The sequence below is a fragment of the Neopsephotus bourkii genome, unplaced genomic scaffold, assembly GCF_033783945.1.
Source record: "Neopsephotus bourkii isolate Nb327-2 ecotype Australia unplaced genomic scaffold, CSIRO-AGI_Nbou_v1 NB_951, whole genome shotgun sequence".
Lineage (NCBI taxonomy): Eukaryota > Metazoa > Chordata > Aves > Psittaciformes > Psittacidae > Neopsephotus > Neopsephotus bourkii.
Window position 1 is genome coordinate 3347107 of NW_026901445.1, and position 144179 is coordinate 3491285.

Below are 144179 nucleotides of genomic sequence, written 5' to 3' on the forward strand. Positions count from 1 at the left end.
GTACAGTCAAGACATTCAAGAAACTAAAGTTCACTTAGGAAAGGACATGAGTCCAACACCAAATACTGACATAGTGTCTATCACAGATTTAGATGATTTTGCTGCTGAAGGAGTATCTTGAAAACTGAAGTAACAAAATATGCAAGATGATACTGTTAAGAACTGTTTGGACAGACACATGCACACAAAAGCACATGCAGATTTGATGTTTGTACAACACTTCATGTCTGAATCTCATTGTGGTTTGGCTGGAAAGGAAAATGAAAGCTGACCACATTGAAAGATGTGAGGTGATGATCACTCTGAACAGTGAAATTGAGTAAGCACCAAATTATCAGTGAGATGAAAGGGCAATGCCAGCTAAACAAATAAATACGACAGTATGAAGCCACTGCTTGCTGCTGCTGCTGCTTTGCCATTGTGGTGACTGGTATTGCCAGAGCAAGTGTCCTTTTGCTCAGATGTGTTGCATGATACATGACACAAAATATAACCTGTAAGACCATCCTGTTCACCCTGTGAGACCTAGGACAAATGCCTCATCTACTGAACTTTCCTCACTCACTGCCTTTGAGCTATATTGACAGGTAGAAAACATATGGCTACAAATATGCCATAAACCCAAGATTCATTTTTGCACACATTGATTGCCCAGATGTTATTGACAAGAAGATTGTATACTGGATGCGCAATACAACAGCCATGTCAAAAAACATTTAAAACCAGAATACAGTTGCAGCTGCTCTAGACTTCTCAATATACTTTTGCAGTGCCCACTAACATGCTGCTGAATTCTTTGTATTTCTTCATAATCTTCAAAGAAGTTACCCTAGAGTCAGGGGTTATTTATAATACAGCTTAAAACTTCAATTTATCTTGGTACTTGGCCTGAAATACTATGGTAAGGGGCAAGGTTTGAATGAAATCCCTTAACAGTATTTAATTTCTCGTTAGGATGAGAAGACCTTTGCTTATTATAATTAAAATGCTTTTTGTTTTGTTTTGTTTCAGGCTCCCACTGAAATACAGTGCTAACTTTTAAAATCTGAAAAATGTAAATAATTTTGGTCTTCTGAATTCTGTGATTCAAAAAAAAAAAAGAAAAAGAAAAAGACACAAAACATCTGAAGTATTAATTTCTAGAAAAGTGTTTCTTTGAATTATCGCTTTTCTTTGAATTATCACTTTTCTTTGAAAAATCTGTATCAAAATATCACTCATCCTTTCATAAGCTCTTTTTTATCATCATAGATAATGATAGAACCTTGGTGAAAAGATGGAAAAATTGAATGTAATGTGCCTGCTTAAAAATGTTCATATTTGGAGTATTGATTTATTTTTTCTGTCTCATTTTCATATTGTTTTCCCCCAATTAAAACTGAAGTGCAGGAGCTTTAATGAAGAATTATACCAGTGACTTTCAGCCTGATTCACATCTCAGGTTATTTTCAAAGGACTCTTTTCAGTGAAGCGATTCTTGACTTCTTGAAAAGAAAGGGAAGAATCAGGACTTCTGTTAATAAACCCAGTGTGAAGATGGGGCACAGGCACTGCTCTACTCTTCCACTTTTAATATTTATGATAGAGGTTTTCTTCAGTAAATCCTTAATTTCCCAGGACCGAGGCTGCTTTCAAGGACACAGACCAACACTTGGTGGTTTGACTCCTTCCCAAACCTGAACTCAGCTCCCAGCCTTCCTCTATCTCTGACTACAGCCGTGTGTTCGGAACCTGTCCTGATCCCATCTGACACTTCATTTTGTCAGTGCTATTTGCTAAAACATTTCCGTTAAAGCAGCTAGTCAAACACAAAGGGCATCTCTTCACTGATTTCAGCTGGGATTTGATTTGGCCTTTAATGATTTTCTAAGGTTCATTTCACCTTTTATGCAGAGTTGTGCCAGATTTGCCGTTTTGTGATTCATCAGTGAGGGTTGCAGCAAAGATGTGGGGTGGAAGCAGAGAAGTTAATACTAGTTTGGTTTGGGTTTTGAGCATACTCAGCTAAATGCCCATATTTGAATAAGCATTCATTGTTCAGTCTTCACCCTTTAAAATTTTGAACATCTGACTGGATAAAGCCGGGAACAACCTGGGCTGACCTCAGAACTGACCCTCCTTGGTCAGGAGGTTCATTCAGAGACATCTTAGAGATCTCTTGTAGCCTGAATTATCCTGTGCTCCTATTCTGCAAACATCAAAATTTTAAACCAAATTCGACTTGGAACTCAAAAAATGCAGTCTCTCCTGGGGAAGGGCTCATTTTGAAAGAAATAAAGAATTTTAAAATCAAGACTGCTTTAGGAACAAGAAATAATTTTCAAGTTGTTAAATTAAGAGAAATTTCTCCTATTAAGAAAATTTGGCCTTTTATTTTGGTCACAAGTACTTCGTTAAACTCATTTGGTGCCATTCATGTTGCACGTATCTGTTGCTGTCACTGTATAAAGCATAATGTCTTTTCCAGTACAGAGCAGAATGCCATCTCTATGTTAAAATATAGATAAATACATCTATTAATGTATCCCATGGTATGTTTGGACAGAATCTATGTAATATGAAAGCCTGGCTGAGTGGAAAAACCTTTTGTTTCTTTGTTTGGTAGGCAAGCAAAACTGAATTACTTAAATGCCTGTAAGAGCCACAAGTCAAGCAGCAGGCAGGGTCTCGGAGGACAGGATAAAAGCTTGCTTTCCAAGGGCAGACTGTGGATAAAAAGTATCAGTGCAGAGATATAAAATTGATTTTATTTTGATAAGCAAAATCCCTTTTGCTTGATTAACTGATGTTTGTTTTCTAAATGTGCACACTTCTGCACGCTCTTTTGAGGGCCTTCTTAAATTCTTACTGTGGAGAATAGGATCCTCCAATATACTACTTCTAGGTATGCAAGGAAAGCAGAATATATTTTTTACTTACTGTGAAGGTAAACTTAAATGTGGGAATCTGAAAAGGAGACAGTCCTAACTTGAATATCAAATACATTTCAAGTAAGACTGTTATTTTAGCCAGTCTTTTCTGCAAGCTTAAGAGACCTGCATTCACATTTACATGTGCATTCATCTAGACATGTACATGTCCCAGAGGGAGTTTTGACCTGGAGAATTTGTAGCTAAGTGAAACAAATGGAACTGGGGAATTCTGAAAACAAATACAAAAGTGGTTCTCATCACGTACCCACAGCTTCCTCTAGAGCACTTTGCCATAGGGAATGAATGATAAGTGTTGCTCCAGGTCCCAGCCTGGTACTGAGTCCATTTGAGCATGAACCCCTCAGCAAACCTGTCTCTGGCCTAGACCATACTGATGCCCAACTTGTTGCTAGGCCACGGGAGTATGTGTGTCCACAAACACACACATGCACACCCATAAACAACTCTATATATACATATAAATATTATATAGATAAAATATGCCTATAAAATTGCTATTTATATATCAGTATAAGACAGCAGTAATGCTTGTGATGATGAGCACAAAAAGTTTGTGCATTAAAAAAAAGCCAAATGACAACTTTTCAAGCCACAGATATTTTTCTTTCATGCCCTTTTCTTTTGTGTTTGTTGGGTTTTTCTTTTCCACTGCTGCTGTGGGAAACCATGATGGAAGAAGTCAGTACTAGGCAAAAGGACAGCTGTGAACTGAGTTCTTTCTTTTGGTGGGGACTATGGGAAATGTGCAATAGTCATGAAATCAGTTGTAGGAAAGCCCTGTTTCATGATGCAAACAACAGTGACATTAAATCATAGGTTAAAGAGGTGCTGAGGCAAACTAAGCTGAATTCTGCCTTGCCAGCAGACGGTGCTTAGGACTGAAGAATACAGCAGGCTCTTTGCATGCACAGAAGCACAGCAGGCTGAAGGGAACAGAGGGTCATTGGTTTCACAGTTCCCTTTTCCTGCATGTGACCTTTTTCAGATGTTGCATTTCTTGGTGCCCTGAGGCTCGTTTACAGTGGTGGTTCTGCCTGGGAGGTGTGACTAAGACCAAACCTGTCTTACCTAGTCTTTAGCTCTAGGGCCAGAACCACCTCCCTGTGAATCTCCTTCTCCTTCTGGGGCAACTGCAACACCTTCCAGTCCAGTTGTCACACAGCAGACTTGGACTGCCACCCTGCAGCCGTGGCTCTTTCCCAAGAGCACAGATTTCCTCATGAAAAATGCTGGATTTGTTTTAGAGAGTGCAGTTTAATTGAAATGAGTTACATGGGTGGATTTTCATCAGTTCCTCATTGGGTGTTTGGTGCCTTCCTAAGTCATCTGTAAAGAAAATGCTTGTCATCAATATGTTCCACCAATGCAATTGTATTTGGGAATAAGTAATTATTTATTAATTAACAAACAAAATAAATGAGACTTGGTTTACAATACCAGAATGACTTCTAGCCAGCTTTTTCATTGCAGTTACGTCTCATTGTAACTTTTCTACAGTTATAACAGCAGAAAAAGTTGACAATGTGGAAGTGTATGTTTGTGTGTGCATGCGTGTGGTACATAGTTTAAAAAACCTAAGAGATGATTGAATGCAGGGCTTCATGCCAATTCCTTCCCCTCCTAAAGAAAGGGAGTAGGAAGCTGGACAGAAACACCTTTGGCCCAGGATTCCTGTGATCGTTCCGACCCCTCCTCGCTATGCAAGGGCAGCGGTCTGTCCGGAGGACAGCACCCAGTCAGCAGCACTGGAAGATCATCTGCTTGTCACCATCCAGAAGACATCAGGGCTTTTTCATTCCCTGTGCCCATTCCACCTGGTGGATGTTACCAGGTGTGTAACTTGATGTAACTTGTCTTTTTCATTAGTAACTAGCCCTGCAGACTCTATGTACTCTCCAAAGTCTTACCAGTGATGGTTTTACATTTCTCCTCAGTTTCTCTTATTGTCTGTTGCGCTATAATTATATACTCTTTTTGAACCTCTGTCTCACTGAAAAGCAGCATCAGAAGCTGTTTGTACATTATGGGTTACATGGGCTCTAGTGAATACATGCAAATGCGTAATTTGAAGCAACTGGTGTACATCAGTCATTTTTATTAAAGAAACTCTGCTTCAGAGCCTTATGAGAGATAGAAAGAACATGGAACATTTGAATAAATTTAACTTAATGTGGGTTTTTTTTGTGAAATGCTCATTATAACAACAGAGGTCAATGATTAATTTATTTTTCTTTAGGATGATTATTCTGGTCTTACAATGATTTTACATTCACCACTGTCCCCTGATGTTAAAGATAATATTGCAATTATGGGGTTTAAGTGGGTAGGGAATGGCTGAAAATGACCTGTGGTCTTCCCTTGTTTCTTTTTGATATTCTGGAAGTTTTCATGATGTTGATTTTTCACATTAGATAGTCAGGTCTTCGGTACTCTATGGCTAATTAGAGACTTGTTTCTAATGCGCTACTGAACATACTTAGAAAGCAACATTTCAATAGTGCAGAAGAGAAATCATTTATGTCCCAGTTGCCTAAAGCTCTGCGTTTTTATTAAAGCAGATTTAACTCAAGGCTTTGGGGAAACAGCTTGCAGTGCTAAAAGATAAGTATTTTCTCATGTCAAAGCTCATATGGAATAAAATGAGACGGGATACTTTGAAAGACGGAAAAAGGGAAGACTTTGTGAGAACTAGGGATAATCTTTGAAGTCCTGCTAGTAATGGGAGGAAGTTCAACTCCAGCAAAAAATAAAATGCATTTGTAGCTGGAGGTAGGCTTTGATAAGCCAGGACTCATCAAAGCCAAGCTACCTGAAGGCTCTTCCCTACACTGGGGTTGAACTCCCTTGTCCTGGATCTCCCTGGTGTATTTACACTCCTGCCCACTGACATTTATTGTCGAAACCTCATTTCTAACAGCTGCCTCTCTAGCTGCTTAAAACTGGCATAGGGAATGGAAGTATTCAGAACCACAAAAATGGCCCCCCTGCTTTTTATGGCAAGAATGCAAGTATTATCATCAGCATCCTGAGGCATTTCAGGTGAGCTAAGGTGTCCTTATTCAGGATCTTCCTTACACTGACAGGCCACAGATGGCAGACAGATTCTGAGATAAACAGAGATCCTTCTTTCTATTCCCAGCACTTATAAGCTGCAAAGGATGCAAACTGGATGTGGCCCAAGAGAGACCCACTCTTTGATTGCACTGAGATTGCTGAAAGACTGTTGGCAGAATTGGCTTCAAGTGCTGCCTGCCTGGATCAGGTCTCCTGATGCTATGTCCCTTCCCAAAGAATGTGGATGAAAATATTTCAGAATTATTCCATGCCAAAACTGGATGTGGCTTCATGAACTTTCCAAAAAGAGAAGTCAGAAAGAAATTAAAGGAAAACATCATATTGCATTATAATTGAAAACAATATTATTGTTGGTAATACATCCATCCATGGATGTATGTCTATGGAAAGATGTATCTAGGTATGTCTACATGTCTATGTACAATTACAGATGTGGCCTTCATATTTACTGAAGTGTCTGGACATGACCTAAACAGTGCCCTTGAGCTGGCCTTTGCATCTCCCACCTGTCAGTCCATGTGTCTTGTTACTTGCAGGGTATGCCTCAAGGGAATTCCATTTTCCCCTGGCCTTCCCATGTTCCACTGGGGAGGAGAATGACCATATTCTTGCCAGGACTACGGGGTGTACCTGGGATGCCCCCGTATTTCCATCTCTCCTGCTGGAGGAGCAGGTGGTCACCTTCACACAGTCTTCTTGCTAAAAGTGGTGTGATTGCTGAGTCCTGAGCAGTCCTCTAGACTGGGCCAGGTGGGACTGTAAAGGGAGATGGAGAACTCCTTTGGCTTAATACTCCCCTATACTTCATGAAACTACTGCATTATCAACTGAGACAACAAACACTTCTCCTGGCAACAGGATCAGCCCCAGCAGTCCAACCCAGCAGCATAACCAGGCCTAGCACTGATCCTACTGACAGTAAACACCCTAGCTTAGCAATCATATGAGCCCTAACATAAACCAAGCAGGATCAAATACCAGCTGGAGAGCTGGAGTACTGGCCCATAAACCTACTGACACAGCCAAGTCACCAACTGCACCTTAGCAGGAATTTTCCAAAACAGTTTCTATACTGAAATAAATAAAATAAATAATAAAAAAAGGCTGCTTTGACAGCACGGGGGGGGGGGGGGGAATAATTAAAAAAAATAAAACAGCACATTTGGGTTGTTTGGGATTTTTTTCAACATCTGTCTTCTGAGCTGGGAAATTGCTGAAAAATTATTGAGAAGTTCTTTATGCTGACATGTACGCATGAGTAAACAGTCCTAGAACTGTTCTTTTGGGTTGAAACAGCTTTTCAAAGAAATCATTTATTGAAAAACAGGTATTAAAAAGTTGAAGTTAAGCACAAGTTTTCAAGTACCTCAAAATGTTTCCAATAGTCCAAGCTGGTTTGTTACTTTAGGGTTTGTTGAATATTATTTTGGCTTTTTCTCTTTTCTTTCTCAGTGTTTGGGCCTTTGGTATTTTAGGTTTTTTGGGAGTTGGTTTTGGGTTATTTTGTGCTTTTCAGAATGAGGAAGAGATGTCACCATCACCAGAATGGCTGTGTGAGAAGAAAACAGTTTCTGGTCCACTCACAGACTAGTGCTCCCAGCACCGGTTAACACTGATGAGCCACTGTGGAGCTCCCTCTTGTGCTGAACTGTCCACGTCTCTAGGCACAGCTGCCATGCGACCAGCTCTGCGCTGACAGTCTTGTTATTAACACTGGAGGGGGGAGGCTATTCATGCTGATAACAGTGTTTTCAAATGGTAGAGGAACCTGGTTGTAGTTTTATATCCCTCTGGGCATGCAAGACATGTTTAATGATGTGCAATATTTGCATCCCTGGAGTATACTAAGAGAGGTTATCTGATCGTGCTCAGCAGGACACTAACCACATGGCTTACACTTGTCACTTTTTATGCTTCTCATCTGAAAAACCCAAACAGCAGCCTGGTCCTTGAAAAGCTTCCAACTACATTCATGCTGTGAGAGCGGCACTAACGTAAGAGCAATGGTATATTCATACTGTGCTTGAAGCACTTCTTCAGCAGGCACAGCTTTGTCAGTAAAACTGAGCTTTGTACCATGGCAGTAAGACCACCTTGTAAATAAATATGACCCAAATGGTAAAACAAAGGTTTTATACATGTGCCTGCATCTGTACTATGGGCTTTTCCTGGAAAAGAATTGCCAGCCAAGGTCACATACACCTGATAGAGCTGGGTAGGAGGAAGCCTGTTATGCTAAGAGGCCATAAATAAAACCACACAGATCCCAATGTGTGCTTTTTATTCCAGCTAATCCTAAATCTACCTAATCAAACTCTTACTCATTCCTATTTCCCACAAATTAATGCTCACACTGCTGTGGATATGCCATTAACTAACGCAGCACACACAGACATCATCTTCCATACCATGCTGGGCTGTTTGAAGACTCTCTGCCCCTAACTGCTTATTGCTCTCTCTGCCAACAGAAACACTTCACAAAGGCTTCCTGGTCTGCCTATAGCAAACCCAAAATGCTCCCTTCTGCTGGTAGGCACGCGAGAACCTGAGCTCAGGAAGAGAAGGGTCCTAGGCAGAGGGCAGGAGTAGAGGCTGAAGGAAGAGAGGTGTGCTTAAAAGGTGTCATGATTTACAAAAGTAACATTAGACAATGCAAGCCCCCTTTGTGGGAGGTACTAAGGGTTGCTTTCCTGTGGGTCATGTTAAACTGTAGCCCAGATACATCCACTCTGACATGCAGGAACTATTTCAGTTGGGCACATTTATGTCCCAGAGACAGAGGCTATGAATTCAAGGCTAAAACACCTGCCCATACTGTGGCAGTAGGAACAAGGAATCTTTCTTCCTCTTTTCCTTGTTTATTAATGTAATTATAAAATCTAATTAACAACAATGACTCTCATTTATTCACTACTTTCCTGTTTTCACAGTGTCTGGTAAATGGTAAATTGCAGAACAGAGGAGCACCAATGTCACTTAAGTAATTTTAATACATAACTGACTCATGGAGCTGGTGAAAAGGCATAGCTCTCTCACTGGATTATTGTTTTAAAAGTTTGATTTGATCTGAACTGAGTAGAAATTGTAAGATTTCCAGAGTTTCCCTTGAAGAAGAGGGCTCCTAGCCTCAGCTGCTCTCTAGAAACTTGACATTTGTACAAAGCAGCAGGCCTACAGCATTTTAACAATACAAATTGAATCCAACCAACACTACCTCAAAGGAAAATTTCAGCCCAGATCTAGTGATGCCTTTGTGTGCAGCAAAGAATGCCACTTGTATTTTCAGCTGTACTGCTCCTTAACTCTGGTGACAATGTGATGCAGCCAAAGCAGTGTGGCATTGAGCAGCAGGGTGACGCAGATGAGTCCAGGATGGCTCCTCCTCTCCATGAGCGTCCACTGAGGGTGGTTCAGTTACTAAAAAAGGGGATACTTTCACAAGAAATAACTCCCTTTGGTATGTCTGCACTTTAAAAACCAGAGTTACGCAGGGCTCAGGATGGCTGGGCATGCAATGCAAAGGAATCACTACTAAGAAAACCTCCTCCTTCCTTTCCTTACAGCTTGGGCCCAGGTTGTGAGCTCCATCCCACAGCCTCATAGTGGAGAGGGAGGTAAAATATTGTACAGTGAGTCCTGGGCTTCGCTGACAGAGAAATGGCTCTATGAGGTGCATGAAGCTGACTCATCTCGTGCAGGTTCTGAGCCCTAAGGAGGGAAACCCCACCAAAAGCAGGGGTTGTGCACAATGCGGCTTGTGCACATGCCCTGACACACACACAAATGCCTGGCTGCTAGTTGTCTGTGTTATTTGTCTGAACACCTAGCTGTATCATCAATATGGCCTATCCCAGGTTCAGCCCCCAGAAGTATCCAGGTATTTGGCTTTATGAGTGGGATTTTGACACTTTCCTTTCTGACCATTTGTGAAATCCTCCCTGGAGAACCTCTGGCTCAATCCAGTTAGGTTTAGCTCTCAACACAAGTAATGGTTCAGAGGAGAAACAGGAGCAGCTCTTTTCTGCTGTACATCTTTTCTCCCTGCCAGCAGCCAATTTCTTGTGCACTGCTACAGAAATATTTCAGATGAAAACTAACAACTCCCAGGGATGCTCCTGTCCCTTGCTGTGCCAAGGACTGGTGATCACATCAGCGTCTTGGTTCTCAAGCATCTGCCAAAACCTGATGGCTTCAGCCAGCACAACAGAGCAAGGGTGAACCAGCTGTGATATAACAGGCAGAGTTTAGGTTCCTGGGGAGTCTTCTTTGCAGAGACGGGCTTCTTCATTTAATGGGCTTTGGATCTTATTTAACACATCAGCTCATGTACGGTGTGGGCAAAAAGAAGCTGTGTGCATATAATAAAAAACCTCAGCCCATTCAATACCTAGGGGAGTCCTAATAAATTTGCCACTATAGCAAGTCTTAGTCTCAAGGGCCGATACTGAACGCTGGAGTTTAATAAACAAAATATCTGAAGCAGGAGAACTGAAAGGTAAACAGTCCAGCTGACAAAGCAAACGCAATTTAATTAGAAATTAAGTTTTCTCCTGGCCTTGACCAGTCCCAAGGACCAGCATCTTAGACTGATTGTGTCTGGGCTGCTCTCACGGTGCATTTTCTGACTATACTATCCAAGATCTCCCAGCCGGGGCTGAAGGGCACTGCTCAGAATACACAGGAGCACCAGAACAGACTTACGCAGCTAAAAAGACATAGAAGTCCAGGCCATCCATGGGGCAGAAGATGGGTAGATTGTGAGGGATGACATAGTTAGGGATGTCCACCTGTATACAGCATTACTCTGGCTTGTGCTGGGGCTTAGAAAGCAGGGCAGTAACAGTCACCCTGCTGTTAGACCAGCCCAGGCATTTCTTCTGTATGGAGCTGTCCAGTCTCAGGTGCTCCAGCGGACTGTAAGGTGACTTAGGTAAACTGTTAACTGTCTGAGACCAGAAACAGCTCCAGTGCTATAAGGCAACTTCCATGCCCACCAACACAGAACTGGGGGGGGGCCATTAGATTTGGAAGTGATTCAGACTGCATAAAAGAGCCACCTTTTGTTGTTCTGCATGTGAGAACTCTTCTTGGCTAAAACAACGAAGGTGGTGGTGGGTTTTATCCTTCTCTGCTTCGTGTTATGGATATTTACAGCAGTATTGTAAAAGCACCGACTGCAGAAGAAGCCATCGAAGTTAAATACTGGAAAAGTTATGCAGGCCAGTTCTTTAAATCCCGGTCAGTTTTAACTAAGATGAGTTTACCACAGAAGAGTTTTCACAGCTCCAAAAAAATGATGCTCAAAATTCCAAGGCAGCAAACCAGCACATACTCACCTTGTGTCAGAGAGCTTAGGGCAGGCCACAAGGACGTTGTGGTTGTATTATTAAAATATTGTTGACACATCACTCCCAAATAAGGTTGGATTTGCTATATGCCAATGAAATGTTCATTCTCAGGGGCAAGATCTATGTAATGGCTTCTTTGGTTTTGATCAGTAAAAGATCTTATTTTGTGGTAATATGGTCACCTGAAGTCAATATTTTATTACAGTGCAAAGGAAGTTTTTAACTGGAAAGAATAAAGCAGTGTTTATTATACTCTACTGCTCTTTTATTTATGGCAGGGGTGTCAAACTCTTCAGTGGTGAGGTCTGAATTATGTACTCAGAGCTTGGGTTCTCACTTCCTCTGCTTCACGCACTGCTTCCACCACACAAACAGACAAGCACAACAGGATCTTTATAGAATAACAGCTCTTTTAGAGGAAGAATCTGCCACAGCAGCACACCACAAGCATTTCATCTCCATCCCCTGCTCCCTCGTGGTCCACCAGCAGCAAACGACTTCCTCCCACACATGGCTTCTTTCTGCTGCAGGGAAGCAGAAAGCTTAAGCATGCAGCAGAAGCGAACTTCCCAGAGACACAGCCCTACTGGCAGGCTCTTCTCCCTGGCATTGACATGGGATGGGTGAGATCTCTCAGAGGAGAAGAGAAGGTCACTAAGGGGAGCAACCTGTGGGGAACACTGAGGGGAGGGTGCCAACTGCAGGAGGGAAGAGTTTAATGGTATACCAAGATCTTTTCCTGCATGCACATGGCCTTCAGCATCACTGTAAATAATACTCTTAATAAAGAGCCAATTAGCCTAACAATCTCATTACTATCCAGCATGCAGTACAAAAAGGACTAGCCTACGGCGTAACTGAGCAAAGGTGCATCCTCAGCTCCGCATTTCCTGCTATAATGATGTCGGCATAAGGAAGCCTAAATAGATGTGCACAAGATAAAAAGCATGGAGAGCTGAGAGAATGGCATGTGACCTTATAAAGAAGGTGCCATGGCCTGGTGCTTTGCATTAACCCTCATTAACAAAACCCAGACTAATTTGCTGCAATAACCCCGTGCATGCACCTTGAGCACCAACTCCCAGCTAGCTCTGCCTGGTGCTGGGCTCAGCACTAGGGCAGGGATGTGCCCAGGGCCAGAGGGGCTGGGGCATGGGAATAGCACAAGCTAAGAATCGGCACCAGAGCTGAAAGCAGGACCTCAAGCTTTCTGCAGAGCTGTGAGTGAGGATGTTGGGAGATGGCCTGAGCAGGGAAGGTGGGGATGAGGGGAAATCTGGTCATTGTGGGTGACTGCGATGTCGTGAGAAAAGAGCCTGGGATGGGAGATGCTTTGCCAAAATCATGCAAGTGTCATATGCACAGAGTCCATCCATGCTATGTGTGGCTCATGATAGTATGGAAATACACAGGGAATGGGATCTAGTGACAACAGTAAGCTGGTAAAAAAACATTGTCTTACATCCCTCCCTCAAACCTTGGGCTTCCATCTTTCCTTCACAGAACTGAAAAAAACATCACACAGGCTGATTTTGGAATAGCTCACATGTAAATCATCCCCTTGGGCTTGAGCCTCTCGTGCTGGGGTTCAGCCTGAGTGAATTTTTATAGCCAAGTTATAAACTTTTAAATGCCAGACTTAATCAAAGCTACTGAGATGGTCATTAGAGGAGTGGTTTAAGTAGCATAGCCCTGATATATGATAGTACAGAAAGAAGGCAGGTGGCTTATCCGCTGTGGACAGTCTATCTGGAAGGGAGCAGGGTCTGGTGGCTTGAAGCAGGCATGACAGAAACACAGTTTTGTTCTTGCCCTTGTACTACTGCTCAGTGACCTCAAGCAATTTCCCTTGGGCTGTGCTGCCCTGAGCAAACTGATCTCAGACCAAAACCTGAAAGGAAAATGTGGCTCACCATGCCCTGGGTTCCCCAACATGCTAATGAGCATGTATATGCGTACCTGCCTCCCCTGGGGATGTCATAAAGATTGTTAGCAACATAGCCTAGGCTTTAACCTGCCATTGTGCAGACTCAGAATACTCAAATCTGAAAGCTACATTTATGGCTGACTTAAAGCAACCACCCACAAAATCATACTGAATAATTATAATCACAGAGACATCAGACACTGAAGACTCTAAGAGACTTTGAGCTCAGGCTTACAGGAAACTAATGCTGCTTTGTTCCAGAACAGGAGGTTCTGAAAAACTTTGAGCCCCCTTGACTTTGCAAGCTGTGGGGCATCCAGAAGGTTCCAGCTGTGAATCTGAGAGTCTCCCCCACTCCGCAACATCTTTGTGGTCTAAGCAGAACTGGACAGTCATCAATGTGAGAGCAGATGCTTGGACAGATAAATTGATCTAAATGAAAACAGTACAGGAACTTTCAGGGTCTTCTTTCTAAATTTATTCAAGTATTAAACAAACAGAAACTACAGCATGCATCAGATACTTTGTTGTACAACAGAACTATGGACTTGTTTGTATTTGCAGCATTTCCAGCAACATCAGGCAGACTTGTCGATGTTATCCAGTTTTGCACAGTCACTAGAGTGTCGCATCATGAATTATTAAATCAGTGCTTCGTGGTAATACATAATTTCTTATCAATTATTCATGCTAATGTGTGTGTAGTTTACTTAATTGTGTTATTGACGATCAAAAGTAATTTCCTGAAAATCCTCAAGGACAGAAAATTTAATCAGCGTAACTACTTTTCAGATGCAATGCTGTTAAGTATTCTTAATTTGCTCAACAATTCACTTATTTATGTACCTTTCTGGAGGAAATACGAGTTTAATCAAACAATTAGATTGAAGAGTTAGTGTACAAAAGGGCTGAAGTTCAACTGAATGCAAGGTAATTATGTTGAAATGAAGTTGGTCCTGCCTCTTTGGAGTGGAAATTTTATTTTAATCTTTTTTTGAACAGGGGGCACAAAAATATTATGATAGGGAAGATCACTAGAAAAACAGTGATTCTCTCTTCTCCAACCACTCCCCACAACAAAGCACACAGCCATCCATTTTATTTTGATGGAAGAAAAACGTTCCTGCTCCTATTAAAACTAAGCCATAATCTGCAGCCAGAGAAGCCACCTCCACCTACAGTTTAGCAGAGCAGCTCCTGAAGCTGGAACACAAAGGCAGACCACAGACAACTGCATGTTCTCCCCTGCAATTAGGACAGTTCAGGATTGTTGAAGGAAACACATGGTATGGGGCAAGAGGAAAGAAAAATTACTCCATTTGATAAATGTGGGCCCTATCAGTCTTTATTTTGTACTTGGATCCAAGGACAGACCCAGCAATGCCCTCATCACTTGTGTCCAGAAGACACAAATCCCACCTGGGAGGAGTGCCTGGTACCCTTCACTCCTGGAGGAATGAAGGTGCTTAGTGCTGCCAAACCATCCCCTGAAGAGCAGGGCTTGCACCCTTTGAATAGGTATTGACACCAAGCCCTACCTCAGGAAAAGGAAGGTGTGCACCGAGGGTATTGGAGGGTCCTGCAAGCACCACGGAAGTTCTGTACAATTTATGGACTGAGATCACATGGGGGAGAAATTTTTGCTGCCAATCTTACTCAGAACTGCCTTTCCAAGCACATTCCCAAGCTCAGATCCTGTGAGAAGCCAAACACAACCCCGTGTAAAAGCATGTGCTCAGCACATTGCAGGAGGTCCTCAGTATAGCATGAGGGATCAGAGCTGACAGGAATCCTTCCAGTAGCCTCCAGGTTTCTTGGTCAAGTCTCAAAGCAGTGTTTTCACCCTGTTCTTCAGGAACATCTGTGGACAAGACTAAGGAGTCTGCAGAAGGCACCTGAGAAAAGCAAGTCTATGTCACTAAGTTTGAATTTACATGTGCATTTCACATGGAAAATGTGGGGCACCCCGTATCAAAATGTCTGCTCTAGAGCATCAGATCTTAGTCTGCTTTGCTTTGGGGAATTTTGAGTCAGAGATAAGACTGCCTTTCCTGAGGCATCAATTTCTCCTTTGCACTATGCCCATTTGGTTATAATTAAGACATTTTCATATCTAGATTCAATACAACAAGCCTTCAGTGAATGGAATAGTCTGATTTTGGATGGCATAAAGGAATATCCTTCCAAGCTTTATTTCCTCTTTGTTGAAAACAAAACATGCAACGACATATTCGTAGTGTTGCAATGTAAGATTATTTTGGTTTTTAGTCTTTCTTTCCAAGAAAATGATGCTAAAATACCCCCAGCTTTGTGCAGATTCAGACACAACTGCACTCTCCATTAAATACCACTGTTATCATTTGAAGCTATGAATGCTGCTCTCGAGTTATGTCTTTTATGTCTAACCCAGGAAATAGCAAGAGTAACAGACTAATGTTCACATAGAGACTAGTGCAAGGATTTTATTCACAGGTAAACTGATCTCAGCAATCTCCCAGTAATCTACTCCATGGGAAGTTTCATTTTCGGGGGAAAAAAGGGAGAAGGAAAAAATCATGAAGATGTTCACTGTATTTTCTGCTTCTCTTATAGCTGGCTTGCTTGGGATAGATTGGGTTGAAGTCAAATGCCATCAGAAAACAGCAAGCCAAACTGGCATATACCTGCAGATTCCTTCACCTCTGCTGTGCACGGTGGGGTAAATGATGCCTGGATGTCTCTCCTGCCCCGGATCTTGCATCTGGAAGTGCTGCCCTGCTGCCAGCCCTCTATCTCATGCAGGATAGGAAGCTGAGATGTGCAGGAGCAAGCCAGGATCCTGGGTGTTTCTGTGGCCTTGGGATGTGGAGCAGGGGATCTAAAAACAGTTTCACAAACATTTCCAAACACAGATAGTGCCAATAAATCAGGGGAAGGAACCTACAGCAGCGCAAGAGAAGCAAGGGTGCATGAAAGTGGCCACATGGATTTGCTGGGTCCCTGGTGGCCCCATGATGTTCTGGTGGGGCACGGCCACACTGCAATTCACCCTGTGGCAGAGCCTTGTGAGCGGGTCCCTGCCCTGAGCTGAGGGGCTGGCACCAGTCCGGTCTCATACGCTCTTCTCCCCTTCCATGTGCTCCTTGGCTGGAGGAGGCTGCTTGTCCTGGGTGCCCTCGGGGCCAGGTTTGGTGGGAGGAGTGGGGCTGCTGCTGGTGGCTGGCAGGAGGTTGGCAGACTGGAGCACAGCCTCCGAGTGCTCCCGGGCCTTCATACGCAGCGCGGCCACACTGGCGGTGCGGTTGCTTTGGCAGCCATAGGTGGGCAGGAAGGAGAGGCCCATGGGGTCTGGAACGCAGCATGAGCACAGCGGGCTTCCTGGGGAGGAAGGAGACAAGGCACCATCACTGATGGGGAAGGTCTGATTGTCCCCTCCATGGTCAATATGGAGAGGGCAGGGATGAGGTTGGGGTCTCAAATGGTAACAAATCCCTTCCCTGTGGACCTTTAGTGGGTACATAGGTGCTCTCTGCATCAGGACTAGAAAAGCAGGATCCTGTTCTGTGAAGAATCTTACACTGAGATTCCTCCAGGGTGACAAGCGGAGTCAGTGAGGCCAAGCAGAGTCAGAAATGAACAACAAAGTTTAGATCGCATGTGAGATTTGCCCACAAGCAAGGCTGAGCTTGTCCCATGCTCTCACACCAAGCTGCTGCTCTGGGCTACCATCAGCCCTATGCTGAAGGTGTCCCCTGACCTCAACCTGCACACGAAGGCCTGATCAATTTGGGCAGCTGCATATGTTGGGTCCCATCACCCATCTACACCTGAAAAATTACTGCGAAGAAAAAGGTGAAAATATTCTGGTTATTTTGCAGGAACTAATGACCTTCTCCTGTATCACTGTAAGGTGAGATAGGCTCTTCCTTGGCCTGGCCTCTGCCAACTAGTGACATCATGTCTACATGGAAGAGTCCAAGTGTTCTACCTGCACCCACCCAGTATCTGTGCTACTTACACCTCAAAGAGAACAGCTTCCAGAAGTGGGCCAAGGCCACCTAAAGCTGGTGCTGTGGACATGGCTTAAGGGTCCCATCAGGAGAGAGGAGCCAGACTATCTCTACCCTGTCATCTGAGGAACATGGGCTGTTTCAAGCAGCAATAAAACACTAGAGAGAGGGTAAAAGTATTCTTCTCCCTTTAAGCCAAAAGGGCCACCTGCACCCACTGACAGAGATAGTCCTCACTCCACCAGGTACCTTCCTGAGCTAGACCACTACAGGCTCTTCCTCTGGCTTATCTTTGATAACCCTGGGATTTGGGCCAGTTACCAAACAAGCACACCTGGAAATATAGGCTGCCCACTGGCAGGACATGCAGTCCATCCAAAAAGCCACCCTGTACCTAGCTTATAAGCATCTATTGAATGAAGAAGAATGTATCAGAGGCGTAGGGAGGGAGACAGGGTGAGATGGCTGAGCTACTACTTTGATTTGCTCTCTGGTAAGAAACACTGTGACACCATTTTTCCAGGAGTCTCAGAGGCCATACAAACTCCACATCCTTTCCTATCCCTGACAAAAGCCCATCCTTTGCTGATACACTACCTCCCAAAAAGAAACAGGCTGGCTCTGCACATCCTGACACAGTGCAATGTGTTCCTCTGATCTTTCCAAGCCAAGGACTCACTTTAATTTCTGCAGTTAATATTTGAGTTAAATGGCTCATGACTAAGTGATGGGACTAATAACCTGCCAGGAGCAGGTAGTCTTTCTTTTACACTTCTGCTCACGGTAGCAATGGGTCAGCACCCATCTTCTAGGGAGGAAGACAGACAGTTGTTTGTTTTTAGGATGCTGGCAAGACTTCTCCACAGCAATTGTCAGAGATTAGCAGCTTGCAGGTAACATTCAGGAAAAAGTACCCTTTGCATTTTAAAAACCAGAATCTGCAAAGGACAAGTTATTAATGTAACTGGGAAATCTTCTTTTCTCTTGTAATACTCCTCTGACAGAGCATATGATCAGCAGGCCAACATTTCCATGGGCCCAAACATTCAAATATATCGCACAAGCAAGTTTCAGCACTTGACTAATATCCTTCATTTTTTGCTTTAGCACTAGGAAGCTCAATCTGTGTCTGCTTTGATCAGCTGAGAAGGAAAGTTTATACAAAAATCCACTCAGTAACACAGCTTACAGATTTTGCCACCACCAGCCACACTCATAAAGTCATTTTTGCTCTATTGAACTGCAGTCACTTCAGTGGCACTGGACAGGCACTGCTTTACTAAGAAGGAAGAGAGGAAGGTCCTCACTTCAGAGTCCGTACAGTTTGCAGCAGGTCTTTCACTGCAGAAGCCACAAAGTCTTTCTGTTGTCACTACTGTTAAGACCCACCAACTTAAGGTTCAGATATGAAACACAGGGGCATGGAGGCCTGCCTGTGCTTCAGCTCTTTGCACTGCTGCTTTCTAACAAAAAACGAGCAAGACTTTCAAAAGTTCAGCTCTCAGACTGAGGGAAGGGATGGCCCATCTGCAGTACCTAACATAGGACCAAGCACAGATATTGTCTGCTTAGTGGGAGGTGGGGAGAAGTGGAAAACTGTTTTACCTTTACCTTAAAAGAGAGGAATTAGCTCCATCCTCTAATAATAATTTTCATTCCATTGTTAGGGGTGAAATATTTATCACTATTCTGTACCAATCTAAGATCTTTGATTAATAATTAGACCTGATATTATCTAGTGGCTCTGCAACCTGAGGGTGCAGTTACCTGTGGTGGAAACTAGGCTACCCCTAGAAATAATTCACCCATAAACCATTCCTTTCATTTCTCTGTTCACACTTGCAAACAGCAGCTCACACATGGAAAACAAAAAAAGGTAAAGTAACAACGTGTTATTTGTTCCAGGGTCCAGGTAGAATACAGGAGAGTAGGATTTAGCCCTACCTTAATGTAGGTTGTAAGGAATGTTGAGTCTATGTTGCAATTGCCTCTGCCTGCAGGTAGTAAGTCCAGAAAAACCTGTCAGGCTTCGCTAGCACAAAAGCCAAGAAAAGCTCAGAAGCCCAAGATCTCCACCTGCCCATCAGTCAGCCCACGATGGACAGCAATGTGACTGTCACCAAGAAAAAGGCATCCACATATAGCAGATGTCAGTGGTTTTTTACATCTTGTTGCAGTATCTCTAAGTCCACAATAGAGAAGGAAGGAATTGTTCCTACTTATTTCAGATTCTCAGAGGAGTTTAGGCACCTAGCTCCCATCAAAATCAGTGAGGGTTAAGCCATTAGCCCTAGATCTTGCTCCAGCTTCCACTAACATCTATGACAGTCTAATATTATTTTAATGGGATTTAGATGAAGTTGCTACAATATGGACAGGGTACCATTTTCTTTCTTTCAGAAACTTACTCCCTCCTGTACACAAAATTAAAATACACAATTAGATTTCCATTAACTTACATCAAATTCTGCTGAATTGATCTGAACCTCCTTGTATTCCTATATGAGATCATACTTTAAATGCTCAGCCTGAACATAAATACTTAATGTAATAAATACAGTCTGAAATATTTGATCCACTTGGCAGTTTAATTGATCTACTACAGAGACTGACAGGAAAAATTAAATTAGTTCTATCTTGTCTCTGCCAACATCACATTTGAATTGTAACAATATTTCATTTGCAATTTTGGTTGCAGACCCTTTTCTGCAGTTCCAAGGCTCAGTTTTAGCTCAGAAGAGTGGGGAGGAAGCTGGGCCTATATTGATAAGCACGTATTTAAAATATATATTTTGTATTTCGACTCTACAATTTAAAGAATTTAATAGATAGCCTTTCCAAAAGACAAAACCCCAGTCCCTTTCCTCCTTCAGTACTTGTGCATATCAGCATTTGATGTGGACAGCTGAACAGCAGCCTGACAAGGAGGGAAGCAAAGAAAAATTCCCATTTAAAATCCTCACCTGTCAATGAATGCTGTTCAGTTTTCAGAGAAAATATTGTGCTTGATTTAAGTATTTTTTTCTTCTCATAGCAGTCACATTGGTTTGCTTGTACTCTAAACCCTAATAAACCTGAAACCACTTTCACAAGGGTTGGAAGGTCAACAACCTCAGGTTCATAGTGTCATTTACCAGTGAGAGCTGATTCACAAGGAGCTCCATCTTGCTCTCTATAGATGACACCAACACTCTGCCTATTAAAGCCTGAGGCACAAGCAGAAAAAACAAAAGTGGCTTTATCCAAACTTCTCGAGTTCTGAATCAGGAGGTTCAGAAGATCAAGGCATGAACTTAAAGTCTGAAACAGAGAGGTATCAGATGCTCCCACTATATTTAGGGTAGCCTCAAGGCTGTTTAAGTTGTGCTAGATGGTTTCCCCTTCTAGTGCTTAAGCTGGTTAAGTGTGGAAGGCATCCTGTGCCGCCCAGAGGCTGGAAAAGCACTTCAGAGCTGACAGTAGAGTCCAAATGGTTTAATTTCACATCTCCTTGTCTTGTGAACCCCATATGCCCAATGCAAACAACAAAGAGCTGATGATGTGGCTCTGGTGCTCTAGCAAGAGCCTTTTTGTGTAAATAACTTGACACTGGAACTGGAGGCTTTCATCCTCCTTCGTTTGTGCCATTAGTACTGTTCCAAATAATTCAGTAAATAAATTCAGATCCAGAACTTTACCTGTTTGGAAAGGAAAGCTGGCAACAAAGACAAACAGCTAGGAAAACAGAACCAGTCCTTTGAATACTTTCAGTTCTGCAGCCATTTACCCCTCTTCCCTTCCACATCAAAAACATAATCTGACCCTAAACACTACTGACATGTGTCACTGCAAGAGGGTTCAATAGGAACCCCTGCCCAGCTAAGGTCCACTAACTTAATCAGGATTTGTCCTGGAGGAGCATGGCAGCACCCATTTCCTTTCCATTGCTCTTAAGGCTCTTGGTATCTGCATATTCCCTAATATTTGTGTTAAAGACCAAAAAAATATACCTGCAAGGTAGGGCAATGCTAGAGTTCAGGACCTGTGATACAGGAATCAAAGTAATTTGATTAAGGTCTGTGCATCTGCAGCAAACTAAAGAAATGTTTTAAATTCTCTGAAGTCACAGTAGCAGGTAAACTACAGAAAATGCCAAACAGAGCCCACTTGATACATCTGATATATTACATGAGAAAAGTCAGTCAGCCCATAATCAAGAATGAGAGAGACAACAAAAATACCAAGGGTTTTCATTCTTGTTACCCAGTCTTTTGGAAACCAGTGATGCTTCTATTCAGTAACACCAGTTTAGGTAAAGTAGGTCCTTGAACACTTTTTTTCTCAGCCTTAGGAATGCGAATTGCCCAATGGAATCAGGCAAACTTTCTTCATCTTTCCATAACATAAATTGAGATGTAATGGATGGGCAGTTCTAGTTGTGCTTTTTTTCCTGGATACTGCAATTAAGCCTCCCTATTATGAACAACAGCAACCACATCAGCAACAAACCATAAAAGAGCCTAATCAATGGTGCCCTGAAATACCCACTTTGATGTGCATAATGCAATCCTGCTTCTCTATCAGTGGTGCGGAGGTGCCATGAAAACCAACTGAGGTATAACTTGCACAGAGCATAGCTGTGGGTGAATTATGAAAGTAATTCCCTGGCAAGTGTAATTATTTCTCTCCTCATACACTTCACTCATCACAGGGGCAGGGGAAATTTCAGTGGAATATAACAGACACTCTCTTAGCCTCAGCCAGCAGAATGGTAGAACACTTCCGCTAAACAGCGGAGATTCTTGTTTACACCCATTAATAAGATCTTCTACATTAATGAATTGCATTCATGCTGTCATCCATTAAGAAGCTACTTTGAGGTCTTTCTCTGCACAAAACTCTAGCTTCTCCCGATGACTCTGTTGTTATACAGCCCATAAATAAAACAAGTATTTTCCCTTCATATTTGAGGTCTGCAATTAAATCTGCTAAATGGACTGCAGATGCATAGTTTACAGTAAGTGATTCATCTTGGAAGATCATGGAAATGTCGAAGTCACCACAATGAAGTAGCATAGTTGTCAAATTAGGACAATTTCAGAGAATAACAAACTCCAGAATTCTCATCGATGTGAGACAACCTTCTCCCTGACTGTGGCCAGTGGAAAAGAGCTAAAACCCTGATGTAAGAAAGCCTGTATTCCACAGAAATTATGATCTTATTCTAATTTATCAAATGAGAAATTGTATTTACTGAAAGAACGGTATGTAGTGAGATGACATGGTAGGTAGCAGATGCTTGCTACTAAGTACAGCCTCCAATATGCGAAACTTCAGAGAGGGAAAGGACTCACTTAAGGAAAGGAGAAGTTCTGTTGTATTACTGATTAGAGAATATTTGATAGAAACAAAGAAAAACCATTCATTGATAATATACTCTTCTCTGGAACAGTCAATGCTCTGAATTACAGTTCTGATCGTTATTGTATAGCCAGCCTGCTTTCTTCACAGGCTTCACACTATTTCTGGTGGTAATACCATCCCTTTGAAGAGAAAAAAAAAAAAAAATCTCCATTTCAGAGGCAGCAGGGTTCATTTGTCATAGTGCTTAGAGAGGACAGCTTTATTCTCATTCACCAGAGCAGATCTAGTCCTATGCTTCAACAACATTTCCCATTTACCTAGAAGGGGCGCATGTGGGATTCAGATGCGCTTTGCCTGTTGAAGAGTTTCACATCCACACAAAGCATGAAGCAAACCTACAGTGCACTGCACAGTCCTTTCAAAACCAAAGTTGCAAGCTCAGTCCCTACACCATACTAGGCTGTCCTGAGATTTCTTGTCTCTACTAGACCAACTTAATCATCAACCATTATATCTTTATACTACAAATTAGATCCAGGAACCATGTGCCCTAGACACTTTATGCAGCACTGGAAATCTGGGTCTGGAGCCAAGCAATCAAAGTCAGAGAAGAAGAGAGTTATTAGTTTCTTTACATAAGACCGAGAACTCTCAGGTGGCAGAATAAAAACAGTCCCTGAGAGCATAAAATAATTATTAATTAGTTACATCACCATCATCACTTGTTATTCACTGTATTGATTTTAATTGTCTCCTTCTAAAGCATCAGTCAAATATTACTCACCGACACCAACAAAGTCTTGGCTCACAAGAAAAACAAAGCACATCTTGTCTCCTCAAAAGAATAAGATAACAACCTAGACTTCCCGGTAGCATCTGATGTGCTGAGAGTGATCATTTTTCTGCAGGCAGCTTTTACAGCCTTACTGAAGAGTATGATTCCCTTCACTGGCCAAGATTACTCTCCCAATGGTAGGAATACATATCAATTTATGGGATCGACATAGAGGGGCTGCATTTAATTTGACATTTACATAGAAGAAAGTGGGATCATGCAGCCATTGTTAGTGAAATGATGCTTTGATTCTGGAGCAACGGGTTTGCTTTCAAAAGCAAAAAGAATTCCTAGTAGTTTCAAAGCACAGTCAACACAAGAGAGGTACCAGAAAGAGGTCTTGATCATTTCACTTTTTGATAAAATCTGTGAAATCTTGGAAAACCTTACTACTTGCTGAATTCTCCTTATCCAATCAATCAAAAAACCAAACAGCTCAGAATTTTATGCCCTGTACTGAGTTTGATGAGGTTTCAGGCGGCATAAAAGCCCTAGGCCCTCAGAATCACTATGTCATTCCTGTTGCCATTTCTGCTGCAAAATGCAACTGGATTCTCAAGGGAGAGGCTTAGGTCTTTTCATGAAGACACATGAGGACATGGCCTAATGCCCATCTAAAGGTAAAGTTATTTCTTCTTTGACAGGCCTGAAATGTACAAATCACCTCCTAGTTCAAAGGGTGAAATGAGAAGGGAGAGTCAAACAAACTGAATTGAGCAAGACAAAGAAGGTCATATGAGGGTTTTGTGAACAGTGTCCCTCCCTGTCTTTTCCTTCCTTCCTTTCTACAACCATTATTTCTTCTTCCAGACTGACATGTGAGCTTTGCTGTGCCCTTACAGACATTGGTTTAGATGAACCATCATTCACCTCGTGTTTCCAAACCAAAGATAAACAAAATGCAAATCATGCCTGTGGTACTCTGGGTCTACTCAGAATCTCTAGCGATCATCCTGTTCACCACTTACAGTTAATGAGATCGAAGCTCAGTCTGCTGTTCACAGCCCCTACCTCAGCCCAAGCGAACTACTCTTGGAAAAACAGGGAAAGAAGAACTTGTGGAGGTGAGCCAAGAAAAGAGGAGACAATAGTACGTATATAAATACAACAAGAAGGATGTTACAATTACTCGCTGCTTGTATAAACCAAATTTGCCATCTTGTAGAATAAATTCTTACTCTTTAGCCTGAAATCCAAAATTTAACATTACTGAGACCTAGCTGCAGAAGAAAAAGATCTCATATCAAAGCAGCTTAGTCTACCAGCTCCTTGCAAGTATAATAAAATGCTGGCAGGCATAGGCAGCTCCACAAAGCTCCTGTTGGGTGGACATCCAGCTACGCAGATCTGAGCTGGATTTCTTAAAATAAACATATGCAACATTATGGCAATCCTCTTGCTTGTATCTGGAGATATCTAGTACCAGCCAGGAAATATAAACCAGGCATCACAGCAACTGCATATGTAGCTGACAACATTTATCAAGCAAATACACATGCATCTGATAATGGACCAACCCTTATACAAATGATAAAAAATCTGTATTTACATTTGGAACAAATTTTTAGGGACACTGCTTCTTAGTCTGGGCAGCCAAATGTCTAATAAGTATCTCTTTACAGAGATTCAGGAATAGGATTTTTTCTGCTGTTAGGTTGTAAAACTGCTATCAAGCAAACAGGAGCAAATTATTAATTTCTCAATTTTCTCAAATTATCAATTTCTCTTAGTGTCTGAGCTGTAAAACCGTGGAAAGGAACATCTGAAGGTGTTCCAAACGAATAAAACTTAAAAAAACCCAAAACAGAACAAAAGCAAAAACAAACAAAAAAAATCCCTCATGGATTATTTTTTTCATGCATTTTTATTTCATGCGGCTTGGCCTTTGTATATTGCCACTATTTTTCTTAATATTTAGCTACATTTAAACATGGAACAGGTGAGAACATTGTAGTGATTCATTTAGTTTTGATCTTAAGGAAATAAAACCCTTCTATCTGAAATTATTCACTGAACACAACCCCATTTCCTCACCTGTCAACCGGCCCAGGACTACATTTACCAATGAACAATCTTTTTGCCTGAACAATTTCTACTCCAGAGATACTGCTCCTGCACAGTGGAAGAAGCTGAAAGTCTCTGTGCTGAGACTTCAGTAGCCATAGGGAAGAGATCAAGAGGACTCCCGCAGTCAAACAGCTGCTGCCTGCTTATGGGGTATAGATTGTCAGTCATTCTTTAAGTTTAGGGATTCAGGTCACACCTGAGTTGCTTTTCTTGATTCAGAATCACAGGTCCTATACCTAGCAAAATAGCAGTAGCTGTATGGTGACTCTGGCTTTAGCATTTTTTGAAAGATGGAAGAGGTAACAAGACAGGACACTGGACTTCACGCACAAGCCAACAGTTCCAAACATTTGCTTCAGGCGTGTACCTTGGCAATGCTGATTTGACTGGGAATACTCACAGAAAACATGAGGTATGCCAGAGAACACAGTGAGAGGCATTAGAGGACATTTGTGTTTGTAGTGGAGGGTCTTAAACTGGGAAACTTTCCACACAAATTATTGCATCACATTGAGGCATAAATGTATGTGCCATTTTGTGCTTGGCAGTGCTATAAGGCTTTACATCCTATAAATCTATAAATTGAATTCATCCTGCTTACACCCTTAATCTTATAAATTGTTAGACTAGGAACAGCTAATGGATCAGCTGGTGATTTATTTTTAAAAGGTGCATACTCCTGCTTTTTGGGAACCAAAAAGGATATGGGCACTGCATGTACCCTTCCTGAAGCCTGGGTCCCAGGTAATGAGGAATTACTTTGTATCCTTCCCCTGTCCCCAGGCACATGCTTTATTCAAGTTCTCAGAGGGAACCTGCTGCTCAAGAAGAGAAAGGTCTGGTATCATGCAGAGATGTACTGCAAAGGAAACCTCATGCAAAGAGCGGATGAGGCATCAGTAACGGTGCCAGGTAATGTATAATGCAAAAGGATGCATATAACTAATTTATTAGTATAAATTTGACTCTTAAAAAAGAAAAAAAGCGTACGCAAAGAAAACTATAAAGGAATAAACCCTACCTGCCTTGCTCCTTGAGACAAACCTGGATCTCACAAAATCAACTGAGTAAAATGAAGGAGTTTCACCACAAATAGTGCTACAAGTTATAACAGACTTACTCCTGTACTTACAGCATCAGTCAGTGCAAGTGCTGCAAATCCTAACAGAAAGACGGATCCATCATTTCCCAGAGGCTTCCCCACTGCCTCAAAGTAGGACCATGCTTGAAAAAGCCGCTCTTTGAGCTTATCCCTGAAGTTAAATAAAGTCACTTACCTTTCAGAGAGGCGACATGGGATAAAGCTTGTGCATAGGTGGCTGTGTTGAGAAGAGTCCCCGGCAGGCAGGAAGGGAAGAAAGGTCCTGTAGGACCCACTGCTCGACTCAGGCTGATGGAGAAAAGAACTTCCTTACAAAACCAGACCCAACTGCTTCCAAAGATAGTATTTGTCCATGCACAAGAACACACCGGTTTATCAGTGTCCTGACACTAGATGGGACCAAGCCTGGATAATATTAGCCTCCCACAGCCACCAGGTTCTCAGTACCTGCGCAGGGAGCAGTGACTTGCATGAAAGAGAGTTTATCTTCTCGTGATTTGGGCTGAAGATGATACTGTCTAGAGTCAGGCTTGGCAACAGGCAAGTCTGTATGTATGGACATACGTATGTATGATGCACGCTTGCCCCAAAATGACGAAGTCGATAACACATAGTACTCTTACCTCTGCTGAATCTCCAGACTCTCTTTTTTATTCCTGGATTGATCTGCTGGAGAAGGGGAATTCAAATTCCTAGCAGGAGGTGCCACCTCAGCCATTGTTTCCTTGGAGCCCTCTTGGTCAGAAGCACCCCTTTCTGTTTTCCTCCATTTAGCTCTCCGATTTTGGAACCACACCTGGAGCAGGAGAGAAGTTGAGGCTGAATACCATGTTTAACTGAATGCAAAGCAAGGAAGTTGTAAATTGTTGCTCTAGTGAATCAGTCATTAAGAAGTGTGGCTAAAACTTGCTCTTATTTTGTGTCTCTGTTGATATTCTAGTTGAGCTTTAGGATTACATTTCTATCTGGAATATTTCTGTGCCTGGAAAACAAGCCAGGAATGTCTAAAGACATTTAAAAGGCATGTTAAAAATAAAAAAAGTAAAAAAAAAGAGAGATTTCATGTAAATGTGTCAGCAAAACACGTAGATGTGTGCTTGCCTTTATGTACGTGTTTAATTCTCACTGGTTTCTGTGTTTTAACATATCTAAAAGCCTTTTGTATAGGGATGGGCTTAAATACGTATCAAGCACTCTGCTGAAACCATATATAACCCTTTAAAATGAGCTGCTACTAGAATGGGAGAGGTCAGAAATTAAAAGGTACATAACAGGCCATCTTATCCAGCCCATTTCCTGGAGAGGACTGATACTGACTGTTATTCCTCTGATGTATTTGTCCAGTCTGCATTTAGAGGACTCAAAAGGCAGTAGATACCAATTTTAGAAGATCATCCTGCAGCTTCATACACACCACTTTCCAGAACTTTTTTCCCCTGTAATCCAATACAAATATTCACGTTCCTTATTTTATCCCTGACTTTTAGTACAACACTTTAGGGGTTTTTTTTACATTTATCTTGAGGCTGACGCTCTGAAAGCACATTATTTGAAGTAGAAAATGCCAAACCTCTCTCCAGGTCAGGAAATCCACATTTTAATACATGACTTCAAGAGTAGGCGAGATTGTTATTATTATTATTCGCCTCCTACAACTCCATTTTAGTTAGCTGCCTTTTAATTGCATGTATCAGCAAATGTTGAATAATGATTTTATCTATATTCTAAATTTAGAGCAGTTAAATGCAAAGCAAAATGCAGACACTTTCTTGTGTCTTAATTGAATGAAGGTCACAGCTATAACAACATTTAATTGAGCTATTTTTCATTATCATATTTTAATGACTTTGCACTGACAGTTCGCCTGCTTCTGAGGAAAGAGCATGATGAAGTCGTTTATTTCCCTATTTAGTTATTGTTTGACAACATCATCTTCGATTAAGACTCCGCTTTATAGCACATTAATCATATTTGAATGAGCAAGGGGTATAAATGTAAACATATCTCACTTCCTCTGTGTTCCCCACGTTCCTGCATGAAAGCAGGCTAAACAAATGCTTGCATCTATTGTCTGTTTGCATAATAGCCAACAACAAGGCTAAACACCAGTCCTCAGCAATCTAATTGTCACCACCCCTATCTCACCCTTGCACCTTTCAGGAAGAAGTTATGATCTTCCACTTCTGAATGCTCAATAATTGTCCCATTTATCTCAATTTGCAGTTCAGTCTTTAGGCACCAATAGTCGAAATGGCATTTTTTATTATTTTTTTAAAACCAGTACCTACAATGCAGTGGCAAAAGGAGATTTTCATTTCCAAATAATAATCAGTTTAATTTGCCCACATATGACCAATGATTCATGTTCAGATTTAATAATCAGGATCGCATAATCTGATTATAGGAGAAATAATTTGTTTACAATCCCCAATTTACTGCGGTGAATTCCATTATCTCTCTTCAGCCATTGGGTTTTAAGAGATACTAACATGACCCTAGGGAACAAAAGGCAAGCTATTATATTTCCTACAATTAGATCTTTGCATAGTCTTAACCCCGAGCACCTAAATAAAAAAAAAAATTAAAAAAAAAAAAAAAAAGAGAAAGTAGCATCGTGAAGAAAAGCTCCATAAATAAAATGAATGCATAATCGTGCTCAAAAAATGGTTTGCAAGTCTGTGGTGGATGCCTGCAGAGTTACAGGGATCCATCTCTGACAGCTGCGGGACTGCTGTTCTTAGCAGAGCTTGTAGACACACAGAATTAATCCCTGCATATGGGAAAACAAACACCTGGAATTAAAAAATAAAATAAAATAAATAAAAATTGGGGAGCAGGAAGGAAGGGGTGGAAAGAGAGTAATCATGGCCAATGGTGTTTATTGGATCATATTAAAGGTGAGGGAATTGCTCTGCAGGCTCTTTAGCTGTCTAAATTAAGTGTTGAGGAAGAAGGCGAAAGGGAGGAAAGTTGAAGAGGTTCAGGCAGATTTCTTCCTGGCAGCTGGGTTCCCTGCAATTGCCTAGCCCCATTGCTCGACAGTGGTCATAGTTGCTTTGGAGAATCACGTCTCAGCTCTTTTCTCCACACACACCCCCTCCAAAAGCATGGAAATGGATGTGCATTGATGTAATTTAGTACCTTGGAGACGCGGACAAATTAGTGTAGAACATTATCACTAGTTAATTATGAATGACCGATTAATCAACCTAATCTAATATTCCACATTATGTTGATGTTATTAAAGTGCATCATGAAAATGACAGATCGTCTTCATTTGCTTTCTTTGGCCAAATGTGCACTCTGCAGTCATGATGTCAAAAAAAAAAAAAGTTTGCCCGTTTGAATACCCGAGAGTTAAATAATTCCCCAGAATGTTTACCTGCACCCTGGCTTCCGTCAGGTTGATTTTCATAGCCAGCTCTTCCCTAGTGAACACATCGGGGTAGTGGGTTTGAGCAAAAACGGCTTCCAGTGCCTCGAGCTGGTGGAAGGGAGAGGAGCAAACATCTGTCAGGGGCAGGAACGCGGGACCTGCCGTCTCGGGGGGCATCTCTCTAGCGTCCCTGCAAGGGATGGGGAGAGCGGGGCCAGGCGAGGGGCCGGGGAGTGCTGGTGGCAGGCGGGGAGCAGGTCAGGGGCAGAGAGGCGCAGGCTCCTACCTGCTGCAGGGTGAAGGTGGTGCGGTTGCGGCGCTGCTTCCTCCGCAGGAACCCGTCGTCAAAGTCTCCAGTGGAGTGACTTCCGAAGGGGGCCGCGCCTGTGGAAGGAGAGCACCGTTATGGACCGCAGGGAGAGGAGCCGAAGTCCCAGCCGCTCCCTGGGGTGGGGGGTGAAGGGCCGGAAGTCGGGGCCACTCCAACGGGACAGGTGGCTCGGAGACGTTCGGAAGAGGGACGAAGGGGGTGGGAAGTGTTGCCCCTCCCGAGCACCTCGGACGCACCGCAGTAGGTGCCCCACCGGGCCGGGGGGCTCTGCCGGCCTGAGCTCATCCAGGCGCGGCTGAGGGGACACAGCGGCCCTTTTCGGGATATTTGTGTTTTTAAAGGAGGACGAGACGAGGCTTTGACCTGGGCATGGGGCAGTGCCCTGAGCTCCTAGAAGCCCTGCCTGTCTGCGGGGAGACTAAAGGCTACTTCGCAGGAGCCTCCTTTTCCCTGCTTGGAAGGAGTGGCACCGGGGCCGTTGGCAGTTTCTCCCCGCACTCCCACACACACGGCAGAGCCGCCACCCATGTGCTCCCCTCCTCACCGGAGGCGACCCGGGGTTAGTACCGCGCCGAGCACCGGGGGCGGTGGCAACGCTCAGGAGGCTCGGCCACGGCGGAGGGGGGCGGTTCGAGGGGCCTAGGGGGAGATAGGGGCACTGGGAGTTTATCCGTGGTCGGAGGCCGGGGAAGGCAGACGGGCCGCCGGGATGCAAACTGCGTGCAGTGGAGCAGTCGCCGGCCTTCGCGGCTCCTTAAGTTACACATCAGCGGTACCCTGGCTGAAACGTTCGCTCCCTCTCTGTTCACTGACAGATTAGGGTAAAAAACCCAAACCAAACAAAAAAATCCAAACCTAAAACGAAAGAAAACCAACCATAAACAATGGAACAGAAAAGTACCCAAATTCACAGCAGCGTGGCTGAGTGTCTCCCGGGCCTTACCCTCAGACCCGCCCGGTGGGGAGCGGGCTGGACCGGCCCCGCAGCGGGCACGGCGGCTGCGTATGGCCACTGATCTTGCAGCATCATTTGGAAGAGAAACACGGCCCTCAACCCTCTCCTCGCACAGACAGACAGCTCTCTGTGGCCCTGGGAGATGCTCATCAGAGAATACAATACTATCCCGGAGACCCTCAGAGCCTTGTCACTTCCCTCCGGCACCTCCGGGCCTCCCCGGGTGCCCAAACCTACCGAGAACAATGTCTGAAAAGGGCTTTTCTGTTGCCGCTTCTTTGGTTTCATGATGGTTGGGTGAGGGTTTTTTGGACGGCAGGGTGAGTGTATATAGATTTTCTTTCACTTGGGATGCTCCGTGCTGTTTTCTCTTTAGCTGATCAGATACCCCCCTCCCGCCGCTTCCCACGCCGGGAAAGCGGGGACCAGCGGCCGGGAGAGGCTGCAGCCTGCGGGGACCGCTCCCTGTCTCAGGCCGCCAAAACCAAGCGCCAGCCCCAAACTGCCACCGGAGACATAAACAAACAAGCAAACACACAAACAAGAGCACGTTCCCAAAGCCGCCATCGGTGGCACTGGCCGGGGGCAGAGGGACCCTGGCACGGCCCTGCCAAGCCCGGCTCTCCCCCCGGGACGAGGACAACTTTGGGGAGAGAAGTTTCCTGCCGGCGATGCGCAGCCCGGCTTGGGTCTGCTGGCCCTGGGCAGCCTTGTTCAATGCGGGGATACCCCTTCCCGGAGGAGGATGAAACCGCTGAATCACCTCTTCCTGGCAGTGCTGCCACGGGGAAAAGCCCTTTTATCGCCGGGTGATGCCCGTGCAAAGAGCAGGAGGGTCCAGCAGGAGGATTTTACGTGAACAGCCCGTCCGGAGCTGAAGCTGAGCAGCCGAGGCTCCGGGACTGCTCCCGCACTACGAGCACTGGCCGGAGGGAGCGGAGCAGAGGGCCCTGGGCATATGGGAGGGCACTGGGAAATCGCGAAGGTGCCGTATTTTTAAAAAATAAACAAATAAAAGAACAAAACCAAGTAAATAAACAGACCCCTCTGGTCAATAACACAAAGGAAAACATCCTCCCAAATAGTTATTTTCCACTTGCTTGCTTTTTTTTTTCTTTTTTCCCCCACAGTCGTGACGCCTCTTTCCCCATCCTCCCGCAGAATGTTTGTAAAATAGCATTAAAGATTTATGTGGTCCCTTTGGCTGGAGGGAGGAGGCGTGACCACGTCCTGAAAGTGTCCCGATTACAGCCATGACACCAACATCTGTGCTGGGAGGGGAGAAAAGCATCTCTTTCGTAGCCCGAGGCTCAACTGCGGGATCGCTATCCGCAGAGGGGAGGCAGGTGGCAAAATGACGGGGTGGGGGTGTAAAAAACGAGGCCTTTCCAACAGGAATCAAATTAAAGAAGAATAAAAATCATGCAATCCTTCTTTCCATCCTGTGACAAGAGGAGAAAGCTGGACGCGGGGAGGGGGGGATAGGGTTGTGTTTTCGCAAGGAGAAAGATGGTGTGCTTTTATGTTTATCTGTCTCTATAGATCTGCATCTTATCTCAGCAACTATCTGTACCCCGACAGCCCTGGAACAAGTCAGACCACACTTGCTCCTTCCACCCCCAGCTCACCCACACACACCTCCAAGTTCATTTCTTGTACTTACACGTCTCTGTGCGACAACACTTACCCTCTAACTGCGGGGGACAGTGGAAGTAGAACATGGCCCTGCGGCGGGAGGGACGCCCGCTACCCGCCGCTGCGAGCCCGACGGCGGCCGGGGCCGGGGCCAGCCCTCGAAGCGCGGGGCTTCCGCGCAACCCCCGCACAGACACACGGACACCAGCTCTCCCGCCTGGCACCGCCGAGGTGTCTCCTCCAGACCTGAGGACAGAGAGAGGGGAGAGAACAGAATAGGTGAATAACCAGACGCAAGCACCCGGAGAAACTCATTGATAATCTTAAGTCCTATCCCAGAGGAAGCAGCGAAAGTGATGTCTAGCCCTTGTGCTACAAACTGAAAAACCCAAAGGCGGAAAACTCCGTGGTAGGTGCACAGCAATCAGAATTAGTAAAACTTTGTAGCTTCTGTTTGTTTTTCTCACTTTTTTCCTTTTTTTTTTCCTAATAGCAGATTCTCTGTCTCTTTATCTATCTATCTATCTATCTATCTCCATCCATCTATCCATTAATACATTTATTAATATCTATTTATCTATCTAATTATCGGAGATATTTCTTTCTGCAGCAAGTAATTACATTTAAATAATAATACTAAAAGCAGCAGTTTACAGCTAAGATAAAACCGTTAAAAAATAATATTCTGCCTAAATAAAACAGCAATAAAACCTAGACTTGTTCTCGTTAAAGCATCCAGCACGCTGGGAGCTGTGTTCAGGTTGGAACCCATGTCCTCGGCAAGGAAAAAGAATAAAACATCAGATTTATATGCAGTCATAAAAAAAAATCCAAAAGGCAAATAAAGCTTGTAATCCATACCTAAACCGAAGTAAAAATCACCAGTAAGGTCTGGGGGGTATTTTTCACTGGAGTAAGGCGCTGTGAGTTGTTGGCTGCAGAGACAGAAGGGCTCTGTGGAGTTCTGGAAGTGGCCAGATGTCTTTATATCTGTCTACAGCATGCTCTGCCTCTCAGCACTTGCCTTTATAATCTCACGCATAATTGGCCTTAATCTGATTATTTCCAGCGCTGTCTACAGTGAGTAACTTGGATAGGTCTATTGGGCCCTACAAATGGCCCACGTGGTGTGCAGAGCAAGGGAAAAAAAAAAAAAAAAAAAAAAAAAAATAAAAAAAATCCCATCATTTCTCAGCAAACACCAGGAATGTGAACGACAGCACCAAAATCCCATTATTTCCTGCGCCTTGGCTCTCCAGGGCTCAGCGGCCCCCGGCGGGTCCCCCCTTCCTCACGTCCCCGGGCTGCCCCGGGCTGCGGCTCCGGGAGGTGGGGGCCCGCCGTGCTGTGCGGTGCCGAGCCGAGCCGTGCCAGTCCTGCCCGGCCGCCTGGACCCCGGCGCTGACAAAGCGGCAGCTAATTGCCGCCGGGTGGGTTTTGGGGGGCCGCATGCACACGCCTTGCCTTTCCAAGCGATCGTACCGCGGCAAAGTTTGATTTTGTTCACAGCGAGGGGTCTCTGGATTTATGCTCGCTTCCCGTCTGCAAATGATATGCGGCGGGACCCTTTGCAATTACTTTTAAAATGCATCCGAGACATGGGCTCAGCGGAGGGAGATGGCCCTTGCCTCAGCCCGGGTGAAAATTAGACTTTAAAGTACCCAGATGAAATTTTCAAGTCAGGGACGCGGGATTGGATCAAATCACATAAACTGCAAAAAAAGCAAGTATAATGGCGCATAATTGGTTCTGTAATAGCATTACACAAGGATAATAGCCTGTTATGGCCCCCTGCACATTAAGTGCTTCCCTGGCGTAAAGCCTTTATGATATTAAAGGGGGAATATAATGATATTTTGGTTATTAAATGCATGTAATTAATTTATGCACCACTGAAAATAAAGTTGGTATTATGACCCACTCAAGATGCATCAGAAGATGTAAGTCAGACAACTGTTGATAAGTTCTGGTGTCTATGTTTCGTCTAGACTGCTGATTTTATTTTGGAACAATTGCTTCTCCGGCAGACTACACAAATTTAATATTTTATAAACATTGTAATGTTCTGTGCAGGAAGGGTGAGCAAATCTACACAGGCTCTCTTAGATCTGATGGGAGTTTAAAGACATAGCACATTCATGCCAGAGCAAAGGAGGTGGATACAGATGATAGAGATGCAGAATCAGAGATTTTGAAGAGACCATGCCTTTGTGAAGTTATCCTGCATATATGATCTCATTAAATAAACACTAATAAGCCTTAGAAATATCACCTGATCTATCTGCCTTTTACACTAGGCATAGATGTGGAAATTCCCCTAATGTATATTCAAGCTGAAGTTATGTTTCAGTCCTGTAAAGCACTATCTTAGCAAAGCAAGGCAAAAATTAATTGTATCTGAGATCCAAATTGATTTGGTTTGATTTTATCTTATCCATTCACCTATAACTTTAGCATACTAGTAATAGATTTAGGAAGCTGAATTCAAGTATGGTTTTATATATATACACATATATCTATATATATTTGCATCTATACACATACATAAACGTCTTTGGCTGTTTGACAACAGATACTGACTTACCATCCAGGCAAGTGTTTGAACAGCAAAGTATAGTTTGAATTGAGACAGCTTTTACAGCACCTTGCAAGATGCAAGACCAATGCTCTGAGTTCAACTGCACTCCTTAAAAAAGCAGCACAAGCCTTTTGTCAATTAACCTTAAAAAGAGGGACATAACCCAGGGGTGCTATCTGGATCTCCCCTGCCAGGCTTTCCATCCTCAGGTTTAAAATCCACTCAGGACCAGTATGGCAGGACACCTCTTCCCATAGATAGATGTGTCTTTGCCTTTTTTTTCTTTTTTTTTTTTTTTTTTTTTGACATTGGGAAGAGAGGAGTGAGAGTGTTTTATCAGAAGAACCTCTAATAAAATAATAATAACTTTATTATGGTGCTCTCAGGCCTTGCTCTAGTCAGGGGGCTGCATTGCTGCTTTGGCTCCAACACTCACTTTCCCCAGCAGTTTGAAGCCTGCAAGTTCAGCAGGACTGTGGGAGGCAGAGAGGGTGAAATGGAGCACGGGGAAATGCTCCAAGTCGCTGCTTTTTAAACAGAAGCAAAAAGACCCTGGGCTGGGTGCAGCTCAACTTTCTCCTAGGGAGCAGCAGCTGCAAAACAGGGAGATAACTAAGCAATATATAATCCTCCACCCCTCGCCACCCCGGTGCCTGTTTAATTTTAATGCACGAAACGTGGAACTGACATAATTAAAAGTTGGCGCTACTGAGTCTTGGGTGCCGATCTCGGATGGCCGGAGCCCGGGGCCGCCGGCGGCGCCTTTCAGCACCATGGAGAGCACCCATTGCCCCGCGTAACGGCCAGAAAAGGCCCGGAACGCCACGGCCCGTTGGGGTGTTGCACGGGGTTAGTCACTTCTCCGGGGGAAGGCTGTTGTCAGGGATATTTCTGGGTCTCTCCGTGTAGAAACGCTTTCCTGCCAAGGTGGGACTACAGACAAAAAACCCAGAACAGTAAATTGCTTCAGATCATGTCTAGTATTTCTCTGGTAGCTCCTCTCATCTAGCTACGAGAGGCAGGCACTAAAAACAAGCTGTGGCATGAGATAACATATATGTGGAAGATAAAATATTTCAGAAAAAAAAAAGTAAATGCAAAGTCCTTAAGGTCTTTCTCACATACCTCCTCATCATCATTATTGTTGCTGCTATTATCATTATTACCATTGCTAATAATATTGCCATTATTAAATCAATATTAGATACTAAGTCTGCAAAGAAAAGTCCCAGTAAACATAATTCTGGATAGACATTTTGCTGATTGTGCCTGTCTTACAGCAGAACTGTTCCTGTGCTGCACACACAAACCCACATCTTCTCATTTCCCCACAATGACAATAAAACCTAGGACTGAAGTGATGAACAAAATCACTGAATGGATGTTTTCCTTGAGAGCACTCAGTTTTGAGGGAATCATTTGTAAACCTCAAGGAAGTCTGAATGGCTCAAGTTTGATGAACTGGCTTTCTTGCTTTTCCATGTCCAAACACTTTCCTTTCCCATGATTCTTAATACCTGACCACAAAAAATGGCTAGCATCTAAAAGGTTATTTTACCCTAATTCATGTGCAATAAAATGTATTTTCTAATTAACCAAATTTGCCGATTTGTCCCGCTTGGACACTCTTATAATTTATAATGTAAAAGTGTTCTTTCTTTATCTAAAGACCAAGGTGACTGCTTTTAATTTTCTGTAACCTCTTTACACTTGATGTTCACCAAACTCATAATGTTAATTGGCTTCATATACGGATCATCAGTTTAATGAAGGAATAAATCCTATGTTGCTTTATGTCCCTCTGTTTTAACAATGATTGCTTTAATGAAGAATGTGACGTGTTTGAAATCAAAGCTGCAGGAGACATTAGAGAGGATTCTTTATAATGACTGAAATGCTTATTTAAAGCTAAAACCATGAGGTTTCCATATTTCAAAAGGTTTTCTTTAAATAATTTTAAATGGAAAATACTGACTTGTTCTTCAGCAAATAACATTTTCTTTGTAATTTCGTGAGCAGAGACTGAGAATAACTGTTTTGTGGTATAAACATCTCAATTAGTTCATGAAAATATCTGTCAGCTGACTTTAGAACATTGCAGTTTTCATTCTGAGTTTGAGTAAAACTCCTAGTGAGATAAAAGGAGTTATGTCTGCCTAAATAAGGAGTATTTAGGAGTAACTAATACACCTCTTTGTCAAGCTACTGTATTTTCATTGTTCATGTGTAGATGGAGAAAATTATAGGAGAGAAAAAATTGTCAGTTCACACACAAAAGCCCTCTATAGCTGTAATCTATTTCTCCCCACGGGGATTTTAGGATTTCAGGAGCAAGGGTAAAATGTAATGAAACATGGGCACATGTAGGTAGGTGACTGCAAATCAGAGCATCAATTAGGTCAAGCTGGAAAACATCAATTAGACCCAACTGCATGTGCCAGTTACACTAGCTACAGCAGGTTTAAAATGTACAAAGCAAATGCGTTCTGGTAACTGAACTTTTACATTCCTGGTCCCACTTATAATGAAAGTAAGCCTTTTTTTTAAATCTTTCCCTCTCTTGATCTCTTTATTATTTTTTTTCTTTTTTTCTCTCTTTTTTTTTTTTTTTTTGTTTTGTTTTGTTTTGTTTTGTTTCTAATGGAGACTGCATATACCGGGCATATTTTTTTCCATTTGAGAGCTGCTGTCTGGACTGAAATTACATGATCCTTAGATATGGGAACATGCAACACAGAAGAGGAAAGTCCCTAATCCAAGTCTAGGCCAGGGCTGAGCAACCAATAGATTTGAACAGAAATTTCTTGATATGGCAGAGGAAGTACACGAGAAGAGAAGAATATTAGCTTAAATTACATCCCAATGAGAAATCATTCAGTGTGCCAGGCAGGCCTAACCCCATGACCTCTTGGGTTTATGTTCCCACAAGTGTTATATTCATTCAAACTAGGTCACACCAAGCTTCAGGTAAATGCATACACATCTTCACCCCCATCTGCCATACAGTATTGTATGTAAACGAACTATGTGTTGCCTTTCAGAGCTGGCCAGGACTTCAGTCCTATGGTCAGAACTATATGAAAATGCAGAAGACAACCCATACCTTACCTTCCCTCTCCCTGGAGAACAAGAAGGTACGTTGTGGCATCTCTAGTGGCACAGAGGGTTAATCTGCCAGGAGCCTTATTCAATAGCAACAGTTCTCTACCTGGAAGTATGCCTTTACTGAACCTATGCCGGGTCCCCACACTGCTTGCCATTTGAAGTGATCCGTTGTGCAGGCTGGGACTATGCCTGTCTGAGGCAAACCAACACTGGGTTTCAGGGGAATTGCTTTGATTAAGATGTCATATAAAGGCTTTTCTTCCCAGATATGCTTTTTTTCCACTAAAATGAGTCTTCTAACTAAGATCTGTGATGAACAGACTTCCAAGGGAGCAGATGTTATAGTGAGAAAAAGTATTAACATTACTTCAAGGTAGGAAAATGAGAAGTGGAAGATATGATTATTGATATTATTTACCTTGGTCAAGGGCAGAAAAGTGATTTTTTATTGCGTAAGATATGCATTGCTACTAGAAGTTTGAGAGCTGTGGAAGTCAAAGTTAAAAATTGAAAGATGTACAATATCTCAAATTTAGGTTTGCACATTTTTGGGTACTCCTTATTCTCCCATGGATTTACCAGTTTATTTGGAATTTTCCAGATGCTTGGAACTCTTCGGGAACTGGCCCTTGAATATATATCACTTGTACTACTGTTTACTCCTCCTTGTTCTGAGAGAATATATTTGGGAACAGTATATTATTCTCAAAAATAGCTGCCCAGTTCTAGATTCATGTAAAGCCACTAAAACAATAATCTCCTTTTCAAAGATGTTGACTATTATCTGGGACTTTAGAAATCCTGAAAATGGCTCTCTTTTTCCAGAGAAATGGTGTCTTGCCTTTTCCACAATTCCTAGTGTTAACAAGGCAGGCTAATTGGCTTTCTGGCAGAATAATCTTGTCTCAGATCTCTAGCTGAGCATAGAGATAGTCCAATGCTACATTTATGCTAGCTGGATGGGTATTCCAATGCTGTCATGGTCTTGTTCATTGCCAAGTATGATAAAGCAAATTCTTCATCTTAGTATCAACAAGGCAAACCCTTGTGCTTCTTCTGCGAAATAACACAAAGAAAGGGTTAAAACTTCTTTTTTCCCTTTTTCTTCTTCTTATGAGAGGTGGTGACAGTTTATGCATATGTAACACCTCCTCAGCCCTTCAGCACACCCTCCTAACCATGCTTAAATTCATGCCTATTCCTGCTCCACTTTTTAGCATTTGATTCAATAGGAAAATAAGACTAGGCCTTTATCCAAATCCCTCTGGAGTTATTTCCAAGGATCTGGATGCTCTGTGCTAATGAAAGGCATTACTGAAATACTGATAATAGTGTTCACTGATGTTCAGAGATTTGTTGATTCAGAGAGTGAGATGGAACCATTTAAACAAACTGAATATTACATGAATGGGGGACATGAGGAAATTGCAATTCATTCTTCTGGCTTAAGAACAAGGCAGTGCAAGGTCATGTAAAATTTAGGGGCAAGGTCCTAAAGCATTTAAAAAGAAAAATCAACTTGGGGTATCATCCATATAGTTTTTCACCTCCAGCTTCATGAACCTTATTTTTCCCAACCTATCTTCTTAAATCAGGATCACAAAGCCCTTCCTCTTCCTGTTCATAAACTGTCATCAAAAAAACAATAGGAGAATGTCCATGGTCATGCTGTTAATTGGCATTCTCTGGAATTCATTTAGGGTTTGCAGTGTTCAGACCTTCTTTTTAATATTTTTTTTTTAATAGGTTTGTTTTCTTTGCCTGTCCTTGGGCAAGTTACACTCACACTTTCAAAGTCTGCATTCACATTTTATACGTGCATTTGAGTTACAATCACAAGTCTCGGAACATATATGTCTTCCTGCGTAGAAAAAGAATGAACTTGTTCAGATTATGTGAATTATTTTAGAGATTAAGTGTTGAGCTTTGAACACTGAAGCTGTTCACAGAAAAAAAAAAAATAATCACCACTCCCTTTTCACATTTTGTTTGAAAAATAATAATAGTTTTCAAATTGTCCAAAAGGTACTTGCAATGAATAAAATACTTTCTAATTACAAATGTAAAATTGCACTGTTAAAATTAGCACAAAGGATCATGGAATTCTGAAAACAAGAACTGAAAAAATTTTGGTGTAGCTTTTTGACTATAAAAATTTGAAAGCTGATTTGACTGTTTGCTCCTTTAATATTCCCAGGCAATGGGGAAAAATATTTCTGCACAGAACCTGCTGCAGGAAAGCAGAGAAGCTGACTGGTGTGAGCCACAGAGGCAGTGGTGTCCTGTTGCATGCCCATGGTCTGTCCTGTCCATTTACCAAAGACTGCTGCCTTTGAAACAACTTCTGAGTTGTCACATTGATAAACCAATATGTAGAGACATATGGTGACTTCAGTGGACATGGACCCACCTCTAAGACTGCCAGGCTTAGGCAGTAGGACGCGAGGTGAATTACTCGGTGGGATTAATTTGATCACATGTTGGTGTCTGTGTTGTAGATATCTGAAGTTGGGTGAAGTGAAACCCAGACCCATTTTCTGTAGATCTCAGCCACTGGCCAGCCCACACACATAAGTCCAATGTCCAGGTCAAAACCTCATATTGGTAGAAGTCACTACCTACAGATAGTAATAGGACCTGTAAAATAAGGGCTGAAACAGTAGCACCTGTAACAATGCACCTATGTGAATCAGAAAGGCTGTTACTGCAATAATAGTTATAAATTATGTTTGGAAACAGGAGATTATTATAATGTATAAAAAATAATCATAGGAGGTCTCAAGATATCTTAGAAATTACATGTTAGCTACCTGCTGACTCATTTTCCATGAGAAAAACAGAATGCAAAGTTTTATAATACCATGAAAATAAATTAGCTACTTTCATTTTGTAATATATGCAGTTATTGAGCCAACCTGCATGAACTTTCAAGAGTAGTATGTAAATAAGCTCACATAGGAACTGGGAATTTCCAGAGCAACTTTGAAGAATTTAGAAATTTTTTTGCATTGTCAGTCTTAAAATAAATGTGAAGTATTAAATTGATTTTTTTTTTTTATCACAACAAAATCTTCTTGACAAAAGAAGCAGAAAAACTCTGTCAAAACCCAGTGCTAGTAGTAGATACCACGTTTATAAAATTGAAAGTTATTCAGGGTAGGAAGCAACAAGAACCACTTGGAGTTCATCAAAAGCAACCTTGCTTCTAGAAGGGAACAACCCCAATACTGGCACAGGCCAGGGACTGTCTCCTTAGGTTATCAGGGGATCCTTGCAGATAAGGCTGCTGAAAGCTAACCTCTAATCTCCTTTTGGGTTGCATTAACAAAAGCATAGCCATGAGGTCAAGGGAAACATACTGAGAGTGGGTGTGCACTGGGACAGGGTCAAGAGACATCAGATCTCTATCTTTTGAGAAATACCTAACTCACCTGGACAAGGTCCTGAGCACCCTGCTCTGACTTTGAAGTCAACCCTGCTTTGACCAGGAAGTTAGGCAAAGATGATATCCTGAAGCCTCTTCTGGCCTATTTTTTTTCTGTGATTCTGTTCTTGGGGAGTTTTGATAAATCAACCACAAGAGTATTTTACCAATGACAAATTAAATAACTTCTTCCATTCCCCCAACATGGTACACAGTCCTTTTTGTGGTATAGAAAGCATAAACCTTACTAAATAAACCAAAACAGTTCTCAGATATCTAGGTAATTTAGACATCAAGCGGGTTGTCTAACATGCTTACGTTTGGTTGGCTTTTCTTAAACAGATGAAGTCTTGGCTCTAACAGCAAATGTCTGACTCTGATCAAGAAACCACTTTTATCCCCTATTGCTCAATTCTTTTTCTCGCAACATGTTCTCTTCTAATTGTGATTTTGAACTACCAAAACCTTGACTCCTCCCACTTACAGCCTGCAATCCAGCAGTTCAGGGAATCCTGGGAGTACCAGTGGGGACCCAGAATTCACTGCTTATTGGGAAAATTGTGATCATTTATTCCCAGCAGCACTTTGCCTATCAGGCTTCCACTGTCAGGAAAGCTGTCCCAGTGCTTAGCTTGATTTAACCTCAGGGCATTTTAGACATGTTTGGGGAAATTAGACTTTCTTTTTTTTTTTGCCTATAGCTTTTGAGGACACAGCTCCCTGGCCACCAACACTGGCTCAGCATATTCAGCAGAAAATGTGACATGGACAAACAATCTATTCCTATGTAGATCACAGTGGGAGTCTATACTGATTTTGAAGTCCACACACCTGTTTTTATAGAATCATAGAAGAGTTAGGGTTGGAAAGGACCTTAAGATCATCAAGTTCCAACCCCCTGCCATGGGCAGGGACACCTCACACTAAACCATGTCACCCAAGGCTCTCTCCAACCTGGCCTTGGAATGGCCTTATGCTGCCTGCTAATTCCGTTTAACCTGATAGTTAACCAGGAGAGATTTCTGTGAGCAGATCCGAAACAGTGCACTGGGATTTATTCCATAATGCTGCTTTGTGTCATGAGACCAAGGTTTACGGCATCACAGAATCATGGTTTCAGTTGAAGGACAAACACTTTTCAGTAACAGGTAATTTTCCCACATACAGGCTTTTGTTTTCGAGAAACAAGATAGGCTGTGATCTAGCTCTGAATTAGGGCAGTTAGTATCTGCATGAATCTCCTTGCAACAACAGAAGTTAGCAGTCCCTTTTATTTTGTGAATGGCTTTTAGCAATAAACCCAGTAGGAAGAAAGAACACATTTTGTTAGCTGCTTTAAGGCACAATTGTGTCATTCACCAAAGGTCAATTCACACCTCCTAACTGCTCTCCTTGGAGGTGAGCTACACTCAAGTCCAGAAGGGAAGAAATGACCTAGGTGTGACATACTTTTACAGAAAGCAGTTGCACCCTTTGTATGTGGCAAAGTCCTCATATTAGCCCCAAGCATTCCACCTCAGTTACGGTTAAGTAGCAGTATCCTGTGGAAGCTGTCAGGGATAAACGAGGAGGGAGGGAGCCTGCCTCTGAACCTGAATGCATGTAGCCATGGGTGTACATCAGAAAGAAGCCATACAGGTATACACATTTACCTGTGCATATTTGCATGTGTGATGTCAAGGGGCCTGGAAGCAATCTTGAGGATTTGGTATCTGTGGGAAAGCCCCAGAACTCATGATAGGCACGAAGCTTCTCTCCTCTCTTTCCAGGAAGGCTTCAGGGCTATGAATCTTCCACGGGTATTTCAAGTAAAGCACATAAATGTCCCGTTTCCTACACAGAGAACAGGAACCAAAGTAAGCACCCTAGGCAGTCTGGAAAAAACTCAGACATTCCTAACTTGATGCCTCATACTGAGGATAATTTTCAAGCCTATAGGACAGACAGAATAGAGCAGAGGTTTTTCAACTACCTACAGCACTGCTGTGCTCCAGCTTCCTCAGGGCAGGCACATTTAAGTTATCTCCCACCTCACAGAGGAAACCATCCCAGACCAATTTCCCCAAGCCCATCCTTTCTGCTTTACCTGCCTAAGGACACCCCCAGCATATCCCATTGCTTCAGTGCCAAGCAGCACCTTCCTGTCATCTGTACCTTGTGACAAGAGCCTCACAGAAATCCCTTAAACATTTCTATGAACAGGAGTCCATGGAAGTCTGATCTATTGTAGACTTGTGCTCTTTATCAGTAGCTCTCCCCATAGCATACTCAGACCCCACTACCATCCCACTGCAGCATTGTTGAGGCCAGGTTTAGCACTCTCCTCACCTTACACAGTAATGAGTTGTGACTACACACACCTGGATCTCTTTAGTCCCATCCCTGGGCCAAATTCTTTATCATGGGGTTGTTTATAACCTTACCATAGGTTTGGATTCTCTTCCTAGGCATTCTCTGAGTTTTTCTGCCTCTGAAATCCTGTTTTCCATGTGCCTGTGGGTATAAAATGCAAGATGTGTTATTTACCAGAGGAGAATTACATTGATCACATGCTATGGAGAGGATGCAGAGATGCATGAGCTGTCCAAGTTGAGGGATCCAAGTTGGCAGACCTTGAGTTGCTGAGCTGAGCTCTGTACAGATGCACCACTGTGAATAATAGGGCGCTCTGCCTCCAGTCACCAGCTGAGCTGGCTCAGAGAGCATAATGCCTGCTGTAGCAGTGCTCTCATCAGGACTTGGAGTTGGAAACAGGGGAGAGATGCTGCAAAGCACTCTATCTTTTCAAGTGGGACTCTTCCTCTGCATACTTCCAAATTTCAGGCTCTGGGGTGTCGGTACTCTTGGTAGCATCCTGCAGACAAAATCTGCAGTCATTCACTTTTGTTTTTACTGTGCTTTGGAAGGAGAACTCTTCACGGCCAGGTGTGCTCCTCACTGGTCTTGGTACTATGCGGTTTGCTTCCTCTTGCTCCTGTTGCAACGCAACACGATATAACAATGCCCAGTCTGAGTCACCAATCCTTTTCCAAACTGCCCATGTTGAAGAATAACTATTCCCTCCAAACCCCTAACTGTCACTTTTGATATGTCACCTGAGCATATGATATTCTCATTAAATCAAGACTCCAAAGTGTAGCATTTCTTATTCTGGAATTCCTACTTTCAGTTTATGAATAACAAGAAAATGTACCTTTATTCTAAAAAAAAAAAAAAAAAAAGAAACCCAACAAAACAAAAAACCCAAAGAAAGAAAGGAAAAAAGAGAGGAGTATACTTGTGCTTAATTGTTACTCTAATTACGAGTTCTAGTGTAGTGTAAATTTTTTCCCTTGGCATTATTATGAACCTCATTTCCTTACAAAGTCCAGGATAAACAATTCCAATATATTTTGTTTTAATTATCAGGGTTTAATGGGGCATAATGAGACTATGTTGAGTGGTTCGGAAAAAAATAATTTAACGTGTGCAAAACTACTGAGTGCTCCTAGTTTGGCTATGTGCATTTCACCTACTGTAGAGCAGTACTATGTGAGCTAATATTCAATGTGCCCATCATTTATTTATTAATCACACTTGCTTTTGAATAAAAAAAAAAAATCCTTTTTTTCCCTGGCATTTGAAACAAGAAGAATCTCATTAATATATCCTGGAAAAAAAAAGGACAACTCGCTGAGTTGAGCAGCAGAGGATGCAGCTGATACACAGCTGATGGTGAAGCATTTGTCATGTCATGGACTGAAGACTGGAGCATGTTGGATGGAGAACCTGCCTCAGCCAGTCTGTTCCAAATGAAGTCCTTCTTCCAGTGTTATTTGGCAGTGAAAACTTCAGTTCTTTGGGGCCCTACCAAAAGAACCATAAATAAATCATCTGAAGTCACTATTCAGAAATTACCCTGTCTGGACTTTCACTGTAGATACATTTTCTCACTCCCAATGTGTGGTTCCTATAAACTTAAAAAAAGCCCCACAGATACTTCTGCAGAGAAAAGGGAAAAATGCAGAAAAGCAGCCTGAGAAACCAGAAAAGTGAGATTATAACCCTTTACACTTTCCAAGGTCCGTTTGCCAATGGCACTGAGTCCAGTGACAATGTGCAGCTGATGCAACAGCTATCACCACCTGGCTACCACATTTATATGCCCCTTTACCAGAGTGACCATATACCAAGATCAAAACACCCTCCACCCACCACTATGCATTTTACATAGGCAGAGAATACTGAACACAAGATCAAAACACCCTCCACCCACCACTATGCATTTTACATAGGCAGAGAATACTGAACACGAGGCAGTGTGGTCAGCATGGTGATGATGGGCTGCTCTGCAGAAAGGACACTTTTTTTTATGCCAGCAGCAAGGTCCTCTCTTGGATCTGATCTGATATCAGAGTGCCACAGCTCCACAGATTCTTACAACAGCCTCTGCAGCCTTCTAGAGAAAACAACTAGGCAGGGGAAAACCCTCCTCTGCACACTGACCCATGCATACTATCCTTTCTTTCTAAATCTTTGTCTTGTTCAGCCTCCTCTACTCCACCTATTCCAGGCTGTAGTTCTGATAAGCACATGCCTGGCCAACACATATGGGGCACACTCTTCCCATCCATATATTTTACCTGTGAGTAACAGTGCTTCTTTTGTCCTCACTTTCTAACTTAGTGAAATTTTAATGAAGGCATCCCAAGATATTACAACATACATGAAAATAAGACCTTGCACATCAAGGAAATTTAAACCATATGTCGTGGTTTAAGCCCAGCCATAAATCAGAACCATGCAGTCTCTCTCTCGCTTCCCCCCCCTTCCCCCCCAATCCCCCGCTCCAGGACGGATGGGGAGGAGAATCAACAGAAATGTAACTCCCACCGGTTGAAATAAGAACAGTCCAGTAACTAAGGTATAACACAAACCCACTGCTGCTACCACCAATAATAATAATGATAAGGGAAATAACAAGGGAAGAGAATACAACTGCTCACCACCCACCGACCGACACCCAGCCTGACCCGAGCAGTGATCTAACCCTTCCAGGTAACTGCCCCAGTTTATATAGTGGGCATGACATACTGTGGTATGGAATACCTCTTTGGTTGGTTTGGGTCAGGTGTCCTGTCTCTCCTTCCTCCTGGCTTCCCCTCCTCCCTGGCAGAGCATGAGACTCAGAAAGTCCTTGGTCAGAGTAAACATTACTAAGCAGCAACTAAAAACATTGGTGTTATCAGCGCTGATCCCAGACTGAGAGTCAAAACCACAGCACTGAACCAGCTACTAAGAAGGAGAAAAATGACTGCTGCTGCTGAACCCAGGACACCATAACAGGTACTTTAAGTTCAGGACCTCCATGAGGTGGGTTTTTTTACAAGCACTACAAAAGACCAACATGAAGGGCTTTAATCTCTGTGCCTAATTCAAGTGAGAGCTACAAGAAGCTTCAATGTGGGTTTCTTTTCAGGGATAATTACTGGATCATACCTGAAGGGAAACAAAATTATTCTGCTTATCTATTATACTCCTTGACATGGAGTCAGAAGACTTGATACAGTGCCCACTGAAGTCATCACGAATGTCCTGTCATCTGGGAAAGTGTTTGATTCATGTCTCTAGGAAAGAGGATCAAATATAGAGCAAAACCCCAGACCAATGTCATGTTAAATTTATTTGCATATTAACATTTATATTACAGATTAATATACAAGTGTTTGTTTTAAATAAAATTACAGACATCAGTATTTACAGAGAGAAAAACATTTACATATATATCTTTCTTTTCTTAAATTTCACTGGAGTAAAAAAATTCTCCATGAAGTTTCTACCCACAGGAAATGTCATGTTCTGTGAGAAGACAGGCCTCCTTCAAGGATTAATGGTGACAAGAAACCTAAGCAGGCTTACATTTCAACTCAATGAGTTGATTAAGGAACTGAAATGGGCTTGTTACCTGCGTTAAATTGTAACAAGGCTGAAAGAACTTAGGAGATCCCTTCCACATCTATGTCCTATTCTTCAGGGAAGAATGGAAGAGTACCAGTGAGTACTTTCCATTAAAATTGCCTCAGATATGGAACCAGGCCAGCACCCAGCATGTTCTCATGGACCTCAAAGCTTAATGTTCTTTTTATCTGCTGAACTACGAGGATTCTGATCCAAGCTTATGATGCCATTGTACAGTCACTGTTATAAATGCTCAAAGGCAACCTCTGCTGTCACACAGCCCAACAACCACAGCAGACCATGGTGGAAGAGAAAGATTTTACAAAGAGGGGAACTGTCTGACCCTTCATCATATGTATGTTTTATACCAGTATGGCCCCAAGTCAGAATCCAAGTTTGCCAGACAAATACTGACCTATGTGCTCCCTCAGATTGGCTAGCAAGTGCCAGGGAGACTTACAAGGAGGTCTCTGCATTTGGCAGACCTGCATAAAGAACAGTGGAAAGAACTGCATTTCTCAGTAATGCATGAGATGCAGATGGTAGAGTTCTCTCAGACTAGCTCTGGGCAAACACTAATCCTGAAAGCTCTGTTTAGGGGTGTACATTGCCACTGGATCATGCAGTCAAAACTGAGTAAGGTTGTGTTACTGGGAGACCTGCACCCTGTCGTGGATTGAAGCAGGATACCTGCCTTTTAAATCATAGGAAATTCTGAGCCTCAGTATACAAAAAAAGCCCTTAATTTGAACGGTCAACTTAATGTGTTTGAACCATTTCAAATAACAAATTCCAATTTTTAATGGTTTCCCCTGGTGTACAGATACTCCATGCAAGTCAGCATACCCCCCAGATGCCCACAGCTCTTTGAAAGCCAGCCTTGAACATCTTTCCATACAGCCATGGTGGAGGGAGAAGGACTTGAAGCACAACTGAGTTTCTGGCTCTTCTGCCCTATGAACTGAAATGCCATCTCCTTTGGTATCTTCAGTGGCAAATGAGGAACTGAATTCAAGTGCACAAATGCAGACAAAAAAAGGTCTTGCTAATGACAACCACACCTTGTTGCCACCATGTCTTTATAATTTTTAAGGACCACATTCTCCTTGTCATCAAAGTAGAGGAGATTGAGGGACTTCAATTCATCTGGCACACAGCAGGGTGTGCTGATATCTTGAGACAGTTTAAGTGTATGGACTATGGACTGAACTGTAGCATGGTTTGTTGCATTTAGACCTTCCCCCAAGGGGAAGAGACAGGATCCTCTGCAATAAAATGCATTGTATCCACTTGGGTAAATAATCCATCCTGACCAGCCAATAGCATGGAAGTCAACGTAGAGTTCCCTTCGATGACATGCTGTTACCTGGCTTTTGGCAGAAGGGATTTCAGCAGCTCGAGGTCTCCTGCTCATGCCTGCATTTATGCTTTCGATGACCTGAGCTTCGCGAGGCATGTGTGGAGCATCATTTTTGGCAGGCTTCATCTCCGGTTCTGAAAGGAAGTTGTGTGTTAAACTTTCTCAAAATGAACTAATTTCCTAATTAATTTTCCTTAATTTCCAGTGTTCTGCATGAAAGCCTATTCTGTAAATCTACATCAATGTCTTCAGAGTAAATTTTAAAGTGACACCTAAACTGTGGAGGTCCCAAAAAGGGTGTGTATTCAACTGCCATTTCAGCCATAGTTCCAAACTTGCCAAATGTTGTGTTTCTCTTGATGGTGGCCTCAAGGACTGCAATTTAGCAGAAAGAGAAAGAAGAAGCTCTGTGATATGCTAACACATTCTGTGAACTCCACATGGCCCTTTTCAGGGCTGAATCTGGTAAATAATGGTATTAATGGTCTTTATAACACCACACCTACAACACATAACACACTGAGCAGTGTTAAAAGAGGGTGGAGAACACTGCCTTTTTCTCTCCCCAGTATTCCTCCTAGAAACTCCACCCAGTAAAGGTTTTTGGTGTTTTTTTTTTGTTTGTTTGTTTTTTTTCTTGTTTTGCAGGTTGTTTTGGTTTGGTTCCCTCCCCCCCCCCTCCAATTTTTGGATCTGAAAAGAACTACCATCAGGTTTATGGAACTTTGCTGGAGAATAAAGGTTAGTGACAGTAGGTTTGCTTTCTTATGGTATCTTTTGGGAAGGCTTGTTAAATGCCTGTGGATACCTTAGGATCCATATGTTGAAAAACACTGACGTACAGAAGAACAATCTGCACAAGTTCACTGACCACAAACAAGTCTAGGGAGTTTCTTCACTTCACTTTCTCAGTCCTGAAACAGTATTCCATACAGAGCTTGATGCTCATTACGCTGGGATCTAGGACTTCACTATAAAAAATTTATTTGAAAAGCAAAAATAGACAAGCCAGCATCATCTTTGGTTTTAATCAATTTCACCACTTAATACTGATGCAAGTGCTACCTAGTTTCTAATATTCAGATGTAATTGTTTACCAGAAAACTTAAGACAGAGCAATTTTTGTGCCTCCTCCCAGCTTTTGCTCTTTGCATTTATCAGGCTCCAAAACTAAACCTTAGTTGGTTTTACTGCAAGACCAGTGGGGGAGGTAAGACACTGTGTTTTGCAATTTAAAGGATGAGGGTGTTGCCTGCGATGAAAGCAGCCTTTAGTCACAGTGCTAAATAGTCACTGAAGTGAAATAGGTGCTTAAAAACCAAGCCAAGAACAGAGAGGTTTAAATTGCTTATTTAACAACCTCTTCCAGTCTTGAACACTGCACTTAATGACTCTACTTATAGTTGCTTTACCAGCATTTTCAGAAAGTTTTCCAGGTCACTGAGATTTTTTAGCATAAACCTAAACAACTTTCACACAAGCTTCACCACCGCAAAAGTAATATAAATAGTAATTTAAAAAAATAGAATTCACACCCATTTTCAGACAAAATAAACCAGATTTACCCTAAACTTTAAAAGTATTTCCTGCAAAAACAGTTTGACTGAGGGGAAAGGCAACTTAAGATGCTGGGTGACCTGATAGCAAGAACTGTCAAATCAAACTGACCAGTGACAAAGCCTAACTTTAAACCTGCTCAAGACTGAGATTAGGTATACATGAGGCAGCAGAAGGGACCTGAAGATAAACGTGGAGTTCATACTGTAAAACAGACACTGCTCCTTTGTGAACTTACTTGTGGCAGAGGGCATGAAGCCGGGAGGCCTCCGTTTGTTACTGTTGGTGAAGAGGACGAGGAGAGCATTTCTACTCTCCTGCAAGGTGCGCTGGCTCTTAGCAAACTTAACCAGGTTGTGCTCAATTCTATTGTTGAATACATGTGTTGCAGTTATCAAAAAGCCATGGTTGGAGCTGCTGTTTTCAACCCACTTGGAAACCTGCCAATGATAGGGAAAGGAAAAGATATTGTTTCAATATTCTTATTACAGCATTACAATTAAGCAATGATTATATTAGGAAAAGGGAACAGGCAACAAGCTATGACAGTGTAAGAACATACATTATGACAGAAGTGAGGTAAATGTAGAGCTGAGACTCAATTGAGTTTAATATTTTAACCAGTAATTCAACAACTAAGAATACAAAATATCATATGCATTCCCCAAAGCTACATTTACAGGAAGATAATTAATTTCTGAGAATTTACTAGTGCATAGATGAGTCTAGGACTTAAAACTAACATGAAAATAAATCCTCTCTGACTTTAGCCAGGAATGTATTTTTCATAGCAATCTTAATAACAGAGTATGAACTCTCCAGACTTTCCATACCATTAAAACCCATTTAAATCTAACAAACATGGCATTTGAAGAAATTAACTCACCATCGAGCAAATTTACTTTCTCTAATTGTTATAATTACAGACTAATAGCTAAGGCCAGGCCATTTTCAAGCAGGGCTATCATGAATTAAGATACAACTCAACCGATTATCCAAGCATGCTGCTGATTCTGATCATAAAGCTTAGGCAACTAAGAAACTATATGTTTTAAAAAACATTTGGATTTTTGCTATAGAAAGGCATTCACACAGTGTTACAGTTTAAGGATAGCTCCAAAACAAATCTTGAAACTAACAAATAAAGAAGTCTACAGAGGAGGAAGTTAAATGAAAAACAACTCAGCCATTATAAATTCTAGAAATACAACACTAAAGCACTCTGCTCTGTAATAATGTCACCAGACTAAAAGGACAATGAAAACCTACTCTTAGTACACAATCAGTGTCATCTACTTTGGCAGCCAAAGCACTAACATGTTTTAATCACAATGACGTACTTGGCATGATGTCTCTCCAATCTACTAGGTTTGGGTTACTCAATTCCCATCATGCCCATGCTACTAGCAGCTTATAAACACTTCTTTAATTCAGGTTGCATCAGGTGTACTTTTAAGTGTAGAGAGAAAGCTTCTTCCTCTGCTGCTGTCCCTTCAGTTCAAACGGACCACAAAACCCAGCACAATGCTAGAGTCAAGAGCTGACTGTCATCTTAAGAAATTTAGAATTAAGTCAGAATTCTCTGCTTACTGTCTGCGTGACATTGAATACTTCCCAGCCTTCTGTGTACAGAGACAATAATCTTGAAGCAACGAGACGTTTTTTTTGTGGTTTGCTTCCACTCTCCAAGAGCTCATACACTTCCACCTTGATGGGAGCAATACAACAAGGCAAGACATGAAACCAATTATTTTTCCAGCAAAACAAGGAGGACAAAGATTATGCACATTTCTGCAAAATCACAGATATAAAATTATACTACCATTCTAAACCAGGCAAAAAGTATTGTTAGGTACATCTACTTCTAGCTGTGTTCAGAGGCAGGATACTGGACTGTTTGATACTATAGAAAAATACCCTGACCACCCCTTTTACTTCCATTCTGAACACCTGATGCCATCAAAGTCTTCTTTTCCTCCACGTCTTTGCCTTCAGGTTTGCGAAATGTCCAATCCTGCCTTTTGCCAAAGAAACAGATATGCTCAAGGTCGGATCCTTCTCCCGCCCTGTTTTCCTATGAATCCCTGACTGCTATTACTACTTTTTAGAACAACTCAAGCAGAAAAATTTCTTTTCGAATCCCAGATCCCAGAAAAGCACTATGTGGTTTCAGATAGGTCCGACACAGTTATCCTTAGGGAGAGCTCACTGCCATAGTGGCAAAGGACAGCACACATACAGCCAAAGCCAGAAAGAAATAAAGCAAGTTTACGTGGTTGCACTCCTCACTTCCAGTATCATTAACAAAGAAAGCACATGTGAGTGTTTAGCTGACAGATTATTTCCCACTTACTTTGCAGAAGTGTTTCATGTCAGACCTCATAGCCACATGTGTCCTCTTCAGCTTGAAGACCCTGAATTCTGCTTTTAGCATCTGCTCACCCTTCTCCATCGCGCTGATGTCGAAGTAGAACTGGTACTGGTCCACGTGAACTGGAAAAGAGCCCTCTTCAGGAACCACGCAAGACTCCGCATTCAAGCTGTGCCTCGCGTTTTCCACAGCAGCGGCCGGTCAGCTCCGACCTCCAGCGGACCTAGGCAGCGGGCACGGCGGCCGCTCCCCGTCCGGGAAACGCCGTAGGTGCGGGGAACTGCCCTGCCGGTTCGGCCCCACTGCCCCCAGCGCCCCTGCGGGCCCCCGGCCCACCTCGGTCCTCGAAGCTGCGCACCACGTCGCTCTCCAGCAGCCCCGGAGCACGGGTGATGCCGTTGGCGTCAGCCACTTTGTTGAAGAGATCTACCATGAACTGAGGCGGCTTCTTGCGGGGCAGGACGTCGGGCGGCAGCTCCTCGATGTCGAAGACCTCCCGCAGCCTCTGCAAGGCCGCCGCCAGAACCTTTTCCTGCGGGCCGGGGCGCAGGGGCAGGCCGCTGGCCGCCGGCAGGCTCAGCAGCCCGGCCAAGGCCAGGGCCAGCTCCAGGCCTGCCATGGCTCAGGGAGGCCACCGCGCCTGTGATAGCCCTGAGGTAAGCGGACAGCGGCCCTTCCGCGGGCCCCGGCCCGCCGAGGCTGGAAGCGGCCAGCCGACCGCGCGGAGAGCTGGGCAGGGTGCTCAGCCCGATGACCGCTGCCCCGAGGGGGGGCGGCCGCGCCTCGCCCGGGCTATCAGTGCCCTTTAAGGACTCAATAGAGCTTCTCTGCTGAGTCGTTAACATCAGAGGGCCGCCGGCCGCGCTCGGGGGAATGGCTCTAGGTTTGACGGGAATCCAAGTGTCCGCAAAGAAAACCGCACCTGCGACAACCTCATTCTTTAAATTCGCTTTGTTTTAAAAGGCTTTGATTTGGGCAATGCTAATCGCGGGTGCTGCTTCCTGCCATTGCCATAGGAGTAAAGCGTAGACTTGAAAAGGAGCGGGAGCCTCCGTTCCTTCCAGGTTCACAGCTTGCAGCATCCCCCCGGTGCTCGGCGGGACGGAGCCAGCAGTTACCCCGGACTCTAACCCCTGCCCTTCAGCTGCCCACGGTCAGGGCTGAGGGACAGGGCCTGGGTTTTTGCTACTGCAGTGGAGCCAGAGCAGCTGCTAAAGGATTAGCGGTGTGGGGAGGCATTCTGAAAGCTATTTTAAGGCTCAACTAAACCAGCTTTCAATAACTTTTTTTACCCCCTTTGGTTTATGAAGGGTGTTCTCCCCAGAAAAGCCGCAAACCAAAACCCAGCCCCCTTCTAAAATCCCAAGCTCCAAGCACCTGCATACTAGTCCTTTTCACAGACTGACAATTTACTGAGAAGCACATTCTGTAATGCTTCATGTAGCAGTACCTTTTCTACTTGTGCCACACAGGCCTGTGTTCCCTTTCCAGACAGTAAAGCAAAGAGGTAGGTTATAGGGCAGGTAGAAATACCCTCTTGCTTAGGTGTTCTGTGTTAGACAGGAGTACTTGCATTGAGCAAGCATGTGGGCCCATTGGGGAATGAGATGGTGATGAAGAGGCTACAGCTCCATAGGCTCCCGAATTAGCCATCTGAAGAAATAAGAGGTTTAATCTGGATTGTTCAAACAGCTCTGATGCGGGAATTCCTCACCTTCTGCTGCTCCAAAGCTGAAGTTCCCATTCAGCCGTGCAGCTCTTCAGCTCCAGGCGCCCTCCTCCTGTCACTCATTTCCAGCGTTCAGCTACTGTAGCCACATGCTTAGGAAAAGAAAAAGCATAGTTATTAATTGCTATGTTTTTTTTCACCAAGAGGCAAGCTTGTTGATCCAGTTTGCCACATGAGGTGCAGAGCATCAATGGAAGAAAATGAGAAGCAGTCATGGGTTAATCAGAGCAGCATAAAAGTGCACATAAAGCCACAGCCAACTTTGATCCTCAGAACTCTCCAGCTGTCTTCGAAGGGCTGTAGGTGTCACAGCTCATGGCTAACAGCAGCGCTGGATAAAGTAATATCCATCCAACTGCCTGCCTGAGAGCATGGAAAGATACTAGTGATATATGAGAAATCATCACTAGATTGTTTTTCAGTCATTCTAAAAGCTTTCTTCCACTCCACTGCCTCTTCACATGCTTATCCTCACAAACCCTACCCTGCTCTTGGGCCTCTTCATTTACTCCTAGTATCCTCCCTAGGCACGTACCTCCATTTCTACTCTCCTGGTGCTGCTTCCAGACATTAATGCCTGGAAACACATAGTTAGGGTTCCCAAAGAACCTTTACTCTGCCCTAGAGGCAAAGATTTATGAAAAAAACCCTCTCTGTTTAATATAAGCTGGGACCACAAACAACGAAATGCCTCAATCACAGTGGTGCGACTGCAGAAATTCCAGTGTACAGTTAGCCAAACGTAACCCACTGAGTGCTGTGTTCTTTTATTTTCATATTTCTGATTAGGCAAACAACATAATGAAAGCCTTGCTCCCTGTTCTTTCGTAAGGCTGTATGACTCACCGCTTATGTAAGCCTTATGCAGGAGTTGGTCATAGCTCCACTGGTGATACTACATACTGGTTTGCAATTAGTGCAAGGCTTCAACCTCCCTGTTCTGTACAACAAAATTAGGTTCTCTCAACTTACATATTGTGAGCAGTGTGGCTTTGGGAGCCCAGGAAAAGCAGGGAATCTGTAGGGATCTATGATAGATAGTTAACAACTCAAAATTTTTGGTTGATTCTCTAAAGAGTTCAGCATTGTTGTTGCTTTTCCGTCTCTCAAATGACAGGATAAACAGCTTGAAAGGCCTGAAGCATTAAGTCATTTGGTTTTCAGGTATACCTTATGGGTAAGAACAATGGGATTTATTATGTAGCCTGCCACATCATCTTTCATGCCATTTTAACTAATACAGAACTGAATACTAATACTGAAAAAGCATGGTTCTTGCGTAGTATCAGTAGCATTCTTGTGCATTTCAGAACCTTAGCAGGTTTGGCCTTTAATGCAAGTCCAACCCCGTCATTCAGAAACGAAGAGCTCAGCTCAGAATATACTCTCCCTTCTCCCATTCATTTCATGTTTAGCACGCACAGTAAGAAACTAGTGGATAGAGGAAGCTGGAAGTTGCTGCTTTCTCAACACAGCTGCCTGACCCTTCACTGTATGCTCTGTGCCACTTCTTTAGTTCCTAGTTTAGTGTCTCAACATGGGGAAGAATAGTTTCTGCTCCTGAACCTAACAGTGATGCACCACATTCAAAAACACAGTGTCTTTTTGCAGGCAGGGAGCAAGAACGTGAAGTACTTCACTGACTTCGTAGCAGCTGCCTTAGACTCACTTAAAAAGAGGAATGGCCCATGTATGAAAGATGTCAGACTTCTCTAGTTTTAATGACAGTAAAGGCAGCAAAAACCAATGTTGCCAGCAAAAGTTCAGAATTAATAATGAAAGCTTCATCTTCCAAGTCTCAGCTGCAGGAATAGGACTGTACCACATCAGCGATATTGTGTGAAGGAGTGTTGACGTCACCCCAGAGCCTAGAATAGCAATCCCATGAGAGCTGGGTAGATGAAGTGAGCCACTGAGTTAGTAAGCATAAATTCAGCATTTAGCTTGAATGCTGGAACAGGGAAATTATAAATGGACCTAAGTTGCAGAGAGTGTTTTTACCATATTTCTAATATATAAATACCTCTCCCAGAGGAGATGACTCCCAAGTGCAGACTCGCCAGCACATCCTGACTCCAAGACATGTACCTTATGCAAGCCCTTCAAAAACTGGCCTCTCAGCAATTTTGTATGATAGTTTTGTGTAAAATACAGTTGAGGAATGAATGGTCTAAACAACAAGATGCCATATTACCTTTTTTTTCCCAATCAGAACTTCCTTGTACTGTGCTATCATTTCCCGAAGCATTTCCAAAGGACTTGAAATATTTCCTGCCTTCCATGTAATGCTGCATCTGTCAGATGGGGAAACCAATGCAGCAGGCAGTATATTGCCACATCCAAAGTCACCTGAAGTTTTATAGCAGGAGAATCCAGATCTTCCCTCTCCTAAAAGATGAAACAGGTAGATTACTCCACATTTTAAACCATCTCAGTGACTATGCCTAACTTTAAGACCTTCCTAATTTTTCTGTATGTTTTTTTGGCCATAGTAAGCCAAGTTTGGAAAAAGCTGTTATGGGGTCTTTTCACATCTAATCTTTCAGTCATTTAATCTAATCTTGGTTTCCCTGCCCATGGCAGGAGGGTTAGAACTTGATGATCTTAAGGTCCTTTCCAACCCTAACTATTCTATGATTCTATGATCTTTATATACCATTTGGGAGCACAGCCATCACCAGCACAACAGACTTGTCCTTTGCTGAACCACTGAAACATGGCTGTGCCTCAACACCTCCTCCTCTCAAGAGAGAAAACTGCTTAAACTGTTATTACTAGATTTGACATAGGAATCACACCAGTTTGCAAAATAATAAAAGTCAGGTATTATCCCATGAATTTCATTATTAATCTACCTAGTTTCTTCTTTTCAGAAGAAAATGATTTTATGTTGGAGAAAAGTGTCACACTTTTGGAAGAACATTATTCAGGTTACTTTTTTCTCCAAGACTGTTTTGTCAAACTAATTGCTTAAATTACTGCTTCCTATGACAGCTCTCCCCTGAAGGATACATTCCATAAGAGTAACTTTCACACTGCTTTTTCTAGTTATGTGATGCCTGCCTAGGTATCTTCATCCCTAAGAAAGTATGGTATAACATTATATGTAGGTGGGTTTTTTTCTTGATAGATCTCAATGTGTAACATTTTGAAGTCTATTAGAAAATTTCCTCCCTTCCCACCAATGCTGTTATGAGGATTTCCCTCTCATTTTCACACTGTTACACAGCAGTGTCATTGTTTACTGAACAATGAGTTTTTTGAATGAATGAGATTTTATGTACCTGCTCAGACTCAGCAAACGCAAAACATTCTCCCTCTCTGAAGAGATTTTTATTTCCACAGTAGTGGTGGGGCATTATGGGTCCTGGCAGTATTCATCCACTATCAAACTAAGTTAATCGGTGGATGCGGAAAAAGGCTCCGATTCAATTGCAAGCTAACAGGCACTGGAATGGGGTGCCCAGGGAAGTTGTGAATGCTCCATCCCTGGCAGTTTTCAAGGCCAGGTTGGACAGAGCCTTGGGTGGCATGGTTTAGTGTGAGGTGTCCCTGCCCATGGAAGGGGGGTTGGAACTTGGATCTTAAGGTCCTTTCCAACCCTAACTATTCTATGATTCTATGATCAGTATAATCAAATTCACTTCATGTACGACTTTAACAGAGGAATCAAGATACAAAGGTCTGTTCTGATGGCTACTAAAATTATTGCCATCACCAATCTCCATAATTTTTGAAAAGCACATCTCAAACTGTATCTGGAGTTCAGCCAAAACTGAAGCCCACAGGATCATTCTTCATAAAAATCAATTAAAATCTGTGCTATCCCTTTTCAGGAACGAAACTCACCTCCAATTGTCCTTTCCTTACAGCAGTATCAATAAGCACACAGAAACTGGAGAAAGGCGAACGTTCTTTGTTTCAGTCATACCCATACAGCACAACACACTTTTTGGCTCTGATGAAAGCTAGTATCAGAAGGCTAGGTCCTTGAAGAACAGCATCGGCCTGTCCATGTAAGTGGAGCTGCATTGTTGTAAATGGCAAAGAAACGGAAACTTCTTAGTCCCTGTGACTCAAAAGAAGCCCAAAGAAAGCTCAAAGAAAAAGATGGCTCAAAGAAGGAAAGTGCTGCCAGATTTTATGAAAAATGAAAATTTCTGAAAGTCTTGTCCTTTTATTATAGCCACCTGGAAGGCAGAGAATTGCACTATTTTCTAGTAGTCAAAATAAGGCAAGTTTAGCAATCTTGGAATCAAAAGCAAAGTTGACCTCATGACTTGAGTACAACTGTCTATAGATGACTACTATCTGAAGTCAAAATTTACAGATACAGAAGTTCAATTCTCTGCATCTTTACATGGGAGGGTAACATTTATTAGCTGTAATAGACTCAAATCTCCACATGGTGTAGCCCTTTGAGAAGAGGTTGAGTCATTGTATGAAGTTATAGATTTAACAATACACTTCTTCATCTAAAATCACCATTTCTATCAATCTATCCATTCAGCATCTTGCTAACACTTCTTTTGTGGTGGGTCATCGTTGTTTGGAAGAGACAAAGGCCTACAACCTTTAGCAGAATCTCTTTTCTCTAGGTCTGAATTTAGTTCTTACAGCAGCAATGAGTGGGTCTGCTATGCAAAACTTAAGTGTTCACCAAATGGATGAATACAGGAAAATGAACACTTGGAAGAATGTAAGATAGGATGGGTGGGGTGGGAAACATTTTAAAAACTATGCAAGAGGGTTTTTTCTGTACTCCCACTATCCCCCTCACAAATACGGTTTGAAACCAGGAGGAACAGCTATGGTAAGTTTTAACTTCTGTTGTTAAAATACCAGAGCAGCATGTTATACCTAACCAGTGTACACAGTTCCTTTAACTGCTTATAGACAATCCAAGATTTTTTGCTATTTAGCTCTCTAGATATCTCTTTAACTGTATTTGTCTGTTAGGCTGCATGGGTAGTGGGTCACTCCAATCTCCATTAGCATGACATTTTTGGAGTAGCATGGTGCTCAGCTTTTAGCATCTTCACATGAAAGAAATCTTCCTTTTGGTGTATTACTTTATTAAGATTATACTCCCTGTTTCATGCTGAAATGTCTTTCCTTAATAGGATTAATGATTCTCCCCCCCCCCCCCCCTCCAACTTAATTCCTCATCTGTGTTCATTGTTCTTTATCCCGTTTTTACTTGGGTAAGAAAACAAGTTATGAAAACACACCCATTCCACATAAGTGATTTTTGAAATCACACACAAATAAAATAACAAATATTAACCATGACATTGAATACTTGGAAACTGAGAAGGCTAAAATCCATGCTTTTAAAAATATTTTGTATATATAAGCTACTTAATGGGAAACATTTGAGTATGCAATAATCACTAGCTAGGAATTGTTTCAGATATTCTTTGAAGATGTGAAAGGAATTGACTTTACACAGGTAAAGCTAAACAAACAAAAAAAAATCAGATAATGCTTTATGGAATAAAAGTATTGTTCCAAAATAGCTCTTTTATTTCAAAAGATACAGCAGCTATATCATATTCCAGAATAATTTTTGCCTATAAATAAGCCTGTAGACCTTTAATCACGAGCTGACTTTTGACATTAAATGCTTAAAAATATTTTTTTTACTATTATACTAATATTCACTCACTCTTCAACACTTTAAAAAAGAGCAAGTAGTGGAAGAAAAGTCTAGTTGGTAGGATGCATAATTTGAAGTTGCATGAAAAATAATACCGATCATTTGGTCAGAGCCACACTATACAAGAAAAGATGTCTCCCCAACCCCATTCCTCACTCCACCTCCAAAGCTGACTTCTAGAACAGACTTTTTGTTTTACTTTTTTATTAAGTCCATAAAAAGCCAAGGGTTTATAAAAAGCAGATGTAAGTCCATTGTCCTGGGTTCAGCAGTAGCAGTCATTTTTCTTCTTCTTGGTAGCTGGTGCAGTGCTGTGTTTTGACTTTCGGACTGGGAACAGAGCTGATAACAATGATGTTTTGGTTTGGCCAAGGACTTTGTGAGCCTCATGCTCTGCCAGGGAGGAGGGGAAGCCGGGAGGAAGCAGAGACAGGACACCTGACCCGAACTAGCCAAAGAGGTATTCCATACCACAGCACATCATGCCCAGGAGGTAACTTGAGAGTTACCCAGAAGGGCTAGGGGACTGGAGGGTTGGAGGAGGTATCGGTCGGTGCTTGGTCGGGCTGGGGGGGGTGAGTTATCGGTTGGCTGGTGCTGAAATGTTGTATTCTCTTCCCTTGTTATTTCCTTTTTTGTTATTATTATCGGTGGTAGTGGTGGTGATTTGTGTCATACCTTAGTTACTAAACTGTTCTTATCTCAACCCGTGGGAGTTGCATTCTCTTTGATTCTCCTCTCCGTCCCTCCGGGAATAGGGGGAGGGAAAGAAGGGTGGGGGAGTGAGTGAAAAGCTGTCTGTCTGGGGTTAAACCATGACAGTTCTTTTTGGCACCCAACTTGGGGCACGAGGGGTTGAGATAACGACAGATCTGACCGGATTCATAGTCACTCATCACAATGCTGATTTGTTGACGCTCAGACTTGTTCCTCTTGATCTCACAGCTTCAGAATGTAGTACATTACTTAGCGCTGGTATTTGCTGTATTAGTGTTTATCAAGTGTGGGGCTTGGGCTAAGGTTCCTGTCTCACTGTACTTTATGGCAATGACTTGTAATACGGGTGGGCTTCAGCACAGGACGGGACGGACATGGCCGTGGACTGGTCCCTGGCCGTCCGGCTGCTCCTCACCGTCCTGGCCCTCGCCCTCGCCTCCATCTGTGTGAGGCCGCGGGGAGCAAAGGGGGAGCTGCCCCAGGAGCCGGCGGCTGCTGAAGCGGCCTGGGAGAGCAGCCCCGTGGACCAAGCGGCGGCGGGAGCGGAGCTGGAGGCCAGCAGGGAACAGCTACCAGTGGAGGAGGTCAGGGCGGTCGAGGAGCGGGAGGAGGCGGCTGCCGAGCAGTGGGAGAAGGCGGCGGAGGAGCCGAGCCCCGCGGAGGAGCCGAGCCCCGTGGTCAAGCCCAGCCCCGCGACGGCCGAGAGCATTCCCCGGAAGCTGCCCGCCGAGCCCCAGGAGGATGCAGAAGACCCCGCAGCATTTCCCAGCAAGGCAGAGGAGGAAGAGCTGGACTCAGAAAGAGAAGCTGGTGGTGGGAGAGCCGGCAAGCACAGCAGCTACACCAGCCCCAGTGACAAGTACAGCAGCATCGCTTGAGAGTTCTGAAGGTTTTGGAAGGCCTTTGGGTATCCTTGGGACCTGCCTGCTGATTGTGATGGGGATCAGCATGGTGGCACACATACAGACTGTGTTTTACCCACCACCACTTTGTCTGATCTCAAAAGCTAAGCAGAGTCGGGTTTGGGTCTTGTCTGGCTGGGTTTATTTTAGGGGAAAACAGCCAATGAACTTAATTGTATGTTGTTGCCTGTTGTGTAATACTTTTATAGCCCATCAACCAGATGTCTTCAGGCCACCAGCGACTAGCCCTGACCTCCCTTCAACCATCATCCCAACAGCGAATGAACTTTGATAGAACCAGACAAGTTCTGCAGTAAGGGAACGATCAGCATCAGCAGGCAACAATCCAATATTTCACACAGCCTCTCCTGTTCTGAAAGACTGTTACAAGACGTGGAACCTGACATCACGGACCAGATGGACTCAGCAGCTTTATAGGGTCTGGTCCATGCACTAAGATAAGAGTGCACTTAGATAAAAGTGATGGTATGTTGAAAATGTGGGATCTGAGCATGACGTGAATGGTATGGAATAAGGGGTGGATAACATCCTGGGTTCAGCAGTAGCAGTTATTTTTCTCCTTCTTGGTAGCTGGTGCAGTGCTGTGTTTTAACTTTCGGACTGGGAACAGAGCTGATAACAATATTTTGGTTTGGCCAAGGACTTTGTGAGCCTCATGCTCTGCCAGGGAGGAGGGGAAGCCGGGAGGAAGCAGAGATAGGACACCTGACCCGAACTGACCAAAGAGGTATTCCATACCACAGCACATCATGCCCAGGAGGTAACAGAGAGTTACCCAGAAGGGCTAGGGGACTGGAGGGTTGGAAGAGGTATCGGTCAGTGCTTGGTCAGGCTGGGGGGACGAGTTATCGATTGGCTGGTGCTGAAATGTTGTACTCTCTTCCCTTGTTATTTCCTTTATTGTTATTATTATCGGTGGTAGTGGTGGTGATTTGTGTTATACGTTAGTTACTAAACTGTTCTTATCTCAACCCGTGGGAGTTGCATTCTCTTTGATTCTCCTCTCCGTCCCTCCGGGAATAGGGGGAGGGCAAGAAGGGGGGGGGGGGAGTGAGTGAAAAGCTGTCTGGCTGGGGTTAAACCATGACACCCATTTACATTAACACATCAGTGAGCAGCTGCAAACTTTCCTTAGTACAGGAACTATGTCTTTAAGACTGGAAGCAGTAAATAAAACAGGACACCAGGCTCAGGTGGCAAAAGCAGCTTTGCTGACAGCTGAATTCCTGGTTTGTTCCTGAGGCTTAGGGATGTGGTGGGAGGGCATGACACCCAAAACCAATCAGAAATACCTATAGCTTTGGAGAGAACAGCAAAATTTATTTGTTTTTTACTGATCCATTTTAAGTCATATCAACAGACCTATGGTTTAGGTCAAGCTTAGAGTCTTGGTATCATCTTTCTTCTGAAAGATGGAATGTAAAGGAATATAAACAGGATCAGAAAAAAGAGATGTCAGGAAAAGGTGCAAAAGCTACACTTTCAAAAGCCATGAGGAAAAGAAACAGTCTTGGACTGTCTGCACTCTCCCAACTGCAGTTTGTGAAAAGCCAACTGACCAGTTACTGAAACAGTGAAGCACCACTTTCTGCAGATCTCTACAGATCCTTTAGCACTGAGGAAAAACCAGAGGAAAAGCCACTGGAAGTTATTTTCAAGACTGTTTTTCTTTGAGAACAAAGTAACAGTTTGGATTCTTGCTTCACCATTCATCTTGCAGTATTTGCACTTTTACTTGAAGTAAACAAAATACTTTCACAGTGAACAAAAACTGAAGTAGCTTAGCCTTCCCTTTTCTCAACAGTTTACAAATAGGAAAGACATTAGGCATATTTAACTATTCCTAGTTTTTAACCCATACAGTAATTTAATGCTGCTGCAAGAATCTGGTTATTTATCCGTTCTTTGTCCGTTGAAGATCTCCTTACATAGCATACTGGTACTTTGAAGATAGACCCAGTGTCGTACTCAGGTTTGCTACAAATAATCCAATCTTTTCTTCCTTGGAAGAAAATGATTATTAGAACTTGCCTCACTGTCAGGAAGCCTGAGATCTTCCCTATCTACAGAACAGGTATAAGCTGCAACTTCTGTATATGCTCCAATTATGTCTCTTGCCAAATGTGATTATGTTTAGTAAAATATAGTGAAAACATTACCCCTCTGACCAACTAATACCTCAGTCTTTGTTAAGGAATAAAATTTTAAGTGCTAACAACGAATTGTAATGTTTTTGAAGTGAATTACAGTGGGACCCAGGAACATTCCAGGGCATTTCAGTCCACAACCTATGACAAACATAACAGTTACTGTCACCTCAGTGGAAAGAACAATTTTACCAAGCAATTGCCAGTGGTCTATGGGAGTGCAACCAAACTGACAATTATGGTGTAAATGGGTTTTCCATAATATAATGAGTTTTCCATAATTATCAACTGCCAGTCATCTCAATACCCTGTCAGGTTTTCCATTTGCTGTGATTAAACTGTGGCAGTAGAATTATTTCCCAAGTTAATTAGTGATGTAAGTTACACTGCACATGCTAGATAGTGGCAACAATGAAAGCATCGATATTGAAATAAAATTCTCACTACCCATGAAAGGGTCATACAATGATTTTGAGGCACTTGGCAGTACAAGTGAATCTCTTACGCTGACCACTGTTGTCTATTTTTCTTTGATAGTACACTCTGTGCCCTGTGACCATTCAAGTAACATACAGAAAATCAGGAAGTAGTTCTTGGGATTTCACAGAAATCAAATAAAAATCTTGCAATCCACAGCAACATCCATGGCTCTTACTGCAATAAAATGTCAGTGTATTCTTCATCCCATTTATATTAAGAATTCTTTTAAAGAAAAGGTGCTGATATTTTGTATTGTTTCATTAATGAGGTAGATGACACTTTCATATAAATACTGTAAAAACATGAACATGAAATAGTTCCTTAATTTAATAGATAAACAGTAAGTTTCTAAAAAAAAAAAAAAAAAAAAGAATGGTAGTTGAGTGTCTTTCCTTGACAAAAGTCACCGGAATTCTGGCTTTAGCCTCCAAACACCTTCACCGTTTGGCTTCCTGTGGAAGGTGCAGAGATTGCGGAGAAGTTCTCTGAAGATACAGGACTGCGCCGCAGGTAGTTTGTACTCAAACTGGTTCAGTATTTCCTGAGTGGTAGCCTCGCCATCCACACGGGCCTGGAATGCTATGAAATTACGCACATCCACGAGCAGTTCATCATATTTTGTTGAACACGGGGGTGGGGCAGATGCCTGCTGGTAATTCTCATTTCCCTCATTCCCAGTTTCTTGTGGTAAAATAAGGTGGTTTCTTGCCCTCATCTTTGCTAATAAAGATGAAGAGTCTAGTGCACTGGATGATGATTGTCCAGATCTTCCACCAAAGTACCCCCTGGTACTACACTTCTTTACATCTTCTTTCTTTATTTTATCTGCATCCTGCAAACAAACATACAGACTATGGAGAAAGCTGGATTTTGAAATCTACCCAATCTGTTAAACAAAATCTGCCTGCTGTGTAGACTTAAACAACAAACATGAACAGTCATCTGAAATACACAATAAAGAGTTAATATGTTCTGGTCTTAACTTTAGAACTTAGGAAGTGAAAGAAAAGCAGTGCTGGTCTTGAGACAGATAACCAGATCATGTTGCAATCTGTGACTGCCATATCTAATTAGATTTCATCAAGATGCTATTTCACAACATGAAAAATTAAATTCATGGGTGACTAAAATTTCTAGAACTCTATGTAATAGGAACACCTCCAATCTTGTGTGCACCCAGAGCTCAGTATGTTAATCAGAGAGCAGAGCCCTTCTCCGCTGCCCTGAGACCTTTGGGGATTGCTCCAGGGAGCAAATAAATTCCCTGGAAAAGCATGAGGTAATGGGCTCCTCAGAGGTAGGCATGCGGATGATCTGGAAAAGAGCTGGGACCGTTTTCTCCAGGGTGAAGCACAGCAGGGAGTGCCTGTGGGCATGGCTTTGATGTAGATAATGAAAAACCTTTCACAAAGGCCTCTGATTTGAGTTTTGAAGAAAAGCCCAGGATATGCCCATTGAGTTATACATTCCTCCTGGAAATCTGAAATCCTGTGTGTTCTATCTGCATGGTGTTACATGGCTGGAAACAGAAAAAAAGAGAGCAGTATAGGGTTGTGTGAAGCTGGGCCCAAACAGTGAGGGCTGAGGTAGGAGTCCACCTCCTGCAGCAGTACCTATGTTGAAATATGGCTAAACTAATCCAGGTCTGAAGGCTCCAGGTCCTGGTGGGTTGGCTGTCTGCTCTGCCTCTGGTATACACATACTGAGTTAGTCATGAATCTACTCTAATTTTACATACACCATTACCTCATTTGTTGTCCATCTTCACTCATGAATCACTGCTTATAAGACCATATTCACTTCACAAAAGATTGAAGCAGCTTGGACTGCTTTTCCTCTTACTATGATCACCACTCACTCCCACAGCACATACTGGAGCATATGCTTAACTGCTCTTCAGCAGCTGTGGCATGGTAACCTGTGGCTAAGAGGTGGTAGCAGGTAGGTGAAGGGTAGACATGTTTCAACATAATCAGAAGTTCTTTACTGTGAGGGTAGTGAGAAGCTGTGGATGTTCCTGTCAGTGTCTTCTGTTAGCTGGATGGTCTCTGAACAACCTGGTCTAGTGGACGATGTCTTTGCCCATGTCAGGGGGGTTGGAACTCAATGATCCTTAAGGCCCCTTCCAACCCAAACCATTCTATGATTCTATAATCATATAGCATATGGGTATGAGATCTACAGTATTAATCAGGTTTGCTGCATAAATTGGAACATTTCACATGTATCAGCTATTCATCATCTCACTCACTCATGGCTTGACTTCGCGAACGAAGATTTGGGAAGGGCATTTACCCACGCTTACTACAAGCGCACTGATGACTAAGAAGGCCAATGTGGGATAGGCAAATCCGGCTACAAAAAGCACAGCAGAAGGTCTCCTTGGGTGGTACAGGTGGGGTGCGATTCTTCCTGCGTTGTCTTTTCTCCTCGAGACTAGTTCTTCGTGAACTCTCAAAGGAGTCAGCGGCATTATGTATGGTGTGCCTCCAAGTCTCCCGACTGGAGGCCAAGGTGGACCACTGATGGTAGTCAATATGGCCAAGGCTAAGGTATTGTTTCAGGGAGTCCTTATATCTCAGCTATTAGAAGAGAAATATTAGCCTATGTGTCATACCTTGCGCTTCTTCGCAGGTGGCACACAAGTGGAGTGTGAAGAAAGCAGCATCAAGTTTCTTTTTTGACCAAACCGACTTCTAAAAAAAAATCACAAAATAATTAACTCCATAAAACATCTTTCTCAAAATGATTAAGATAGTTTCGCCAAAGGCACTGACTGGGTTTGCATTTTAGGGTTCTCATGAGCTCTCTGCCAAGCTCTCTCTCCTCTGCTGTGCAACAATAATGCTTTCTTTGTACTTCATAATGGACTTCCTAGGCTTGTAATATGCCTTCCTGTCTTTATTAAATATAAAACACAAAACTCCACTTTGATACATGTTACTGCAAATACCAAGTGGAAAAAATAAAAAAATCCATAGCATCCTAAGGAACTCCTCTGTTTTTGGAAAAGCAGCATGAGAACTTAACTTACTTTATTCCTGATGGTGCACGTGAAGGACTACTCATGCCTGTCCACGTTGGCACACCAGAAGCAGCTCCTAAACATTGCTGTCGAGAGAGTTTTAAGGCTCTTAAGGCATCCTGGGCTACTCTGCTTGCTTCTGCTTCCACCAGCACATGATCTGCACTGGAAGCTTCCATAATAGCATCATGCTTCATAACACTGTGTACCCCTAAAAACCAGAAAATAAAAGAAAAGCTGAAGGAGGACATCTGTTAATATGTCTGGTTAGCTGTAAAATTAAATATTCACCATTTAAGTGAAGGCCACAATCATGTTTTTCCTTTTTCAGGCTGATTATATTCAGCACTTCAGTATAGTCATTTCTAATAAGAGAACCTCCTGTATCAGTTAAGCAATCAATTTGACAGAAAACCACTTCTGGTGTGCTGATGAGGTCATTATTCAAAACAGACTTGGCAATTATGTGGGTAAATCGATCATTCCTGTTGTTAGGGACAGGACAGACAGAAGTGAAACCCTTGTGTAAATGAAGGTTTGTTACATCCTAATTTCCAGAAGAAACACTGCATTACTTCTATACACAGAAGCATTTCTGGAAGGTTGCAGATCTGAAATATTTGTGTCAAGGTAATTAACACATTCATAACTACAGCATTTCAGTGAAGAAAGTTTTAATGTTTCACTACAGTAACAGAATAGAAAAAGACCACAATTTTTAATTATAACTCTTAGCTATCAGAGTAACAGAACTGCTCCTTCCTTCACTTGCAAGTCCTATATACCTCTGTGTGAACAGTCTGATACCACTGAGCAGCCAAATAAGTTACCTGATTTTTTAAAAAGTTTCTCCAAGACGTAATCATCATTTTTCTTTGAGTCTTCCTCCTTCTCTTCACTGTTCTCCCTTCTGTATTGCTTTTGTTTCACTAGATGAGGAATGCGCTCTCCTTCAAATTTGGCATCTTTGTGCCGTTTCTTCTTAGACTTATCTTTGTGACCCTTGTGTGACAGCGTATCTACCCTGTGCTTTGTTTTTGAGGTACATTTATAATGATTATTATCTAATTGTCCATCTTCAGTTTTAGCAACGTGCTTTTCAAAAGAGCCAGCTGCACCACACATAAGGCTAAAATCTCCCTTGATATTTGCATTAGCTGCTCCAGGTATTCCATCAGCCACCATGGATTCCAGACATCTGGTATTCTCTGAAGACCCTGCATCACCTGGCAGTAAGTGGGATGTAGATTTGTCAGCTCTTTCCAAGCCTTCCTCCTTGCTTTTATTCAATGAATTTATATTAGTAGCAGCTTGTGCATTATCTTTTGCATAGTTGTTTTGGTCAAAGGCTTCCAAATTGCCTTTGGTTTCCTCACTTGTCTCTATTGCTTTGGAAGAAGAATTTGTCATGTCGGCGGTTGAGCAGGAATTGGATAACTTGATGCACTTTGGTGAACTGCTTTCTGTAAGATGAAGATCACCTCTAGAAGTGTCATTATCAGGTGGCTTTTCAAGTTTCCGTTTCAAGTGGCGTTTTGGGACTCGAACATCTGATCCAGTACCTGAGGGGTGAATTAGTATCCGTTTATCAAACACTTCAAACACTCTTCTGTTTAAAATAAATAGAAAAAAAATCATGTACCTGCAAAAATTGCACTTGTTTCTGTCCCCCGAGATACATCTGGGCTGCTCAGAGTAAAAAGTTCACAAAGGTCATTGGATTTGAAAAAGCGCCTCTGCTTAGGGTCTTTCAGCACTCGGTTTGTTAAAAACTGCTTGAAGATTTGTCTAAAAAAGAAAAAAAAAGTACTTTTGTGTGAAAAAAAGTCTAGCTATGTTTAAGTACTGAATAGAGTACTTAAAGAGAAAACTGCGTAAACACAAACATTACCCTGTAGAACAATTAAGCAGTAGGAAGATGATGTTAGTTTCGAAAAGACAATCTTGAGTTAGTAACTTTCAAACAACCAACTAAATTGTTAAACACAGGGATTTATTGTTCTGCAACAACTCAATAACACAACAGGTAACCACCACCCTGAAATGTCCTATGAGGCATTCCTTAACTAAGCAATAAATAAATTTACAGCTAGATTTTTTTTGCGTGTGTCCATTAAAATGGACAAGCTTGCTTGTATTACAATAAGACTATCAGAAAGTTCCTGAAAGAAAAACAAGAGATTGCTAAAACAACATTTTAATGGTTTAACTGGTTGGAGGAATCAAAAGCAGAAGAGTATCTCAGTCTGATGGTGATAAGTGGGTGACAACCACTGAAAAGGGAAATATGAGTTGTAGTGGAGAGGAAGGCAAGAAAAAGCCCGTCTCTATCCTTCCAGAAAGGAACAACTCCAGGGGAATACTAAGCTGCAAAAAGTCATCTAGTACTGGTAAATCTACTTCTATGCCATGTTTGTACCTGACAGCATTTGATTGCAAGTTCTAGGCACTATTTTCCTGTTCAAAAGATATATCCCTAAATAAAGCTGGAAATCAGTTCTCAAGAAAGGTTTTAATCATGGTTTTGGCTCTGCTGGCATTAAGCAGGGAAACTACTTTTAAATCCAATAGGTAGAAGACAAATTTAACACAGGTGCCAGCTACTGCAGCGCACGTATCAGAAGACTTTAGAGTTTTTAAGAATTAATTGAGCTTCATAGCTTTCTGCAGAGATGAGCACGTATTTGCAGGGAAGAGGACATGAGCAAAGAGAAAAGACAACTTGCTTAAAGTTCAAGGTCCACTGTACTGTTCTGGAAAGAAATTAATTTCTGATGGCTGTCCTGACCGTTTGAGCCCACTTCCTTGATGTGGTCAGTGCTGTTCAAGCAGAATTATGCCAGAGGGACACCAGCCAACCAACAGCGGATGCTTTGCATCCGTGTGGTAAAACAGATTAAAAAAGGCACTCAATAAATGCAGGTATTTCATTATTTAGAGCTTTTAATTCATCTTCATTTTCAAAGAGGATATTCCAGTTCCAAAGAGTAATGCCTAGTCAGAGGATTCCCATCTACATTCATTTGGAATTCATGTGAGTGAAGCTAACTACTGAGAAAACTTGAATGGGAAAGCAAACCAAAAAGGTTTCATTGATTTCAAAATACAATCACTTTAAGGCTTTAGCTATATTTTGGAATAAATAATGTGAATACGACTGCTAGTTCTCGGGATTTAATTCTCTCTTTGGAACGATTTGGGAATAAAATCAAACTGGGTTTGCAAAGTAGTAAAGAGATGTATGTACCACATACATCTTTACATATCCTAAGAACAATATAAATAACTTGCTGATTTCAGTTTACATTTCAGACTTGATGAGTCTCATGTTCTGAGTAAGGGGTTCAGTTTTTCCTGGCTATGCCTCACACACTCTCATATACAGTGAATTCTTTCTGTGCTAGGCACAGCTCCTGGAACAGATTGATGAGGTATATTTAGCATGTGGGTCTTGGAGCTAGAGAGGCAGCAGCACAGCCCTGCAGCTAGGAGTCTAGTGTTATAAAAGTTTTCAATGAGATACCTGTGATGATGACCAAGGTTGGGGTTTACCAGCCATGTGTGCACATGCACAGGTATGTCACTGTTACAACACCTCAGATTCACTACAAACTTATTCTTGAGCATATAGCTGTATCCAGGAAGTTGTTCTGACTGACCTGTGGAATATCTTCTCTTCAATAGTACCTGCAGTGAGAAGTCTGTACACAGTCACGTGTTTCTTTTGGCCTATTCTCCAAGCACGTTCCCGAGCCTGGAACACAAAAGGTTTTGTTACCAGACATTAGCCTCTTAAACGTTTATTTGACAAAAAGCTATTGATACCACTGTTTCAAACCTGGTTTGGACATTCAACACACAGGTCAAGAAGTTACATGGCCATGATACAGTATTAGAACAACTAACTCAGTGGAAAGCAGAACAATTTTGAAAGTTTACATATGTAAAAAGACAGGCCTCTAATTGTCCCAATTGTACAAAAAAACCTCAAAAAATAAACTGTATTAAAACTGGAACTTGTATCTATGATACATACTTTATATGGACTTATTCCCAAAGAGATCTATTTCACAATAGAGCTTTAATATACACATTTCCTTTGAACTTTTCTTCTTTTTCCAAACTGCAGGCTTTCCTAAAAACATCTGAACCAACTACTAAAACTGACCACTCTAGTCAGAGTACATACTTTCACAGCCCAGAGCTATGTAGGATTTCCACCAAAGTAGGTTGTGTTTTTTTTTTTCTCTTAAGCACATAAGCCTCATGTGCTGTTAAGAGATGTGACAAACCAGAGTCTCATTATACCATCAGCTAGAGAAAAAAAATTAAGGTACTGACTTAACAGCAGCTTCTAAGGGCATAGCTACATATCATTATTTAGTGACAAAGCCAATTTGAGTAGCACTTGTTCTCCTTTTCTTATCCTACATTGCCACAGGCATGCTTAAAAGTTTGCACAGCTGTACTTTCCCCTCATAAACACCTAGTTTGTTTATTTATTTATGTAAAAACCCCAGCCTATTTCAACTGTTCATTTGGCTACACTCTAAGCAGGCTATGTGAATCAAAAATATTGAAGAGTGGCAAGGTTTAACAGCACAAAGGGGATGTGGTGGGAACCACTTCAATTGGCTTTGCTACAAGAGTAATCCTGATGTGGAACTGCACCCTAAGTGACCATTGCTGGGAACACCAACTTAGGGAATAGCACCACAGTGTGTTAACAGTATCTGAGGAGATAGATGTCCTTTTGTCTTCAGTTTTATTTCAACTTAGCTAGTAAATGCAATGTAATGAACCAAACTCACCTGTGTGTCTGTACTGGGATTCCAGTCAGGATCATAAATAATAACCCTATCAGCACCAGTCAAGTTAACTCCAATGCCACCAACGCGAGTTGTCAGAAGAAAAATAAAGATAGATTTGTCCTGTAATATGAGAGAGAATTTACTAAAACAAAAATTAACAAAGCAATAACCAGACTTTTTTTTTTTTCCTGGATTCTTTTGTTATCAGCATTATTTGCAAAGATGCAAAGGGAGCCAAGAGAAGTAATATATTGTTTGCCCAATATATCTTTTGACAAATAAAAGAGTTGATCTAAATTTCATTCACTGTTGTCCAATAAGCCTCCTTTTGCCCCCTTTTCAACGGTGTTTCTTTTTCTTAGCAGACAACCCAACCTAAGTGTGAAAGAAGTGGTGACTTTTTTCTCCTCTCATAAAGAAAGTGGTTTCATTTGACTGAACTCCCAAGTTTTGTATTTCAAACCTGAAGTAGTATACTTAAAAACAGACAAAAAAGGAATGCAATAGTTTGACCATATTCACTAATAGGCATTAGTGTGTGGGATGCAACATCTCACCTCATTGTATCTTGTTACAAGGGGCTGTCTGGAAGCTATTGTGGTGCTGCCATCCATTCTGAGGTAGGAATAGTTTCTCTCTCTCACAAAGACTTCAAGTATCTGCAGCATCTGTTGTGATGGGAAAAAATAAAATCCAGACATGAAGACTGAGTGACAGAGCAACTGTCTGATCCAGTTACAAGAATTTCTCATACTAACTGCAGTGCCAATCAAACAAGATGACAACCAAAAACATTTTAGTCATCAAAACGTTTTACTTTTTTAGTCTTAGTAGCAACTAAAACCAATTAGCTCATCTTACCTGTCTTGACTGAGTGAAAAACAACACTCTGTGACCTTGCTTGTGCCAGATTTTCAGCAAGGATTCTACCACTATCATTTTCCCTGAACGTTTCCAATATCCAAATTGATCCGCTTCCTCCACTTCAGCATCTGGTACACCCTCCAGAATTTTGGGACCACCAGAGAAGAGGTCAGGGTGGTTGCAAATGTTCCTCAAAGCTACTAGTCCTGAGAAAATCTAAAGAGTACAGGAGAAAAATATTTTTAGTTTCTTTACAAATAGTTGTATCTATATAGGAGAAAAATAAACAGCAATGGATGAATCCAGCCCATTCCATTCCTACATTTATTTGGTCATGCCACTACGTATGGATCACTAACTCTACATATTTCAAGAAACATTTCTGAGGGAAAAAAAACGAAAAACCCAGACATCCACCAAAGCAGAACTGAGATCAGTGTGCTTGCTTCCCTTTCTGCTCAGAATCCAGCTAGAAAAACGTTAAGATCAGTCCATGACTTTATCCATCAAACTCTACCTGTCTTTAACCTTAATTAATGCCAACCTGCATGTCTCCATTGAGAATCTGGTAAACTTCTTTAGAGTTGATGTACTCCTGATAGACTTGACGCTGCTCATCTGTCAAACGGCAAAATAGGACCTACCAAAACAAACAAACAAACCACTCAAGCTCAAAGACTGGATTTTGGAGAAGGAGAGGGCTCAGATCTAATAGTAAAGATAAGCAAACCTGTTCATTTTTATCTGGAAGTGAAACGCTCATTTTTACATCAGCCTTCAATCTTCGCAGCAAATAGGGGTTTATGGTGTCCCGTAACACACAGGCACACTTGTATGCAGTTTTTACCTGAAAAAGGAAGAAAAAGCAAAAACTGTAATTTGGTTCTTGATATTAATTTTAGCAACAAGCAAAGTTCCATAAGTAGTAATAAAAAAACCTAATAAAATGAGATGGTTTATGATTTATGTGGATCTACTGAGATATTTGATACAACATGAACTGCAATGAAATTCATGTTAGCAACAATGACACTAAGTATTTCTCAGATACCACTAATTTATCTCTTCTACTTTAGTGGTCTTTAAAAGAGACTAGAAATATTTCTTTTAGAAACCAATCTAAGAAGTAAATGTAAACTTGCACAGAACCAAAATCCTCATGAAAAACTGCTAATACATATCCTGAAGATCAAAAGGAAAGCCTGCAGCAATGGTGGTTACCGGGCAATAAGTGAAGATTAGTGCTCGCCTGAGACTATTAACACACACGCAAAAAATCAGTACAAGAAAACCCCCACGATCACAGAAACTAAAGGTCACTCTGGCCTTAAATGGAGCATATGGTTCTATAATGGGTAATGGATGTGTGAGATGGGTTTTATCTGCACATAATGGCTAAAAATACCTTCATTTCTCTTAAAGCAAAACAAAGAATATAATAAATTATTGATATATACATATATAAACCAAATTGGATGCCCAATTTAGTAAACTACTAAGCTTTAGACAAGGAAATTACTTGAACTCAAAAAGAAAATAAAACTTTAGAAATGTATGTGTGCAAAACATTACAAAAATATTTTAAAGGATACAAGTTTATTAGAATTTATATAAAACTTAACCTGCAGCTTATTATGCAGACAATTTATTTATCAGCTAATTTGAAAAATGTTTAAGTCATAAATACTAAGAAACACAACTACAGAGATTAATCGACACACTTATTAAAAAAATATTCCAAATTATGTTTTCCTTTCAGAATTGAATAGCTTATCTACTTTCAGACTTCCAATACTTACTTTAGCTTTTAAAATGAAAGTTTTCAATTTGAATTTAATTTGATTCCTCTGTTTCACAATTCACTGAAGCTTGATATCAAACAGGTAAGTTCTATTTAAATGCATGAAAGTGTAAGATCAGGTACCTCTCACCCCAATTTACTTATCTTTACATCGAAGAATACTTCAAATTAATTAAAATTTTAGGGCTTTTGGCAAAAAAAACATGTATAAATGGAACAGTCTCATGTAGTTGAACAGGTGTTTTCACATACCCAGCAGTAAAACACACATGCAACTCTCTTTCGGGTTAGTGTCTAGAACATACAGCATGAAGTGTGTTTAAAAGGCAGTTTTCATAAAACATAACAGTTTCCTTCACACAAAGCGATATTTTTTAAGCATTTACCTGGACAGCTGATGCATTGGAATATCCTCCCATTGTTATTGGAACAGAAAATTGCTCCATGAACACAGGTAGTGTTCCCAGTTTCCCTGGGTATACAAAGTCAAAGAGGGACCAAAGCTCCTTTAGGTTATTCTGTATAGGGGAGCCAGACAAGATGAGTCGATGCGGTGTGCGGAACTGTTAATAAAAAAAAAAAAAAAAAACAGAAAACCAAAAGGAAGTTATTTTCATGGTGTAACCTGCCTGCTGCCTCAGAGGATATTCAATTTCACCTCAATGAATTCTTATCTTAAAATATGTGGCCTCCTGTTCCTGAAAGAAACAGCTTTTGCAATATATTGTCCATAATTTTTTAGCAGAAAATGAACACCAGCAACCTGACATTTGTCCCTACTGGTAAATGATGACACAATTTAAAACTTCTGATAATTTTTTATTCTCTACCAGGCTTCTGTAAATGCCAATGTAAACTCATTTAAAATGTTAAGCAAATTAAATAGTCATATACAAACCACTGCAATTTTCACTTTTATTCTGTATTAATGGTCAACTGTGTATTTTTATCATAACATAATACAGGCTATTAGATTCTGGAACCACCTCCCAGAGTGCTTAAAATCGTTAAGTACCTGTTTGCATGCAAGGGTTACTGCAGCATTTGGATTTCGGATTTTGTGACCCTCATCCAGAATCACATAATGCCAGTCATAGCTGTGGATGTTATCTTGCATCAGTCGAATGTATGAATAAGATGTAATTAAAATTCCGTGGCATGAAGCAATTTCACGAATTAGTTTCACCTAAAATCAGAAAGTGCACGTTATTAGTAACAGTGAGACAGAGAACTTAAATTTACTGAACTACAGGTTTTCTGCCCAAGGGTCATGCAAAAAGTTTTGAAAAAGCAGATGCATAATTTACTTAGCAAAGAATAAGTACAGGCAAGATTTTGACTATATGATTCTTAGCTCATCTGTAAAAAAATGAATCCTGTGTTGCAACAGATCAGAATTTAACCTGAAGCCTGGTCAGAGGGAAACATTATTTTTTTTTTAAGTTTTTTTTTAAAGCAGTGTCTGAAAAAACAAACATTAAAGGAACCAGTTTCTCCAAGTTCTCCTATATTCACCTCGCAAACCCAGTTTTAAGTACTGCACGCAAGATCTAGAATGGTAGAGGAAAAATAAACAAGTGAAAAACAATCACAAAAATCTATTTGGTTAAACCTAAATTCTGTCCAATCTCTCTCATTAACAGAAATCATATTTGTTATTAATGTTCACATTTTGTGCTTCTCCTGTAAGCTACATCCTTTGCCCAATATTTACTAGTCTTTATAGCTGTAAATTATGTAGGGCAGGGACAGTCTATTTCATATTTTGCAGCATTCACAGTATTCAAGACTCATCTTTCCTGCATTTATCCTACATATGTAAATCTAGAAGACTTAAAGAGAAGATCATGGTGTGGGAAGCAATTCTGGATGAAACAAATGTAAAAGAATAAAAGAAGTAGAACCACTATAGAATTTGCTAAAAGAAAGACAAGCCCCTTATTCCTAGAAGTGCCTTTAAGAAAAAACAACAAAAAAACCCCAACAAACAAAAAAACAACACACACAAAAACCCCCCACCCTACCCCCAAACATCCCTCCACCCCACCCCTCCCCTGAAAAGAAAACCAATCAAACTCAGAACCCAATTAAAACAAAAGGGGAAAATCCATCTCGAAGACCCAGATGGTCTTGAAAGTCCATCTCTTATTGGAAACATTCTTGCTCAGACACACCCCAAGATTAAAAAAGCCCTTCTGCATTTAACTGTTCAAGAATTTATACTTTCTGATTATGATCTCCTTATAAAACGATGACCCACTATTTAACATTGACACCTCGATTCTCAAGAGAATACATAATCTTTAGAACAACGTGTATTACAGACAGCGTAGGATTTCTAGGCAATCTTAGACATCCAAAGCTTAATTCTGCTGGTACATTGCCCATAGTCTGCACCCGTGTCCTGCAGTCTCAGCACTGGCCTATCATAGAATATTGTAGACATCTCTACCCAAACACTTTAGACAAATCATCTCGGGCGATTTCAAATTAAAAGCTCGTAAAATATGTAACCTCTCCTAGTTTTTGCAATTAATAGGGTATGTCTGCAATTAGCCTGACTTACAGAATGCTACACTGTTGTCATTAAAAGATGTTTTGTGAAAGTGCTGCTGTTATTATGGAGGCTCAAGAGACCAATCCCTCCTAGAGGGCAAACAGTGGACTAGTAGAAAACAACAGCCATAAATCACGTTGTCAGGTATCAGAGAGAACAGAAGTGAAACACAGGCACATGAAGGCCATTCACTGTAAACACACCACAGCAGAATCCTACTCAGGATTTACTGAACCTGTAATTAATTAAAGTTTCCTTCAAGCTAAATTTTTAATAAACAAGGATTTGTGCTGACAATGAAAAAATACAACACCACAATTTTATCAGCTCACACTGCAACACTTATTAACTCTCATTTTACTGCTCTGGGTACTTTTTCAGAGGTTGCCTTCATTTTAGTTGCTGCTCTTGGAATAATGTTAAATATTTTAAAATATGATAACAGATTTAATATTGATACACACTGGTTTGAAGCTGTGGCACTCAGGAATTTATACTACTTTATCATGTATTCTTAAATTCACAATTTCTGTTTTGGTTAGATTCAGACATATTTAATTCCCCCCCTCCAAAATAGACTTTAATGAAGTATTTCAGGGCATGCAATCTTAAGTAAACAAAAATTGCTATTAACAACAACAACAATAATACAGCTTAAGAGAGACAAATCTACAGATGCCAAAAGATTACACAGCAGAAATTCCGAACTCTGGCTTTTAGAAGATACTAATGAATCTAGGAACATGCAAGTAGATTGAGCAATTCTGATCTTGTATTTCTGTTCAGCACAGTATTTCAGGCCTTTACGACTCAAGGACAATATTTGCTCCTAATTTAGGGTGATAAATTAATTGTGTTGCCTTATCTTCTCTGGGACACATGCAATATACAAAGATTGGAAGATTTTTGGCAAGCACCGTTTCTTAAGGCTAAAATGTTCACAGTTTATTCTAAGAATACACTTCTGTTGGCACCTTGCTGTAGTTACAAGTTTGTTTTTGAAGCTACAAAAATGGAGCAATTTTTTGACTGATGCTCAAGAGAAATAAGGTTTATCATTTTTAGCATAGCCTTTAAAATTTTTTTTTTAAAAGGACGTGAATTCTGTAGTATTATGTATGAAAATGATAATTTACTTAGAAATGTGTATGTTAAGATTGAACTATACTACTGAAAACTACGGAATTCTCTAAACATTCAGATACCTTCAAGACAAGTGTAAACTTTGAGAGATACTATCTAGTCACTTACACAATCATACATCACTTATGAATCAAAAATGCTTGCTTCAGCAGGCTTATTACTATCTCATAACCAACCATTAAGCCCAGAGATCCATAAATTCAACCTATAAAACCTCTATTATTTCCCTGCCCCCAACAAAACAATCTAAATGGCACCATGAAGAGGCTTCAGAAGAACACATTACAATGTTTAATAATGTAAAAGTTCCAATAAAAAGAGCTAAAGCACTTATTACATATTTAACAAGAACACTACTTCTTGTGGCATGTTACTAAGTTTATCTGAGTTTGGTCCTCAACTCAGAAATAAAGCCTCTGGCTAAAACAGAGGTTCCACATGCAGTCATGCCAATAACCAACCTCTGCAGCTTATTTTCTTTACATGTTGATCGTGTACTCTACTGTGAGGTTAGAAGGTCTAAAAGCTTCAGTGCACAAAGTCAATGGTTCTACTATAGAAACAGAGGTGCAAGCATCATGAACTGACATTTGCTTTTGAGGGCTCCATTGTGTCCAGCATTTGACCAGATTAAGGGAATGTAAAGTTATAGCTTTACAAACTGTATGTGATTACCACCAGAAAGAATTGTTAAGCCCAGTGATACCTGTTCTAAAGGTCAAGAAATTAAAAGTTTAGCCTTGATCTTAAAAAACCCAGCCTCCTTCCATATGTAGTATGTTAAACCAAGATAACCAAAGTTCATGTTGCCTCTTACATTCTATGATTTACAAATGCTTATGTGCCATCAGAAGTTTTGAAACAACAGGACAAGCTCTTGGTATAGAAGGCTTTTATCCCTACACTTACAGAGCTTTCTTCCCCTCATCTTCTGTTCTATATCATACATAAAACTATATTTATGATACACTATATCAAATTTACTTCTTTATTTTCTCTCATGTTTGAGGGTCTCAGAGCACTTGATATTTACAAGTCACTTTAAGCTACATCAAATACAAGTGTAAAAACACAGTGTAAATTCAAGGTTGACAGCATTAAGACAGTACCACAGAACATACTTAGCCACAAATGCTGTACCTTGTTCAGACTGAAAGCTGACTTCACATAGGAAGACTACTGCTTAAATCTGGTTCTTCTTACTACTTCCAACTTAGGCACATTTATCATCATAAAAGAAACAAATGATCTTCTGTGATCATAAATAATAATAATAATAAGGCAACTTCTACATTTCATCCAAATGCTTTAAACTAGCTCTAAAGTCTTGGAAATGTATTCAACCCTCTATTGTGTCTTTCTTCCATCATCTAAAATACCAACCTGCCTTCCCTTGTGGATAGCTGAAGGCCTTTAAATTATTAGTCATACTTCAAGGGGTGAAACTGGAACTCCACACTTCTTTCCCTTACTGCCAAAATTGTCTACCATTGTTACTTTAGCAAAGGAATGAAGTAGTCTCTTTTGAAGTATCACATATGCTAAAAACCTACACGAATACTACAGCAGCACAGATATCTAAACAAGATGTCTTGATGCATCTGAAACAGGCTGACAACTTTTGCAGTCAATCTGGTGGTCGCAATTCAGGCTGCTACTTCATACTATTATTGTGGAAAATCCTAAAGTTGTTTCCAAAGAAAACCAAAATGGACTGGGAAGAGAGGATACACCAAGATAAAGACTGGTGAGCCTTTCATTTGTCACACTGCTCAGAAGTCCTTTTGTAACACTAAAGAAGTGTCACTGACCAAAAAGATATGCAAAGTATTGCCTAGTATCAATTTACAATAAAACAATTGGAACAGATGTCTTCACCATTCCACTGTCAAGCAAATATTTCTGTGGGCAAGTCTAAACAACTGGGAGACAGGATCTTGTATTGAAGCTTGGGTACCTTAGAAGGTGCAACAGAAAATACCTATTCATAAAAGTGTATACTTCACCACTGCTAAATAATTTAGTATTTGCTAATATTTCAAGATTCCTGACAATGTTGTTGTAATAATTATACAGACCCATCTCACTGAAAAGATCAACTTGAGTTCTAACAAATTCAGCTATTTCTTCAGCTATTGTCTCTTTCTGCTTTGTAACACTGTCTTGCTTTATGGGACACTTTGCTTAACTCTTTTCCTCCAAATGTAATAATGTAAGTTATAAAAAGATGTAATTGTCAAGAGATCAGATCAGCACTAACATATCCATAGAAAGAATGTATATTGGAAAGAAATTCTAAGCAGGAGTGAATTTCCCTGGCCTGTATTTTACATTCTAAATTTTCAGTGTACAAGTGTTATTTATGCTCATAAATCAGTAGTAAGATTTTCTTGCAGATATAAAGGCAACAAAAATGGAAAAGGGTTTTTGTTTGGCTTGGTTTTGGTTTTTAACTTTATTTTAGTCATATGCCTGCTCTTCTTTGATTAAAAGGCATCTAGGAAAAAAAATGCACTAGGTGAAGATCACATCAGCAGTGACAGTTGTTTGAAGCATACTTTTGGAGCTCTCAGAAGATGAGGTATTAGGGCAGAATTAGACAACTGAGCCTATCTAAAGGGATCATACAGTATCCAGATTCCTTAATTTTAAGTTGTGGAGTAGGCATTTGTGGGAGGATAACAGGAAGGTGAAGTCCTGAAAAACCTGATGATTCCTGCAGATGGAAAAATTTGAGCCAGTCTATCAACTGTATTAATTAACAAATATCCCAAAATAAGCGCACATGATTTAATTTAGGAAGACATGCAAGCATGTTATTGAGGTCAACACACTTCCAGGGTTCAAAACCATACCAGGTTAATTGAACAACAGGAAGCTATTAGCACATTAGAGTGTGCTATTCCTTTTTTGCCATGTACTGTAACTGTATCAATTACCTCAGAATAGGTTTAATCAAGTGCAATTAAGCACCATATTATTTTAATGTTATTACAAGAAATTCAATAAATATTTAAAGAGAAATTTAAAAATGCTTTTCTAAATCCTGAAAATCCTTTTTAGCTCCTGAAATATGAGGTCAAGGGAAAATAAAATCTGTTGGGTTTGTTTTTTTTTTTTATCCTTCATGGTATCAATGAGTGAAACTTCAGACAAGTCAGGCTTGTGAGCTTAACAAAGGAGTAAGAACATGCATATTAAGAGACTGGCCAAAAAAATTAAGGCAGAAAAGGCACTGCTTGAAAAAAAAAGGAAACCCAACAAAAGTAACACTGTCATTAAAGAAAATGCGACAGGTGATATCAACTGACAACTGAAGAGAAATTGCCTGCACAAGCAAAATGTATTAAATACTAGATCAATTACACACTGATGCAGGGAAGTGCAAGGAAAGAATTAACCAGTACTAGTAGCACGTATTTGGTGCACAAGCAGTCTAGTTGTGAATGCACTACTGTACAAGCAAAGCTCAAGCAAGAAACCTACATTTAATTTGTTCAGGCAACACTAGTCTGTATCATAATGTGGAAGTATTTCGTGTCATCCCTTTTTTACCCAGCTTCCTAAAAAAATAAATCTATGCAAGACAGTGAACTTTTTCTTTTAAAACAATGAGCAAAAGAGCACAAGCTTGCTGACAAACGAGCACACACAGGGGACTGATGGTTGTTTTTTTTTTTCTTTCTGTTTGGGTAGCACAAAAAAAAAAGGGGGGGGGAAGAGCTTTTTGACAAAATGGATGTCAACCATTACCTTTTTCTTGGTATAAGAACCAGTTTCATGGAGAACAGCAACTCTAAATGGAGGCCACCAAGTGTGGAATTCTTTCACCCACTGATGCATCACAGTCGCTGGACAAACAATCACTGTTGGACCCAATCCTTTGTACCTAAAATAAAGTATTCAAAACCAACAACCTTTAACATTAAAGAGATACTCTATACAAAGTGGCTCATCAAAAATACAGACACATTAAAATGACACGTTATTGTTCAAGTGGTATATGAGAGCTAAGGAAATTAATTTGCACTTTATTTTTCTGGAAGTCTGTTTTTTAACGGAAGATGAAAGGGGTACTGCTGTAAGAACCTATCCTCTGAACAGTTTATGAATGCATCTATCAAGAGGAACACAGAAATAGAAAAGCTCCAAACAATAAGGCATAAGGGAACTTCCTCCTGTGGTAATACAAATCAGGTTTGGGTGACTGCTGTTTCTATAAAAGAAAAGAAACATTAACAAACAAGTATTTTATTACTTCTATTAAAAACAATGTGTAGCTAGTCTCACAAATGCACTTAAATGCAGGTGTTCTTTCATGTTAGTAATAAACTGTACTATTATCACCATAATTTACAGATAAGGAAAAGACTCTAAAGCAGTAGAATATATCATCCATGGCAGTTGAGGTCTGAGCTGGGCTTAAACTGTCTTGTAAGTTTCTTATTCATAATCATATGATTGTTTTGGAGAATTACTAAGGACATTTGAAACAAAGTCTTTCTGTATATTAAGTTCAGAGCTACTCTTAACATTAAGAAGAGAAAAATCTCTCGCACAACAGCCAAACAAGAAATATTAGCATCATGAACAAATACCAACAGTCATATATAGGCAACACACTAAGTACTGGTTACTAGTAGCTATTTTTCAAATACATTTGCTCTTTATAAAACAGAACAAAACAACTTTGCAGGCAAATGCAATAGCTAGTTATCACATACTGATCTGTGCCTGGTGAACTAAATACTATTCAAATGGTAAACAAATAAACAATTCAGAAGATCACAGTATACATCCAATATCACATGCATACAGCTATAAGGAAGGATTTCCCAAAAATCATCAGTACCCTGCTTTAAAAAAAACACTGTTAATGCCTTCAGAAACTGTTGACATTAAGAAATAATATTCTTTATTAAAAGCTTATACATATGCAAAATAACAACCTGGATGCTGCTTATGTCTTTCATTATGGAAAAAGGATTATATAACAATCTCACACAGCCTAATTAAAATCTCCCAGCAATCCAAGGGGAAGTTAGAATTTAGAGATGCAAAAAATAGCATAAACTATGCTATAAATCCAAATAACCACTGCTACTGATCTATTTACAGCAAAAAAGCCAACTGCTCTTAAGAATATCTAAAGCAAGGAAGCCATCTTTCCCCAAATGTATTAGTTACTCATTCGTCATGGGTAGTAACAATTTACCTCTGTTTATTCCCCTGGTCTGCATCAAACAAGCTCACATGCTGGGTTTGTCTGGGCTTTTTTAACCCCACTCAGCTTATATAAAGAGTTCACACTTCCTTTGATCAATTTTCAGAAAATCCACTCCACTCGCTGTTGGAAACCTCTTCTGTGCCTAGTCTGGCTCTAGTCACTTTCCACTAGCAACATCTTATTCTTGTCTCAAGAGCTTTTATTTATTTATATAAAAGAGTCATCTAACCTCTTCCAGTCTCGGCTGTTTCACAAAACTAAAGAAACCATGCACTACTGCTTGCTACACTTAGGAGGCATCCTTCATTCTCCTTATATCACTACAACAGATATGCTCCTCTACCCTTCCAATTTACATCTGTTTTCCTTGAACAAAAGTGACAATGATAATACTCCAAAACAAAGTTTTACTGATACTTCATACAATGATATTACTACTGCCCTATCCCTACCACAAACAAATTAATTGGATGTTATCAGAACTGCAAACAACATCTATTCCTGCAACTTACTACCAAGAGAAAGGAAGATGTAGTCATACTGTATTTATAATCTTCAAGTATTTTAAAAATGAGCAGAGGAAAACAGTCTGCATTATAACCAGCTCTACTGCCAAGCACCAGCAAATCACACCTTCAAAATGAAACTGAAATGACAACTAAAACCTAGGGAAAATAAAAGAACAGAGCAGCAAGAGCAATACAGATTTTCTGGAGCAATGGATTTTTATTTATGTAAGCACCATGGAAATTAATCTCTCTGCCACAAATAGTAGAGACTGAGCTTTAAAGAGCACATTTGAGTAAATAATCAGTGTCTAAGCTTTTCAGCGGATTTTCTCATCTGATCTCTTAAATGAAGCAAAGTTTGTAACGAATGGTAACATCTTTGTTAAACAAAATAATGTATTTGGAAACAAGCAAACTTGTGGATCCCCAAGCCCTTCAACAGGTTTCAACAACAGATTTCACCCTAGGTTAACAGCCTAGAGACGGGTTTCTTGAAGTTTGCTGCTGCTTTGTTTTTTTCTTGTGAAGGGACCATTGGTCTGAAAGCTATTGCTTGTTCCAACTCTCAGCTTGTCTAACAAAAGACCTTTCTCTCTCTACAAATCTTCCTTCCCTTATGTCCTTACTTCACCATAGCTGCAGCACTTCTACTGATCCTTCACATGACATTTGGTTTTCCCCAGCTGTATGGCTCCCTAACTTGTAAGTTATTCTTCATGTAACAAGTATTTCCTTACTTCAGCTAGTCTCCAGGCTCCCTCAGAATCAGAAAAATTACATTATATATTGGCCTTTAAAAGTTTTAATATAGTTTCCCTGCTGTATCTTAGGTCTTGAGCTGTAACTGTGTAACGATGTCAAGAGATGTTCGTGAGGGATTTCCATCAACTCAGTGGTTCTCCAAATGGGTCAGGGAACATATCTACACAAAATAATCTGTACAGTAGCATCCTTAAATCAGGCAGGCATATCAAAGTAAATTAGCTGGCTTGAGTGATGGAGGATCTGGAGGGCTTTTAAAGTAAAGGCTATAGTAGGAAGCTACTAGAAAAAAGGTAGCAATATTTTCTCTTTAAAGAATTATTTTACAAATTATGCATATGCTGAACGTGATTTAAATACACCTCTATATAAAGTTAATTATTTTTGTTTAGCATAGTACTACGATACTTGCTTGACCGCATGTAGTCATTTACATCAGGTAAACAGGCCAACAGAGCTAGGAAAAAAATCACGTATTATTCATGTATGCATTTGTAAATCCAAGGACACCAACAAGTATCTTTTCCGCTAATTTCACCTATGAAGACGGAATTTAGAGCATTTTTCAGTAACTAAAAAGCATAAAAGACCTCATAAGAAAGGCCAGTCACTGTAACGTCATTTTGAAAAGCAACAACAACATCAAAAAAAAGCAGATGGAGTTCCTTTGTATAAGTTACTGTTTTACTATAACTACTATTTTTTTTTGCCATGGATAATTCTATGCCGATCAGAAACTCTAGCTTTCGTTGCAAATCAGCTTGCTGCTTCCTGTAAAGCATTTACCTGGTGGCTTGCCAGAACAAATATTTTAATGTAAAATTTAATAAATGGAACTACAGGTATTACATCTAATTTAAAATTCCATATTGTGTAAACTATTGATATTAATGTAATTGAGTTTGTAAACAATCCATTTGTGGAAGCTAACCTTAGACACTGTATTGACCCAAAATACCTAGTGCGGCTCATCTGCAAAATGAAGCATCAATGCCTGGAATTCATTAAAAGTGTTACATGTTTAATTTTTCCTGCCCTACAGCTCCATTGTCTCGTAAAATTTTTCCTTTGATGTCCCCCACTAAAAGAATTAAAGGAATATTGTAATTGAAATGTCATTAATAATTCACAGGACCCTCCTCCACCAGCAATACATCTGATGAAATATTAATTGAGCTCCACAGACTGACAGTCTGCAGAGGAGCACTTGCCTGTAATTTGAACCATGAGTCCTGATCTTGCTGTAGCTCAGACCTGCCAAGAAGGCAATTATCTGGATGGTCTTGCCCAATCCCATCTCATCTCCCAGAATTCCTCCTGACTGCTGGCAGTGCAATTCCCAGAGCCACCTAACACCTGTCTGCTGGTACCTAAAACAAGGAAAAAGAAGATGGCAAACGTTTTGACAATACAGATCATAACAGAAAGTACTCATGAATTAATCATTTGGCAAGGTTCTCACACTAGTTACAGTAACATGCTGGATGTGTGTTTTACATGAGTGCTGTATTTACTGGGTCATACATTTTTGATGCATACAGACATTACATGTGACTTTCATTCTTTATGCGACACTAAAACATTTCTAATTAAACTGATAGTCATAGTAATTAGAGGGTATTTTATTTCATGTATATTTTAAGTGTTAAAAGCAACTTGGAAAGCTACTCTAACAAAGCATTATCTTTTTAGAAGAGATGACATGTAAGGGTCTAGTAAATTATGTTATTTGGAGCATACACCTTGAATTGAAGGAAAAGCTTGACTTGTAATAAGTAATCCACTGTGAAAATCGATCACATCTGCCAAAACATGTTTTCTTTTTACATAAATTCATTTAATAACATTTAGTTTCTTTCAATGAAGAAAAAAAGCCAACAAGGCAAAATGTTTTGGAAGGGAAAACAACAGAAACCATTCCAGTGACTGGGATGCAGCAGAGTGTTATTAAGTGAGAGTATCTGGGCAGTTTCTAGCCCCAGTCACTCACTGGAAATTGTATAAGCAACAAGGTAAAATACATTCCAATTAAAAGACATAGACTAGAACGCAAGATTTATATTAGCAAGCAAATAGGTGGCTATAAGATGCTGCACTTCGGACATGTTTTTTTAATAATGATATGAAATACTGAGAGAGTAGAAATAAACAGCACATGTGTGGGTTAAATTGAAAACAGAACAGAAAGAAAAGAAGAGACAGTATATTTAAATTAAAATTAAAAGAAAAAAACCCCAACAAACCAACCCAAACCCCCACAACAAAACCAAACACATTTCAGCACTTCTGTGTCTTGTAACTTAGAGGAAGAACAAGGTTACTGATACCATTTTCTTGATGAAATGCATTACTGGAGTGCAGAGAACAGTAAAGAGCAAAACCCTTGTTTTTGTTTTACGAAATAGGGATTGCTCATTTCAGCACATTGTCTTGTGTACATTTCAAAAATCTTGTTTCATTCTTTGAACAAGTAATATTTAGGGACTACAGACAGCTAATGATGCGAGTGTCTACAAAGTACTATTAAACATCAATTTACGACGAGTTCTATATGGATTTAGAGAATGCCAAATGGAGAAAAGGAACTTGAGTAGTAAGAAAAAGATGATCAAAGAACACATCTAATGGTTCACACATCATACTATCTGCTGGTGTCTCAAATGCATTATTATACCAAGCAGCCCTTAAAAAGACCCTTTTATTAGAAAAAATGCAGCAATCTAAACCCAACTATGAAATGGCTTGCAGGATTAGCTATGGTTGGGTTAAGATGCTACCATTACTGCACTTCATGAAGAAAAAGCATTTTCTAATAGAAATACTAACTCTAATTCCAGTCAGAACCTGCTTCCACACACTAATGTCCAGCATGTCTCTTCAGAAGACAGCCATTCAAGAACTTCCTGGTATATTATTTCTTACGCTTGCACCCAGTACTTTAAGTTCAGCTGCATTTATAGGTATCTTTCTCCTGAGAAAGCTTCACAGCAAGAATTAAGTTTGTGAAAAATTCTGCTCCAAGGTTAATTTTTATCATTACATGGACATAATAAATTCTTATTAATGGTGCTTTCATTGCACCAATTTTTACAGTTTGTTTTTCACTCCAAAAACATCATGGAGGTAAAAATGTTGCCTGCTCTTCCAAAACAGTTACATTTGGACGGTATTTCACATGAGCAATCATGCTGTCCGGTGATGTGTCTCACAAAATTCACCACAGTAGCTAGGAGAGTTTAGCTGTGTTTTTGCTGAGACAAAAATTGCATTTTCAGACATATAAGGGAAATCACATATTGAAAGCAAATAAAGAAGAAACCTGGTTCATAAGATAGCATTATCTCAGGCTAAGTGCAGACAGTATAAGCCAATGTCCGTAAGTCACTGTTGTTCACTATGTTCGGTTTTGTTCCACAATAGCATAAATAGCATTCAAAGCAGACAATTATATAAGGAAGAAACAGACTGTCCATTTTAACAGGCTTACAAAAAAACAAACTTAAAGAGTCTACTATTTCTACTGTGAGCTACCTTCTTTGGAATTCAATTCAGCTATGCAGGCAGATCACTTAAGAGTATACTGCTATCTACCTCCCTGGGTCAATATACTTCCATGCTTTGTAGTAAACTTGCTCAGAACTCAGTTTAATGACTATTGACTATGGGCCTTCCTACATTGGAGATTTCAGCATTTAAGTTACAAGTCAGACAAATCATTCAACAACATTGATCTTTCTAACCACTTAAAAAGTTTTGCCAACTGACTCATGCTTGCAGGGGATACCCTTCATTAGTGAGGCTGGTATCTCTAAGATTAATTTTTAGTTGCCTCCTTTACCGTGATTCTCTTTGGGTTGCTCAGACCACACACATCCGTTCTCTTCTGCACTACCTTCGCATAAACAACTGGAGACCACATATTGGCTGTGTATGGTCCTGGAAACCAAGTCATTAATTCAATTCAATTTCAGAGCTAGTACTTCCCTTCTGAGGGACTGCAGGACAACGGTAATAATTTCTTTGAGGTTAAGGCTAAGTGGTCCTGTTGAAAGGGATACCAGGCATATCCATTATAAACCAGGGCTTTCTACTCCACTAAGTGTATGATTCTAGAGGGTTAGCTTTTCAAAGAAAAGCAGTGTTTCCTGCTGTGTGAAATGTTGCCAACAAAAATTAATTCAAGTCTACTATGCATGGAATTTAACGGAGAGATATGGATGAAGTTAACTTGGCAGTTGCTAGCTTGTTTGGGCTGCCTTTTGTATATGGCTTTTTGAGAGGAACTTTAAAGTGTCACTGGGCACCATGGTCTCAAAAAACTAAAAACAGTCATGTCCAAATCTGTAATCTAGCATTAAATAACTGAAGAATAAGCTGCAGCGTGTTTTCCATCTACTAAAGTAATTAAGGAAGAACTTTCCTATTTTAAAATCTTACTGGACAAAATATTCAAGACTATTTTATAATATGAATTATAAGTAGTTACTTTGAGTATTTATTTCAAAACTTGCCTTTTTTTACTGGCAGAAAATTTCACTCATTCTACCCAATTATAAAACCACCTACATCTCTTGGTTTAATCTACTACAACTTGCCAACACCTTATGCTTCAAAGCTATTCTAGCACTCCACACCTGAATTAAAAGCAACCACTTATCAATAAATAAAGCCTTTTAAAAAATAGACAAGGAGAGCTTCCCAATTTATAGTTTAACTAATATGTTAAAATAGAGTACACAATACATACTTAAAAAGCTTTTTGAAGAGAAATCCTGGTACTTTGAAACCCCCTTCAAATTCAGTGTCACTTTCTTCAGAAAGTTCCTCAGCTGTTTGCTGTTCTTTGTCCTTCGAACATTCTTTTTGCCACCTCCTAGAATGACACAAGGATTCAACATTCAATCATGGTACAGAAAAGATTCCATATGGAAATTATACTGAATTTTTGAACAGGTAAAAAACAAACCAAAATGCATTCTCCAGTGTCACATTTAAATAGCAATCTTTTGGAGGAGAGAACTAGGGAAGTAAATGCTCAAAAACTACTTAAACACTTTAATTATCTTGATTTATATCCTGACCTAACTAGCCAAAAAGAGGGAGAAAGAAATCACTGTTAAATTTTTTCTCAAACAACTTCCCAAGAGACAGCTACTCTCCCTGACATTTTGCACTACCAACCTGGCAAACAAATCAGAAGATACCATAAAACATCTCAAGCACTGCTTCAAGTCCTTAAGACTTCAGCCATACTCTTATGTAGCTCAGCCATTTCAAAGCAGGTATGACTGGCACAATACCACAACAGCACCGTAACTCCTTTCAGCCTGGTAAGGGAAGTGCCTTCTCCACTACAGAAAAACCCTGTCAGCTAAAACTGCTTAAAATCAAATTTGATTCAAGGTTTCTGCCTTGAACTCATCAGTGACTTTAAAAACAAACAAACAAACAAACAAAAAAACCCACAACAACAAAACCCAACCACCAATCAAAAACCCCCAGGCAATAAAAGTCTAGTGTTCTCTTTGTATTTTTTAAGTACATAAGCATTCTGGGGGAAATTAAACCAATGGCGCCTGTCTTCTTAAGGACACTTCTCTGCATTCTGTCATATGAAATGAGGTGAAAACACTAGAAGAGACTTTTCTTGCTGTTAGGTCACTCAAAATCAACTTCCACAGGAACTGCAAACTTATCACAGTGGCAGCATTGATAGAGTTTCTCTTGCCCTCATGACCACTTACTCCAGTGAAATTTGAACTTCCATGCAAAGGCTTCCGCATCTCTGGCAAACTTGTTTAAAAAACCCTTGGGTCAGGAACAAGAGAACAGGGGACAAGTTCAAGACTTCGTGTATAAGTCACACAACCATATGCCCTTTCTCATGAAGGCGAGCTAATTATGGCATGTTTCTACATCAGCTTTTCACTAGCATCTTTCGAGAGAAAACAGTCTGCCCTTATGGAACCAGTCACAAACTTGGAACTCTGGTATTGTTTTAATAAGTGAAAATAAACACCACCATCTCCAAATATACTCAACAGTAACTGCCAAAAATGATTGCACTGAAAAAACTAAGACAACACGACGCTGGACAGGTGCAGTCAGCCAGTTTCATTGGAATATATTTGATCTCTTAAGTCAGCAAGTTTTCAGAAGCAAAAAACTTGATGGAGGAAAAAAAACCAGCACATGCAAGGAAAAAAAACAAAAGGGATAGTCTTCAATTTTCTCACTAAAAACTAATGAGCTGCTAACATTTATAATCAACTGTTCTTACTTCATTATATGAAATTGTGTATCAAGTGGTAAAAAACCCCAAACAATTTACTAAAAATAGATAAAGTCTCAAAGTTTTCCCCACAGATATTTTACCTATCTCTCCTAACACAGGAATAGAAATCTCTACCTTAGACTAGCAGTCTGTTAAATGTTTGGTTTAGGAAAGTAACACTCATGCTCTGGAGTCCAGCAGGCAGATACGATACATTCTAGGGGCATATCATAAAAACGCACTTATTTTTGTTCAGTACTACAACGCTGTGCAATGAGACACATCTGTTCACTTATTATTCTGAGTTCCAGAAAAAGACGAACGATTCAGACTGACAAATGCTGACAGTCATTGCTTCAGACTGTCATTACTGGAACTGAGACATTTCAGAACTTAATTATTTTATCTGAGTTATGACAAGACTTAAACCAAGGAAGCATACTCCTACTTACCACACTAAAATCAAAACAATTGTACATGACAAAGCTTCCGAAGTGACAGCTCAGTAAAAAATCCATACTAAACTCATGCAGGGCAATAATTTGCAAAAGAGGTTGCATCTAATTCTATATTCCAATATGAACTGTCACTAGCGAACAGTGAAGCTTCAGTCTCCCCTGGGAAGAAACAGATTGCCCTCTAGCGTACATACAGAAAAAGTGATCCAGCAGCAACCAAGAAACCAATTTCTGAGATCAGCTCGTTGCCTTCCAGGGATTAATATAATACCATTATTTCCTGCAAGAAGTGTGATCAATGATGGGATTTCTCTTAAAATACCTAGAAAAGATATAGGTCTCGAATTTGATCTAATAAATCATGCACTTAATTTTCCTAAATACAAGCTGATTTTATATACACTGTATATTACTTTACTGAAGTTTATAATTATACAACCTGCAGTATTGAAGGCTCTACTACTCCTATGACTGTTTCAGAGATCTGGAGGATATTTTGTCCTCAACTACCAGTTCACAGAAAAAGCAGCAATTTTTCATTACCACTAAAAACTTTCAAAGTTGAAGAAGCTAGTCAGTTTTTGAAGGGCTGTGAACTTAAGGCAAAACATTGCATTAAGATATTCGACACTAGAACCTCATTATCTTCTTTAGAAAAGTGTAGATATCTAAATGGCTGAAGCAATGTGAGCTCAAACACTATTTGGTACACCAGGGCAGTCAGTCAGTTATCACTCTGGTCCTGTACCTTTCCCCAGAAATGAAACTTTGTAGGGAAAATCAGAGGTAGCTTATATTTGACTTAAGTACACAGAAATATATTGACTATTTGGTCACTGTATTCCTTACACACCTCAGTTTAACATCATTAGTATGCATAATGAATCTGAAAATACAGGTTCTGCTGTACCACAAGAGCCTCTTGAACGTAAAAGTATGACCTTTGAGAAATCTATTTTATGTTGTCCATGGTCACAGACAAAAATAAAATTTTATCCTGCAAGTGCAGTATGAAAGCCCTATATCATACAATTAAATCTTTCTTAATATAAGAATGTATCCTGATACTAAGCCCATTTCCCACTTACTGCAATACCCTAGAAAGAAATTCTACATTTGAAACAGTAATGAGCACAATTTGACTTTTTTTAAAAAATACAGTCAGGAACCAAGCTGAGTGTTTAATATAGTTTGCATTTGTGAAGTACAATATGTTTTCTATTTTATATAACTAAGAATCCCTTACAGATTATTCTAATTTGCTAAATTGAAGCATTCAGCATTACTTTTCTGATCTAACTTTTTATGGTCTATATGGGTGGATTTAATTGGAATGTCCTAACAGATGAAATAACATGCAGTTAGTACCACAAGTCTCCGTAAGTAAATTAAGACTGATGTAGATGATTACACACTTGAGCTTAGAATGAAAGGTGTATTTGGCAAGTGAGCCAAAATATATCTTCATTTGTGTCTTGGCTTTGTCATTTTAAAGAGCAGTTAGGATGCTCTAAGAAAGTATCTTTCAGGAAAGGTAATATTTAATCCTTCTTTAATTTATAACTCTGAAACATCAAGAGATTCAGTGACTCAGATACTTCAAAGACAGCTAGTACATGAAAACTGATCTGATTTGAGAAAAACAACTTATTTCAAAGCAAATTTTATTTTTGGTTTGATTCCTTGTATCAATTACTTTGTGCACTGATAACCACAACTTCCAGCTTCTCAGCTGCTTAGATGTCACTTGGGATACATGGAAAGGAAACAGTTTTGCTTCTGAGCACTTGACAGCAATTGAAGGATTCAAACAAATGTACTCCACAAACTATACAGAATACACAAGACAATGCAGATATGGCACTTATTTCCCATAACATGTAATTCCTTTGCTGAAGCAGCAGGCAGTTATGCACTGACAATTGCTACGGTAATAGTGACCAAAAGACTGAGCATTTTTTGTTCTGACTCCACTTATGTAGATAATGTATTAGTGATGTCAAAAATGTAACATATAAATTACTTACTTCATAAGCAGCAAAAAATACTTGGATATACATATGCTTTGCATTTCAGTATATGTAAATGAAAACTTTAACATGCAAAAGAAAAAATAAATCTTGGTAAGTTGCAGTTTCCACATCTGCAAAATCCTGAGGATAATACAAGAAAACCATGCAGCAGTTTTCTTATTAAGAACACAAGAAAGGTTCATTTCCTGTATATTTAACCTGTATACAAGGTTACTTTTATTTTGTGATCCTATGCCAAAGAAGCGGAAACCAAGTGCATTTTCACTCACTCCACAGTCTTTAAAGAAGGTGGCTCTGCCATGACCTGACCATTCCACCTGGCAGAAGACAAGAAGTCAAGATTCCACCAACAGGAGTTCTGAACACTTGTAGACCAGGGTGGTCACTGTTAAGTATGATGAGATTTACACTGATAATATAAATGTTGATAGGGATCAAGTTTCTGAGACATTTTGCACCATCTTAGAGACCTGATCCTTTGGCTCCAGCTGGCAATAGCCGGTATGAAGGACAGATGGGAATGATGATATGCTATTTTACACTGAATCTTAACCTTTTAGATGCTTTACATTATCCTATTTATTTACCCTGTTCTGCATAATCTTGATGTTACTTGCAACTGGTCATTATTCTTGCAAGCTATGATTCACCTCAGACATTAACCTTTTAAGAACAGATTTTTCCCCTGCATGTCTGCAGAGCAGCATGGCTCCAGTAACAGTAACTAGAGAAAGGCAAGACCCACACAAGGGGAAATAACTGAAATTACTGAGTGTGAGCTGTATTCTGTATAGATAACTTTTCCTGTTTCATATTCCACTGATCTCATTTTGCTTTGAGTATTTAGATCAACCGCCACCAGTATCTTTAGAAAGAAAGGAAAGAGCCAGGTGCTCTCCCACCTGCCCTGTTTACTGCAGATAACACTAGATCCTGTTCTGAAAGCAGTCTCTTGTTCTAGAGATGCTCTTTAGTCCCGCAGTCAGCTAATTACCATGCTTCAACATCAGTGTAGCTTCCCCTTAACACAGACCAATCTCTTCAAGTCCCATCTGTGAAAAGTTTTAATGTTAAGGAAACTAATTTTCAATCTTTAAGAGTGTATTTGGCAGCAAGCACAAGACTAGATGTTCAGAAGACTAAAGTAATCCTAAAGGATTTTCCCCTGCCTCTCTCAGGAGTAAAATATACCATAATCTCACCCATTTGTTTGCATTCAAAAGTAAAACTGACATGAAACAAGACATAAATGTAAGCAAATGACAGCATTTCTATAGCATTCTTAATATGTTTCTTAATTCACTACATTTTATTTTCTCATGGCATTTCCCATAATGAAGATTACCTGGGGATGTCAGCATAAAAACATCAATGTGGACAGCTGCAGCTTAACAGCCACAATAACTGTAGCTATGAAATTTTTAAGAGATGTAGTGTTTTGGTAGCAATTACAGTTATTGATATTTCTAAAATTCATTTAAGCTTTTATTGTAACTTTAGTAACCAAAAGAAATGTAGTCTATGATATGACTTCGCTAAGGATAAATTGTCACAATCTTAACGTTATTAAAAAACGTGTCTGAATGAATTTAAACTGTGAGTCATATTAAAACTTTCAATCAAAATAAATTACTCTTGATGAAAATGCTGAATTAAAAATGATTTAATATTGGTCTAATTTAAATGTGAAGAATACAGTTTTATTCAATAAAATAGTAAATATTTCACCAATTAAGTACAATTAGTTTTTGTTCATGCACCCAATAAAAAAAAACACTTATTTTTGATCCTTTGGACTTTGTTCAGATTAGCCTCTTACCAAAATCTATTCAAGAGCAGACTACAGAGGTAGTCCTTAAGTATAAAGCTGTCAATTAATTATTAAATTATTTTTTTACATATACTGAATTTTGGGCACATTCATAGTTCTGCAAACAACAAACACACTGATCCACAAATAACTTATTACTGAAAGATCTGTAACAATCAGAAAAATCTAACAGCAAAGTCCTAGTAATTTAAAGGTATATCTTACTCCTTTTGGAAGGGTATGATCATTCTGACCGGCTTGCTTTCCTTACTTTAACTCTTAACAGTGTATTACAGTCACTGCCCCTTGCTTGCTCAACATCATTTGTTAATGTTATTAATAAAAATATCTAGGACTAACCTTAGTCTCTGTTTATAATAGTCTTCATCTCCATCATCTCTCCATCTCTTTACTTTGTGTTTCTTCGAGGTATGCTCTTCATCCTCAGAGCTTGGAAAGAAGTCGGCATCATCTTCATATTCTTTAAAATCTCTCTTTACCAAACATTTTCTTTTTCTTGGCAAATTCCTGAGTTCATAATCAGAATCATTCTTCACATGAGAAGATTCCCGCTTTTCTTCCTCTTCCGTTGCTTCTGGATCAAAGAGCTCCTCAACAGGTACATACTCAGACTCCTCACTATCATCCTTCTGTTCATGCCTGGACTTCTTGGTGTCAGGATATTTCTCTTCTCTTGGAATCTCTGCCTTGGATTGAATCTGAAGGGCATGCTTCTGAAGTTTCCTAAGGTGTTTTTTTAAGCGCTTATCTGCTTTTGACAGAGCTTTACACTCTTTTTCCTTTGTAGTAGATGTGGGAGCTATGCGCTGAACAGTTTTGGCTTGTAATTTCTTCTTTGCTCCTTTGTGAAGGGGTGATTTCTTTCTTTCAGATGACAGCTTAGCTTGGTCTGCTAAGTACTTTTCAAAATCAGATGTTTCATTTAGCATTAATCGTCGTGTTTTCCTCTCTGGCTTCTGAGGTATTTTAGTTCCAAATGGAGTCATCTGGCCACTACGAATAAGCTCATCCCACTCTGTTTCCTGAACAGGCATAAGTGTACTGCCAAGACATGACGGACCAGGTTCTACAACAAAAATCAGAACATCATCATGCTTTTAACACTTTCTCAATAACTCAAACATAGGAAGGAACAAGGGTGTTTCCAATTCTTTCCTTCCATCCCCCATCCCCCACCCCCCCCCAAGCTGCATATGCATTCAGTTCACTTTGTGAATGCCCCATCCCTGGATGTGTTCAAGGCCAGGCTGAACAGGACTTGGAAAATCTGGTCTAGTGAAGGGCATCCCTGCCCATGGAAGGGTGTTGGAACCAGATTTATCTTTAAGGTCCCTTCCAACCCTAACCATTCTGTGATAACTTAGATGTCCAAATTATCATACATAATACTTGAAACTCAAAAAGAAAAAAACAACAAAACATAAGGCCCAAAACTTCAGACTGTAACTTTTACTTCAAATTACTTCTTGAACTTAACATAGGAAACATTTCACATGCTATCAAGATGCAAGTCCTTCTGAAACAAAACACAGCAGAAACTACCACAAAATTACAGGCCCCCATGGCATATGAGCTCTAACGTGCTCCCTATGCTGTCAATTCAAACCATGCCACTATCACTACGCTCCCATATGCAGTAACATTACCCATTTCTATTTTGTTATTCCTTTTTCAGTCCTATCCATAAGATGGAAATTTGACATTTCTATTACCATACCAGGACAGACACAAATCTTACAAAACATGTAAGACTCTCTTCCCACATGCTTCAAAAAAAAACAAAACTCACTTTCCTATTCTACAAAAGTAGTATTAGGATTCATATTGGCTGCACAGCACATAGTCATAAAAGAGCATTTTAGTTAAACTGCATGCACGATTCACGACAGATATTAACACAAACTGTAACTTGTCTGAAACAAAAGATTGGAAAAAGCTCTTAAATTCAGGAAGCTGAAGAGGATTTCAGCCTGAAATCTGTTATTAGGGTCCAAAATTTCAAAACAACTGCATAGGAACTGCCAGCATGGCATACTACTGGATATGGTCCCATTTAAAAAACTGTATTTATCAACAAAACCTGTGTAAAATGTAAGAATGATGTATCAGGCATGAAACTCCTCCCTCTTCACCCCCTTAGTTTCTCCAACTACTGGAGCTGCTTAACTCCATTTTTTCTGTCCTAGACTCTGTTCACTTCCTACTTACAATTCATCATACTGTGTGCCTGAATTATACTGCGCGAACCCATGCAAAGAAAAAGGGTTAAGGATGCTTTTCGACTAAGAAAAGTTTACTGAGGTTTTGACTCCTGTAAGTTTTGCTGAATCAGGAAGGAAGCATGAAGCTTCTGTGAGATCTGGAATTCACTCCAGACACATCTGCAATGGACAAGTTGCATGAAGACTTTACACCTCTTCAAACAATGTAATTCAAAAGTGGAGAGCAGATGTCAATGGGGTCCAAACTTGCTTGCAGAATACTGCAGGTTAGTGAGTAGACACAAGCCAAAGTGGAGTTTCAAAATCCAAGCTCAGTTTGCAGACAGCAGTGAGAAAAAGCACCTTGCAAAATACTGAGAACAAATATTCTCCTTTGGAAGAAGCCTTATTTTTATTTATTTATTTTAAATCACAGTGCAGCCTGACAAAGAGAAGCACTTCCCCCTTCCACTTCTAGTGATAATCCCCAACAGTAAGAAAAAACAATTTTGTTAATGCTGATTGATAGCATCCAGCATATAGAATGTAATTCAATCATGATGTTAGTCATCTTTATCAAATTAGCTGTGAAAAAATGTTGGGATTTCCAATTTATTAAGCCCAATACTCTAATGTGCCTCAGCCATCCCTACTGAGCTGAACATGGATTAACATCCATTTTTTAAAACTTCCCACATGAATATGTCAAGATCTGCAAGTCTGCAGGTGCACAAAATAAGCATTCTTAACTCTGCCTTTGAAAACAAACCACTGAAATGCATTTCCATATTGGCAATGATCTCACAAACTAGCTTCAAACAAAGCAAGGCACTACATCAAAGCAGAACAGAACTTTCATCCTTCTCCCATACCTTCATTTTCCTCAAATTCAGTCTCATTTACTGGATCAAGAATCTCTGTTCCAACAAGAATTGCTTGGAGGTGCTTCTGTTTTGCTTTTATCTTCCTTAGCTGTTGTTCCTTGAATCACAAGTAGATACGTAATTTAGTTTTAATCTGGTTCATAACCACGATTTCGTTTTAAACAAGACTTACATTACTACATTTTCAGTATTTTTCCCAGAATCTCATATTCGTATGTTTACAGTATGGCATTTGAAACAAAAAAGTGCATAGAAGTGTCACCACAGTATCTGTTTCCGACCAACATAACACACACAATTTTGTGTGTGCAATCTTCTTATATGTGTAGTAAGATCAGACTGTTTATACACACAAATTTCATGTGCACATTACACATTTTTCTGTATATATTTTGAGGTAATTTTATGAATGTGCCGATTCTAGTGAAGGAAGCCCACTAAGCAGATTAGTGAGATGCACAGAGAAGACCAGAAGATTTATGTTTTGAAAGACTGGGTTGATGGTTAACAAGCCACTAAAACTTGCTATAAGACTTAGTAAGACTTATTTATCATCCCAGAAGTTTTGGAATGTTTTGTTAGAAAGAAATGGAAATTGTAAATTAGTCCATTAACCTAATACAAGTTTGTACACACTTAACTCAGGAGTGGTGACAGCTAATTTATCAGCAAAAACTACAAAGTAGAATGACTTTAAAAAAATAAGTGAAAAAAAAATCAACATTACAGATGCTGTAAAGTACAGTTCATTACTGGTATGAAAATAATTAATAGCTAGCTCTTCTGCTACACCTTTTATCGGACTGCAATATTCTCAACTGTATACTTACTGGTGACATTGCATTTCCTTGGTGTTGCTAGCTTTCATTTATGAAACAAGAAATTCTAACCAGTAAAACAAAGACATGAGCAATGTAGCTTTACATATTTGTAACTTTGTAACTCTATTCTTTGGAAATATTTCCCTATGTAGAGAGGTACATACTTCAGTAAAAAACGATTTCATGGCAAAATGAGCAATTTTTTTTTTGTTTTCTTATTGGTGAAGAACAGTCACTAGCTTGCCCGTGTCTTCATAAGCACCTTTCAAACCACAAAGGGTAAGTATATTAATGCGTGGTACAATGTATTATCTCCAGTGTATGCACTATTATCCATGCTACCAGAGTACTTTATATCATAAACCACTTGCTGTATGACAGCTCTAAGGAAATAGCTGTCTTGTACCAGTCATTAATTTCCCATTTGTCTCAATAACAGAAGAATTCAGTCTTCTTTAACCATTTTTTCTGATACTACAAAAGGAAGAGTACTGAAAGTCACTTCTCCATGCAAAAAGTAACACAAGAGCAGCTTCAAATACAGTGCCCAAGTCCAAACAGCCTCCAAAACTCTTGAGGTTCACAGAACCACTTTTACAGATTATAGTTTTCATAAAGGATCTATTGTTACACATCAAGGACTGTTAGAGGTGACCAACAATGAAAACATGAGGTTTGAACTTCCCCTAAAAGTAATGCATAGTTATATGCATAATTATTACTATTAACACATAAATTACTTCATAATAAAAAGTAATATGAAAACAAGCAAAATACAATTACATGATCACTTGTTAGTGATACGTCTGGTTTAATGCATTTCTTCCCTCTACCTGTTCCTACTCCTGTACCACTGTTCAGTACTGCCCCCCTCACCCTCTTCATTAGCCAAATTGTGAGAACAGTGTTATCCAAGTTGCTGAAACAATAAAGGTTAAAAATCACACAACTGAATGAGTTGGTGACAAATGGCCTGAGACTGGGAGGAAGTGTCTAAGTACAAAGGACAGTAAGTTTTTCAGTCAAGTTTATCATCAGAGAAAATATTAGGATGAATTTCCATCAGAAGTCAGCTGATCAAAGTGCTACATTCCTGACAAGGAGAATGTTTTCCTTCATTCAAATCTCTTTCTTCCTATTTACAGCTGTTCAGGTCTATTGCTTACATTACGCTGGTGCCTGCCAGATTCCTCTACGAGCTCCTTCAATTTGCTACTCTGGCAATAAAAACTCTGGAGTGGCTTCTGCCAAATCAATGAATTAATATTGTTCACAGAAAGGAATGTTGTGTACCAGTACAACAAAAATACAGACAATGAAAAGAGGATTAAGGAAAGGAAGGTAGGAAGTGAAGAACAGAACAGCCGAGATTTAGGTCAACTATTAAATCACACCCTAACAATGCTTTGCTAATTCTCCAAATATTGCTGGGAAGGATCTAATTAAGTCAATGAAATTAATGCAAGTCAGTCTTCTGAGCAGGTCCTGGAATTTCAGTTTTACAGCTTGCTCTGAAACTAATACTAACAAGAAAGGAAAACAATGTAATCCAATCACCTTGTTATATTTTTGCCGTCTTACAGAATTTAGTTTTCTGTTTATATGTTTGTTGTCGTTAGCCTGAGGTGAAAGTTGCTCAATAATTTTATTTATTTGCTTCAGAGATGTTGTACATGACCTGAAAAAAGAAGAAGATTGCAAAGTACTGGTCAATTCTATAAAGAAAAACAGCACATTCTCAACTCAGACAATTTAGAAATTTCACAAAAATTAAGGTAAGATTTAAGAAAGCCTAAAGGTAAGTTTCTAAATAAGTACCTTGTACTTAAACAACACTGGAAATACTAAACAATTTAAAAGACTGTACATAATAAAATATTTTTGAACAAAATTTTGCTAATACTAGAATTCCAAACGCAAGGAAACTGAACAAACCACTGCAGTATTTAGTGCTCAAAGTCTGATGATGACAATAAGCAAGTGATAGTTGTTGCTTTTATTATTCAAGGTAAATAAAACACAAACAAAAAGTTTAAATGGGAAATCCCATGTCTTCATTTTCTGAATCTGTTTATTTGTTTGATGCCATTATATAAGGGTCTATTTCTTTTACCTTTACAGTATCTCTTTGAAACAAAGAGCAGATTACATAATACAGTTTCAGACGGACTAGCTCAAAGAATTAACAGTACATCAACATTAATCTTTCCTTACTCATGCACTACTTTTTTTCATTTTTGCATACACAACCTGAAATTCAGGTTGAACCACATACTATAACCCAGTACCTGTTTCTGCTGTTAAATTCCACTGTCGGAAGCAACAGATTTGTTGACTCAAATAGCAGAACATTTCATAACGATACACAAATTAGCATCTCAAATCATTATGAAAAATGTCAAAGAAAAATCTTTACAAAACCTGCAAAGTAGCCATTATTTCTCTCATATGTAAAGAAAAGCACCATATAAGCCTCCTCAATTGTCAGTGAGGAAATTGTTGGGCCACATTTCTCTCCAGCTCTACTCTGGATTCTACCACTTTTGTCCTAGGAGAGATATTCTACCAGCTCCCCAGCTATCGCTGCCATCTTCACTCCTCCATTCTCTTTCAGGAGTTTTGAACTATCTCATCTCCTTTCTCAGTCTTCTGTTTCATTGCTGTGAAGTATACTATCATTTTGTACACCTCCTATCTTTTGACTCTTGCTTCCTTGGCCCTAGGGTGTCTTGACATACCACTACTGTCCTCTTCCACAGGCCTTTATTTAACAGGACTGTGAGATCTAAACAGAATTTAACTTCAACTATCTTTTATTCTCCTCCTTCTGCTTAAATTTGTGTGTACTTCAGTCATGCAGCTTGCATTATGAACTTTGTGCAAACTACTCAAGATCTCTTCCTGCCTGATTTTACCTCTAGTCATGCATTCAACATGTTACGAGACTTTAAGCAACTCCATCATGCTCTACTCGTATGTCTTTACTTCTGTTAGTTCCTCTGCTCCACAAGCCAGCTATATCCCTGCTAATCTTTTCCAAAATCAACTTTCAGACACGCACATTACATCTTATGAGATGAGGTTCTACAGGCCTGCATAAAACTTTTGCATTCCTTTGTGTAAATATCATTTTACAATTTCAAGTGGACAACAAAAATAGAGGGGTAAGAAAAATCATAGGAAGCCTTCTAAAGAAAAACAGGAAAATTGACGTGTCATGTACCACTCTTTCAACAACCACATATCCTAACTGCAGTGGTTACACTGCTCCATTCTTCTTCTCAGCGTCCATCTTATTCATTATAACATCTGAAATTAGGTTCCAATTTTTCAAACTCAATTTCACATCTGGACTTCCAAACTGTAAAGTTAACAAAGTGCATATAATTAAACTTCTGCATAACAAGAGCTATGCAAGAGTTCACATAATTAATGGAGGCCTACAGCACTCTTGAGGACAAAACCTCAACATTAATGGAACAGAGTGACAGATGCACTTGTAAAATTATTTACCTCAGTAGTTCACACAGCAACTCTACAATGAGACTAGAAACAGAAGGGAAATCTAAGATCTGAACTCAAAAGATTAGTCGCTCCTATCCCACAAAGTCTTTTACTATCTATATACCATGTTAATTTGGCATTTGATTATTTTAAGATGTCATTAAATACTTCATACAAGCATTTGTGATAAGGTTGTTTTGGTTGTAGTACACTCATGACAGGGAGTCACCCAAGTTACAGAAAGCACATAACCAGAAGCAGATAACCCTATGAAGCATACAGAATTGAAGAAGTGGTACTTTTTCTGACTATAACTTTCACTGATAGAATACAATGTTCTCCTCCACTGCCCAGAAAAAAAACCAACTCCTCGATAAGATAGGACACAAAGCAGAAAAAGGAGATGTGCTGTCCTCTACTGCCTTGATCCATGAGTAAATTATTCAAATAAGACCAAAGAAGCATTTCTCTGATGTAAAAAAGATTTTTGCCTTTTTGAAAAGGTGGGTGACTCGGAACATGTTATCTAGTGTTTTCAAAACATCTTTTCATCTTCCAGCTTTTAAAAACACAAGACACCAAGCTTTATCAGACAGTCAGGAACAGAATAGAACAGTAAGAAAGAACACTATTTACCTTAAGTCATCCAGCACTGACTGATACTCTTTCTCTGCATCACCTATTTTTCTTGCTTTATTAGCTTCATTAATTGCATTATCTACTTGCTGAAGAACTCCTTGCTCCAATACATCCTGGTCATAGACATCAATTCCTAAACCTCTGAGCTCAGCAGCCTGTGCACTATATGAGATGGTCTGAATCTGCTGCCTGTCGATCTGTAAAATGGGCTGTCCTCTTCTGGGCACCTCCAAAGGAGCAGCCATGGAAGTAGATGGCTGGCTGGAAGAGCTGGGAACTCCAACACTATTATCTAGGTCACTGTCACAAATCCCATTTTCTTGTTCAATTCCCAATTCCCCATCATTATGCAGGCAATTATTGCTTGAAGTGGTAACAAGGTCTTGTTCATGGACACTGTCAGGCAGGTGGCTGTTGTCTGTTGGCATCCTCTGTGCAAAGGCAACAAAGAAGAACCAAATAATCATAAGGCTGTTCACATACACAAAGCTCCTCATGAAGACCATGCCCACAAAAAAAGTAAACACAACAATGAGCACATTCCTTGAGAAATTCTTGTTTCAAAACACCTAGTAGTCTACTCCTCCCCGAGTCCTCCACCCAAAGGCTTCCTCACACCGATTTCCACAATCAAAAGGAAAACATGACCAAACTTTCTTGAAGACAATTACATGTAGTACTACTGGAAGACACTGATATCAAGACAAATAAAACAACCTGTAAAAATTCCTCGCCAGAGACTGAACTCAATCCTGTGTTTAAACAGTCATGCTCCAGAACACTGTGACATAACTAAAATATAAGCAACTTCACATACCTAAAATAATAATAAAAACCAACCAACAAAAAAACCCCAAGTGTTTGAAACAGGGTAAGACTTGCCAGTTAAAGCACTGGTGAGCACAACTGGCTGTAGGCTTTAGTTTGACAACTCAGCTCTGAAGCAGAACATAAAAGCTTAAATTGGGGAAGTTTAGGCTAGATGTAAGAAAGATGCTCTTTACTGTGAAGGTGGTGAGGCACTGGAACAGGCTGTACAGAGAAGCTGTGAATGCTCCATCCCTGGCAGTGTTCAAGACCAAGCTGAACAGAGCCTTGGGCGACATGGTCTAGTGTGCCCATGGCAGGAGGGTAGGAACTGGATGAACTTAAGGTCTTTTCCAACCCTAACTATTCTGTGATAAATCGCCTTAGTTGTCTGGAAGTTAACACCAGACTGACTTACCGAGGGAAGCCTAGAGCTGGTCTGGTTTGTAGCCTTCAGCGTGAGGCTGTCCTCTGAAAAGATGTACTTATCAACTTTGGGAGAAGCAAGCGTTATTAACTTGCAGGAAGACAGCAGTGAAACAGGTGGGCTTCCTCAGCAGCTGCTCCCTGCATGGCAGCGCGCGGATCCTAGACCCAGTTCACGGTTTCCTAACGCCAGCTCCGAACACACACGGCACAAGCGTTCAGGCAGCGGGTACCATAACAACTCCGCGCATCGGCCCACGGATGACGGCCCCGGACCCCATACACCCCCACCTGCACCAACTCTCAAGCTCAGCCACTTCACCACGTCTCTCTAGAGGCAAAACCGGGCTCAGGACAGGCAGGGAGGGGGCGGGGCTGGCCGGGCCGGGCAGGAGGGGCTGCTGGCGTTAGCTGCAGGGCCGATCCCCGACTCACCTCGTTGCTCGGCACCCGGGATACCACAAACCACTGCGCCTGCGCGTGCGTCACTAACCCCCTCCCCCCCCACTCCGAGCGTGTATGCGTCACTTCCTCAATGGGCGTGGCCTTCGTGGTAGCGCATGCGTGGAGCGGCAGTTGCCGGGAGGTTATCTGTGGAGGGTGGGGCTATGGAGGTTCGCGCAGCCCTGCCGCGGTGTACCGCTGTGGAGCGGACAGCTCCGCTCCGGTGTCCCCTGCCGTAGGCTCGTCAGACTCTACACGTGTTAATGCGTCTGTGCGTGGCAGTGCATGAACCTGCTGCGGCTGCCTGCCGTGGTGGCACAAGGGGCACCTCTGGCCGGCCGCCCTGCACGGGGTTGGTGCTTGTGGGGAAGCACCTGTAGGTCACAGCCATTACTGTCAGGGACCGCTTCGACAGTTCTGTGTTGTTCTTTGACATGCTTTAATACAGTGAGGTTGTCCTTTAAAAGGCTTAGTGGGGGAGGGTGAGCTGGTGGTTGCAAAATGAGCGTGGGGATCAGAAAACAGGTGTTGAGTAAATAATATAATTTGATTGCACCGAGGCACAAGGAGGGAAGGATGCTATGCAGCTTGGGATCTGCCAGCAGGATTGCTTGCAGACCTAGTAACTGATTGCAAGAGGAGAGACTTGTAAGGTCTCCTGCCTGCTGGGCTCTCTACCAGCAGTTTATGTTTTCTGCTTTGCTTTCTATTTTCCTCATAATTCTCTGATAGTGACAAAAGCAGAAAACTAGATTTTCTCCAGGAGTCCTTTCACTTCTCTTGCTTTCTCTTCCCATCCTTCTGTCTCCCCATTCCAGTGGCATGAGCATCCTGGACACAGTTCCTCCTCCTTTGGGCAGCAGAACTGAATTTATTTGCTGACTGCCTTGGGCCAACTGAGAGTATAAATGCATAGCAGACTACATTTGGAAATGTTTTGCTAGTTAAATGCTGAGGCAGATAGATTTTAATTCTTGGCTTCAAGGGACAAGTTGTGATTCAGTTTGACCACAGAGCTGTGTTTTTCCGTTGCCTTTCAGTTGTCCTTTTCTGTGTGTTCTTAATGCCGTCTTTCTATGGGGAATGTCTTGATATAAGATGCAGATTTAAAAAAATGTATAATTTTCTAAGCTGCTCGAGTGAAGTCAAGGCATATGTGACACACTTAATTTCAATAAAATGCTACAGACTGTGAAAGAAAGCTTGTCCAGTAATAATTATACATTTGTAGTGCAGCTTTGATCAAGAGAAATTCCAGATCCAACTGATCGAGACACCCTGCATGTAGAGGATTGGGAGTCTGGCTATGTAGAAATGTCACAGTTGTTTAACAGAGGAATAGCAGAGATGGGGTTTATATATGACTAGATGTAATGTTTTAATCATGAAAGTTTAAGAATGTAGGTTCGGGAGAGAAAAGTATTTTAGATTTTGGGCTTTCTTTAAACCCTGCTTTTAGATACTTGTACACATGGATGAGATCCTCCTTCTTCTTTAGGTTATTCAGTCCCAGCCTTTCCTCACAGGGAAAATGGTCCAGTCCCTAGTCATATTAGTGGCCTTTTGCTTTACTTTCTCTAGTAGCCCCATCTCTCTTTTACTGGGCAAGTCCTAGTCTCTGTAGACATTGTCTGGCATTTTCTCAACTGTGTTCTTACAGTGCATTGATGGAGCCCACATTGCAGTATTAAAACACTGTTGATAAATGAAGTACCTAGCGATTCAAGTATTTCATATGTCATTGAAACTTTTTTTTTTTGCAGGATTTGTGTCATACCTGACACACCCACAGAGTCCCTACACACTTGCCTCAAGAGAAGTGCTTCTGTTGCCATTTCTCAAGAGTCACCACTACATTATTTTAAAGCAAAATACTGTATCCTAGCAGGTTCTCCATGTTCTCAGCTCTCTATGACACATTGTACCCTTTATTTATTACCCACTGATGTATTAATAAGTAACTCTGAAAATTGTTGGTGGCTTTATTCTGATTTTATTCTGAACTACAGTTTCAGGTCCTTGACTGTAGGTGTTCTTTTGCCTTTGCCTTCACCTTCGCTTTTCTCTTTCCTTTTCCCTTTCCCTTTTTTTTTTTCTCTTCAATTCCCTTCCCTTTAATATCCTTATTATCTCCTTCTCCCAGTGTCTGGAACTCTCAAGGAAACACACAAAGGGTTCTCTAAGGTCTGTAAGACCAAGACCCAAAAGGTCAGCAGGCAAATAAAACAGTGCTTAGTTGATATACTCTTGTTTGTTTCCTTAGGCCTGAAATACGCTTTTACTGCAAATATCACTTACTTAGTATTTAATGACTGGAATAAGGAGGCTTATTTTAACTTTTGTTGCTGTGTTCTAAGTACAAGAAATGATGCTTTGTAATTGCTGAAACAACTGAAAATGTGAAGTACAAAATTTTTCAACAAAGTGAGAAATGCAGCAGCCAGGGGACATTTAAGGACGAAGCAATATCAAGCTGTTGTCAGAACTAAACTGCTGTATGGAGGGTTAGGTTCAGTTTTCCAGAAACTGATTAATGAGAGGAAAAAGGTGAGTTGTCCTGGAAGAAGAAATAAAGAGAGCTTTGTATTATTTGCTAGAAGAGGAGTTTTCAAATGGAGGGCTGCTTCTTTCCTAAGGTGCAGAGGAAAATGAGTGGAGATTTTCCTGAATGTTAACAGGCTTCTATGGTTTAAGAGATTACTGACGTGGGAGATAGTCAGTACTAAGTCCAGAAGAAGAGACTGTAATCCAACATAAAGTACTATTGCTTCAAGGCAGGTACTTGCAGAACAAAGCAGTTACACTGGTGTCCTGACTGTGACTCCAAAAATCTGTAGTAGAGGTTGCTCATAAAGATCCCTGTAGTGTTCTGGTATTTGAGGGGGTGTATTGGACTGAAGATGATCATTGTGGGAGTGTTCTGAAACCATGATATAAAAACGTGGGAGACCCTTCAGGCAGACACTGATCAATGTCATCTGTCTGTGAAACACCATGTACACTGGGAATGATGTATAAATAATAAGCATATTGTACAAGTAGTCTGTTGCAAACTGGGTCAGGCTCCCAGGTGGTGTGAATGAAGGCTGTTTGACTGAAGTCTGCTGAAGCCAGGTCTCCCAGCAGTTGAAAATCAATATGAATCCATTAAAGTCATAGAAGAGATAGATTCAATAGGTCTTTAAAGCTCATTCCATGATGGTCCATCCTTGATGCATTTGCAACACTGTGCCCTTCTATTATCTTTTCTATTATTTCTACTTCAATGCATAGTTTTGCCTAAGCAGGTGAGATCTGTATTTTCGATCTGTTCTCAGCCTCAGCTCTTGCCTGGAACATCCATTGCAAAGGCTGTAAAAGTACAAAATCTGTGTTATGAAATAGAATGAAGTTATATTTTCAGTACATCCATTTTCACACAAAAAAATAACCGCTGATGAACTAAAACTTCAGTTATGCACTTGGCTACATACATATATGTCTTCTTTCCACATAGTATGCATGCATGCAATATGTAATTGTATTTATTTATTTATTCATTTTCTACATGTAGATTTCTGTCAGTTGCAGTATAGCCACTCTGCTAAACCACTGGCAGTGTGGTTTCCTGAACAAGATCTGCTTGTTTGGTTAGCTTTTTAAATGTTGTTAAGGTAGCCACAATCTTCACCCCCTTTCTATGCAAGCATCAGTGATGCCACTTAATTCTTGCTGGAGCTGGCCTGGCAACTTTTGACATGCAGTAATTATGCTCTTTTACTTGAACTAGCAAGACTGGGAAATTAAACTGCCCTTTCTATCAGTATTCCTGGAGTGGATCCTGGCAGAACGTACAAAACAACAGCTCAGAGCTCAGCTGTTAGTTCTGGAGTGCCATGAGGAAATGCAAATAGGCTATCAAAGAAGCTCAAATAGAACAACAACTTGGAAAGAAGGCAGTTTGTTAATGTGACTTAATTGGGCAATGAAAAATCAGGTTCTGTAAATTATTGTCAGAGACGAGGGGGAAGAGGGCAGTGGTTTAATTTGTACTCCATCATTTTTATTCAGTTTCCTACTCTAAAAAGTTATCCTGAGAGTCAAAGCCTCAAAACTATGAGAAACACATCCCAGTGGTACAATCAGTGTATTTGGTAATAACCTGCCATGTCCCTGTTTCATAGCAGGAAATGTTCCTCTCAAGACCTGTCGTGGCCTGGTTGTGCTGTTAAGGGTGTGCCCTGCTGACAGTTGGCCAAGCCTTCTGAAGGCTTTTCCTTCACAGACTGTATTTTGCCAAACTGAAGGCAAAAGAAGGGCTTTGCGACAGATAGTATTTATGGATTTTGTTCTGAGGAAAGCCTGCACATGAACTATGACTGATTGCAACAGAGCAACTGCACAGAGAGGCTTGGACTGGCTGGCTAAGAAACAAGTAATCTGAACCACTACATTTTCAGAGTTAAGTGACTCTAGAATTTGAACATCTTAAAGCTCTCATCACACTAGTGTTTACATGCATTAAGGTGACCTGAGATGGCTGAGCCTCAGGCATGCGACTGCTACTTTTATTTATGGAGCAGTCCCAGTGGACACAGTGCTTTGTTAAATATTTAAAGATGCTCCTTGTCCCAAAGTGCTTTAAGTCTGAGATTTTCATAGATTCATAGAGCTTAAGCCCAAACAGGACCATTAGGTCATTTTTTTCTGATCTCCTGTGTGACACAGAGCAAAAATTCTCACTCAGTAACTGCTACTCTGTCATGGTGCTAAGGTAGCACAGATGTCTTAGCAAGACATCACAATTTTATTTAAATACATTGAACAGTAGAAAATGTAGTACATGACTTGGTAGATTGTTCTAGGGACTCATTACCCTTCCTGTGAAAACACATGTTTCAAGTATCCTGAAACAGACTAGCTTTACAAAAAAGCCAGGTCTCTAAATAATAATAATAGGCTGACCTGTTAAACATGATGGAGGGAAAGACTCCAGAGGAGTTCTGGAATAAGCCTCAAACACAACTTTGTAAAATCTTGAGGCTGAATTTCAGGAGAACAAACTTTCCCTTACTTGCTTAGAGGTCTGTAATGGGCTGGACACCTCATGTTCCACCTAAAACTCCCCTAAGCAGTTATGTGCTTCCCTGTGCTATGTCTGTTCCTAGAAATGGTGCTTTTGTGGCTGAGCAGATCAGCTGGGCACACTTACCCTGCCTGAGGCCAGCTTAGAAGCTGAAAATCCCAACAGTTAGTCAGGTATGGAGTGTCCTCATGCCACAGGCAGCTCTGTCCTGTTAAAAAAACAGATGGCAGTGGCAGCTTTTAGTGCATATCAATTTAGCTTCTCTGGTTTTCAAGCCTTTACTGATGAAGTATCAGCTATGGGACTGAGCCAACGCCCTAGGAGGTTTCTATATGAATGGTGAGAATGCTATAAACTCAGGCACACTGACACTTTTAAAACAAAACGCTAAAACTGTGAAGTTGTGATGAAAACAGATGATAAATGATTTAGGGTCTGTGTTACTTCTCAGGAGGACACAGAATCGCGGGCAGCATTGGCAGAAAAGGAAATTTCATCCACAGTAATAAAGCATCTGTATCTTTGTGTACCAGTGAGTTGAGTGGCAAGTATCTCTCAGAGCCATGCCAGTGTAATAAAGCTAATATATCAACTTAAGAGAGATGATAAGCTCTTTGGAAATAACTGTGTAGTTGGCAAGCAATAGCTTTTACTCATTATATTACAGAGAAATAAAACTGGGTTTTGTTTTTTTTTGTTTTTTTTTCTCCCTGCTGTGGTGCATTTAAGAAATTAAATGCAGAAATATTCTCCTATTGCACTATTAGGTTGGAAAAATCATGACTGCAAGTGGGAACACATTCCAGAAGTGAAGGTTTCTCCCACTTCTTTACTGTGGTTAGATTGCTCACCTATTGTATTTCCAACAAATATTGCTGGACTAAGGCTCACATGTAAGGAATTTCTTGACAATACCTTTTTTACCTTTTTTTTTTTTTTTTAGGAAACCTCTGTGTTTGTGCATATTTGGGCTGCATATTTCTCCCCAAGAAGAAGAAAGTTACTCTCTAGTTGAATCTGCTGCTGCTCGTAGAGGACTGTTTCTGAGCTTTCAGCCAGATCATTGTTTCACATGTGTCTTTGCTATCAGTCTTTTATAGCTGTGTACACAGCACTTTTTAAAGTCCCATATAAAAAGCAAACAAATGTATGTTACTTTTAAATACTGAGTAAGTCTGTAATAGCATGCTGCCAGAGCAATTGCATCAATCTCCTGCAGGCAAACAGGGAAGCTGAATTTGGAAGTTTATTGAGTCTTTGCAAACCAGCCATTCCCATTTTGTGTACTTCATAGCTGTTCAGTGGGAAGCTTATGACAAGGCTCTGGCCTTTGTTTTCCAGAACCAGGATTTTCTGCTTCCATCTTACCCAGGCAGCCATAGGCTGCTGCTTTCTCACCTCCTGACAACCTGGTCTCCTTGCCATAACTAGCACTAGTGTGTATAATGATTCCAGAAATTGACTGACAGAATCATGCTAAGATTGTGTTTGAACTGTCAGGTGGGGCTAGGAAGAGAACTATATATATATTCCAGTACTTGGAACTTTCACCTTAAAAATCGGGCTGACAGGCAGCCAGCCACCTGCCTGCTTTAACACTAGAGGGAGGCATAGCCTAGAAGAAATTGCAAAGGCTTCTAAAATAGCACAATTTAGAACGATTTATGTGTCTTGGAAGGGAACAAAACACTGATTTCTTTTTAAAGCCTCTGTTTTTATTGGAATACATTATGGGAGGCCTCATTTGTTGCCCAGAATGCTTTTGGCCAGAGTGAAATTCAACCTTCCTGATGAGGCGGGCAGATTCAGCTTGTGCTGCTCTGCTTTGTCTTAGCTCTGTTCTCCTGGGACAACCTTATGCACAGGGCCTGGAGGTAGTTCAGCCTCTATAAATAGCTTATTGCTGAATGCTTATGTGAGCAGATTTGGAAGGCTGTGCCAAAGGATGAAGAGTTGTGTTGTTTTAGTTCACTTTAGACTGACAGACTCAAAAGATTTCCCTATCTGGCCTCAGTTTGTACTCAAAGCACAGGCCAGGAAGATGAAATGTCAGTGCCTCACTCTGTATTTATTTCTCCATAATTGCAAGCCTATAAGCAAAATAATAGTGATTGACTTAATGATGGTGGCTATATAGGGATGGTTGTGGTCCCTGAGGAGGCTTTCTTTCTCCCCCATTACCCCATTATCTTCTCTTGCAGCATGGATCCTGTACCCTATAAGGGGTAGATAATGCATAGTTCCACCATTCATGGTAAGACTGCTTCCAGGCCTGTAAACTGTATTTTGCTAGGTTGCACAAAAAGACCATAGAAAAATGTGAATAGTTGTTTAAGAGCCTCACAACAGCTGATAATAACTTGGAGTTGTATAAAGCATTTATTGTACTGAACAGAGAATGGGAAGTTACATTTCTAAAGTAAGGATCAGGTAGTGGAAAATTCTCCAAGTTACTTCCAGCGAAGGAGGAGAGGGGGTATGATTACCTGTGTTTACCTGTTCTTTCCTCCACTCCTTATTGTCAGGAGTCGAGGTGGTTCATTGAGAAGGGAAGTGGTGTGGGAGAAACAGCCCAGGAGCTCTGGATGTCCTGCCTAAATCTTTCAATGAGCTTTGTTCAATTGAAATGCTTATTTCTTCTTCTCCTAGGCTTATATTTGCCTTGCCTTAGCTACACCTAGCAGAGAAAGGGGTGAAGAATGTGCTTTGAGGCAGTCATTTCCAGTCAGGTAGGAGGGATGAAACACCGCTGAGGGAGCAAGATGGACAGATATGGGATGTGTAGATGGAGACAGAAACAGATGTCAGAAGGAAATGTGTAGAGGGAGACTGGAGAGGAAAGAACAGATGTGAAGAGTGAGAGTAGGTCTGTCTGTTATGAAATCTGGGGCCAAGAATTAATTGCTGAGCAGGATGGTGCAGAGGTATATGTGTGACTGTTTTGAGTGGCTGCATTGCGTGTACATAAATCTTTGAATATGAGTTATAGCACATGCGCTGATGGGCCCAGGTGCTCTAGGATCACTGTGATGAAGCTCTTGAGAGATAGAAGGTCTGTTGTCAGCAGGTGGAACTTACAGACTCTTCAAATGAATGACAGGAATTTAAAATAATAAAATGTGTAAGCTGCAGCTATCAAGACCTGGTTAAAGTCACTTAAGCTGTTCCATGGATTTATCCTTCAACAAGTTTCAGATAGTGCCTTTTGTCTTTTTGGCAACACTTAAAATGTCCTGAGTCTCTGCTGAAGTGGGACTTGGTCCACTGTTCTTACTGCATCATGCTGCTCCAGCTAAGCTATTTACTGCTTCTAATAAAGGAACTTTCGCAGTGTCTGTCTGCAGATTTCATTGAATCCCTTGGACACCTCATCATCTGTGATTCTCACCAAAGGCCTTGAGATATGTTTTGTTAAAGAGCTAAAAGAAAATTGTGCTGGGAAAGCTGCTGATGTGGTTCCTTTTGCCTTTCAGAGCAAAAGCCTGCAGACCTGTAGTTATTATAGCAGATCTCTGTTTAGAGTAAGGAAGATTTCTCAAGGTGCTGTTTAAGACTTCCTGGTTTGTGCTGCAAATTGTTAATCAGTCCATGACAGCATAAATAAAATTAAAGGGTTTAATTAAAACTAATGAATGAGTGAATGGAGAATACACAGCATGTTCCACTTGCAGAGTGCTGGTGCTGTGAATAATTAAAATGTCACAAAGCAGGAGATGTCTTAGTAAAAATGTTGGAGCTGCAAAAATAGAGGCCCCTGAACTTTGATAGTTTGGGAAGGTTTTGCTCTTTAAATTGTTTAAAATCAGTTTATATAAGCTAGGGGAAAGATACAAAAATATATACAACTCTGATTTTTTTTATGATGAACTAAAAGTGGAAGTTTGGTGCCATGCAAACTCCACTGCATTTTGGATCAGTTTGCACATCTGAAGATCTGTTTTCGTACTGTATTATCATACCAGTATCACCCAGATTAGTTTCTTCTTTTGAATCATGTGGCTGTATTCTTGCAAAGTAAACCTATTACAGGCTATTATGTTGTTACTTGTTAATGCTCTGTTTACTAAAAGTACAAGCATTCATTTGATTTAAACCCAAACCTGAACTACAGCCTGAACTGGATCTGCCTTTGGCTTGGGTTTGGTGTATGTGACATGGTCAAGTAACAGGCCAAGAAAATAATTTAGCTGGATTGTTTTAAATAGATCCAGGGGGCATGAGGTGGGAGTTAGTAAAATGAGAACAAGAGGCTGATCAGACTGCTGTGAATCTTGGGATTACAGGTTAGACCCATAATATCAGTTCTAGGACTAACAGAGAGACATCTTCCATGTTGCTGCTTTACAGTGGCTTGCTATTTTCTGGGGTACGATGTGTTTGATACTACGCCTTTGTGACCTATTCCAAGTTTGGTGTTCCCCTTCTCATCAGCTCTGGACTTTTCCCCAGATCTCCTGACCCTATGACACCTTTTGAGGCAAACAGCCTGTTGGAGGATGAAATAGGATCTGGATAAATGTCCTGGCTACTGACATTACTGATGAAATAGTAAGGCCCCTGCAGCCTGCTTTCTGTATCATCATGACCCAAGGTGAGCATCAGTGAGGGACCTTACTCAGTAGAGGGGTTTAACTACATGTGTTGGGAGCTTTAAAAGGTACCATACCTCCATCAAGTGCCTCTAGAGGCCATGATCTAATGGTAGGCAAGTTGGAGCAGGGTGAAAAGGTGAAGATCATCTATGAGGTAAGTGACTATGCTGTTGTATAATCCTAGCTCCATATTGTGTAATGTCTTTAGATGGCTGAGTGAATAAATTTACCTTGAGAATTTCCACCAGTTTAGCCTGGTAGGTGAAGACTAGAAGAACAGTGGAGCTTCCAGGTGGCACCATGGAATCTTCCATGTCTAAACTGGGTATACAAAGCCTCAGCACTACAGATATAAACAATATATTGCCCCTCAAAGCTTGGTTGTCTGTTTAGTGGAAGATCAGACTAGATTACGATAATGGTCCCTCTGAGCCTTAAACATTTATAAAGGAATGAGTAGACTTTGCCAGGAACTTAAATGATTTCTGAATGTTGCATTAAATACTGTTCAAAAGTATGGCATAACCCTAATGTATTTTCCGTTGGCTTAATTCTTTGGCATTATGAATATTGTGGAAAAAAGGTATCTCAAAAATGCATATCTCTCAGGAGAAAGCTTTTGAAGGATATGGAGTTTTGTGCTGAAAATTTTCACTTTCCGTATATGTTTTTGGCTTATTTTGGTCCAAATTTGAAATATTTTGGAAGCAGAACGTTGAGAGTCTACGTAAAAAAAACCTTAGTTCTCCCTGCACCTCACTTTGGGTGTGTTTCAATTGGGGGAAGTTGTACTGAAGAACACGTGGACCTTTCAATATGCCACAAATCCCAAGTATCTATGTGTTATCAAATCAGACTAGGCTTTCTGGCTCGCCCTATAGCATTAGAGGCCTTGGTTACCCAGAAAAAATAATAATTATTAAGCAACAATTGGAGTTAATTAGGTATGGTCAATTCCTCAAATAAATGATGCTGATTTTTGTGAATTCGTAGACTTCCATGGTTACATTAATAATTAACTACAAATTAAAAATAGTCACAAGTGTAACTGAGAAAATATCTTACCACTGGTTACTTTATGATTCAGTTTCAATTAAAGGGTTTGGTACTCATTTTCAATCAACTGGGGCTTGTAAGCTGCTCTTGGTGACATCACTGTAAATCTGGGGTGAGGTTCTTATGAAGTCAATGGCATTACTCCAGATTTACATAGACCTTGCCAAAAGTAAAATAGTGTCCATCGACTAAAGCATTCCCTTATCTTCAAAGGGAATTGGTTTCATCTGTAATAAAATATCTCAGGGCAGCCTAGGCTAAGCCTAGTTATTTGGCTTCACTGAGGCTCTTTGTTGAATCTTTTCAGATTTGAACCTCAAAGGTTGAAATCCATAAGCAACCTTCTATAGACTTCACTGGAACAGATCCAGGCTCTCTAGAGCCGCTGCTAAGAGGGTTTTCATTACAGCAAGATACAGTTACGTTTGCAAAAATTTGCTGGCCTTTTCTTGCATATAAAACCTTGTATTTGCTAAATTCCAGAAGCTAAAATGTGATTATAATGTGATTATAATGCAGCTAGAAAGAGAAAGGGATCTGTTTATCTGTTTTGCAAGGGATAGTTCCAATTAGATATATTCTGTTGTAAATATCAGCACAATATTTTTTTCTGAATGTGGATCACTCAGTTACCTCATTAGTTAATTTCTTAGTTACCTGTGAAGTGATCAAAAGCCAAAACTTCAGATCAAGATTCCTCAGTGAACAGTCCCATGTTTTTAACTTAGACTCGTTTAATGCTTGGTACATGGTAGGGCATACGGTGTATGCTACAAAAGCAATACCTTTTGTATATACCTAAACAAACGTATTGCTCTGCTTTCCTTCAGGGCACATACAAGGAACCATTAGCCAGTAAATTGTCCATTAAAATATCTTTGCTCAGTGCGTTCAGGATGTTGGCACACCTTTTTCCAATTCCTGTATATTGCTGCAAGAATAATGTAAAGCGGATCTAGGACTGGTTTACAGAACCCAAGATTTTTATCTTATGCATTATTCGCATCCTTTCTGCGTAAGGGAATTGTGGCATGATGCAGCCTTTCTCCTACCTTCAGGTAGCCTGGTTGATACTCCTGGAAGCATCTTCCTTACTGTACGGGTATCACTGCTGTTGGCATGTGTAGGGAAAACAGTGCTCCCAGAACTGCTGGATAAGAGTAAATAGCAGCATGATGCAAAGGAAAGGCTGGAGAAAAGCCATCTGGGTGTAGGCTGCTGACACCAATATGGATTTGCCAGCATTCAGTATGCTTTCACGTTGTTCTCAGGAGTGGTCCTAGCAAATTGTCGTGGAAGAGTCCACAGGCTGATCTAGCAGTTCTAGCAGTTTATAGCTCCTGCATCAGAAGGAAGCTTGGAAGACGTTTTTCAGCATATCCATGAACAACCATGTCAGGAAGAGGGGATTTATCCTTTGATTGAATGGGATCCACCCTAGACCTCTCACTGTTAGGGAAACCTTTGTGTTCTCAGAGTATTTTGGGTGAAGATACATGTTTTGCAGCCCTTCTCCCTGTGTAGTATCTGGGGACAGCATTCATGTATAACCAGAAGTATTGTGACAAAAAAAATAAAATAAAATAATTAAAATATCAAAAAAGAACTTTGTGACAGCTAAATTTATTAGTTAGGTCAGCCTAAAGTAACATCACAAACCCTGTATTGTGGGTCACATACAACTGCGATACACCCAAACCTGGGACAGTATCGTGTATTTATTCATCATCCAGATACATCTAAATTAGATGATGTATCTTAGATTTTAGATTGATATATCTGGATAAAAAGAGCAGTAAGGAAAGTAAAACACTGGGGCAGGAGTCCAAAGGGGCTCAGAAGTCTCTATCCCTAGTATGTAATTGGAATTGCCTTTGTTGTGTCTTGGGTATTGCTGCTCACAGTATTAATCTGATTTTAGACTGTTTATGCCAGCAGGCCATGGAGTCATGCAGCTTTAAATCATCTCAGTTATCTAGGGTAGGATCAATACCTAATTCTATAAAGAAATCCTCTTAAAAAGGACAGGAGACCAAAACTAGGATTGATAGAGCCCTGCAGTGTACACCTCCAATTGCACGTCAGAGTGTTGTCAGTTTCCCTGATACAATTTACACTGCATCAAAAAACACAAACCTCAGCAAGTACAGAAAGTGAAAGCAGTTTTGAAATGATCTGTGCTAGAGCAATTCCCTCCACAATAGGTCTAAGCTTACCCAAACTGATGCTTTTTACACAAATGATTATAAATAGAAGCCAAAATTTCGTCAGACCAATAGTGCAAACTTAACATATAGGCCCCTTGGTGTCATTTGAAGAAAATTAATGCAGAGGGCCAAAGAGACAGAGTCTGCAATATGTAATGCTCCGGAGACATAGCTGAGATTTTGTTCCTAGTGTAGCAGAAATAAATGCTCTTGTCAAATCATAGGGGAGAAATAAGACGTGCATAAGTAAGATTAATCAGTAAAGCCAGTGTCTATCTCATGAGTTATATCTGACATCAAAAAGGCCAAGGTTGTTGTATGTTAAATTTGTGCTACTACAGGAAAGGAAAAATAACAAATAATCTCCTGTGCAAATTGTGCTGTAGATTTGGAGAATGTGCAAGCCCCAGTGAGAATGGGGCAGGGGAAGAAGGAGGGGGGCCTCCTTTTTTCTCTCTCAATAGAAAACAAAGTATGAAATCATGACCCAAGCAAAATGAGTGACAATGCTCCTGTGGTCCTTAGTGGGGCCAGGTCCTGCCCATGATTTGTGCATACTGGGTTACAGTGGAAGAGCTGAATTTCTCAGGCTTTACTTAGGTAAACTCTCAGAGAACTAAGTGGGAGTGACAGCTGGCCAAAGAACCTGATTCTCTCTGCTAAAGTGATAGATATGTTAAATCAGAGGCAAGGGAATTTTTTCCTCAGTGAGGGTCAAATAGGCTTTTCCTATACTTCTGTGATCCACCATAGTGCAGTTGAATAATGAGGGGACCAGGGCAAGTAGTGGCTGCCAGTGCAGAGCTGTGGTCCCAGGCTGTAGGTCCCCTGCTCACCTCTTCTTCCATGCAGTATCTGCAAGAGGGACCTGATGCAGCAGTACCTCTTCCCTGTGTGCTCACCAGTGATGGCCTGATATGTGCTGCTTTGTCTCCTTTTGCAGCAAACCACTGGGCTAGCTGTCTGCCCTTTCTGCAAGGAGAGGGAGGTCGGGAAGCAGAAGTGCTGAGTTTCTGCAACATTGTTCTCTGTTTTACTCCTAGATTCCTGGCACAGTTGAACCTTGTGATGCACTGGGCATAGTTTTGCGCTGCACGAAAAATTGACTCTTGGCAGGGTCTGGGGGAAAACATATCAACAGAACTCAAAGGTGGGTTTTTTCAGGACATGGGGCACAGATACCTAGTTTTGTTTTTTTAAAGACAAGTGTGTTGAAGCAGGCAAACGAAGCCCTTTACTGTTCTTTTTCCTGCTGGTCCTGTCCCCAGCAGTTTTCTGGGTCTTACTCTAGAGCTCAGTGGACCTTTCAGGCCCAAGTCACCCTCACTGTTAGCAAGGGAAGAGAGCAGTGCTTTCAGTATATCAGAGATGACGAAGTCAATGGAAGGATTGCACCTCCTCTTGGAGAATATCATTTCTTGCTTCTGTCCATGTTACGCAGCTCAGTTAATGCTCCCGCATGGGCCCAAGCCTTCAAGGCACAGTATGTCTCTGCTAGTTTTGTGGCAGTGATTGTCTAAGCCGGTTCCCCTAGGACTGAAATAAGAGACCTCCTGTGCTGAAAACACTTTGGTCTCTTCAGACTGAGCTAAAGTGGGCTCTGTAATTAAGGTTTGTAATGGGCTTACGTCCTCAGGGAAATGACCACAGGGCTCAGGAGAGGGTGAGAACAAAGACTGGGGAGTGGCCTGTAGGAAATGGCCACACAGGTATCGGGTGTTGGAAATCCTAGGCACCAGGGCAGGAAGGTAGCTGGATAGGGGTCCCCATTTCATTTCCATGGCAGGACTTTGTATGGAAAGCACTGTGGAAGAGTATTTGTTGCTGCAGTGTCAAACCCGAGCTGCTAAGCTGGAGTTCTGTCTTTCTCTCTGTGTTAGCAATGCTGTCCTGTTCCTTTTTGGTAGAAGGAAGGCTAACATCTGCCCTGCTTTTTAGGATAACTTTTTCTCTTTTTGCTCAAGTCCATTTTCACTTGCCAGTTTCCCCAGAACAGAAAAACCAAGTCTTACCCTAATACAGTATAGGAGATTAAGCACTGCAAAGGCAAAATAGCACTGAGTGGAATAAGATCAGAATGGGAGAATGCGCCTTGCTTGCACCACAAACTCATCCGCTGCGGACCATTTCCAAAGGGTTTTGGATGCTGATGCTGGTAGAGAAAAAAACAGCACCCCTGCGGTCCTGCTGATGGGGGAACAGAGGGAAGAGTCAGCAGGACCGGGTGGTGAGCCAGTGGTAGTGGCAAGTGCTGGCTGCAGCAGTGCCCAGTTTACTGGGGGTGCTTCGTGAGCACTGCACCCAAACTGGCAGGCAGATACAGAGCAGCTTTTTAAAAGCAGCAGGAAGACTTAAGGCTAGCTCTTGTGTGTGTGGGAGCTGTTAGTGTAGGAATGTGCTAGGGGTTCTGCTGCTGGCTCATTCGTATTAAGTGTCTTAAATAGAAAGTGCAGACAGAGGGGCTAGTTGCCAAATGCATTTCAAGATAAAAGATGTAAAGATGGAGTTAAAGGTGAGATTGTGTATCAATCTTTTAAAGGTTAAAATCATGTTGTAATTAGCTATGCAGTTCCAGGAACTTCTGAATACCGCTTATATTGACAAGACAACCTGTCATATTAAGAGCATGCAATTAAAGCTTTTTTGCCTTCAAGCGCTGAGGATGAAAACCTGATAAAGATGGTAGACCCAGATTGAAAAATCACTGTCCCCCAGCCCTGACCTGCAAGTTGTGAGAAGAAAGTCCCACACATATGGTTAATGCATGGATTTGTGCAGTGAATGGAACTGTTAGCTGCCCTGCAGTTTATTTCTTTGTGAAGAGGTGCTCTGTGCTCCTTGGATGCTGGGAGGCAATGAATGGATGACTGCAAGCACAGATAAACTTGTCTGCTTCTGGAGTCCCCACGTACTGCAAATGCCTTGGGACAAAGTACTTGCCCTGCGACAGAGAGTTTGGTGACTTGTGCTTCCCTGTTTTCTGGTCCAGCTTTGTATTGTTTCATAGCAGAGACATCCTCTGCTCTGCAGCTGTCATAACACTTGCAAACCACCCACTCTTCACAGGAGCAATTACATGTAACCCAACCCCTTGCCGTATGTGCAAGCTGATCTCTCCCACTGCCCTAATTCGGGCTCCAGAATCCCTTTGTTTTGCAGCGCTGTCACCTCTATAGCAATCGCAGCAGACCAGCTTCATTATTTTCCAATTTGTGCTCTGGGCCCTGAGACCTCGGACCCGCCAGCTTTCTCCCAGGGGAATTCCACTTAAGCAGCTCAGACAGGGTGCTGTCTGCTGGACATTCCCTCGCCTACCTCTTTCGGAGTAACTAACAGACTGATTTATCTTTCTCCTAATTGTATCAAGCTATTTGTCAGCCATAATTTTTGCTTCTGATTTAACTGTCTCCTCTCTGCACGGCAGCAGAAATTTTCCGTAGAGCTTAGCTTATTGGTGCTGGTTTATTTTAGCACTTGTTGCAGTTTATCATGGACCACCTTTCTATTTCTGCGCTGCCGCATACCTTACTGTATCCTAGGCCAGTTTGAATATAGATCATGGGGAAGAGGTCTGACAGAAGAGGACCCTCTCCCTCCCATGGAGTACAGTTAGTTTTGCATTGTTCCATTCTGCATTTTTAGATCAGGAAATTTGCTGTTGTGGGCAGACCTTTCCAGGGATGTTGGGGCTGCAGTTGTTGCTACTGTTGAGTTTACTTTCTCAGACAGTGTTTGATTTGAACTGAGATGTTCTGATTGGGACCCAGATTTTGGTTGTCTGAAGTTTGATGTTTGTATCCACTCAGAACTTAGCTGTGAACTGCCTCAGCCCTCAAAAAAAGCCCCAACAACCCACTAACAAATTTATTTCTATAAAAAAATATGTATTAAGTACACAGGTTTGACCAGAACAGCTTCTCTGTTTCTGAGGAAACTTCCATTTTAGTTCAAACCAAAACACAGCCTGTACTGTTTAATTCACTGATATCACCAATAGTTTCATTCATGGCTATCGCTGATAACTTTTATTTATCCAGCTTCACTCTGTACAGCGCCTGCAAAAAGTTTCTGGAAAAATATTGGAGCTGGAAATGCTCCAGAGACCTGCATGTGATGAGGACAGTCCCTCTGTGACTTACTGCTCGGGCAGTTCAGAGCCTCCCTCACAGCCAGGCAGGGTCTGATCCACGCGGCTTCCCTGCAGCAGTGCCTTCCTCTGCTCCTCTCTTAAGTTTGTATCACAGCCAGGTCCCTCTGACCTTGCTGGAGGTGGACAGTGAGTGAGACCTTTTGATCTATTGGACTTCTAAGGAGCCTTTTCCAGGAGAGCACCAGTGCCATGGAGTATGGTAGTGATCTGCTTTGTTGGACCTGGCCTGGGTGCAAGGATAGCATAAACTTCATTTTTACGCCTTCATGGTGTTTCTAATAAACACAAATAGCAATTAGGCAGAAAGTAGTGAAAAGCTACTTAAGATTTCTTTCCTGCTTCACTGGCCAAAAGTGTAGGCCAGCTCTAATAAAAGCGTTCCCCAAGGAGCTGTGTTTCACAGTTAAAAGTAGGATTCATAAGCCAGCCCTTGAAATCTAAACTTGGGCATCTAAATAGAGATACTCTAAAGGTAAGACCAGTTTGGAATTTGAATCCTTGGAAACAGAATTCTGAAGTCAAAAATATACTTTCTGGACAATCCAGCATTTAATGGGGCTGTTGACAGGGTCTCACAAAAATGCAGGCACTGATGTAGGCTGTCCCTCTCCTGCCCTTTCTGGATGGAGACACACAGAAAATGCTGTTGTGTGCATGGGGAGAAAGAGGCCAAGGGGCTGATGAATTTGCTCAGCACCATGTGGACACAGTGGCCAAGTGCCAGTTTGAAATTGGTTTCATGCATGTGGGATGCTGCTGTTCTGTGGGATGGACCTTCAGGTGAGGGGTCAGTGGTTGTCCAAAGCCAGAATAAGAAAACACCAGTACCTTGGTTATGACATGAAGTCACTGTTACCAGAGGTTATTGACAGGGAGGAAAATGACATTGAACCTGCTTGAGAGAGTCTAGAGGAGACCTTGAGGATAATCAGAGGGCTAGAACACCTCTCTTGTGAAGACAGACTGAGAGATTTGGACTTGTTCTGCATGGAAAAGAGAAGGCTTCAGCCAGACCTTGTACCAGTCTCCCCATGCCTAAAAAGGACCTAAAAGAAATCTGGAGAGGAACTTTTTACAATGTAGTGACAGGACAAGGGGACATGGCTTAAAACTGAAAGAGCGTAGATTTAGATTAGATATTAGTAAGAAATTCTTCACAATGAGGATGGTGAGGCACTGGAACAGTTTGCCCAGAGAAACTGTGACTGCCCCATCCCTGGAGATGTTCAAGGCCAGGCTGGATAGGGCTTTGAGCAACCTGGTCTAGTGGGAGGAGTTCCTGTCCATGGCAAAGGGATTGGAACTGGAGAGCTTGAAGGTCCCTTAAAACCCAAACCATTCTGTGATTCTATGATTCAATGAAATAAAGCACTGGGACTGGCTGGAGTTTCCTCCTCTCAGCAGCTGGTCCTTGGGTAACATACATTCAAGGCAAAAATTCTGCCTTCAGCATCAAAGATCTGCCCCTGCTCAGGATCTGTAGGTGTGCAGTGTGTTGGAGTGCCTTCCCACTCCCTGCAGGGCTGCATTGCAGCTGGGCATACCTTACTGTGCGTAGTCAGGGACCTGCTGGTGGGAGATCTGGCCTTATGCCGTGATGGAGATAGGCTTGCTTTTGAGTTACAGAAAGCAAAAAATTAGCAATACAGCAGTTTTTTTCTGGCCAATAGATGGTGCTCTCCAGCTGATTTTCGTTCTTGAGTAGGAGTTTGGTAACGTTTTGAAGCAAGCCTTTTCACATTGTGAACTCCAGTAAATTTTTTCTGGACTGGGTTGAACTACCCAATTATCAAACTAAGAACAGGCTTTGGAAACTCTCTTCAGAGCAGACCTGCCTGACCAACCAGGTGATTTTGGTTTTCCACTTGCAATTAAGATTTTATTTAAGCAATAGTTAAACAACAAAAAACGTCATCCCCCATATACAGTGTGCTGCTGGCAACCTGACAACTTACAACTCTTAAATCACACAATGATGACCTAGTACCAAATAAAAGTGGAGCATGTACTTAAACATAGTATGAACTAGGGGTACAGCATGCTCTTAAACTCCCTGAAGCCTTGAATAATCAGATTGTGACAAACTAATACAACCAGGTGGCAGGTAAATCAGAGCAGAACAGTTCCTTCCTGGCACTTGGGACCCTTGTATTGGAGATAGAGGTTCACAGCTAATTGACAGCTGTGCTGTGGGTGAACAAGGTGCTGTTGTGCACCCCTCTCCTCCTGACTGGGCATTTGCGCGCTCCATGTGAGCAGTGCTGGTGCTGTGGTCAATGGATGAAGTGGGTCATCCTCAGACTGGTAGACTTTGTAGATCAGTTAGCCGCTCCAGTCTGTCCCACTGCCACTCAGCTGTCTGGCCTAAGGAATATGGGGAGTATTTTGCTATAGTAATTTCCTGGTTTTCCATCAGCAGCCTGGCTTACACCACTGTTATGCAACTACTGCTTAGTTTTACCTCATATTTTAAAGTCTTCTCTGGCAGTATTTTGGTTAACACACTTCTGTTGAGAGGTAGTGTGTGTGTCTCCTGCTCTTGTTCCTGGCTGTGTCACCACACCCTCTTTCTTCTACTAGCAATGCTGTGCATTGGGTCCATCTGTGACCAGATTCGGTTCACTAATATAGATGAAAATTATTGGTGGAGAGGGTCATCAAGACCCTTTCACTTTTTCAGCAACAGTGAGCTCAGGGATCAGTTTAGTTTGCTGGGGGAACTGCAGCTGGAACCTTCAGGAGCTTAATCTTGCTCACAGCGAGGTTGACAGCAACATTCCACCTGACGTGGATGCTGCAGGAACAGTCTCTGGGCTCCAGTCTTGCACGTGGTGATATGGAACAGCCAAGGCATAGGTTTTGTGCCTCCCTGGAGTTAAGCATACCAATATGTGCTTCAGGTAGCTACCTGTTGTCTGTGTGCGTCACTCTCAGGAAAGCAACATTTTAGAGGACTCACAGCTTCTTACAGGAAGGCAGTATATCACAAGGGAGAGATGTGTTGCATCAAAGACAATGTTCTGCAAATGGTACATCTGAGATTAACTTCCCAGCTGTCTCTTAATTTACTTATAATCAAGGGCATGTGAGCTGTAACTTCCTTCCTTTACTCTTCCTTGGCAAAAGGACCTGTTTAATCCAAAGTTAGGAAGTATGACAGGACATTTCTTCATGCTTTGGTGGTAATTTATGTGGACAGTGTTAGCTTGAGTCAATGTATTCGAATGTGTGGAGCCCATCCTCCTGCATTAGCTCAAGAGAAAGTATCTAATGTGTCCAAGCTGGCAGGAGTTTCTTATTAACTCCCTTCCCCCCAAAGTATTATCACAGCGATCTAATGTGTATGAAATCTTCCCCTGATTACTGAGCTGAAGGGACCATGAGAGCAATTTGTTCTGGTTGATAACCAGAAGGCTTAACTTGAAATAGGTTGGAATGACAACAGGTGTAAACCAGATGCAGAGAGAACAGGGTTGCAGTCTATTGAAGAAGTGCTTGAGGTTTCTTGTGCGTATTTTCTTCAAAACAAATAATAACACATTGAGAGTGCATGTCAAATCCATGCTGCTTTGTCCTTCCACTGTGAAAACATAGCTATGTGCTGCTGAGGACAGGGAGAAGCTTTGCTTTGAACAGCATGTGTGGGAGCAAATGATGATGGTTGGATTGCAGTGTTGTAATTCTGGAATAGACTTCTATAGTGGCTGTTTTGACATTGCCAGGTGACCACAGACTGTTAGTTTGTTGGGTTTTGTTAGATTTGTGGGGCATTTTTTGTTGTTTTTTTTTTAACTGAATGGTCAATAATGAAAGTTCTTATCAAGATTATCATGGGCTTCACAAGACTTTATTACTGGTTCTTATAGCCAGTGTCAGCTGATATACTCAGAGAAGGAATGCAGATTTGTACCTTAGTTTCCATCCATCTGCAAAAGTAATAGATCACAATGAAATCAAATCAAGTTGTTTGTCTTGGGTTTTTGGTTCTGGATTCAGTTTTGGGTTTGGGTTTTTTTTTTTCCTCCAAGATGTTGTCTGCTTTTCATGTCCAGAAGGTTCACACCTGCCCAGTTCCCTGGTGATGTTCCAGAAGTAATTGGAATGATTCAAGGACCAAGAATACAGGTTTATTGAGGTGAAAAGGGGAAATTCTCTACACTGCCAAGTCCTGCCTGTGTTACGAATTCTGTCTGAGAGAGCATCAGTCACGTGTCCCGAAAGAATCTAAAGCACAGAGCCTTGCTAATGACAAACCTGCTCTTAGCACAACTAAGAGTTTCTGTTGTGTCCTGTTCTGTTAAGTGGTTCTGTTAAGTGTAACTGCGGATTAGTGTGAGACACAAGGTTGGTCACTATCTAGATTTGACAGAGTTTATAGAGGTTCAGATCATCTGTTCAGAGGCAGATGTTAGCAGTAGTGTGTAGGCCCAGAAGCTACATGGTGTTGACAGCTGACTTGGAGTTGAATCTAACAGCAGCATTTTTCTAAGTACTGGATCGATGCCAAGAGGGGAACCCCAGCTCTGGTTGTCTTAGCAGCACATATGACCAGTGGTTAGCTCTGTGTATTTTGCTGTTACCTTACAAGTTCACTGATGGCTGCTGTTCTTTGTTAGAAAGTTTAATGCATCCCAGAGCACACCATCAGTGTCTGGGTGCTGGAGGCTGTGTGTCCACTTTGCAGTGTTTATTTCTCTGAAGCTGAGTGGGTGGCAGCTGTAAGAAGGAGGCTTCACTAAAATCAGGGTGGTTTATTGTTTACTGCCATACTTCTTTCTCATGTCTTATTCGACAGAGTCTAAAACCTCCTCTTACTGGAAGGTAGTTGTGAGGCATGAGGGCACATCTGTCTTTCCATAAATCTCAGTCCTGACAGAACTTCATATGATGGCTGATACAGGCTAAGGAGGCTACACAACTCTACCTTCCAGGAAGCTATATATAAGCAATAGCAGCAGATGCTTTAAGACCAGCATTTTATTTTATGCCACCTCCTCTTCATTGAGAGTAGTGTTGTAGCTACATGTCTTGCCAGCCCAACCACAGCTTGCCCTAGTGGGATTTAGCCAGCATAGAGCATCCTTGGCCTTCATGAACTCTGCTAGTCCAGATCCTGTGTCAACACACAAGGATTTATTGCCACCAACATATTCAGTATTTTGTTTAATCATCAAGATTTTTTGTTATCTAGGTGGGAATGGCCAAAATTACTTAGCTGCTATAGGTCAACTATCTGCCAATTATTTGGATAAATTATAGATATTAGTGGGCCTGCAAAAACAGTGGTTAAAGCAGAGCTTGCTTTCTTCCAGATTGTTAGCTGTTTAGCATTGCTTTATCTCCAGTTCACATCATATATATAATAATCTGACCATCTCTGTTTGTCAAAAACCTAAACATTTATTGAAACACAGAACAACCATTTTGTCTTAGTCACCTTTAGAGGTGCGGGCTATTATCTTTATTTAACAGAAGGAGCATAAAACTAGGCAGAGAAGCTTTAGGAGCACTGTGGGAAAGCAACTTGTACAGTATGGCCACCTTCTACTGAACACCTGTGTAAAGCATTGGCTGAAGAAAGAATTAATTGTTTTTAGATCCTGAGAAGTTCCCGGTGTTCCAGGTGAGGTCATGAGTAGAAGTGTGATGCTTTTACTCACATAGTGGCCCTTTCCCCTGCACCATGTGCAGCAAGTGCGGATCCAGAGATGGTGGGGTGGGATGTGAGGGAGGCGCATCATTTATCTATCAACATTCTTCATAGTGGGGGATACTTCTTCTGTAGAGTGTGTGATGGCTACATGAATGATACATGCTGTGGAAGTGGTTCATCTCAGAAAGCTTAATGGATCGCAGATTCTGCGGTGGTCCTGAAGATTCGTTTCCTGAAAATATTTTCCCCGCTTCATCCACCCACTCTTTGGGAAGAAAACCAAAAGATTTCTAATATTGTTGAGAAGCTGCCCACAGACATAGGAAATTAAATCTGTTAGTGGGACTTGCTTGTTCTGAAATTGTTATTCTCTTTTCCTTTGGTCTGGCCTGGCTAGGGCATTCTGAGCAGCTCAGCAGCCCAGTTCATTCACTCAGACTCCTTTGCTGCAGTTGCTTTTCACAGTTGTTTGGAAATCACTTTGCATGTGAGTTCATGTTTAAGGTAGAGAGCAGAAGAAAGACACAAGTGAGATGCAGTTGAGAATGGACTGGGACAAGAGCTGTGTCTAGGGAAAGGTCCCTGGTACTGACATCTGAGAGACAAACTTAGAGACTGTGCAGTGTCCTGAGCCAATGGGAGCCTGCGCTCTACTTCAGTACAGTTATTCAGACTAGTACTGTACATGTAAACCACCAGGGAAGTATAAAGAAATATTCAGTTGTACTTCCTAGCTGTGCATTAAAGGGGTCATTTCAGTGGGGAAGAATAGGGGAAAGTGCAGCTCACACTGCCTCTGATATCAGGTGAATTAAGAGACAGCTGGGAGGTTATTGTGGTCTGTTGGAGAAAATGGGGATGTAAGGAACTCAATGGATGCGGAGAATTTTTTTTAAGTAAAATGTTTCTTCTTGACTCCCCCCCATGCTTCCCTCCTCTCCCCAGGCTCAGTTCTACTGACATATTTTTCCAACAGAAGACCTAAAGTTCAAGAAAACTACATTTTCCAACAGTAGAATCCTGAGTAGGTACCACAGTGGCCCTGCTGACCCTGCCACTTGACCCAAAGCGAGAGTCAGAAGTGGATCATTTGTGATTTTTTTGGCTCAAGCTCAGTTTTTTTCTTTCTTTTCTAAAAGGGAAACAGGTCATTGTTCAGGAGGCAGCCCTGACTTTTTACATTCATTCTAGCAGCCATGGAAAGCATTGCCTGATTTAGCCCTGTGGTGACTGAGAGAGGAATAATTATAGAGAGGCATTTTAAAATAGAGAATGTGATGTCTCGTGTTTCGGACTGCTGTTTTTCTGGTGCAACAAATGCTCTGTAGGGACAAGCAATTTTTAAGCAAGGTTAATCAGCATTCTTTGCTTCTACTCATGAAGCCATTCTTTACCTGCAGAAGCACCATGTGGGTCACTCTGCTCCTAGAGTTCATCCTGCAGTTGGTACACAAGAAGGCCCTGAACTTGCAGTACATGATTAACTCTGGCAGCGTGTAGGTAAACATCCTCTGAGGAACTAAAGGATGGGGCTGAAGGAAATGCCCTGTGTTTTTGTTGCTGCGGGAACCAGAGTACTGTTTAGTCTTCCATTTCCTAAATGGAGAAATGGTCAGCCATGACCCAACATTATTGTCATCCAGAAGATTTGAGACTGTCTAGTAGGTCTGGTGTCTGAACTGGAAAGGCATGCTATGCAAACTGGATCTTCTAAGGATTAAGCATGAGAGGAATTATGGCAGCTGAACAGGAGATCCTAGATCAGAGGATGCCAGACAGGAATGTAGCTCCTTCCTGCAACTGCCTTCATTGTATCTATGGAGAGGACCTAGGCTAAGTTGTACGTGGTCTCTGTGAACATAAAACAAGATCAGAAATGTCAGGTGGCCATGGTTGGCATCAGAACTGTCAGGCAGACTAGCTTAAATGTTGTCAGGGTTTTGGTAGTGTGGTTGCTTCTCTTTCAATTACTGGGACAGGTATCCTTCATGGTTTAACTTCACACCATGATGTTTGAGAAAAAAGATACAATTTTGAGTGAAAGGACGAGACATAGTTTAGGCCTATGTCTACTAAATCCTAGGTCTACTAAATCTAAGTTGTTTGTATTGCCACTAGTTATGTTTGCAGCCACTAGTTATGTTTGCGGCTACTAGGCAATGAGCAAGCACTCAAGACTTAATAGAGGTTGCAGAGGTCAGAAGCTGCTGGGAAAGCTCTGAGGCTGTCCTGGGCGGTGGTGTGAGACCCAGGCATGCACACGCTCACGCACACATGCTGGCCAGAATACTACAGTGTTTCCCAAAGGGCTGTGCAAAAAATAACTTGAAAAGGGAAATGGTGTTGTCGAGAATATTTTCAGAATGCATAATAAACTCTGGTCCAAGAAAAGGTATTACTTTGGAAGGAAGCCAGAAAGCAAGTACAGCCATGACCTGCAATGACCATAGCTTGTCCCTTCTGATCCTGGCTGGCTTCTAGCCTCCTCAGGGAATACAGTATTGATTAAAGAGAAGGCCAGCAGCTTCTGCTCTTATCTATCTCTACAGTAAAAAGATCAGACTGTTAGGGTGCTGGGCTTGAACAGTGCCTTGGTTTGGTAAATAGAGAGCCTGGCAAAAAAAACCAACGCACTCTGCACTTACAGGCTTCCTTGTGAAGGGGAGGAGGTGGAATGCTGCAGAAAAATCTGCTCACTTAACAAAAGCAAAACGTGTAAGAACTGTCTCTTTTGTGCTTTTCCAAATGCAGATTCACTAAAGTCATTCAAGAATATGGTTATTTTAATAAGGAAGAGTATTTTTTATTGGATTATGTCAAAGCAATTAGCCTTAAGATAATTCACAGAAAGGGGAAGCATTACAGGATTTAATCAGGAATTTTTCCAAGGAGTAAACCAGTCTGTAAATATAATGTATGCACCTTCAATCTTCTTGTGTTATTGGAGTCAAACCAGCAATGTGTCCTTGAAAACAGATCGATGCACTGTTCTTTGTGGTCAGTAGGATTCTCCCTCCTGATTCAACAAGTCTTAGACAAAATCTTAGCTCCTTTTAGTTAAGGATGGGGAAAAAATATGAAACACCCCAATGAAAACAATCAACTTGGTGCAAAACTGCAACACTGTGGTGTACTATCTCAGCCACTTGAATAGCTTACAGAGACTCCATCTGAGGTCATAAACAGTGTTGTCTGAGAGCAGCAGTCTTCCAAGTATGCCTGTTCTGTCTGTCTGAGCCTCTTCTCTACTGCTCTTCCAGGTGGCTTTCACTGGAGAGCAGCCAACCTGCAGGAAGGTTAATACTGACTGTCCTTCAGTGGCGCCCGCTAATGTGTGCTCCATTTTCCAACGCTCCATCATTGGAAGAGGTGGCGATGGCTTTTCAGAAAACCTGGACTTAGGCTTGTGTATTTCAGATATGACTGGCTGTTGCAAACCCAGACAGGTTGCAGCAGCAGTATAGGGCTGTATCTAGTGGGCAGAAAGGAACTGATATGGTTAGAAAGGCTGGGGGAAGTACTTCTAATGAGCATGAAATAGTTGTTTTGATAAGACACCTTTTAAAAAAATCCCAACATCAGCAGTTTTGCCTCAACAACAGCACAGGTGGGTCAGGCAAAGTGTTTTGTTATCTGTGTTCTGGGGGTGAGTGACTTTTCAGAGCCCTGACAAACAGTGTACACTCAATTTTATTGGAACTAATTAGCTGCCAATGGAAAAGTGTGTTCAAAATGATGTATTCCTCTCACTGAAGCCAAAGAGCTGCCCTTGTTTCACATCTGTGTCTGATTATGCCTCTTGAACTTTAAGGCAGCTGTCTTATAGGTTCATTTTTTGTAGGAACTCAGGAAATTACTCAGGAAAGCCACTGACACTACCTACCACTTACTGCCAGATCTCTTTTACTCCTCATGTGAAGAAGCCTATTACTGGGAACTGTTGGCATGAGCATGGTCAATGGCAGCCTAGCAATTAGAGTGAAATTTATAAAGAATGATTGCAATAGTCCTTTAATGTTACCAACTGATGTGTATTTTCATGGCTTATGAAGCAGTCCCTGAAGACTATGGTCCTTCCTTCCCACCGACAAATAATAAAGGATTCTACAAATTACACTGAGATCATAATGGGATTGATTAGGTGTAAGGGAGATAATATATGAAGGAGGGTGTAAAGTGATACTTACAGGTCATTAGTACAGTGAGGGAGTTGACTGTTGTAATATTGACTCAGAATGTTGGCATTGCTTTTTTTACCGCATGGAACAGCCTTCGAAGTACTGCAAAAATGTCTGTTTCACTTTTTATTTCATTTTAATCTAGAGAAAGATAAGTGACTTGGAATAACTGAAACTCATTCGTCGTCTGGTTATTTTCCTGATAAAGATGAATAGAAGGACAAAAGGTGATTTCTTAAGCACCTTGCCAACAACTATACAGTAATTACTTCCAAAGGGCATGTAGCCCACCAGTGTCGACTTGAATGACAGTTTAGGGCTTCTGATGATGTTGGTTGACTCCTTACTTTAATTCTCAGCATACTGGTGTGGGTTATGATCTCATCAGATCTCAATCCTAAGCAAAAGTCAATCATGCCAAAACCTGGATAGGAAGCAGACAAGAAGAGGTGTTTGAGGAAATGGTGTTCATTTGTTAAGATATTTTATTTATTAAATCAATGTCCCAGCAAAGTTCTACAGTTACTGTGCTACTGAAGTTGCTCTGCTGGCAATATAAACACCAAAGTCATTTTTCTTCTGGTAAAAGGAAACCACTTTTTTTAAAGCGTGTCCTTGTTTGCTTGGACATCCTTGCCAAATAAGCTTTGGTAACTTTTCACATGAGTTTTCTTCTGCACTCAGTAGCTATGAAATACGGTCTGTGGTTCAGAAGATAAACAGATCAGAGGCTGAAATATGTTTATATGAAACACTGACTGAATGGATGAGAAAGGTAAATCTGCAATAATCAAGGGACAGTGAGAATCCATAGAGCCACTGCTGAGACTGTGCTGACCACAAACTGGCCACACATAGGAGGGTTGGGTCCCATATATAAAGTGTAGTTGTGTGCAGTCATGTGTGTGTGCCAGCATGTAAGCAGTAGGTGTTCTGAGTACTGTTATCTAGATAGTAGGAGTATGTGTTCCACAAGGGAGATAGCCAATAGCATTTATGTCTTTTGAATCATGTTTTTGTTATTGTGTCGTGTAAAAAGCTCAGCATTAAGAGAATGGAAGTGACAAGAATATAAAGAGGGGAAAAGTTTCATATGAAGAAATGTGACTCTAAAACTAAGATCCTCAGAAGCAAATTCCTGAAATCATGATCAATACAAGGAATAGAGACAAAGTGGGCTGTGTGGAAGAACCTGCTTGGCAAGAAGGGATAAGGAAAAATATAAAAACTGTATTTCAGCATAAAATGAAGACTTGTTTAAATACCACCATTTTTTCTAGAAAATCACACAGATACTATTTGTTCCTATTCAGGACATAATAAAGCATTCAGGGTTTTGGTGTCTTAAATTTCTGCCCTCAGATCCATTGCACTGGATGGCCCTTATCTCAAACTAACAATACAAGCAGCCTTTGACACTGCTCTCAAAATAGATCAGGGGTTTTTGATATTCAGTGGACAATGGTGTACCAATAGATGTTTCAAAAGGTAAAGGAGGAGGATCTGGGAGTAAGGGTAGATGAAACTTTTTGATCCAACTGTGAGTGACTGGTGTTTGTAAAATACAGCTGGAAGGAGGATGAAAGTAAGCACGCAATTTGCTCCATGAAAATTCAAAGCTAGTGCCATGGTGCTGGGGTCTGGCTCTGTGCCTGCTAACCTTTCTGCTGACTACAGAGAGCATGGGGTGAGTCTTTGACAAACAGCTGTCCGGAAGGAAGCACCTGAGAAGAAAATTCAGTAACTCAAAAACTTTATGTAACGTTGACTGGCAGGTGGCATTCAGCTCATGGATCATAACCGCAGGCAAGCACACCCTATGGTGCTGAAGGAGCTCGATGCTCTGACAGCCACCAAGCACTCACATACAGTCCAGGCTGCAGGATTTGAGTCTACTGTAAGCCTTCAGCTTGAGAACATGTCTGAAGAGATTAATTTCATACTGCAGTGTGCGATGTTTAGCTGGAGAAATTCATATGCTTGTTGAGATGGGACCTGTTTTCTATCTCTTTGACTTTCATCTCCTTTCAGCGGATTTCAGCGCGTATCTCTATGCTAAAATTGGTGCATACTTGGGCTGGAGAAAGGCAAGGTGGGGCTGTAATCACAAAGAGCAGCAGAGGAAAGCTGAGGCTTGCATGTCTGGCTTTGCAAATTTCCCTTAACATGATCAGAACTGAAAAGGGACTTAGGGGAGACCTCTGAAAAGGAGGGAGATGATGGTTTCAGGCTACAAAAGGCAGGCAGGCAACAGTGAAAAAGGTGAGTCCTTTGGACTGTCAAATGATTTGCATGATCAGAGGGCATGTAGAACAGAGGAGGGCAAGCCCAAGTGTCCAAAGAAACAGTCCAGAAGTCTTCAGTGGTGTTAGATGACCTGTGTGTAACAGGTGCTAAAAGCAATAGTGGCTCTACTATTTGCATTAAAAATATGCATTTAAATTCTCCTCTTACTTCTTCAGTGGTCCCGGGGGCAGGACCAGGAATAGCTTCTACTGCCCTACTGGTGTGGAGCCCTGTATACCTACAAATATATACAGGCTATATATTTGGTTATCATCAGTTTCTATAGAGGCAAAGACTCCCATCTTCCTAGCTGGCTGTGACTGGAAGTGGTGAGCCATATTGGGATGTAAGTGAAGGGAGAAACATCTGCAGAAGAGAATTCATGAAACCAGTAACAGCTGTCTGGCTTTTAAAGCTTTCCAAGATTTCCTGGAAGCTAGGGAGCTGCTGTAATCAACCAAGCCTGAGCACTGGACAAATGCACTGCAGTGTTTGGGTTGGGTTTTTTTTTTTCCCCTTCTCCTTTAATTTAAAAATTATTTGTTGGAGGGACAGACTGAATTAAATCAAATTGCCAAAAGACCACAGGGGAGCTCTAAGAGGTCTTTTTAAAACCAAGTGCATAAACTTTAGCTCCCATTGGTTGGGTGACTTTGGAGTCTTTAATCTTTGTTGCTGTTTATTTTTCATAGCTGTCACTCTCTGTAATTCTAATTATTGGTTTTGTTAGTGGAGACATGAAGTGTCCTGTTGGCTCAGAGGCTGATGCTTGGGAACCTTAAGTTGACTGGCTGAGTCATGACAAGTGCATATCACTCAAGTCTCCACAAACTCCTCTGCAGGATTTGAAACAGCCTTGACAATTATTTGGCCAGCTGAAAAAGAGACAGTACCGAAATTAATAAAATGTGTTCCAGTAAAGCAATTTCCTTTGCCTTTCCCCGTCCTACTTCCCTGCTTTATTTCACCTTTTGTCCCCACAGAAGTTAATTTTAAAATTAAAGAATGCATGCCACATGATACAGCTTTGGGTTTTTAAGTGAGCCTAGAGCTGAAATCAGAGAGGCAGTGGGAATTCAGTTTGACCTCAGCATTTGCCAAGCATGTAACAAGCACGTAAACACTGCACTGTCACCAAGGTGAGCTGAAGAGGAAGTGTGACATGGTGGATGGAGCAAGGGCTGCTGAGTGGACCTGGATCCACCAGATAAGTAGTATGTGAGCTGCCCTTCCTCTGTGGGCTTTGCACCTTGCACCGTACACCAGGGCTGTCCAGGTGCTGCTGCTTTTCCATAGCTTTTTAAGCTCCACGCAAAAAAAGTGTATTTCAGATCCCTTCCAGAGTTCCCTCAAGGAAGCAATCCTATCTGAAATGGTACTTTACCTACCCTCACAGACTTACTACTACTTAGGGGGAGGTGGAAGAGGAAGTGGGGTGCAGGAGGAGTGGGAGTGAGGTGGAACTGCAGGGGATCTTCTTGGACTGATGTCCTATGTTCCTGAGTAAATTCTAAATACACAGTAGGCAGGATAAAGGCTGGTCCTGACTTCATGTTTGGGGGTTCAGCAAAACTCCCTTGACTGCACCTGATGATGGTTACAAAGAGTAAGGGGGGTTTGCAATTCAGATATCATTGGATCATAACTTAACAGTGACCTTGATGCTGATCCTGGTAATCGGTGTGGACATGCTGTTGGACTTTGGAGCCCAGCCTTTACTTTCAGCTGTGGTAGAGGCTGGTATGTAAGTGTCTGTGTGTTGACTTTGGCAAAGGCTGACAAGTTTCACAGTCTTACACTGTTTGCTTTTTGTATTGGTGCTGTGCTGCTAAATCTCAGATGTTCCTAATTAGTTCAGGAATTAGTACTAGTGTACTAGTATAACAAGCATTTACTTATTACATGACTGCAAGCAGGCAGAGCCAGAGATGTAAATCTGAATGAATATCTCAGCCACACGCAGTGGGTTGTTGGCCTCAAATAGAGGTCAGAATCTGGTCCTGTATATCTGTCCATGTATTAGTGTGCTACCTCAAATGCTTTTAAATACTCAATGTACTGATGCGTCCATATGCAAATGGATTCTTGACTGACTGTACCTCAGCTCTTGGCCACAGCATGAAGATATTTGCAAGTCTTGGTCCACCATACTGAAATTGCCTGGATTGTCCTGACTGTCTATCCAGATGCAGGTGTTAGACCCCACCCAAGAACATATGTCCTCATATCAGAGGGCATATGAATATGATGTCCTGTGTAACTGTAACCTCCTCTTTTTGCACTTCACTGCAAGCTTAGCCATTTGCTTCAGCAAATTATCACCTACTGGTGGCACAGTACAGTGCTGAGCATCTAGTGTTAGGTCAAGATAGATCCTGCATTTACTTCTGCTCCCCTGGCTATTATGAAGTAAGTTTGTTAGTTGTTATTTTTCAACACTACCAAAGCATTTAGGGATTCTAAATGAATCAGAAGGTAGACCAATGTAATTCTAGATACCTACAAAGAACTTTTAGCTGAGATTAATAATTTTACTTACTTGTCTGTTGAACTTGCATAGCCCTAGGCAAGCTGTGATGAAGAGCAGGTTGGATAAACAATTAATGTTGCTAATATTGACCCAGAGCTCCATTTAGCTTTGCAGCCCCCTTTAAAAGGAAGCAAGCAAAAGAAAGTGCTGTGAGATCCTGAAGGCTGCTTGTTTGTTTTTTCACATGCTGCTCAGCCTGGGAGGTGAAAATACCCACCAGTTTGATTTCCTCTTTCTCAGGCATTGGTCAATTGTTGACGGCTTTGCCTTTTCAGTATTGGAAAAGCAGTGGTGAAATACACCTTCAAAAGATCATAAAAACATTCTGGTTGAAGAAAGTTTTGGGCTCTTTTTTAAGTTTGTATGTTTTCCAGATCACATTGCTGAGTCTTGGTTTAAAGTTTTTCATTTTAAATAACTGGATTATTACTGCACATGATTGTCACTCATCAGCTCTGGTGACACACTAATTGTCTAGCATGTAATTTTCCAGTCTGAAATCTACAAAGTGGATTTTGCAAAGCTTTTGCAGCATGGTGAGGCTTTCTAGACAATGGTATATAAATGCCATTTCCAAGTGAGACTGTTGTTATTATTCCCAGATGTTCCAGTTCTTTAGTTGCCTAAATATAGTCGTTGGTGAGGGGTTTTAGGCTTTCAGGGCAGAAGGTCAGCTTGAAAGGGAGTTAGAGTTGTAAAGTAAGCAATTTCTGGATTTTGAGCCTTATCAGCTCTCCGTTTGAGTGTGATGGGAGAGCCTTTAAGCTGCTTTTGTCCAGCTTGGAAGATAAAGCTGGCATTTCTATGGTCTATCTCATAGAAAAAAATGCTGAGGTTTGTGTCACTTTGGGTCACAAATTCCATTGGTGTAAATTTGCCCCACTGTATTGACATCAGTAGGGCCAATGTGATTTGCTCTGTCGTGGCAGCATCATCAGTGGAAGTATTTAAATGGGAAATGTCAGAAATATAACTACTTCCCCATTTTGTCATGTGAGGAAAGAACATGTGGAAAGATAATGTCTTCTTTGGAGTGATGACATTCACATCCTTCATTTAAAGAAACAAACCTAGGCTGACATGGAGTCAGCAACAGAGCTTTGGATTTCAGTGAATCTAAGGGAAAGCTGAACCCAATCTGATGAGCTGCAGCTTGATCTCCTGTCACACTTCAATATTTATATACTGAAGGCTCTTTGTTTAATGGAAAATACTGTCCTTTTCCCATCGTGACTGTCGTAGCCATCTGTGTTAGCTAGGCTTGCACCTTTTATATATCACAAAAAATGTGCATATTGTAGTTTAATATGCTGGAGCATAATAACAAGGTATGTGCAGTGAACATCACTGTAGGAAATATGGGTTGACATCTTGTCATTAAAGGAGGCAGTGAATGTGCGGAAAAGGCTCTAGTCTTGTCCGAAGGCCTTATTCTGACTCCTACATAAAAAAAAGCACCGACTTTATCGTTCTTATCCACCTCATTAAATCTGAGTCAGTGCTTTAATCATGGAATCACAGAATCGTTTAGATTGGAAAAGACCTATTAAGATCATAGAGTCCAGCTGTTAACCCATCACTGCCAAGTCAATCACTAAACCATCTTGTAGAACAATAGAGTCATAAAATCTATGTCATAGAATGGCTTGGGTTGGAAAGAACCTCAAAAATGATCAAGTTCCAGCCCTCCTGCCGTGGTCAGGGACACCTTCCACTAGACCAGGTTGCTAATTTTACACTTTCTTATCTCATTCCCATTTCAGGATCCTTCTTTCTTTCTCATCTGTAGTGGGGGGGAGGCATTCTGTAGTTTATTTTAAAATCTTTCCTTGTAGAACTGTAACTGGACCCCTCACTACCTGACCCTTCCTCTTCCTCTTGCATCTCCCTGTGAAACAAGGCAACTTTTCACCTATAAACCAAAAAGGGTTAGCCAGGAGCATCTGGCAGAATCACTTTCTTTTCAGTCAAAAGGTTATGACAGGCACCCTATTTTCTACAGAAAGAACACATTTTTCATATACGCTAAAAAATTCACTTACTGAAGGATATGAATTCTGTCCAGAAACGAATTCCGATAATTTTTTCAACCAGTCCTCATTTTTCTTCATCAGGAGTTTTTAACCAGTCCTAATTTTTCTTCATCAGGATTTTATTTTCTCCTCCGTAATTTCTATAGCCTCTTGAGCAAAATAAGATCCCTATAAACATTTGACTACTAGATAAACTTTCCAACCTATGGTATTTAGGTGGATTAAAAATAAGGTGAAATAAGTGCCAGTGCCCTATTTTTGACAATTCTGGCCTAGACACTTCCTTTATGGGTCAGTAAAAGTCTTGTTATGTGTTTGTAAAGTCAGCAGAAAAAGCTGGCTTTCCTCATAGCCTTAACCAGTGCAATCCTGAAGCTCTCTGAAGTCACTGAGATAAAGACCAGGCCCTGAGAGAGAGCATGAAAAATGCACTAAATGCACAGCTCTGGCCCTTGGATACATCAAAATCTTTTGAAGCAAGGCGGCAGAGGGAAAAAATAGAATCCTGTGCCTCCATCCAGACCACATCAGACAGCTCAGCATCACTCTCAGCTGTAAATGCTGCCGTCAGGGATGAATTCTGGTGTGTCCCCATCACATCACAACGTGCAACACCCATATCCAAAGCCCAGGCAGCAAGGCCATCTGAGAAACATGGCAGGCTGAAGAATGGGGAAAGGCTGTATGGGTTTTTATCCACAACAGAGGTCAAGGTTCCTCCCCATGTCCTCTGCCTGTAGGATATCAAGAGGTATCTATAGCATACAGATATTTTTAGGTCACTTACTCCCTTCTAGCTGATATCTAAAGACCACCGGTTTGATCACAGTGTGGGATATGCCTCTAGTACTTGCAGGGTATTGTGTAGCTTTCAGTCTGTCTCCCTTTATCTTGCCTGAACAGCTTAATCTAATTTCACCATGTTTCTTTTTCCAGCTTGGGCTTTTTCTTGCTTGCAGTGTATTGTTGCCATAGGAGAATATAACCCAAACCTGGGAAATGTGTACAGTCAGTTTTAAACAGCCTTATTCCTTGGGAGAAGAGTGGTGCCTAGTCAGTAGAAACAGTTTCTAAGGTACACAAGATGAAAAGAATTTCTCTATGAGAAGATTTCTGGTAATTTAATTACTACTAACTACCATCCAGCGCTGATAGCGGAAATGGCTGCAGTTTTCAGCTAACTTGCTGCAAAGACTGAATGGGGCATGAGGGTAAATTTAATATATTCTGCCTTAGTGATTAGCGTTTGTGTTCAATTTTGCAGCCTTTAATAGGAGCTCTGTGCCTGCGTGCTCTCTGGTAGCACTGGTTTCCATGACAGCTTCTGTGTCAACTATTTTTCACACATGCTTTATGACTTATTGTACAGCACGTGTTGTTTAGTTTCAAAGCCTGTGCTACAGCTTTCAGGAAACCTGTGACTCTTTAGCATCTACATTGCAAGGAGCAATTGCCTGCCATAAGGAATGAGAGAACAATGAGCAATCCATATAGGAAAGGTGGGGAAAGCACGCTGGTATGTTAAAAATTTGGATTTGTCACATCAGAATACAGCTGGCAGGAATGACAGGCTCGGGAGGATCTACGAGGCCTTGGACTCAAAGGAGATGGTTGTTTGTGATGGTTTTCTGTCCCTTTGTGAACCCACCAGTGTTAGATTTTCAGTCTCTGTCACATTCTCCAAGCGCCTTGTCAAGTGCTGCCTGAGGGCTCTCATGTGCATGCCTGCTTTGTTCCCATGCCCTGTCTGTCCTATATGGAAAGCTCCCCACTCATGCCAAAAAGAGATTTCTAAAAATATCAAGGGAGACCTACATCAGGCCTGGCACTTCTATGCACGCCTGTGCTGGTCCAGTCTTGATACCTCAGCTGAGTTCTCATTATGTCCATGCTGGGAAACCTCTTCTGGGAGCTTGAAGGTGCCCAGCTTTGTTCTTCCTCCCCCAAGCACATGGGCAGCTTGGGAGGAACGATGGCTGCAGCTTCTTTTTGGGGATTCCTCTGCTGAGAGCCTCCCACTGTGAACCCACAGGCGAATGGGGTGGGTGGGAGCATGTGGCTGCATCTCTGACTGAGGCTTCATCGCAGATTGTGTCTGAGCAGGGTGCAGGCTACCCTGCTGCAGCACAGCCAAGAGCATTGTTCAGTTGCTCTCAGAGAAGGATGTACCAGAGGCCAGAGGTCAATGAGAATTTGCCTGAAGAGAACCTGAGGAAAATGAAAAGTCAAGCCTGCAATAATGCATTGAGGCTGGGGTGGGTGTACGTGCTGTGCCCGAAATAGAGCAGCCAGATTGGAAATGGTCCTTTGGCCAAGTCCTTCAGAAAGGAGCTTTACGAAGGGGCATGGTGTGGTCTCCGTGAGGCGGTGGTGGCCCTTGCTGGGTCAGAAGAGAAAGCCGCCTGCTGGCTGCTGCCTCGTTCTGAGTAACGCCCGGCAATTAATGCTGCAGCAGGAAATAGGTGGGAGATTAACAAAGCGTTTGTTGCTGAGTGGATTGTGTGGCCCTGTCAAAAGGAGCTGTAATTCCCACCCAGCTGGGTTATTTCTGCCATGGACTAGCCCTGTTACTTGCTTCTCCTTTCAAAGAAGGTTAACACCTTCAAGAATTCGGAACTTCCTAGAGACTTGGAGTCTGCTGGAGACAGTGGTTTCCACCTCCCCTGGGGCTCTCTGTACAGTGTTAGGAGTTGGCAGGGTTCAAGGGTGGAAAGGATTCTGGTCTTTAGACTGCGAGGGGGCAGAAAGGCAACTGATGGAGAGCAGCATTCCAGCCTGGGATGGGCTCATTTGTCATCTGCCAGGTACCTGTTAGATCTTGCAGTCCCTGGGAGAGTATTTGTTAAAATATTAAAAGCTTTCTGGTGTCTGAAGATTAGCAGAGCCTGGTGTAGGAAATCTGGTGTACCTGCCTAACCTAAGGTAATTTGAAGAAGAGATTGCAACATAAACAACTTAAAACCTAAGAGCCAGTTGGGAACTATTTCACACCTAAAACTGTGCCCTCTTCCCTGGCACCAATAAGGCCTTGGTTTTGTGTTTCCCAACTCCTATGTTGCCAGACATGTTGCTGTCCCAGCTCCAGAGGAGAATGCAAAGTCTGAGACAGTCATTTGTGGTTAAACATGGTCATTGAGAGGGCATGGGTCTTCAAGTGAGCCTGCACCCCGTCCTGGCTCTGACTCCACCAAGCACCCATGCCCTTCTGATGGAACTATTGTCCCAAGTTTGGAGAGCCTGTGGGCAAAACCAGTCTTATGGTCACTGGAATTTATGTAACTTGTGCTAAAGCATCTTAAAATGTTGTGTTTGTTGTCTGGCAGCTTGTAACGTGGAGGTTATGTCCCGGCATGCTGCTGGGAAGGTCTAACACCTTCTTTTCTTGGGGCACCTGGCAAGGTGCTGCCCCATGTGGGTGCCAGGCAGGGTGATGGTGGGGGAATGCGAGTGCCAGCACTGTTGGAAGAACACAGGATTGCCTCAAAACCTATCTGCACAAGATGCTCAGGCCTGGGAAGAGGAGAGAAGGACAGGCATCTCAGAAGGGAGTGGTGTGCTGGCAATTTGTGGCTTTGTGGCAATGCAGCATCGTGAGGTGGACTGTGGGGGGAAAAGAGGGGTGAGACTCAGGACACAGGGACTGTTTATGGGAACATGCTGTGTGGGAAGGAGGGAGGTGTGGGTGCCGGCACGCGGGTGCAGGCTGTCTGGAAGCACTGCGCAAAGCGGGGTGGGCTGGCGCGTGGGAACGGAGCAGGGGCTGCTTGTGCACGCAGTGGGTTTCTGTGCAGGCCCCGGGATGAAGTGTTCACCAGAGCTGGGCTGAGGCCAGCCAGTTGCTGGGTGGGAACGCAGGCTGCACTGGGATAGGGCAATGCAGTGACTGCAGGGCCGGGGGGAGCCTCTGAGACTGGGGGTTGTAGCTCTGCAAGGAGCAACTTGTGGCAACAGCGTGGGAGCGGGCTCTGGCCTCTGAGCTCTTCTGCTTGTGCTTCATTTTGCTGTGTCTTATCCTCAGGGCAGCTGGCATTGCAGCCACAAGCTGTACATGACAGACCCCCTTGGGTGGGTGGGCCAGAGAGGCTCTATTCACCACCTCTGCTCTCAGGTTGGGAGCCCAAAACCATGTGTGGCTGCAGCCCCACCCAGACAGAGCTGTTTATTTTTGAAGCAGCTGGGAGATGCTGTGAGAGAGGTGGGTAAAGTTCAGCTGGGATTATTTTAAATACCCTGTGTCTAGAGGGAAATTCAGAGTTCCATTTGATTAGAGCAGCTTTTCCCATTCCAAACGTCTGCTTACATTGCGTGAAGTCCCTGCCATTTTCTGTACCTCCTCATCCATTTCCAATTTCCCCTTTTGTCATCCCCTCAGAACACTCAGTTTGGGGCCAAATCCCTGTGGCTGGTGATGCACTGTGCCTGGACCCAGCCCTGCTCCCCTTCTATGTGCTATCATTATGGCTTGTTCCCCATCTGCTGTGCGGGTTGAAATCTATGTTCTAGCA

The 144179-nt window shown here is 41.2% G+C and overlaps 3 protein-coding genes and 3 long non-coding RNA genes across 13 annotated transcripts in view; 3 read left to right on the forward strand and 3 right to left on the reverse strand.

Annotated features, from left to right (window-relative positions):
* Window positions 1–391, forward strand: part of CUNH10orf71 (chromosome unknown C10orf71 homolog) — an 18144-nt gene extending 17753 nt beyond the window's left edge. For all 8 annotated transcript variants that reach the window (XM_061358839.1, XM_061358835.1, XM_061358836.1 and 5 more), the window contains one exon: window positions 1–391. This exon is cut by the window's left edge and continues 4667 nt beyond it. In XM_061358839.1, the coding sequence (XP_061214823.1) occupies window positions 1–121 (121 nt within the window). In that variant the 3' untranslated portion in view covers window positions 122–391.
* Window positions 392–47757: 47366 nt separating this feature from the next.
* On the reverse strand, window positions 47758–54002 carry LOC133215094 (bone morphogenetic protein 2-like). The gene is made up of 5 exons (XM_061358853.1): window positions 53585–54002; window positions 53231–53370; window positions 52468–52584; window positions 51116–51317; window positions 47758–49454 (listed from the first exon to the last, which is right to left on the reverse strand). Exons 1-5 carry the CDS (start codon window positions 53865–53867, stop codon window positions 49006–49008), a joined length of 1191 nt encoding a protein of 396 aa, XP_061214837.1. The 5' UTR covers window positions 53868–54002; the 3' UTR covers window positions 47758–49005.
* Window positions 53816–72154, forward strand: LOC133215097 (uncharacterized). Its single transcript, XR_009726310.1, has 3 exons — window positions 53816–53904; window positions 57190–57381; window positions 71613–72154. It is a non-coding gene; the product is annotated as an uncharacterized LOC133215097 (long non-coding RNA).
* On the reverse strand, window positions 60824–65196 carry LOC133215096 (uncharacterized). The gene is made up of 2 exons (XR_009726309.1): window positions 63375–65196; window positions 60824–60895 (listed from the first exon to the last, which is right to left on the reverse strand). It is a non-coding gene; the product is annotated as an uncharacterized LOC133215096 (long non-coding RNA).
* Window positions 65273–104744, reverse strand: ERCC6 (ERCC excision repair 6, chromatin remodeling factor). Its single transcript, XM_061358854.1, has 20 exons — window positions 104245–104744; window positions 101662–101782; window positions 99272–99380; window positions 96538–97264; window positions 90350–90475; window positions 86814–86972; window positions 82858–82993; window positions 76420–76590; window positions 75791–75967; window positions 74334–74450; window positions 74148–74243; window positions 73601–73819; window positions 73297–73407; window positions 72740–72859; window positions 71588–71682; window positions 69571–69716; window positions 68759–69490; window positions 67938–68139; window positions 67521–67599; window positions 65273–65735 (listed from the first exon to the last, which is right to left on the reverse strand). Exons 1-20 carry the CDS (start codon window positions 104742–104744, stop codon window positions 65307–65309), a joined length of 4572 nt encoding a protein of 1523 aa, XP_061214838.1. The 3' UTR covers window positions 65273–65306.
* A 10704-nt stretch (window positions 104745–115448) lies between these two features.
* Window positions 115449–118146, forward strand: LOC133215115 (uncharacterized). The gene is made up of 3 exons (XR_009726316.1): window positions 115449–115735; window positions 115830–115906; window positions 117909–118146. It is a non-coding gene; the product is annotated as an uncharacterized LOC133215115 (long non-coding RNA).
* Window positions 118147–144179: the final 26033 nt, after the last annotated feature.

Excerpts from the sequence above, each read along its gene's own strand:
- LOC133215094 (XM_061358853.1), bottom strand. The coding sequence starts at position 53,867 with ATGGCAGGCCTGGAGCTGGCCCTGGCCTTGGCCGGGCTGCTGAGCCTG. Across the intron at positions 53,371-53,584 it reads GCGCAGCTTCGAGGACCGAG|TTCACGTGGACCAGTACCAG; the intron begins GTGGGCCGGGGG and ends GCTCTTTTCCAG. Across the intron at positions 51,318-52,467 it reads TATTCAATGTCACGCAGACA|GTTTCCAAGTGGGTTGAAAA; the intron begins GTAAGCAGAGAA and ends TATCATTGGCAG.
- ERCC6 (XM_061358854.1), bottom strand. The coding sequence starts at position 104,744 with ATGAGGAGCTTTGTGTATGTGAACAGCCTTATGATTATTTGGTTCTTC. Across the intron at positions 101,783-104,244 it reads TCAGTGCTGGATGACTTAAG|GTCATGTACAACATCTCTGA; the intron begins GTAAATAGTGTT and ends TTCTTTTTTCAG. Across the intron at positions 72,860-73,296 it reads TTGTAACAAGATACAATGAG|GACAAATCTATCTTTATTTT; the intron begins GTGAGATGTTGC and ends CTCATATTACAG.